This window comes from Heptranchias perlo, chromosome 27, assembly GCF_035084215.1.
Source record: "Heptranchias perlo isolate sHepPer1 chromosome 27, sHepPer1.hap1, whole genome shotgun sequence".
Classification (NCBI taxonomy): domain Eukaryota; kingdom Metazoa; phylum Chordata; class Chondrichthyes; order Hexanchiformes; family Hexanchidae; genus Heptranchias; species Heptranchias perlo.
Window position 1 is genome coordinate 32,052,292 of NC_090351.1, and position 133,143 is coordinate 32,185,434.

At 41.0% G+C, this 133,143-nt stretch overlaps 4 protein-coding genes across 5 annotated transcripts; 2 read left to right on the forward strand and 2 right to left on the reverse strand.

The window, feature by feature from the left end:
* The first annotated feature begins 5,415 nt into the window (after nucleotides 1-5,415).
* On the forward strand, nucleotides 5,416-67,613 carry LOC137344535 (fibroblast growth factor receptor substrate 2-like). Of its 2 annotated transcripts, XM_068007581.1 has the most exons (8): nucleotides 5,416-5,485; nucleotides 48,184-48,291; nucleotides 50,170-50,258; nucleotides 51,138-51,324; nucleotides 52,784-52,945; nucleotides 55,408-55,574; nucleotides 56,881-57,827; nucleotides 59,546-67,613. In XM_068007581.1, exons 3-8 carry the CDS (start codon nucleotides 50,193-50,195, stop codon nucleotides 59,571-59,573), a joined length of 1,557 nt encoding a protein of 518 aa, XP_067863682.1. In that variant the 5' UTR covers nucleotides 5,416-5,485; nucleotides 48,184-48,291; nucleotides 50,170-50,192; the 3' UTR covers nucleotides 59,574-67,613. The 2 variants fall into 2 exon arrangements, with proteins under 2 accessions (XP_067863682.1, XP_067863683.1); XM_068007582.1 differs by lacking the exon at nucleotides 59,546-67,613 and having other exon boundaries at nucleotides 56,881-57,831.
* An 11,782-nt stretch (nucleotides 67,614-79,395) lies between these two features.
* On the forward strand, nucleotides 79,396-92,839 carry LOC137344724 (gastricsin-like). Its single transcript, XM_068007856.1, has 9 exons — nucleotides 79,396-79,467; nucleotides 82,960-83,125; nucleotides 83,596-83,713; nucleotides 83,829-83,947; nucleotides 86,367-86,566; nucleotides 88,278-88,400; nucleotides 89,171-89,315; nucleotides 91,552-91,650; nucleotides 92,457-92,839. Exons 1-9 carry the CDS (start codon nucleotides 79,412-79,414, stop codon nucleotides 92,610-92,612), a joined length of 1,182 nt encoding a protein of 393 aa, XP_067863957.1. The 5' UTR covers nucleotides 79,396-79,411; the 3' UTR covers nucleotides 92,613-92,839.
* A 12,957-nt stretch (nucleotides 92,840-105,796) lies between these two features.
* LOC137344725 (gastricsin-like) lies at nucleotides 105,797-116,005 on the reverse strand. The gene is made up of 9 exons (XM_068007857.1): nucleotides 115,950-116,005; nucleotides 115,501-115,657; nucleotides 114,194-114,311; nucleotides 113,952-114,070; nucleotides 109,915-110,114; nucleotides 109,202-109,324; nucleotides 108,071-108,215; nucleotides 106,281-106,379; nucleotides 105,797-105,952 (listed from the first exon to the last, which is right to left on the reverse strand). The coding sequence occupies exons 1-9, from the start codon at nucleotides 116,003-116,005 to the stop codon at nucleotides 105,797-105,799; spliced, it is 1,173 nt and encodes a 390-aa protein (XP_067863958.1).
* Nucleotides 116,006-123,197: 7,192 nt separating this feature from the next.
* LOC137344539 (gastricsin-like) lies at nucleotides 123,198-130,821 on the reverse strand. The gene is made up of 9 exons (XM_068007587.1): nucleotides 130,751-130,821; nucleotides 130,284-130,449; nucleotides 129,931-130,048; nucleotides 129,689-129,807; nucleotides 127,272-127,471; nucleotides 126,572-126,694; nucleotides 125,440-125,584; nucleotides 123,679-123,777; nucleotides 123,198-123,353 (listed from the first exon to the last, which is right to left on the reverse strand). Exons 1-9 carry the CDS (start codon nucleotides 130,804-130,806, stop codon nucleotides 123,198-123,200), a joined length of 1,182 nt encoding a protein of 393 aa, XP_067863688.1. The 5' UTR covers nucleotides 130,807-130,821.
* Nucleotides 130,822-133,143: the final 2,322 nt, after the last annotated feature.

Here is a 133,143-nt window from a genome sequence, read left to right on the forward strand (position 1 = left end):
TGTAAGAAGAGTGGAAGTTCAATTGGAGGGATTTGAGGCAACAAGACTTTCAAGGACCTGAGAGGAAAGGGAGGGTCGGGGGTGGGGATGGTGTTAGAGATGGGATGGTAGTTGGAACGGACGGATTGGTTGCGGGTGAGTTTTTTGAGGAGGTGGGAGATGAAGACGGCTTGAAGCCCAACTCTAGGTGCACCTAAAATTGGGTGCAATTCCAGCGTTGAGGAGGAAAATTAGAAGGAAGGGCTGGTTATGCCCCTCTTATCTCAGTACCACATCTACCCCTTGCTTGCAATTGCTGCAGGCAAAGTTCTCCACATCCCCTTGGAAGAAGAGCCAGAAATCCCGGTGCAACGTGAAGGAGAACAGAGACATGGGGCCTGATTTTACCAGGCCTGTGGGTTTCCAGTGGGTTGGGTTTCGGGAGCGTGGCCTCCGCGCTCGGTGAAATTAGTGGGTTGCCCGCGCAATCGTAGCAGGCAACACACTAATTGGAATCACTTACCTGCTTCTCCGGGGTCCGCGCTGCTGGTCTGCGTGTCGGGAGGGCTGCGCATGCGCAGTACGATCTGTCAGCTGGAGGCTCTCTAGTTAAAGGGGCAGTCCTCCACTGACAGATGCTGCAACCAATGGATCAAATTACAGCATGGAGCAGCCCAGGGGGAAGGCTGCTCCCAGTTTAATGATGCCTCTCACCCCAGGTATCATCAGATGGGGTGAGAAGGAGGGGGAGGACAGAGATCTTCCACCCGGCGGGCGGGAGGAAGCGGCCTGCCTCTGCCACCAAGAAGGCCTGGCTCGAGGTGGCAGAGGGAGTCACCTGCGCCACCAACATATCGCCCACCTGCATACAGTGCAGGAGGCGCTCCAATGACCGCAGTAGGTCAGCCACAGTGAGAACACGTAGTCTTTCCCCTACACTCTGTCTGCCACAACACTGCCCCCACCCCACATCTCCTTCGGCACCACCAACACTACTCTGTCACATCACCCCTCATACCCACTCAAACCCCATCCTCATCTTACCTCCACCTACTCACCTCGCCAGTACTCACCCTGCCACTAACACGCAACCCAATCCTCATACAATCTCATGGCTCTATCCCATACTCACCCTCTCGTGCATCTCCCTCACGGCCAGCCTCACTCAACCTGCCACCACCTGTGCTGCAGCCACAGGGCATGCATCACATACGTGCAGTAGGCAGCGTAAGGCAAACGTGTTGTGAGCATGAAGGGGATGCACAAGGGTGTCTGAGGGTTTGCCATGGGTGTTACCTATATTGAATTTCAGAGCAACAAACATCACACATTATATTGGCACCACCACTGCCATGTCTCCGCGAATCCTGTCTGTTGTGTCCAATAATGCCCGTTCCTGGGTATCACTATGAGGACCCACCACTGATGCCACCCATTGTGTTACTGCAGAGTAGGTGCAGGTGTATTTGCAGGGCTCTTCCGCGCAGACGACTGAGAGACATCGGCGGTGTACCCGGCTGCACCCTGGAAGGATGCGGAGGAGAAGTTGTGGAGGGCAGTGGTGAGTTTGGCAGCGACAGGTAAGCAGATGGTGCTGGGGCCAGCCAGGAGCAGCTCGGCATGAAAGAGCCTGCAGATCTCCACGACTACATGTCGAGTGAATCTGCGCCTCCGTGTGCACTGCTGCTTGGAGAGGTCCGGGGAGCTGCGCCTCGGTCTGTGGACCCTGTGGCGAGGGTAGTGCCCTCTGCAACGCATCTCTCTCTGCGGTAGCCCTCCCTCCTGCTGTGCAGGTGGGCGTGCAACAGCACCATGTTGGGGGGCTCCACGTCTCTGCGGCGGACGGCGTGGACTGCGAGGCTGCTGGGGCTGGTCATGCTGTTCGTCCTCCGAGGGTGTCCACGCACCACTCATCTGGCAGGTGTTGGTCTGAGGGGTTGTGCAGGATAGGTGGGTGGTTCCTCGGACTGGGGCTGCGGTTTCGCGTCGGTCTGTCCTCTGGCTTGGCGGGGGGTGGTGGGGGGCAGGGGTTGCCCTATGTGACGCGGTGGCCTCCTGCGTGGGTGAGGGCTCTCCCCCCCCCACCCCCACCCCCACCCCCGCCCCCGTGGAGTGCACCTTGCCAGCTGCCACGGGCTGCTGGCTGCAACACGCCTGGTTGGAGGGAGACTGTTTCCCCCAGTGTGTGAAACACTCTACGTTGAAGGTAAAATCCCACACTTCCTGTTTTGACAGCTGATTCAGCTCATTTAATGACCTCAACAAGCAAGGTAAGTACACTCAAGTGGAACCCCGCTGGCTTTAATTGCCTGCGGGATTCCCACCAGCGGGGGCCGAGCACGCAGCCCCGCACGTCATCGGGGAACCCGGAAGTGGTCGGGATCGTGGCGCGATCCGGTCACGTGACTGGATATCGGGATTTTCGGGGCCCCCCCGCTGGAAACCCACAGGAAACCCGACAGTAAAATCGAGCCCCTGGCATCATGGACCTCTTCCCCCTTTCCCCTCCTTTGTACCTGGGAATTGAGCACTCCCCAGGTGCATTGGATAGAGAGATGGTGCAATGGTGAGATTGTGCTCCAAATGATATAATAGGGCCAATTTCCCTCATTTTTTATGATAATTTAAATGAAAACTAAAGCAAAAATCCTGTTACCCGCATTTGCAGAAGGTTACGATGCTCTATGTATGGCAACTGGTGAAGGACAAATCTTCCCGAGGAGTCTCCATGGCAGTGTCTGAGGAGGGTGTTTAGAGCAGGATATTTCTGTTTATTCAAGGAGCTGTTGAAGCCTGAAAGCTACACAGTGAAGTAACAACACCCTGCTTATCCTTTGAGAATAGAAAGATCTTTCTGACTTTTAAAACAATCTCACACATTTTGATAGCTTTTTCAGAACTGGCTGTTTTGATCCAGATTGGGTGTTTGAAAGAATTCCAAAATTATATCACAATTATCAAAATTATGACATTGGACATTCCTGTACTGACCGTGTGTTTAATCTCTTCATCGCTTTGGAAAAAGAAAGGGAAGATAATGTTTTTGCATTGTGTAAACTACTAATTCATCATAAACTATTTTTAGATCACGAGTAATTGTTATTACTTTGGTACCTTTGACTTCCACAGTACTTCTTGTCCAAAAACAATAAATATATTTATGAGTCTGCTGCTGAAACCCTCATCTATGCTTTTGTTACCTCCAGACTCTACTATTCCAATGCTGTCCTGGCCGGCTTCCCATCTTTCACACTCCATGAACTTGAGCTCATCCAAAACTCTGTTGCCCGTATCCTAACTCGCACCAAGTCCTGTTCACCCATCACGCCTGTGCTCGCTGACCTACATTGGCTCCCAGTGCACCAATGCCTCGAATTTAAAATTCTCATCCTCATGTTCAAATCCCTCTATGGTCTCGCCCCTCCCTATCTCTGTAACCTCCTCCAGCCCTACAACCCTCCGAGAACTCTGCGCTCCTCCGATTCTGGCCTCTTGTGCATCCCCCACTCCCTTCGCCCTGCCATCGGCGGCCGTGCCTTCAGCCGTCTAGGCCCTAAGCTCTGGAATTCCCTCCCTAAACCTTTCAACCTCGCTCTTCTCCATTAAAACGCTACTTAAAACCCACCTCTTTGACTAAACTTTTGTTCTAATGTCTCCTTCTTTGGCTCGGTGTCAATTTTTGTCTGAATACGCTTCTGTGAAGCGCCTTGGGACATTTTACTACATTAAAGGTGCTTTTTAAATGCAAATTGTTGATGTTGTTGAGTATGTTTGTTAATCTAAGAGTATCTGGTTTGTGAATACCTTTAGGTTCATGGCATTCAAACAAGTTTGCTCCTTGAACTTTCCTCTCGCTGTTTCTAAGCTTCAAGTATGCTGTTTTAAAACTCTTCTTCCCTGTGTTGAAATGGAGACAATTTTACAACACCAAGTTATAGTCCAGCAATTTTATTTTAAATTCACAAGCTTTCGGAGATTTTCTCCTTCCTCAGGCAAATGTTTCAAGAGCTCTTGAAACATTTGCCTGAGGAAGGAGAAAATCTCCGAAAGCTTGTGAATTTAAAATAAAATTGCTGGACTATAACTTGGTGTTGTAAAATTGTTTACAATTGTCAACCCCAGTCCATCACCGGCATCTCCACATCTTGAAATGGAGACTCATTGCACTTTCTCCTCTTCTTCCCTAGGACCTCAAAACTGTGAATCTCCTTGCCTTCCTCTGTTTTCCCTTCCTCTTACAATCTGCACGCTTTAAAAAAACATTGTGTTATCTTCTCTCCATCTCTTTTCAACCGTGGCGGTATCCTGCACTAACGTCCTTGGCCTTTGCTTGGGTTTCTCAAAAATAAAAAAACGTGAGGTCATCAAAGAAAAAGCAATGTAGAAAAAATTGTGGGGGAACTGCATGTGATTTTCCGATATGAACTATTGGCAGGTGAGGTCTTTGCTGAGAGCACGGGGTTGGAAAATTGGCCTTCCACTGCAAACTCATTTAAACGTATGGAGTGTTGTTTCCTTTTTAGAACAGAACACATTTTAATAGATGACATCTTTAAGCCAAAATGAGCGAGTCCGACATGTTTTCTGTAGAGCCGTCAATATTGGCAAAAAGTTGGGAGTGAAGTTCATTATCAAAAAGGATGAAACAGTTTGGAAAAGCATTTAACCATGAGCGGGCTGATTAAGATCCACTCACTAAGAGTAAGACTCACTCTTATTACATTCAAAAATGTAATTTTTTATGTTCATTCTGAAAAAATGCTCCAAATTGTAAAAGTGGATTTGCAATCTTAGTTTTTTTTAATTTAACTCTCACTTACACTACTTTCCTAATGTTAATCAATTCAAATGAATTAAAAAAATTCTATTAAAAAAAACTGTCCTCCCTCCTCTTCTGAAGAGTATGGCTCCAGGGGGGAGGGAAGCCCTTTAGTATCTCTCCCAGTTTGAATGCCCATTTTTTCATGATGTGGAGATGCCGGTGATGGACTGGGGTGGACAAATGTCAGGAGTCGCACAACACCAGGTTATAGTCCAACAGTTTCATTTGAAAATCACAAGCTTTCGGAGGCTTTCTCCTTCGTCAGGTGAGTGTGGGATTCCATGAAGGTTACCGCATATATAGTCAGAGAACAAATATATTTTTTCATGTGCGAGCCATTTTTATTTTTTGGGCTGCATGCAAAGGATAATTTTTGTTTTCTTCAGCAAAAAGGGTGGAAGACCTGCACTCCCTGGTGGCAGAATGAGACTGATGCAGCCTGGCAAAAAGCGGGTCTCCCATCTTGCCGCACGTTGTGGCTCTTTTGTGCGAGGGTGCCCTTTGACCTCCTTCGGGAGATGTCAGTTGAGGCCTGTGTGGGAGCGGGAGGAGGGCTGAGCCTGAGGCGGCTGTTCGCTGTCAGACCGGGGGGGGTGGGTAGGGTAGGGTAGGGGGGGGGACTATGAGAGAAAGCTCGGCGCCCGTTGAATCAGCAGCCGCAGGAGAGGCCCTCGTGGTGTGAGTGTAAGTACAGGCAGCGGCCTATAATCTTGTATAAATATCGACCGCCGAGGGCGGCTGTTCCCGGCCGTGGGATTTATGTCGGAGGCGGAAAACCCCCCCCTCTCAACCGAACAATGGGGGCTCGGGCTCGGGCCCGGGCTCTCCCCCTCCTCCGACTGACACAGAGCCCGGGCGGCAGCGGCAGCGGCTGCAGCAACACCGCCGGGCCCGGCAACCGCCTCACGGCCTCTCCGAGAATAACAAGCCCCGACCTCGTGTGTCAGTGAATAACATTCTCTCACGGGGAGAACTCAAATCTCCGTCCCGGGGCCGGTGGTGTCAGCCAGCCTGCTCTCATCGTGCATCCTCCGGCACAGAGTGCAGTTGTCCGAAGAGCAGACTCGTTCAAGTAAATGTGCTCTTTTGATTTTAAAAATGGGTTACATTTTAAAACCAAAATGAATATTATTTCAGTAGCGGGTTTGATAGGTCTGGTTGCATTTGTATTTACAATTTAAAATGTATACACTGTGTTTGCACTGTAAATATAGTGTTTTCATTGACTATATGTGTATATATAATAGTTTTCATTGACTATATGTGTATGTACAATATAGTTTGCACTGACCCTATGAGTGTGTATAATAGAGTTTGCACTGACTGTACATGCATGCGCATAATAGAGTTTGCACTGACTGTACATGCATGCGCATAATAGAGTTTGCACTGACTGTACATGCATGCGCATAATAGAGTTTGCACTGACTGTACATGCATGCGCATAATAGAGTTTGCACTGACTGTACATGCACGCGCATAATAGAGTTGCACTGACTGTACATGCACGCGCATAATAGAGTTTGCACTGACTACATGCACGCGCATAATAGAGTTTGCACTGACTGTACATGCATGCGCATAATAGAGTTTGCACTGACTGTACATGCATGCGCATAATAGAGTTTGCACTGACTGTACATGCATGCGCATAATAGAGTTTGCACTGACTGTACATGCATGCGCATAATAGAGTTTGCACTGACTGTACATGCATGCGCATAATAGAGTTTGCACTGACTGTACATGCATGCGCATAATAGAGTTTGCACTGACTGTACATGCATGCGCATAATAGAGTTTGCACTGACTGTACATGCATGCGCATAATAGAGTTTGCACTGACTGTACATGCATGCGCATAATAGAGTTTGCACTGACTGTACATGCATGCGCATAATAGAGTTTGCACTGACTGTACATGCATGCGCATAATAGAGTTTGCACTGACTGTACATGCATGCGCATAATAGAGTTTGCACTGACTGTACATGCATGCGCATAATAGAGTTTGCACTGACTGTACATGCATGCGCATAATAGAGTTTGCACTGACTGTACATGCATGCGCATAATAGAGTTTGCACTGACTGTACATGCATGCGCATAATAGAGTTTGCACTGACTGTACATGCATGCGCATAATAGAGTTTGCACTGACTGTACATGCATGCGCATAATAGAGTTTGCACTGACTGTACATGCATGCGCATAATAGAGTTTGCACTGACTGTACATGCATGCGCATAATAGAGTTTGCACTGACTGTACATGCATGCGCATAATAGAGTTTGCACTGACTGTACATGCATGCGCATAATAGAGTTTGCACTGACTGTACATGCATGCGCATAATAGAGTTTGCACTGACTGTACATGCATGCGCATAATAGAGTTTGCACTGACTGTACATGCATGCGCATAATAGAGTTTGCACTGACTGTCTATGTTGTTTTCACTGTGACTATATATAGTGTATATACATATGATTATGTGACTGGTGTTTACAGAACATATGTATACATGGTGTTTAGTGTGACTGTTTACCATGTGTGTGTATGTTTTTGGATATGTTTAAATGTGCACTGATGGTGTGGGCAAAGGATAGCACTGAAGGTGAGAAAATGCTGACAATTTGAGTTCTTGTATGTATGCTATTGCCTGATTATTGGATCTTGGATTTTGCAACCAACGAGTTGCAGTGTAAAATAGGCATGCCACTATTAGAAGTACCAATATATTTTACTATTGAAATCTCATGTTATTGCATTGTTATAGTTTTCGTATCCTATAGTGACATAAAAATAAATGTGATTTGGTAAAGTCAGTAGGAAATTAAAGGTAAAGTGCTATTTCTACTAAATCACCCAGTAATTTTTACATTTGTAAAGGGATGTGTCTGATAAATGGTGTCTTAGCCATCCTTTGCTACTCTGTTTTAGTCTTTAGAACTTCGGGGCAGGTAGCGGAGAAGTAGGTATTTTGTGAGGCATTTGCTCTCAATTCAACAAACATTAATTCATCGTCATAAAGCCTTCTTCAGCCAAGAGCAGTAGATTATCAGGCCGCAGGCTTTTCCACAACTGCTGTATGATTTGTGTTTATAATGGCGTGCACTGACTGTTGGCCTTTCCGTGTCTCATTTCAACACTGGGCAAGAATGATGAACTGCTGTAGAGGTCAGAAGGCCTCAGGATTGATTTCCTCTGTGTGCTGAGTTAGTGGATCTCAGCTGGGGTAGCAGTTGGGACACTACAATTGGCCTCAGTACTCCATAGTTAATGATGCCAAAATCTGCCAGGGTTACTGCTCCTGATTGCGAACTAGTGACTGATGGCAGAAAGTACATGTGTGCACTCATTGGGTGAGGACCAGATCAGGTCCAACTGTTATGCCCCACAGTCGATTACCTGCTGATGCTAACTGTCTAGGCTTGAATGGGGAATGGTCACTTTTCCTATGAAACTATGCCTCACAAAAACTGTGGCAAAACAAAATGTAGTACTGCTTAGATGTTTCTTGCCCTCGATAAGAACTGAAGAATATATTTTGTCCTTGACTGTAATTAGCAAATTTCATTATCGAGTTTCAATCCTGAGTGGAGATCTGCGCTTTTTGATTATCTAGTTGGGAATGTTGTGCTCTGCTGTTGCACCCACACACCAGGAGCTACTGTGATTACTATGCAGACACTAAGAAAGTGTTCAAAACAAAAAGTGACGCTATAAATACTGTCAGATTTGAAAAGTGCATGTGGTCTTTCCTGCTTTAATTTTGGATAGGTAAGTGAATAAAGTGCATTTATTATATGAGCCCTGAATCAATGAGGAACAGTATAAAGTTGTAATGCATCCTGGCTAATCCCTGCATTTCAGATGTTGTAATGTTGCAGTCAGGTGAGTTCACTACGCAAGTGTGCAAAGTGATGGAAGTATGATGATAAAGATACAGAAATGTAGTGGTGAATGTACAAAATGACAGCATAATTCTAGTGCATGCTCTGACATTTAAGCGCAATACTGAGGGAGTGCTGCATTGTTGGTGATGCACTCTTTTGGATGAGACACCTGTTCAAGTAGACGTAAAATATCCCATGGCACTTTTTCGAAGAGGAGCAGAAAGTTCTGGTGCCTTGGCTAATGTTCATCTTTCAACCAACACCACCGAAACAGATTAACTGGTCAATTATCTCACTGCTAATTGAGAACTTACTGTGCACAATTTGGCTGCCACTTTCGTCTACAAAATAAGTCAGTACACTTCAAAAATAATTTGTTTGTTGTGCAAACCAGTTTAGTTGAATTTTTTTGAAGAGGTCACTAGTGTGGTCGATCTTGTCTATATGGACTTCCATAAGCTTCCGCACAAGAGTTTATTAGCAAAAATGAAAGTGTCCGAAATTGGAGGTAACCTTGTGACATGGGTTAGTAATTGGTTGGGAGGTAGGAGACATAGAATAGGGATAAAGGGAACTTTCTCTGACTGGATGCAACAAGTGGTTTTCCCTAGGGATCTGGACTGGGGCCTCAGTTTTCACCATCTATATTAACTTGGATGAAGGAATAGAGAATTATATAATCAAGTTTGCAGATGACACTAAGTTAAGAGCACAGTAACTTTTGTAGATGGGAGCAGGAAGTTACAAAGGGACATAGACTGAGTGTGCAAAACTATGACAGATGAGAGTTCAATGTGGGGAAGTGTGGGATCATCCACCATGGATCTGAGAAAGACAAATTGGAATTTTTTTTAATGGTGAGTGACTAGGAGCTGTGGAGATGCAAAGGGATTTAGGTGTCCATGTATGCAAATCACTAAAAGCTAGTCCACAGGTATGAAAAGTAATCAAAAAGGTTAATGGAATGTTGGCCTTTAGCTCAAGGGAGTTGGAATATAAATGTGAGGAATTGATGTTTTAGTTGTACAGAGTTTGGACCCATCCAGAGTACTGCATTTAATTTTGGGCACCAAACCTCAGGAAAGATATATTGGCCTTGGAGGGGAGTACAGTGCAAATTCACCAGAATGGCACCAGGGCTTAAAGGGCTAGATTATGAGAACAGGTTGCATAAACTCGGTTTGTATTCGCTTGAGTTTAGGAGGTTGAGGAGCATTTTAATTGAGATGTTTCAAATGGTAAAGGGATTCGATAGGTTAGATACAGAGAAATTAATTTCCTCTGGTGGGGGAGTGCAGAACAAGGGAGCATAACCTTAAAATTAAAGCTAGGCTATTTAGGGCTGAAATCAGGAAGCACTTTTTTGCACACAGGGCAGGTGAAATGTGGAATCCTCTCCCAAAAGGCTGTGGATGCTGGATCAATTGAAATGTTCAAGACAGTGATAAGATTTTGATTAGGTAAGGGTATCAAAGGATAGGGAGCAAATTTAGGTAATTGGAGTTCAGGTACATGATCTAGTTAAATGGTAGAACAGGCTCGAGGGGCTGCATGACCGACTCCTGTTCCTATGTTCCTAAAAGTCATGAAAGGTGCTACATAAATGCTAGTTTTTTTTCTTAATGAATTTGCCAACCTGCACATACTATAAATTGAATGTCTGAATCATTTTAACTCTCCTGAATATGTGGTACTGTACAGGATTAATAATTAAATATCCTACTGTGACTGCTGTAGGTTCTGGCAGAAAATATAATAATTACAAAAAAACAAACAAAAATCAATAGTGACCTATCTTTGACTGTTGTTAGGTCAGAGATGGGTTACTACAGTCCCATGCGGTCCCATGCTGAGTTTTTGGCTGGTATATATTATGTACAAATCCTTGTGTCATTCTATATTGTATTGCAGTAGACTAGTACACAAGCAGAAAAATCAGATGTTATCTTGCATATAATGTCCTGGCCAGTAACTTGTGTTATTTCAACTGAAAACTCTTGCTGCATTTTGACCTGTTTAACAAAACACGTTTAAAATGTGGAGATGTGACTGTACACTTTTGAGGTCTCTTGAGTTTTAAGTTCCTGTGGCTCTCATGAAGGTTTGGAGGGGGGCAGTGAGGGTTGAAATGAGTCCAAATTGGTGGCAGGGGGAAGGTCAAAGAAAAGGAAAGAATTAAACCAGATTCAAAGAGATCTGGATGGGTTGCTGCTAAGTGGGTAAATGGTATTATTGTGAACAAATGTAAGTTATGAGACCAGGGAAGAAAAATAAACAGTGAAAATATAAACAAAATGACTCTAGGCGAGAGGACGCAGCACAGGAGAGGGATCTGGGGTAATTATAAGTGGATTGCTAATTGAAACGAAAAGCGCCAGTAAAGAAAGCTAACCTGATCTTGGGATATATAGCTGAAGAAGACGTAGACCACAAATCCCAGGATGGTTAATGAGTCTGCACAAGGCATTTGTAAGGTTACACCTGGTGTATGGTGTACAATTCTGGTAACTACTATGGCTAAGATATCCAGGCGTTGGAGACAGTGTACCAAAGGGCAGCCACAATGAGACCTAGCTTAAAGCATCTGAGCTGTGCGGAATGATATTAAACAAGTGTTCAAGATCTTTAAGGGAATAGAACCTCAATATCCAATCTGGCCAATTACCGCCCCATCAGTCTACTCTCGATCATCAGCAAAGTGATGGAAGGTGTCGTCGACAGTGCTATCCAGCGGCACTTACTCGCCAATAACCTGCTCACCGATGCTCAGTTTGGGTTCCGCCAGGACTACTCGGCTCCAGACCTCATTACAGCCTTGGTCCAAACATGGACAAAAGAGCTGAACTCCAGAGGTGAGGTGAGAGTGACTGCCCTTGACATCAAGGCAGCATTTGACCGAGTGTGGCACTAAGGAGCCCTAGTAAAATTGAAGTCAATGGGAATCGGGGAAAACTCTCCAGTGGCTGGAGTCATACCTAGCACAAAGGAAGATGGTAGTGGTTGTTGGTGGCCAATCATCTCAGCCCCAGGACATTGCTGCAGGAGTTCCTCAAGGCAGTGTCCTAGGCCCAACCATCTTCAGCTGATTCATCAATGACCTTCCCTCCATCATAAGGTCAGAAATGGGGATGTCCGCTGATGATTGCACAGTGTTCAGTTGCATTCGCAACCCCTCAGATAATGAAGCAATCCGAGCCCGCATACAGCAAGACCTGGACAACATCCAGGTTTGGGCTCATAAGTGGCAAGTAACATTCGCGCCAGAAAAGTGCCAGGCAATGACCACCTCCCCTTGACATTCAAAGGCATTACCATCGCCGCATCCCCCACCATCAACATCCTGGGGGTCACCATTGATCAGAAACCTAACTGGACCAGCCATATAAATACTGTGGCTACACGAGCAGGCCAGAGGCTGGGTATTCTGTGGCGAGTGACTCACCTCCTGACTCCCCAAAGCCTTTCCACCATCTACAAGGCACAAGTCAGGAGTGTGATGGAATACTGTCCATTTGCCTGGATGAGTGCAGCTCCAACAACACTCAAGAAGCTCGACACCATCCAGGACAAAGCAGCCCCTTTGATTGGCACCCCATCCACCACCCTAAACATTCTCTCCCTTCACCACCGGCGCACAGTGGCTGCAGTGTGTACCATCCACAGGATGCCTGCAGCAACTCGCCAAGGCTTCTTTGATAGCACCTCCCAAACCCGTGACCTCTACCACCTAGAAGGACAAGAGCAGCAGGTACATGGGAACAACACCACCTGCACGTTCCCCTCCAAGTCACACACCATCCCGACTTGGAAATATATTGCGTTCCTTCATTGTCGCTGGGTCAAAATCTTGGAACTCCCTAACAACAGCACTGTGGGAGAACCTTCACACGGACTGCAGCGGTTCAAGAAAGCGGCTCACTACCACCTTCTCAAGGGCAATTAGGGATGGGCAATAAATGCCGGCATCACCAGCAACGCCCACATCCCATGAACGAATTTAAAAAAAATGTTTTCAAGATAACTACAAACTCTACAACCAGGAGACAGGACCTCAAATGTAAAAGAATGGTGATAAATATGTAGAACAGACTACCCAAAGAGGCAGTGGAGGCAGATCGTACGGAAAATTTGAGAGAATTGGATCAATATTTGAAGGACCGGACAATTGAGAGGTATTAGTTTTTGGGACCAACTGCGGAGATTTTTTTCTAATCCTATGTTCCACAATTTAACCAAGATTATCAAGTTAGCTTCAAATATTTGATATATTCAAATAACTTTATTATCTCTCCACGTTGCACCTCTCTAACCCCCCCCTCTCCTGTCCACCGCAGTACTGGGTAAATATATTTGTGCCTTTGGTCATGTACAGGATTTGAGAGGGTGCATTTACACTAGAACATAAAAATACAGTCAAGTCCAACCTGATTCTAGAGAGAAGCAGGGTGAGACTCTCCAGAGGAGGTAGTTCCACTCCACTTGGGTTTGGCACCGTGTAGAGTGTATCTTTAGTGTGGTGTTAAACCCAGTTTGAAAAATGCTCAGGGGATCCCTTTGATCTCCTGGACACTTAAAACCACCTGGAGTTAATTTGAATGTTTATAAATTGTGGATGTCCTGCCCCTGTTCTCTAAATGTTTACATTTTTACCACCCCTACCTCAGCTTATCTGCTGTTGAAACCCTCATCTATGCCTTTGTTACTTCTAGACTTGACTATTCCAATGCTCTCCTGGCCGGCCTCCCATCTTCCACCCTCCGTAAACTTGAGCTCATCCAAAACTCTGCTGTCCGTATCCTAACCTGCACCAAGTCCTGTTCATCCATCACCCCTGTGCTCACTAACCTACATTGGCTCCTAGTCCAGCAAAGCCTCGATTTTATATTCTCATCCTTGTTTTCAAATCCCTCTATGGCCTTGGCCCATCCCACCTCTGTGCTCCTCCAATTCTTGCCTCTTGCGCATCCCCGATTTTAATCGCTCCACCATTGGCGGCTGTGCCTTCAGCTGGCTAGCCCTAAGCTCTGGAATTCCCTCCCCACACCTCTCTGTCTCTCTGCCACTCGCTCCTCCTTTTAAGACGCTCCTTAAAACCTACTTCTTTGACCAAACTTTTGGTCACCTGTCCTAATATCTCATTGTGTGGCTCGATGTCAAAGGCGCTCTATAATAATGCAAGTTGTCGTTGCTAGGAAAGGAACCCTATGCACGCATGCACAGAGCTCTCTTGGGCAGGAGAATTGAAGCTCCAGCTAGGCAAGAGCCAAGGAGTGTAAATGAGGAGCTGCCTTTGGAAATCCCATTTCAACAACTGGACTTTAGACCAGTAGCTGCAATATAAATTCAGCATTTTTTGTAATACTGCATTATTCTTCAATAAACTCTCTTTCTGCCAGCTGGTCTCTTTTTTTTTCTGTGTTTTTGCCTTGTACCTTTCCTGATGTATCGTCTCATAGACACTGACAGATCTCCAGTGCCTCAACCAACTAGCTATTCTTCAAGTACGAGAATAGATCGGGTGTATTGACAAGTTATTCAACTGTTGGGGAGGGTGGGGATGGAGGTGGCGTGCATCGCAGCTCGGCTCAGCTGAATACTCTCCTTTCTGTCCGCACAAGCACGCTTCCAACTGGGGGCTTCCTGGATAGTGATCAGGATCGTGAACCCTGGCAATTTCCTCCACCTGGGATACTGGTGTAAATATTGGATAAAGCTGTACAGACCAGAGACCAAAATCTACAAGCTTCCTGGTCTTTTTGCCACGCCACATGTTACATTTAAAAGAAATAAAGACTTGCATTTATATAGCGCCTTTCACGACCTCAGGACATCCCAAAGGGCTTTACAGCCAATGAAGTACTGTTGAAGTGTAGTCACTGTTGTAATGTATACTTGGCCATCAGAGGAAGCCCCAATTACCTGGTTCTGACATCTTGTAAAGAAGGAAGGAACTTGCATTTATATAGCACCGTAACACATCAGATTGTTACGGTGCTATATAAATGCAAGTTCAAAAGTGCTTCACAATCCATGAATTTCTTTTGGAGTGTTGTTTTACAGGAAAATACAGTGGTCAATTGCTCACAGCGAGAATTCAGATGTAATATATTAGATAAATGACCGATAATCTGTATTCTTTTGGTAGTGTTGGTTGAGACGAATGTTGGCCAGGACACCAGAAGAGCTCCCTCCTGCTCCTTGAATAGTGCCCACCAGAACAGGCCACTCTGTTTAAAGTCTCATCTAAAAGACAGCATCTTTGGCAATTCAATACTGCTTCAGTATTGTACTGAGGTGTTCGATTTGATTATGTGGTTAGATCCTGGAGTGGGGTTGAACTCACAAACTTAGGACCCTGAGATGAGAATGCCAAATTGACACACACAAAAAAAACTTTGACATGAGACAAAATTGCATGAGAAAAATAGAATTAGGATGAAGGTTGGTGGTAGGAAGGAAACCTCAGCTGCAAAAATGGAAAGGGAAAGCTTACTAATTAGAGGGAAAAAATGAAAAGGTTATATAAATTCTAAGGATGGATAATGTGAAAGCATTCAACACCTTGACACTCTTGATTTGTAAATCACTCAAGTTTTGCCATTACATGTTCAAAAATACATCTGCGCACCATCAGCATGTTGGTCTTTTTATATACTCCCAGCTATTTCTTATCCTCATTGTAATGCATCCTTGATTGTCCCATTATTCTGTTTGCTATATATTTTATTTTGGAATATCATTCTGCTCAAGAATGTTATCAGTATAATGTGTTTTGTAGATTACAGTGAGAGAATTCATTTTTTCCCCACTTGATTTTAAACAATAGCAACGCTCCTATAAAGGCAATCTGCATCTTAAATTGGGATTGTCGTAATTGGTGGATATTATGATTCTTCTGCCAGCAGTTTGCCAATTAAATATGCCTATAGCTAGAGTCAGCCTGCAGCTAATGCATTGGTGTCTCTCATCTGTCGTCCTGTTTTGTTAGACAAAATTTGGAACCTGTGTCAGTCACGGTAGACTCGGTGTTGTCTGTCACTCCCGTGGATCTCGGGAGGTTAGACCTGCAGGGTAAGGGTAGAGAGTGTGTGAGTGTGTGTTTTTTCTTTCCTTCAGTGCGATAGACATATGTTTTGTTTTAAAAGTTGAAATTTTTTTGTTATCACTTCAAATACCATGCTTATTTTTAAAGAACTTTATACACTACATATTTTAAGTAATCTAATCACTATACAAGTACTTAAAAGTATTGTATGGCTCCAAATAAATATTTTATTAGCCTTATTTTTGCCGCTGGAAATTTTTAAAGAAAAAAAATTGGGTAGGAAAATCAACAGAGCAATGAGCTATTTCCCGAAGTGTTTGTGGCCAAATGTTTTCAATTTTTCAAAGAAAGTCAGCCTTCCATCAAACCTAGTACTACGCTGCACAATAATTCTAACAGTGTAAGAAACAGTGAAAGTGTTGGTCGAGCGTTTTGATGTATGTGGAGGAGATAAACTTCCCGTGAAATTTAACTCCCAAACTTGTACAAATCCACGTAGAAAAACTGCGGGAAAGGGAAAGACTGGCAGTGATTCAAGGGAGGAGATTGAAAACAGATTCTATTTAAAATGTTATGACAGCAAATTATCCTACTGACTGGTCCATGGCCCTTTGCACTGACATTTTCAGCATGAAGAGAGAATAGACTAGGGGTTGTACAGATCTTGTTTTCATCTACGCCAGTATTGCCTCTGCTGCATACATTGGTTATTATTGAGCCACAGCATCACAATAGTAATCTCTCACTGTTAGTTTCTTGACCTAAGGCATATGCGTACTGTGGGACATCAAGGATTAAACTGCTGAAACTCATAGAATCATTGGTTATAGCACAGAAAGAGGCCATTTGGCTCATCGAGCCCGTGCCGGCTCTTTGTAGGAGCAATACAGTTAGTCCCATTCCCCTGCTCTTTCCCTGTAGCCCTGTAAATTTTTTCCCTTCAAGTATTTATCGAATTCGTTTTTTGAAAGCCACAATTGAATCTGCTTCTACCACCCTTTCAGGCAGCACATTCCAGATCATAACTACTCGCTACGTAAAAACGTTTTTCCTCACGTCGTCTTTGGTTCTTCTGCCAGTCACCTTAAATCTGTGTCCTCTGGTTCTCGACCCTTCCGCCAATGAGAACAGTTTCTCTTTATTTACTTTATCTAAACCCTTCATGATTTTGAATACTTCTATCAAATCCCCTCGAAACCTTGTCTGCTCTCAAGAAGAACAACGCCAGCTTCTTCAGTAACTGAAGCCCCTCATCCCTGGAACCAGTCTAGTAAATCTTTTCTGCACCCTCTCTAAGACCTTCACATCCTACCTAAAGTGCGGTGCCCAGAATTGAACACAATACTCCTGCTGTGGCCGAACCAGTGTTTTACAAAGATTCAACTAACTTCCTGGCTTTTGTACTCTGTCTCAATTTATAAAGCCCAGCATTCCTTCTGCTTTTTTAACTGCTTTCTCAATCTGTCCTGCCACCTTCAAAGATTTGTGCACATATACCCGCAGGTCTCTCTGTACCTGCACCCCCTTTAGAATTGTCCCATTTAGTTTGTATTGCCTCGCCTCATTCTTCCTACCAAAATGTATCACATCGCACTTCTCTGCATTAAATTTCATCTGCCATGTGTCCACCCATTCCACCAGGCTATCTCTGTCCTCTTGAAGTCTATTACAATCCTCCTCACTGTTTACTACCCTTCCAAGTTTTGTGTCATCTGCAAATTTTGAAATTGTGCCTTGTACACACAAGTCCAAGTCGTTAATATATATAAAAAAAACAGTTGGCCTAGTACCGACCCCTGGGGAACACCACTGTATACCTTCCTCCAATCGCCACTACTCTCTGTTTCCTACCACTTAGCCTCATGTTATACTGGTGATTAAACATTTAAGATTTTCCCTTTTTTTGGAAAAAGATATATGCTATGAATTAAAAATTTAGTTCCTTTCATCGATTTAGTTCTCTATAAATTGGTATATTAGTAACTAGACCAATATTAAAGTGGTTAAATGTTGCTTGAAAGTACAGTCAGCAGCAATGATCCTCTGGTAGCTTGCCCAAATGGCTGTCTTCATAGATGAGCTTTGGCTTTGTGTCTCAAAGGGGTCTTTGATTGTGGGGGCCATCGTAGCTGAACGTGGTCTTGTCCTTTGGACAGTGAAGGGGCGCTTTCTTCCTCCTCCTCCCCCACCTCATTTTGATTATTAATGCTTTCAGTGAAGGGATAAAGATCCCCTCCAGGATTTCTTGAGAATCGTTTTCATAAATTTTGACAGATTAATATTTATTTATAGAAATGCCCAAAATTATAAACTTACAAGTAGATTATCTCTTAAAATTGTTGGTGAATTAGTATTTTAGTATTTCTTAGAGCAGTCTGCTGCAAAGATCGTCGACTAATGCTTAATTCTGTTTTTTTTTAAAAAAAGCAAAGTAGAGTAAAACCTCATGATAACAAACGGATCATTACCGACCTTCCATTAGAACAAGCTGTCTTCCTTTGCTTGGGTTAGAGTTCCATTAAAGTTGAGAGAGGAGCTTCAGCCTTGATAAAATATATCCTATCCTGTACTAAATCCCCCTTCTGTATCACCTTTTGTCCTTGCCAATCACTACTGATACCTGTCCTTAACTTATTGAATTTGAAATCCTTGTCTCTGTTTACAAATCCCTCCAGAGTCCACCCCTGCAACCTCCCCCCTGCCCCGTGTGCCAGCTCACTCCTTTCCTTCCCCCCAGTTCTTCAAACTCAGGCCTCCTTTACATCAGCCCCCTCTCTGCTTTGCCTTTGGTAGCAGATCTTCAGACGTCTTGGCCCTACATTCTGGAATTCTCTCTAAACCCCTCCACCTTGCTATATCTCTCCCCAGATTCAAAAGGCTGTGTAAAATTACTCCTGCAACCAAGCTTTTGTTCACTTTCCCTAAATGCTGTGCAAATGTTTGGTATATTCTTTCTTACCTTGGAATGTTTTTTTGCTATGTTAAAGGTTCCATATAAATGCACATTGTTGTAAATCTCTTTAAAGAGACTACTATATCTATATATACAAGTTCCTACAAGTTTGTAATAATGAGGCTTTTGTACACTTTGGAACTTTTTCAGTTCAGGAAAAACTTTGGGTATTTTGTAGATTTTTAGTTGGGTACATTTGATCTAATTAATTGTTTTTCCTTTTAAAATTTTAATTCATTTTTTTGTCCTGTCTTCATTGTTTATTACTTCAGTTTGAAGGGAAGTGAGGGATTCACAGACTTCAGTAGGGCCCCAGTTATTTTACCTGCAGAAGATACAGTATGCAGTACCTTAATTCTAATTGACACAGGAATAGAGAACAAAATGAGACACGAATAGAGATAAGACAAAGCTAAACTTGTCTTTAATCTCCCCATGATATAGGTGTTGTGATTTAAGGTTTACGACCCCTGATAATGGGGATCAGTGCTGACCAGAATTGTCAGTATTTGAACAGAAAAAAAACTATCTTGATCAACTGCTTTCATTCACATTGACATTTGCCCAATCCCAGTCAGCTGTCATAGAACTGACCTGTTGCCACCCAACCCTAGCTAGCCATCGCAGGCTAATCAATTTAACTGGGGTTCTTTTGAGCCTCAAAGGATGACCCCATGAGATTTACAATCCTCATTGTGCTGTAACCTTGTGTTTGTGCTCCTGTGATCCTTCCCATTTCATTCGCTGTTGCTTTCTACCTTTTTTTTGCTGGAAACTGAGTGATTTTGTTTGGCCTGAGATGAATTGCTTCATATGGAGCGATCAACAGATGTTTGAAGGTCAACTTCAGAGGAGCCCCTTGACCTTCAGGAATTTGTAGCTTTAGCTCTTTCTCCCAGCTTTTGTTTGAGATACTCCCAACAAGTGAAGGAGATGCATGTCCTGCTTAACTCTAATATTCCAACAAAACATGCTAAAACATTCATTATTACCTTATTTGTGTATTGAAGTGTTACAACATGAGAGCTGGGAAAGGAATTTAGATTCCATTAACATTAGTGTATCACTGAGGTATGAAGGTGGATAATGCCCACTGGTCGGTCTTAATTACTCATCACAATGAAACAACTCTTGTCTAGTCACAATCAGCCACATTGCTTAGATAAGTGTAGAGGGCAAATATCAGTCGGTGACATTAGACTTTGCCATGTGAGTATCTGTATTCTTAGGCAAATGCAAAGTGCTGTATGATATTCATTGCAGAGTGATTCTGGAAGCCTGATTTCATCAGTTACTGGAAAACCCATGGAGGCAGAGGTAAATTTTATATTGTTTTAGAGGTTGTGTTCCACAATATCATGCGTTGTTTCATGGAAAATGCAAGTCAGTGGCCTTGATTATAATCTTCAAGGAATGTACATTGTGGCAAATGTTAAACAATTGTAACTGGTAGAAAATATTGGCATGAGGGCAGGTTGAGGCTGCTGTCACAAGAAATGTTTGTGTGTCACATTAAGTGTTGTGATTTTTTTTTCACCAAAAGCTCTTTCAGAAATAGTGCACTGCAGATGAGCTATCAATATCCAGCGATGTGAAATGGCTTATTTGGAGAGCTAAGCAGTCGAAAAATTGCACAGCCAGACTGAAAGTTAATGGTCTACATTGAAAGCCATTAGCCCACCAGAAATTTTAAAAAATAGAAATTAAAAAAATTGTATATGTGTAGTATATATATTTTACGCACACGCACAAGCACTCACTCTCTTGGAAGCAATTTGTTATAAAGCTTGCATAAAGAGTTTCCTGTATGTGTCAGACTGCTTGTTTAGACCGGTTGCTCTCCCATTGCCACTGGCCCATCACTGAGTGTACTGGTCTCAGTCTGGCAGATTGAAGTTTTGGGATTATTCACACAGCCGTATTTGCTTCAGAGTTAAATCTACACAGGGTTCGCTCGAATCAAACTCTTAAGTACAGTACTGAAGTAGTTATATTACTGGATTTGTAATCCAGAGACCTGGACTAATAATCCAAAGAATGTGAGTTCAAATCCCACCATGGCAGTTTGAGAATTTGAATTGTGTTTTTTTGAAAAAAATCTGGAAATAGAAAGTTGGTATCATTAAAAGTGACCACAAAGCTTTTGATTGTCATAAAAACCCACCTGGTTCACTAATGTTGTTTAGGGAAGGAAACCTGCCATTTTTGACTGGCCTGGCCTACATGTGACTCCGGTCCCCCTCCAATGTGATTGACTCTTAACTGCCATCTGAAGTGACCTAGCAAGCCACTCCATTGTATCAAATCGCTAAAAAGAATAACACATGGAATGTAGCAATTCAAGAAGACGACCCAGATAATAAATGCCGGCCTTGCCAGCGATGCCTACATCTAGAGAATGAATTTTTAAAAAAGTGTTGGGACAACTTAACTGAACTAGATTAATACAGAAGCAGTGCAGATATCAGGATGTCAGGTAATGTTTGAAAATAGGAAGTTGCTGTTAAAGATGATATTGTGGATGTTCTATTAAAACTGTACAAATAAACTAGAGCTTATGGAAATCCTGGATGAATTTGCCGAGGTGTAGTATTTACACAGTTCCGTTATTTTTGAATTCTTGTGTTTAGGTGAGAAGTTAATACTTTTTACTCAAAGTAGGTGAACTTTTCCAATGACAGTTACTGTAGATCAGGAACTGGCCTGACATGAATGCTTTTGCAGATGCCTATGGTATGTGGTATATTTTATATTGTGCATTATACTCATTTTTGTTAAAGCACTAACAGAATTATTCTGTTGAGTGGTCTCACTGGTTCTTTGGTAACCATTGTTCTTAGTTTTATTTTTAAAGAAAGTTAAATACTAGCTATTGATAAGGGAGAAAACTGTGTGTTAGTAGAGTATGCCAGATGTATTAAAGTCACTGTTAGTAAATTGTATTGGGGCAAGTATTAGGTTGATGTAGGATAATTGCCAATGCAACCGAGTGGTTCTGATATAAATTATGAAAAAGAAGTTCAGGATGCTTAAAAACATTATTTCAATCTTGAGGCATCACCTCATGCCAAAAATGTAAATATGGTTTTAAAAGCAGCAAGCTGTGTTCATCAGATGGGCTATCTCTGATCCCTGTTTGCTGATGTGATTGTTCTGAGTCACTGTTGTTCTTCATTACCATTACCACAAACAAGATGTGCCTCCTGTTAACTCCAAGAAGTGCTTTCAGTTGCCTATCAGAAATCACCTAGCAGAGGTGGGGGTTGCACACTGGGGAGAGTGGGCATTGACTGTAGTATAAAAGCAACTGGTGCAAAGCCTGCCAAAAGAGTTGTTTAAAGTTAAAACAAATTCTGGTAGTCTGCTATTACCGACATTCACAAATCACACTGGTGTTGGGAGGGTGGTGAGCAGCACCTCTTGCATGCATTTGAGTGTGCGCATGAAGTCCTGCCTTTCTCAGTTTCATAACTATCTGAGAAGACAGTGAAAACATGACTCGTGCTTGCATCACTGTGAAATAGAGCAAAGACTGAATCTTTATGTGCAGTATAAAAGCGACTGTATATTTCACCTTTTTCTCTTTTTTTTCCTCTTCCTCTCTCTTCCTCTCTCACTTTCTTTATCTTTTTCTGGTCCTTTTTTTTCTGTCATTTTTATCATTGTTTGATTTTTTTTTCCTCTCTCCCTGCCGTTTCTCATTATTTGTGATTTCACTCATCTCACTGTGGGTGCAAATGCTGCTGTCGCTGAAGACTGAAAGAAAATAAACACTATGGTGACCCAGAATTCCGAACACTAGCAATTGTCACCTATTAATAGGGGGTGCTTTGGCTTTTGGGGAAGCCCCATCTTCATAGATATCTCGCTCTTCAGAAAGAAGAAGCAAAAGAATATCATAAAACTACGATTTGCTTGCAGGAGATATTGATCTCCACATGGGAATCTTACCAAATGCGGGAAAGCTGGTAAATAAAACATTTGGGTCAGGGACTTGGGTCATTTAAGGACCGAAATGCCGGGTGGGAACTCTAGCACTTTGTGTTGGGTGAAAATCATAGACTTGGATGAAATCCAGTCAGAGGGCTGCAAAGGGGCTTGCAATGGCTGCGGTTGGGCTCAGTGCTGTATAATAAGGAAGCTGTTAAAGCTTTGATCGCGGCCTATTTGGCAAGACTAAGGAGTCTTGGGCACTGAAGATAGGTAACGGGATCACCTTAAAGTCATTCTAAATGTTCTACTGTTTAGTTCCAGGAGCAAAGCATACATTCTTAAAGTTTGGCAGAAACAAATATAACATTAGTTTTGAGGTTTCCTTGTGGGTCAGAAGAGCATCAGAACTAAATTATGATGGAGGAGGAGAGGACCTGAGATTATGAAATTCAAGCCAGGAATCTAAGTAGTGGTCCAGGGAAAAGTGACCCAAGTTGAATAGTGGTTAAAACTGAATATTCAAGTCTGAAGTACAGTGGAATGAAAAAAGTTGTTGAGAAGTTTGGGAACAATGGGAGGGAGGATGTAATAGTAAAAGGAGTTCTATCTGGGATCCTGTCTTACCAATTTGCAACAAACTAATTGGGAAGTTGTCTCTTTGTTTTTGTTAGCCCACTCTTGGAACTATTTTACCATTTGCACGTTCTTCCTGCCTCCAAATCACTATATATTCTGTCCTATACAACATTCTCTGCAACTCAGTATTGAGCTTCAGATCTGAAACGGCTCAAGGACTTTGTAATTCACATTACTATCCATTGTTTTTATCTTTTATTAATCCCATGAATTTTCCTAGCATTTAAGAGAATCCAAGCCTGATTTGCATTCTCTATTTTGATATTTGTACACAAGCTTACTAATCATTTGGGAATACACATACTGAACAGTACTTCAGCTGTTTCCTTATGATCAGCATTCATTGACTGAACTGTAAATCTGGACCTTGCCATGGTTTATGAAAGGGATATGTTGCAGTAGTTAAAAGGTTATTGGGCAGTATTAAATGAGGGGTAATGGATTTAAAACCTGCGTTTTGACCAGTTTAATTGCACATCATATCACATATTACTATGCTGCAGTGTAGAGTGGAAGGATATAAGTTTATGTTTGTTTTCCTCATGGTAGCTGAATGTTGTGGGGAAAGGGAGGAGTGAAAATCAAAAGTATACATCAGACTCATTTCTTAGTGGTCCAGTAAAGAGCAACAGTGTGGGAGACTTGGGACCAATTGTGTGTCTGCCAATCAGCTGAGGTATGGCAGAACCTAAGAGAAGAACATAAGAAATAGGTGCAGGAGTAGGCCGTAAGGCCCCTCAAACCTGCTCTGCCATTCAACAAGATCATGGCTGATCTTCTCCTTCAACTCCACTTTCCCATCCTATCCCTATATCCCTTGATTCCCTTAGTGTCCAAAAATCTCTCGATCTCAGTTTTGAATATACTTAACGACTGAGCATCCACAGCCCTCGGGTAGAGAATGCCAAAGATTCACGACCCTCTGAGTGAAGAAATTTTTCTTCATCTCAGTCCTAGTTGGCCGACCCCTTATCCTGAGACCATGACTCCCTAGTTCTCGACTCTCCAGCCAGGGGAAACAGCCTCTCAGCATCTACTCTGTCAAGCCCTTTAAGAATTTTATACATTTCAATGAGATCACCTCTCATTCTTCTGAACTCCAGAGAATATAATCCCATTCTACTCAATCTGTCCTCATAGGACAATCCTTTCATCCTAGGAATCAAAGTAGTGAACCTTCGTTGCACCGCCTCTAAGGCAAGTATATCTATTTAATTATTTTTAGAAAGTGGGATGTTTGGGTAGCAGCTCATATTGTTAGGATGAATTTTTGTGCAGGTTCTTAAATTATCACTGTTGGCCTGGTCTTGTACTTACAAATGGTTGTAATGATAGTTCCAATGTTTCATGCTGGACAAAGTGAAATCAAGTTGAGTAAAGCACTTGTTTGTATATCAAGTTTAATTATTTGTTTATTCCCTACTCCAACCTAAAACTGTGCACTTCAAACCCTGTGCTTTGTTTGGTGTACATTAACTGTAGTAGGTTATTCAAATATATTCACTAGATGCTCAGACTGTATATGCTTGGAATGTATTTTTTGATGAGTCTTTAGAAATACACACAGGAGCATAGAAGATAGTAATGCTTTGGTCTCGAATTAGTATATACTGCACACCACTATTGTAATACTAACTTCTTTTCAAGAATGGTCGCAAGTGTTCAAGAGCAGCAAATGCCCAAAGGTGCCTGTTTCTTTGGCACTTCAAATGCCCCTCTGCTCATACTGAGAAAAGCATTAGTATCCTCTTTCGTCGGCCATCCACAGTGCTAGGACCTTGACACATGTCTCTCAATTTGATGGTATTGTTGGGACACGTCTCTGATAACATGGGCTGCTGACTGGTAAACTTTGCATGTATACTTAATCAAAAGCAACATGACAAAGCCTCATCCATATCCATGGGCAATTGTACGCACTTTTTTGATTGCCATTTTCCTTGCAGCATTTGTGCTCTATTATGCTGTTCATTCTTCAGCACTCAGGAGAGAGGAAGTGATAATGCCTAATATTTCTGCAACTTTTCTTTTCCTTTCCCCTCAGCATGGTCTGGAGAATCTCCATCTTCTTCATAGATAAAGTCCTATGCCTTTCCTTTTGAAGCATTCTCATATACATCTCCGATGCACACATCAATTTGTACCTCCAGATCATGAGATAACATACGTAAGGAAAGGGATGATCCAGACGTAGTAGTTAAAGAGGATAGGTGTGAAATATTGGATAAGGTAAACATAACGAGAGAGGAAGTACTAGAGGGACTGGAATCCTTGAAAGTTGATAAGTCACTAGGGCCGGATGGATTGTTTCCTAGGCTATTGAAGGAAGCCTGGGAGGAAATAACTGATACTCTGAGGATCATTTTCCAATCCTCACTAGAAACAGGGGAGGTACCGGAGGACTGGAAGACTGTAAAACGTTGTACCATTGTTTAAAAAGGGTACGGGGGAAAGGCTGAACAATTATAGGCCGGTCAGTCTTACCTCGGTGGTGGGCAAACTATTAGAATCAATACTGAGAGATAGGATAAACTGTCACTTGGAAAGACATGGTTTACTCAGGGATAGTCAGCATGGATTTGTTCAAGGAAGGTCATGCCTTACAAATCTGATTGAATTCTTTGAGGAAGTGACGAGGAGGATTGATGAGGGTAGTGCAGTGGATGTTGTCTACATGGATTTTAGTAAGGCACTTGACAAGGTCCCACATGGCAGACTGGTCAGAAAGGTAAAAGCTGGATCCAAAATTGGCTCAGTAACAGGAAACAAAGGGTAAAAGTCAATGAATGTCTTTGCGAATGGAAATCTGTTTCCAGTGGTGTGCCACAGGGCTCATTGTTGGGTCCCTTGCAGTCTGTGGTATATATTAATGATTTGGACTTGAACGTAGGGGGCATGATTGGCAAATTTGAAGACGACACAAAAATTGGCCATGTAGTTGATAGTGAAGAGGCTAGCTGTTGACTCCAAGAAGATATGAATGGGTTGGTGGAATGGGCAGAAAAGTGGCAAATGGAGTTCAACCTGGAGAAGTGTGAGGCAATGCACCTAGGGAGGGCAAGCAGTAAACGAGACTATATTGAGAGGCCACGATGTGGAGATGCCGGTGATGGACTGGGGTTGACAAATGTAAGGAATCTTACAACACCAGGTTATAGTCCAACTGTTTTATTTGAAAATCACAAGCTTTCGGAGGCTTTCTTCTTCGTCAGGTGAGCGAAGGAGAAAGCCTCCGAAAGCTTGTGATTTTCAAATAAAACAGTTGGATTATAACCTGGTGTTGTAAGATTCCTTACATATATTGAGAGGGGTAGAGGAAGTGAGAGACCTTGGAGTGCATGTGCACAGGTCCCTGAAGGTGGCAGTACAGGTAGGTAAGGTTGTGAAGAAGGCATACAGAATGCTCTCCGTTAAAAGCAAGGATGTAATGATGCAACTGTATAAAATGCTGGTAAGGCCACAGCTGGAGTATTGTGTGCAGTTCTGGTCACCACATTACAAGAAGGTCGTAATTGCCTTGGAGAGAGTGCAGAGAAGATGTACAAGAATGTTGCCAGGGTTTGAAAATTGCAGCTACGAGGAGAGATTGGATAGGTTGGGGTTGTTTTCGTTGGAGCAGGGGAGGCTGAGGGGGGACTTGATTGAGGTGTACAAAATTATGAGGGCCCCAGATAGAGTAGACAGGAAGTACCTGTTTCCCCTAGCAGAGAGTTCAAGAACGAGAGGACGTAGATTTAAGCTGATTGGCGGAAAGATTAGAGGGGACATGAGGAAAAACTTTTTTACCCAGAGGGTGGTGGGTGTATGGAATTTGCTGCCCGAATTGGTGGTAGAGGCAGGGACCCTCAACTCTTTTTAAAAAGTACCTGGACCTGCACCTAAAGTGCTGTAAGCTGCAGGGCTACGGACCAGGTACTGGAAAGTGGGATTGGAATGGGCACCTGGTTGTCCTTCGAGCCGGCGCGGACACGATGGGGCGAATGGCCCCCCTTCTGTGCTGTATCTTTTCTATGGTACATAGGTACTTGGGGAAAAATCAGAAGTGCTGCAGTCAGTCTACATGAGTGATCTCTCACCATAAACAATCTTCTTAGCAGGTTTTAGTGGATACAAAACACAGAGAACTCTAATTAATAAATAGAATATTTTACTAAAACTTTATAATATGTCATGCAAAACAATTGGAAACTCTTCTGTATTTCCTTAAATATAATCATGGCCATGTGGTAAATTGAGATTTCCCAAGTACCCCATGAAGGATTCCATAGCGCTGTATTATTGGTGCCCACCCTTTTCCATGAGATTCCTGAAGAACCCCGTGTCCTTTTGGGGGAGCCAATCCGCCCTTGAATAAAGTGATCTAGCTGAGCCAGAGTATTGTAGCAGTGGGTTATCTAAACCAAGGTGTGAAAGTTCAACTGATTTGGGGGGTGGGGGGGTGGGGGGTGGGGGGGTGGGGGGTGGGAGAAAATAAACTTGTTAATGGAATTATGGTAGAAACACTCATGCTGAACAGACTGATCGGCAAGCTGTTCTTCATAGGTGTTAAGAACACTGAACCATGTGATACAGAATTTTAACAGAAGCATCATGCAATGTTAAACTTGGATTTATAATTACAGTTTGAATGCAAAGTGTCTAAACGAGTATTCATACTGTGGCGATCAATGACGTAAACTTGATTAAGCTTTGCAATTACTTCTCAATACAGTATATTTTCCAAGATGTGTATATACATTGCAAAACCTGAGCATTTTGATTATAATGGAAGTACGACCCAATGCAGAGGGAATTACCTAATTGAAGTTTTCAAGATTACGAAGGGAAGTGATAAAGTTGATCCAGTCAAATTGTTTGCCAGGATGATGGCTTCTAATACCATGAGACACGAGTTTAAAAATTAGGAAGTTAGGAGTAAAAAGGAAATTCAGGAGGAACCTTTTCAACCAAATAATCATAGACTTGTGGAATAAATTAAGAGGGAAGGCCATTGAAGCAAATTGTATAAATGGATCAAAGACAAATGGATGTGTTTCTAAAGAGAAATGGGTTTGGGAGATAGAGGGTAGGTGGAGATCAAAAAAGGGGATTTTGTTGACCCTGGTCTTTTCCTGTTAATAGTCTTCTGTCCTTCTGAGGATATCGCTTTTCGTGACAAGCCGATCTCCTGTGCCATTGCACACGATGAGTCGAGACCAAGTGTAGTCTTCAGGTGAAGCCAGGTTGAAGGGCAGGGATAACTGGACCAGGGCGGCAGACTTAATTCAGTCCCCATTTTAAAATCATACATTCTGTCCTTATTTTTATATTTCCATTATAAGTGCCTGTGCCTCCAAAGCCTCCACTGAGGGGGGAGGGTGTACTTGTCGCATTTCAAGTGTGCGTAGGGATTTTTTGTTATAAAGAGGGATATAGGAATTTATAATAGAAAAAGTTTAACAGGAAGTTGGTGAAGACACAAGATTTTTAATATAATAGATATTAATGAAGCAGAAGTTCTTGAGTATAATATACAAAATGTTGGTTTCCAGGCTGCTTCAAATGAGGTCTCTGAAAGATACCAGTAAGTGTACAGATATGTCACTTTATAAGATTGAGGGATTATGTGTATACCAGCTCTGGCTATCCATTTGGTTTAGGGGTAAAGTCTCCATTTCTGACACATAAAGACCAGGAAAGTCTCAGGTTCAATCCCTGGCGTGTGCTCAGTTAGTTTATCTCAGCAGAGGCAGCAATAGGGGTGCTACAATTGGTTAAAATACCCTAGATGAGGAAGGAGAAAAGCAACCATGTTTCCTGCTCCTGATATAGTAACACCCTACCAAAAGTGTGTGTGTGGATGCCTGGTGAGGACAGCATCGGGCTTGGCTGTGATGGCCTCCACAGTTGGATAACCTGCCAGCACTCACTATCATGACCCACACCTTAATAATGCCCACTTGAAATACTCAAAGTTGATCACTGCCCATGGAACTGTATCCCAGTGAGGGAGGAATTGAGGGGAAGGAATACATTTGGAGAGAGTATAAAGAATTCTTCCCATTGTACTTGACTCCAGGGCGCACATGCATAGCAAGTGCACTTGAATCCATATTTTGTGAACTTTTAACAATATTGAATAATTGTGGAGTCTTAATATACCTCTAGCATTTAAAGCGCTTTTAGTTTATTGGGTTTTATAGTTCTTGGGAGATTGATCTGTGCGCTGTGCTCCCCCTTTTAATTTGTGTTGGATGCTGTTGACTGCAGGTGTGCTGGCCTTTGGCTCCACGTTTGATTTGCTGAAACAAAAGGCATTATTAATCTGATGGCAGGTTGGTAGACCCAAATTTTCGCTGAGTCCTTGCAGGTCTGGCCATTAGACTAACATTTTTTTTTATATTCGTTCATGGGGTGTGGGCATCGCTGGCAAGGCCAGCATTTATTGCCCATCCCTAATTGGCCTTGAGGAGGTGGTGGTGAGCTGCCTTCTTGAACCACTGCAGCCCATGTGGGAAATGTACAGCTGATGGCAGGAGAACTACGTGTCTTCAGCTGCCTGCACTTCTCTAAAGTAAAAACACCTTTAGACTATAATAGTTAGAGTTCTATAAGCCTGATTCCCAGATTGGACGCTCTTCTCTGGAAGCATACTCACAAGCATGCAGGGGCCTGATTTTCCATCCATTTAAATTAATGGACTGAAAATCGGGACTATGGGTCCTTGATTCCCTGTGAGTACCGCTTTCTGCTGGGAGTGCCCTGGGAGAATCAATCCAAATATCTTCTGTGTTTTGTAAATCTGCTGTCTCCAGTCTCTATGTAGAATGCAGTAATTTTGAAGTGGACAGACTCTGAGCTGACCCAGTGCAGTGTACTGTAAGGTCAGGAGGACAGTATGGATATGCAGCAGAAGAGGCCAGAGTCATTATGTTTTGTTGGGTTTACTGTCTTTAAATATAGGCAAGAGTTCATGTCAGCTTTTGAAATGAGAAATGAATGCTGAAAGTTTGAGAGCTTAGTGAAATTATAACCATGACAATCTGTTTTTGGAAACCAGAGGTAGAATTTCAAATCGCATTTGTCTCAAACTTCCATTAGCTTCAGTCCAAACTTAATAGTCTGATGAAAAATCAAGATGAGCATTCCTTTTAAAGCGTGATAATGAGGTGATTTTTCACCGCGATTTACCCCATCTATTTTCTCTCTTATTTTGGTTGCAACTGCCATTAATGTCAGTCAGAATGCAATTTTATGGGTCACCTGATGAATTCTAGACTCCGAGAAATGGAAACTTAATCTACGAAATGTGTTAATCTATTTACTGCACATTTGGTAAAAGAATAGTCGTTGGGAAGGTAGTCTGCTTTTTTTACTTAATATGATCTTTTTGTGAACTGCTGTTGTAGCAGGAGTAAACAAAAATCTACCTATTTTGGATAAGCAAAAGAAGTGAAAGTGTAGTACAAATGTTAACTCAAACCTACAGAAATGTAATCAAGATTACTGCTGTAGAGAACAGTTTGTTTCTGACTTGAGAGAAAGATGATTCAGCCTACTGTGAAATTGTTCCGAGAATCACTCCATTTAGGGTTATTTAATATGTGCATATGGCATGCAGTGTAATCTTATGAATTGGGATATGTTCTTTTTAACTTTATTGGTGTGATTGCTAACTTCACTGCCCGAAGAATTATTTAACACTTTTTGAAAATCCGAGATGCTGATGCACACATTTTGCAAAATAACACCTAATGTCTGGCAACAGCTCGTGCTGTTCCAGAATTAAATTAAGTACTCCATCAGGAGTCATGCACATTTGCAGTAAGTAGGATATCTCAACAGTACTGGTGAGTTTCAGGTATACTGAAAAAGTGAGTCTCCAGGAAGAGATCCTTGTCTGCATATTTGTGTACCATTGGGATGGGCTAGAAAATCCTTCGTGTTATCCGTGTATCACTGGAACTAGGAAATCGGGTTATGGAGAACTTCTTGGTGGTGTTCTTGTTACTGCGGAGTTTGAAATGAGAGGGGCAGGTCCTCGGTGTAGTACTGTTATCACTGGAATAGAGATGGGAGGGGGTTCGTACAGTGTTGTACATGTGTGTTTTAAAAAAAAAATGTTCTAGCAAACTAATAAAGATTCAAATAAAGAGGGGATCAGGGAGGAAACCTATTTCTAAAACCTAGTAAGCAACCTTTTGGGGAAAAAACAGCAATAAATCATTGAAATATATCTACTAAAATATGTTTAAGGAAGAACCTCTACGTTCAGTACATTAATTGGACAGTACAGCTAAAGACTAATATCATGGGCCTGCATTAATTAATATGTTACTGTTTCCAGGGAATGATTGTGGTATTAGTAAGGTGTGGTATGTATATTCCATATACTTAAAAGGCTGGAATCGTTGAAAGTACTTTTGTGTCAATATTTCATTATTGATTAGCAGTTAACCTATCTTGCTTCATTTAACATCTGTGGGAATTGAGATGTATGACAAATCAGCATCTGCCTATGATGTGAATGGGCATTGTGTATTGAAATACATTTGTTACATAGGATTTAACTTGTGCAGGCATTTTGATGCTTATATTCTGATGTCACTGATGTCATATTTGTTTTTCCTGTCTGCCATTCTGTTATGCTTTTTCAGTCACTTCTAGTTCTTGTGGGGTATTTCTTTCAAAGATTAGTTGTGTTTATTATCTTGTTCTGTCTGCCATTTTCATACACTCTCTTTCTATGTGTGTGTATATATGTCTAGTTGGCTAATAGCGTAAGAATTATACTAAGGATCATTTTCAGATCAGCATTTGCATCTCATACGGTGGAAATTTTAGTATCAATCTGCAGTGTGCAGTCACGACCTTTTGGTATGCACTTTTGGTAAAGAGCACAAAATGTTCATTGCAAAGTCAAACTGTATAGTTGTGCAGTGCTAAAAAATAAAATGGAAAAAGCAGCAATGTGGCAGAATTCTTCCTCAGCGGTGAATATTGAGATTTGGAAAGGGGACATGGGAAGAACAGTCGTATCTTGTTTAATTTAACCTTCCCAACAGAACTTAAAAAGGGGCAAGGTACACATTTGAATTGACTTCAATAAACAGAACAGCCATGATAATCCAGTAACCTAATTAATATGACACTTCAAAATCTGAACTAATAGGGTGTAACTATATTGGGCAAACTGTTTGAAAATGTCAATGTACCACCTGTCCTACACTGATACAGTGATAGTACTAGCTGCTGACTGCTACAGACTACAGCACCACACAGAAGAACTCTCTGTGGACTAATGAGTCTATTTTGTCAGAACCTTTGTGATTTAAAGAGTTAAAGATTACAACTCTGCTCTTGCAAATAAAGAAGCATTTTTCTATGAGTATAATTAGTGTATTTCAGGCTATAAACTTGCTTTAGTAGGAGGGTAGACTCTGTTTGTAAGCTAATAAATCTGTGTGGGAATCGCATTTAACTCTTGACCCCAGTAAGAGTATCACACAGAGTTCATGGTCATCAGTGCAGGCTGCATCAAAGAGAAGCCATGCGTAATGGGAGTGCTGGGTTACCAAGGTAATCCTGGCACTGTCAATGAAGCTTTAACAGAGACTGCAGTTTGTTATGTGTGATAGTGGGTGACTGGAGCTTGATGTGGTCGTACGTCATTCCGAAACTTGTGCTGAGAATGGCAAAGAGTGGGTGTACTTGTCATTTATCTGGATTGATTTACTGTGTTTACTGGAATAGAACTGTATTTCTCTATACAACCCATTAACCCAGGTTGTGAAATGTTAGTTTAGTGGAGACATTGGTAAATTCTTGGTAAGGAGTCACTACTACAGTGACTGTCCATTTCTGTGTGAAGTGTGCATGTTAGTAATGAAGACTATTGATAAATTGTCTCAGTTATGAAATGTGGAGCTGGTCTTGTGTTGGGATCATAATCCTGTACCCTTCAAAAAGAAAGGGTTTATTGAACTGTCGGATCTTTATAGATGGGACTCTGGGCCTGGCTACTGTAGCTAATCAGACTCGAAGAGTTGCAGTAACAGTGACTGGGTTGCTGAACAAACACAACAGGTACAGGCAACTGTTCTTCTCTGGTTTTAGTAAACAACAACTTGCATTTATATAGTGCCTTTAACAAATGTTCCAAGTCATTTCACATACAGGCAAGTAAGGGAAAAGGATGGTGAGGCAGGAAGGGAGAGATTAGGAAAGGCAACCAAGGTTTTGAAGTGGACAAAGGTGGAGAGGCAGAAGGGTTTAAGGATGGTGTTCTGGACAGAAGGACTGACATGGCTGAAAGCTCTGCCACCAGTGGCAAAGTGAAGGGAAGGAAAGATGAACACAAGGCCAGAGTCAGAGGAATGGAGTATGCCAGAGGTGATATAGGGCTGGAAGAGATTATGAACATATGAAAATAATGGACAAGAGAAGACCAGTGGGTCCATCAAGACACAGGATGGCGGAGGCAATATAGACAAGGATGGGAATTTAAAATTTAATGTGTTGGGTGACAGGGAGCCAATGTAGGTCAATCAGAATGGGGGTGATGGGCGAATGGGACAGGATACAGGCAGCAAAGATTTGGACAAGTTGGAGTTTATGGAGTGTAGAGGTTAGCCAGGAAAGCATTGGAGTGGTTGAGTCTGGAGCTGACGTAGGCTTGAATAAGGGTTTCGGCAGCAGAGGCAATGAGGAAGGGGCAGAGGTGGAAATACATGATCTTGTTGATGGATAGAAGATGGGATATAAAGCTCAGCCTGGGTTCAAGTAATATGCCATGGTTGTACATAGTCTGTTTTAGTCTGAGTGGCTGGAAAGGGAGATGGAATTACTCACAAGGGAGCACAGTGACTCCAGTTCAACCAGGAATCACCGCAGCTGTTCATGTTTGAAAAGATCTGCTTTAAATGTACATTTTTATCTCTAATTCTGTTGAGTAATATGTTAATTTTGCTCTGGATGTGTTTTTCCCAAGAGATGGGAGCAATGAGCCACCAGCCAGCAATTTTAAAGCATAGAGATTTAGCTATATAAGATCATATTTTAATTTTTTTAAATTTTGAAAATGTAAACTTGATATTGTGGCAGGGATGAGTATTAATTGATGCTAATTTAAAATGATAATTGGAAGAGTTTTTATTGGCAGAAGTAATTTTTAAGCTGCTTCATGTTTTTTTTTTACAATGAAACTGCTGGAAGGTAACTGCAGGGTATGCTGTTTTGGTAAATCATTGAATACTATTTGAGAAATCATCTTGTGGCCTTATGCTGCATTCCTCGCCCATGCCCAAGGTGATTTTGCATTTTTTGGAAGGTTTCCTATGATGGTAGATTTCAGAACTTCGACAGGACTTGGGAGAGTTGTATGGCACTCGAGCAGATCTTGTAAATTCCGCGAATCGTAAGCTGCTTGGTTTTACATCTTTATTTTACAATAAATCTCTTGCGAAATTGCTTTTTAGAAACTGGTTAATTGTACAGGCATCTTGTATTAACCCTTTATTTAGTCACTGTTGTGTGGGTGGAGGCAAAGTATCCAGCCTGTACTCCACCCATGTGGGGAGAGACCACAGAAGCACAATAAATGCTGACTGTTCTGGCACTGACTACTTATTCTCTATGCTGTGTAAGATGGCTTTGAACAATGCCACGTACTGTTGCCACAACAACAAAAATCTTGCACGTACCTGCATTTCTGATGCCAAAGGTATTACTCAGCTGGGCACAAATGAAAAAGAAACTCACTACGAGTCCAGGAAATTAATCAGCTGTATCAGCTTTCAGACATAGATGTTGCTTGCATGCTTTTTCGGTCTAGCACTTCTGTATGAGAATTTAAATGACATGTCAGAGACATCTAGTGGTAGGCAAAGGCTGCAAACTATAGCTATTTAATAACGAGGGCTCTGCCATCAATAGTTTACATTATACTTGTGAACATAGCAGCTACTAAGCTGGTGCAAAACACAGCCAGACCTTTGTTTCCAGTATTCAAATTATGGCGGCATCGGAATTTGATTTTTTTTTTCCCCAATAAAAGCCATGGAAAACCATGGAAAAATGTAATGTGATAATTTTGATCATTATTAAAGTAATCTTGGGGGCAAACACTAATTATTACAACAAAAATGCTACTCCAGTGCAATAAAAATATTTATAATACAATTTTAATTGACTAATTAGAACACTTGAATTCTGCATGCCCTGCCTTCCTTTGTTTTCCACATTGTCTCAGTTCAGTGCTGGATTTAGACCAGAAAGTCCTGGGTTTGAATTCTGGCAGGGTTAACTGTCTTTCATCTTCCTAAGGTGGATAAAACAAGAAAGCAAGAGAGTGTGTACAGCATTTGGCATTGTTATTGTATTTGTACGTGGACATTCCTGGCAGTTTGGTAATAGAAATAGGGAGCAGCACTGCACCAAATAGACATTTTTATCTAAAAGAGACCCAAGTGTGGGCGAATACATTTTCTTTCTTTCTCTTTCCGTGTTTATCATTTTTGTTTAAAATTTTCTTCTACCTAATCTCTCCTCTACATTTTTCTTGTAAAAATGAACACTTACTTTGCTTGCTGTTCCTCCTGGCTTCCATGTTTCATTTTGAAGGTCGGAACAAATTTAAAAAAGTAAATAGGATGGGTTTCCCCCAGCTTTAAAGCCCTGGTTTAAAACCCCAGATTTAAAGCCGTATTTTAAAACCAATTAAAAGTCCAAATACTGAAAATTGAAATGATGTTGCCTTAGATGCAAGATGGTCACATGCCAAAACAGTAAGGCCTGTCATTGAATGGGTACAGTTATTGGTGAGGAGTGTGGCCAGACCAGTAAACTTGTCCTTGGCATGCTAAGAGTTAAAATGGGTTTAGATGGTTGCTTAGTGCATTGAGGGTTGACTAACTGTGTTTCACTTTATTCTCGTGTTCAGTTTTGTGTGGAAATCATTCAAGAATGTCTTGAGACTTCCTCAGCAGTTTGTTGGATTTCCACATTAAAACCGCAATTTTACTGTGATCATGTTGTACAGTGAAACAATTTCTGTGACATTCAACAAGCACGCATGTCACTGCCTTTTTAACATTTTGAACTTTGAATTTTGAAGGAAGGTGGAAAAATCCCAGTTCAGAACCTATTCAGCATTATGATACATAGGTAAGGTAAAGGAACCCAAATATGTGACTGGTGATTTTTTTTCACTTAACTGTGAAAGTTTACTTTTGAATAAAAAGTGTTGTGTTTTAATATAGAGAATTTTGCAAACATTTTTTCTTAAGCATTTCTAAATCACCGTGGTTTTGCCTCCTTTTCCCCTTTTGACTTATTGCTAACTGGTTGAAAACAATACTTAAAAATCATATTTTTGGACTAAATGCAAATAATTTTGCCAAGCTTCAGAATTTTGTCAGTTCTATTATATAAATCTTAGAACATTGCCATTCTTCATTGGTCTCACTTTCTTGTTTTCTGGTAATGTCTGATGTGTTGACATTTACAGTAACTGTTTACGTTGGATGATCTCTGTCTATGTTGTAAGCCATGGTCAGCATCTGGCAAAGTTTTATTTTGAAGAATTCTTTAAAATGTTCAGTCTCCTGTATCTTACACACGTCTGTTTCACTATGTTTCCATTCGTATTCCCAATTAAACTGGCTCTAGGCTGGATTTTAACTTTCCTTGGGATTAAACAATTCATATTGATGTTATTTGAGCCTTATTACTTACCTAATAGCCAGATGTTGGTGCCTCCTTTCAAGAAGTTTCTTATCATGTGACACAAGATCATCTGCTGATCACTGATTTTTTTTTGGGTTTTCTTCACTTGCAATTGCCTTACCGTACCTACCTACAGTTCTCCAGGCGCGGCACCCTCACTGAAGTGGCTATAGTTCATGTTTGAGCCTTAACATTTGGCTATTAGACTGCAGAGGCATCACAACTGAGCCTGATCATGTTCATCCACACACTTTCAGCAGGGATTACTTCATAGCAATCACAACATAGTTGACTTTCCTCTCCTTTGCCCAGGGGTGCTGAGGTTAATTATACAGTTCCTACTGTTGTCCCAGTTGAATCAGCACAGATCGAGACCTTAAGATCTGTACGGTTCAGTTACTCACTAAGCTATTGGGGGAATGGTTTTTCTTTTGCTTTTTTATGGTGAATTATTTTACTCAACAGGGTGACCGATACAAGTACTGGGGAATGGAACTCCACCCCCCCGCCCCCCCCCACAGGCCCCATACTGTCAGCACCATGCAGTCACCTCAGCAGTAAAATGGCACCTGAACAATGTGCCTTTATCTCAGCATAACATACACTCTCACCAGTATGAACTTTTCTGCTGTCTTTTGTGGCCTTTAAATGAAGTTGCCAGCTTAATGCAGAATAGTGTCCAATTTTGTGCTGTGAGGCTGCATCAATTAAGTTGAGACCTTTATATCCAACAGCGACAGGAGAAACTCATCCAGATGGTATCAATCTGGGTTGAATTAGACCTGGATCGCAGAAGTAAAATGGCAGTGTGCTAATTCACAGCTTTATTTGTTTTATTCCTATGTTAGAAGTATCAATGATCTGTTGCTGAACCATTCTACTTGTATTGCAGATCCTTGTCCAGCTCATTGTCTCTAAAAGGTTTACCTTGAATCTTCTGATCGCCTTCATTTTCATTTTGTCAACTACATATTTGGGAGATGGTCTTTGACAACTTTCAGTTTTTCATGATCTTGAATTTTAAATGACCTGGTCACCACTCATATTATCCCTTCTCTAAATGCAGTGATATTGAGAAAGATGACTCTCTGTGAGAGTTAGCATGTCGTCTATGGTGGTTACCGCAACTTGGGAGGTCCAAGTTCTTTATATACATACACATACACATTCTTGTATAGAAACAAACATAACTTAGCATTAAAGAGTTTAGCATACAGAACTCTGTATGCCTTTCTCCACTGCACTATAGTTTCTTGTTTCGATTCCAATGCAAATTTGCAGCTGATTTGCATTTGAATTCTTGGTATAAATGATGGACTAACCAAACCACGATTGATGTTGAGCAAAGTATCCTTTCACATGTTTGATTTATGTTGCCTCAGTAGCCCCCTGACTTCACTGAGATATCTGTAGTAAAGTATATTAGGGCTAGATTGAGTCTAACTTGCAATAAAGCTCCAAATAATTGCATTTCTGGGTACCATTTTTCTTTAGTGTCTATTCCTTCTAAAGGAATGCAAATGTACAATATTTCATTTGCACAGCTACAAGCTGTCACGAAGATCACTTCAGTCAAAGTATAGACCCTTTCCCATTGTGCGGAAAAGTCATCGTCACATCTGAATTTTTGTAAGTTACAAAACATAATTATAGCTTCTTGGATAAAATTTGCATAGCTACATTTGCTACCTCATTGTAAAGTTAGAGATGAGAACAGATTTCCACAATATGATCCAAATGTTAATTCTTCATGGGGGTGGGGGGCAGGGTAGGGTGGAGCGATAACCTTTTGACGCATAAAATTTCACTGGTGTAGCCACCAAATATCTCAAAAGCAGAGTCGCAAGTGAGTTCAAATCGTCAATATCAATAAAATGTAAATCTGATTTTGCACCCCGCCACACCATGTTCTTTGATGAGCATTTAGACTCTGCTTTTGTTGCTTAAATTCCTGCTGCAGTTTGAAAATTGTGATTGTATTGGAGGGTGCCCTGTGCCCATGGAGGCATGAGTTAGTGCCTATGAATGAGGAGGGCAGAAAACTGTGGGGGGTGAAATATTATCAGCAGGAAATTTTCTGATGCTCAAATAGAACTGTCCTTTATATTTCACTATTACTGCCCATGATATAATGCTATCTCTTTAACTTGCATTAATCTTTCATACTAGACTGCTGAAGAAGCTGTATGGTTTGCATTGGTGATATTCGTGCAGTGATGTGCTGCATGGTGGTACCTAACGCTGACCTTGTGAACAAGTATGTGTGTTCTGAAAGAAACTTACCCATTCTCAGTTTCTTGAGTTTGACTGTGCAGTCCATGCACTCAGTAAGCTGTGAATCATTAAGGACCCCTGCATTCAATCTCGTTTATTGGGAACATGCCCGTTCCTCCCAGGGCTCAATGATAAGTTTTAAAGCAAAGCACTGGACAAGCAATTCTTGACGTAAATATAATTTTTTTTCCCCTGCAGCAAGCTTAAATATCAGAAAATGCTGATTTTCTAACATTTTGTATGATAAATATTCTGTGCACCATCTTAGAAATTGGTATTGTGCATTATTTCAATTATTTGCATTATAATGAAAATCAAAGATTCAATAAGAGCAAACATATCAGGTTTCAAGCATTTTTAAGAACATCAGTTATTTTAGAGATGAAAGGCTGTTATATTTGAAGGATCTCACACGTGTACAACAGCCACTTAGAAAAATTATTGACCTCAATTATTTTTTTGCATATTACTTTCAAAGTTAGTACAGAATAGCTGATCAGTTATTAGATTAAATACCGAATGCATACAGAAACCCTCAGTAAAATTTGTAATCTGCTTTGTCTGTTTGATCGATTGTACCTATTCTGTCCAAATTTTATATGGAAAAGTGATTGAGAATGCAATAGAATTAAGCAATCTTTTGATCCTGTTGTACCGTTTTCTATTGGGACTTCAGATTATACATTTATATTGAACAATAATATGCCTCATTATCGAACATACTTCTTACATTATCCTATTAAATCCCAAGAATACACTAATTTCTAGGGTTCTGTACTGATATTTTGCTGTTTTACTGGCAAACTTATGAAGTATATTTTTGAGATTTACACTTCATCTTCTCTTGGATTTATAACATCCGTTGCTTTCATCCATTTGTTTTTTTAAAAATTAGTTGACTTTCTGTGGCGATATTTGTTGTCGCAGTGGATTTCCGCATGCTGCTGTTTTTCTCTGGTCACAGGAAAATATCAGCCGATGACCTGAAGTTCTGAAAACACAACCCAGCAATGAAACTGATCAGCTTGCTTCCCGCAATATTTCTTATGCTGCAGAGTTGATGCTGAAATAACACACACAATGCGCATGACACAAATCGAAGTACACAATATTTTAAGATGGCTGTTTCATTTTCTATTTGCAGTTGCAGTATATATGGTAAGTAATTGCTTTTTTTAAAAATGATACCCCTCCCCATTTTTTTCTTCTGCACTTCTAAAGGTGCTTTGTTATATTAGAGTATCATTCTATAGGTGCTGGCAGCCCTCCAGAACCACACTCAAGTGGCCATTTTTCACGTGCGAGCCTAGACACGGTGTCAGCAGACGGTTATGTTGTGTTGGGAATGGGGAAGATCAAAGCTGAACCTGACCCTGTTTTCATACAGCGTTTGCGTGTGCGTACTTTCTAGCAGGACTCACTGGTTAGCAATTAGGAATGCGAACTCTGGCTGATTTGCTTCATCCACTCCCTAACATGGGGACAGAAGCCAATTGTATTGTCCCAAGTATTGCTTTAAGACCAGCTAACTTAGTACAGTTTGGCTCAGTACCGCACTGTGCAGTGCCGTTACCCAACTGATCCAATTTGGGGGTCGGGGGTGGGGGGGGGGTGGAAGAGATTGCTAAATACTGAGTTGAATTTATTGCTGTATTGTAAAGTATTTGGCTGGAATATAATTATGTAATAATGAAATTAGAATGGTGGTATAGGAGGGTTTCAGAATAAGTTGGCATTTTTAAGGGGAGAGGGCTTAAACTGCAACAAAAATGTGATGGGGTATATCATTTATTTCTGAATGCATTTTAAGCAATGTGAAATATATGTCGTGAGTAAAGTATATAGGGAAATTAATAAAAACAGGATACCATGCAATTATCATAAATTTACAATCTGAATAGCGCAGAAGGTGGGCATTCAGCTCATTTCCCCTGCACTGACTTTTTGAAAGAGGGTACCACTCAGTCCCATTCCTCTGCCTTGTCCCTATACCCTTTTACATTTTCTTTTTCAAATATTTAACATCTCCCTTTTGAAAAGCAATTTTTGGATTCTATTTCCACCACTTTCTGGTAGGGCATTCCAATGTTCTGTATTTTTAAAATAAAATCCTCTAGCTTCCCACTTTGTTCTTTAATGTTATGCCCACTAGTAACAGACACACTGACCAGTGGAAATAGTTTTTCCCTAATTACCTTGTAAAACTGCTCGTGATTTTGAACACCACGTCAGAACTCTTGACGGGCACTATTCTACTGAAAAGAGCCCTAGTCTTTTTGTTCTCTGCACACAACTAAAGTCTGTCATCTCTGGTATAATTTTAGTGAATCTATTCTATAATTAATCAAAGAACAATGTAGCTTTACTGCACATTCCCAGTTGTGGAACAAATATGATTTCTTTTCCTCTTTCTTCCAAAAAGGCAATTGCCTACACATTAAAATTAAACTTATTTTGTTCTCAAAAATGCACATTGACTAAGAGTAAGGCTCAGTAAATGTTTACAAGGTAGGTAGAGACATTTAAAATAGTTTTTTGCTAATTTCCACCAATTAAATTCCTGCATTTTTCCAGTTTAATGGATCAGCAAAACACTATTTCTGACCAATCCTGACCTGCAGAAAGAGGAATTTTCTGTTTTCTTAGTGGCTCCCACAATGTATGCATATCATGCTACTGCTGTCATTAAACACATTGCATGAAGTATGTACAACATGCATGATAACACAATGTGTGCATATTCTGGGATCCAACTTTCAGTGTCAAATTCTGGAAGTAACTTGAGGTAAGTTGACTTGATTATATTGCTTATAAATTGTTTAATAAGCTCCTGTTTTATAATATTTATGCTGGGGCAAATAAAAGGACCCAGAACCAAAGTGTGCCAATATTAACTTGAGGCCACCATCAGTTTAAATGTCACCCATTGAATAAAAAGTTAACCTGTGACCTTGTCACTTTCAGCAAACACAAAAAGAGAAGACACTATTTTTGGAGAGGGAAAATTAATCCATAAAATAGATTGATTGGCCTTGTTGCAGTGGTCATGTAAGTCAGTGCTCTGGTATTCTGGCGTCATCTGCAGACTGAGAGGACATGGGTTCTTTGATATTCCTTACATGGTGAGTTCCTAATAACAGGTACGCAGTCTAGGGGATGCAAAGTTATTACTCAAAGGAAAGGAGGAAAACTCAAGACAGTGAATAAACTTGCACTGTTCCTGGATGCCTTCCACTGGCTCTCTGAAGAGTGGCGTTTTCGGAAGCATGAATGCGCAAAGCCAATTTTTGTGTTGGCCCTCCATTCAGTCATGTTAGGTGACATAACCTTAGCACAGATCTGACAATTAATGTATTGAACCCACCTATATTACCCAATTCAGCATAATTAGCATATTACGGGCAAGCACCAGGCATGAATAATGCTTCTCACTAGGAACACAACCCACTAGTAAAATCATATGATGCTGATAGTTGAAATGCAACTGCTGCGAACATACACTTGCTGGAACTTTTGAAATTGTTGTTGAGACTCATACAAAAGTGCTGTCCGTGAACTGTGCAAATAATTATGGATTGTCATTTAGTTTAACTGTGCCTGATTGGTGTGTCGCTTGTTTTCTTGAGGTTTAGTGATGTTCAAACTCAAAACTGATTTCCTACGAACTTATTGGGTTTATTTGGACTAATTGTGTCCCGATTTTCTCCTGGTATTTAATGCTAAAAATAAAAACTGAAAAGCACGCCCAAAAATCTGGGTTCTTACATCAGCGATTAAAAACGGACTTTAAAGGTCCTTAAAAATAGATGTGGATGAAAAAGGACATTTACGCTATCTTAGCTTATCTATCCAGAACGAACTACATTGTCAACCCCACCCCACCCCCCCCACCCAAAATCACACCATCCAACAGTTTTGTAAATAATTCCACCACCATACCTTACCTGCAAGTCCAATTCATATATGGCCAATTCTTTTTGTAAAGAAGCATTTCCAGAATCTAAATTTGCCTTTCACTATTTTGAATGCTCAGTTTAGTGTTCCGGGTTTACTTTTTCTGTACGATTTACTATCTTGTCTGTTTCTACAGTATAAAGTCACCTCCTAAGTCTTTTGACCTTAGGAGTTAGTTTTGTAGTTCTTTTCTGTACAGCCTCCAGGGATTGAATGTCTCCCTTGTGTTTCAGTGACCAGAAGTGGACACAGTACTCTGTGGTCTGGCTAGAGCACTCTACACTTTGCGAACGACTTTTTCTGACTTTTACTCCATTGTTTTCACTGTATAGTTCAGCATTCTGTTTACTTCTACAGAAATACATGCTGATACAAAAATGGTATTAAATTTTCAGCAGATGTTGCAGTCTTTTAGGTATAAGTGAACAGGTACAAACACCCCTGAACAAGGAGGAGGGGGTGTGCAAACTGCTTGGAACATTGAGTGCTTCTACTACCTATGCTATTAGAGGATGAGTCACAGTCAGGAATGGTCTATATTTCCACACTCGTCTCCACTCACTAGATGAGTGTAATTCTTATCCATCATATGTCATGGCTAGCTGTGACCTATTTAGTTTATCGTAGTTGCTGTACAGTGTTGTCACCAAATCTGTTAATTTATTAATTTTTTTACACACTGGAGGAAAACTATACAAGCCATTATTCTTTAATGGTCTCTGACGCTTTACGATTGCGGTTGTAATGTAATTTTTGCAATGCTGAGATGTTTTCTTCTTTGCAGTGATGCAAAAGCGACAGTGTAACAGAGTCAGGTCCTGATGATCTCAACCATGTTGTCTCCCATCACTTGGGCATCGGGCAGCATAAAATAAAACTCATGTGGTACCAAACCAGATTAAAAAAGTGCTGAGTGGGTCCATTAGAGAATTTGGGCCCTCCCGCACATGCTCTCAAAACATTTAAAATTTACCGTCTGGGAGTTAGACTCTATGCACATGTACTTGCATGCACAGGGCTCTCTTTGCCAACAGGAGTGCCAGCTGCAAACCACTGAATGCAGCTATTGGTCTCTGGGCAATAGTGCAGTGTAAGCACTGCTTTAATTCATCACCTCAAATTACTGGCATCAGTGACAGTACTGTAACCATCAGTACTTCACCCTGGTTTTATATAACTGAAAATCATCTATCCAGGCACAGCCCATTTGGAAGGGCAACAATCTATAATTGTGCTGGGTATTTTCACAGTTCAAGAGTACACAGTACCAGAATTATACACATCCACCATTGCACTTAACTGAAATCCTAGTCACAGCATGCTGTAAACGTTTTTCTTTTGTGGCCCCAGAAAATCTGTTGAAGATCTTTTATGATGGTTTGTCACGAGTTATGAAAGAGGGTATGGAAATTCAAACATGGTATTCAAAAGGGGCATGTTTGGGAACAGACAGTGTGTCTGTCTCGTGTAGATTAGTTTACTGATGCATGTAAAAATATTCCATTCGATTTTAACCCAACTTGATCAGTCATCCAGTAAGCAAAAAAAACTGCAGATGGTGGAAATCTGAAACAAAAACAGAAAATGCTAGAAACGCTCAGCAGGTCAGGCAGCACCTCTGGAGAGAACAGACTGGTTGATGTTTCAGATGTGGACCCATATCAGAACTGTTTTGATGAATGACCCTTTGCTTTTACCAGTTTTGGATTCCATTGTAAAAATGAAGTTACTAGAAACCAACGTTGCCTGGCCATGCATCTAAACCATTGGTCTATAAATATTAACTTGTCACCTTTTTAAAACCACTTCTGATTGAATTTTCACATGTATCAGAATCAACCAACTTTTGCTGCTCAGATTCTCCTTTCCATTCCGAAAGGGATCTATTAGAAACCATTCATGAATATGCATGTAAACCTATTAACACTGACTTAAATCACTTGATCAGGTTTTAACAAGCTTCCTCTCATTAAGGGTTTACATTAAGGAAAAGGGATAATGGCAATTGTCTTGTTCATTTGTGAACACAAATTCCCAAGAGTCCAGCACGGAGTTTAAAAACATTGGACTGTGTGCTCTGGGTGACAAGCCCACACTATCAAACTACTTCAAAACTGGTTTAGCATCTCTGTTGAAAATATTGTAGAAATTGGAAAAACAGCATCTGTTATAGTCAGCGCTCATCGTTTGTATTAGTGGTTCCACTCTATATGACACTAGAAATATTTTGCATCCTGTTGAACTCAGCCCTGTACTTTATGTACATCCCAGCAGCATGCTGAGGAATACTAGCATCTTCAGGGGGCTTAAGTGCTGTTTTTTTCCCCTCTACAGATTAAATTTAAAGTGATCAGATTTCTGCTTTTGACATGCTGTTTTGCTTATTTTCAACTGGTGTTAGTGAGGCTTCAGCTACACTTATTGTGCTGGTTGCAAGGCAACATTTATGGTCGAGAATTGATTTTGCTGAACACTGGTTAAATATTTCAGACATGTATCATCTCAATCTGCTGATACTTCTTCCCCATAATGTTTCTCTCCATTTGCTTTGTTTCCTGGGCCACATACTGACTGTGGTTGAGCGGGTGGGTAGTTGATCTGCTGGGGCCCTGCCAGTGCCACTATGAACCAGTCTCGAGGACATTCTCTAGAGTGGTTTGATGATCTCATGATCTCTGATTTTTCTTCCGGTCTCTTCCTCCGAAGTGATGTAAGCCCCACATCCCACGACTCACTGCACCACAATACTGATTGTTATTATTTTCCACTTTTTTCATGTATTTTATTTGTATTAGCCCTGAGCCACACCCATGCTTGACCAAGAAGCCAAAGCAGCAAGCTGTTTCTTGGGTCCACAGTGTCATTCTTTAGCAGTTCCATATGATGAGCTTGAGCTGTGCTGTTTGACTCTGTTGATTTCCCTCTGTAAAAGTGCACTTCTGCTTGGTACCTCTGCACATTACTCGGGCGAAGATTGACACCAGACCTCTAAGAGCACCGTGGTTCGGACAGGGGTCTTATTACTATGTGGTACTAACCTGCTTTTACATCTTACTGTATGTGACTGATTTACTAGCTTAACATTTACTTGTCTGGTATTATGCTAAACAAAACTTCCCACTGGGAATACGATACTTTAATATATTAAAAAGCAAAGGTGGGCATAAAGAAACTAAAATGACTTAAATCTGCTCTGTAAAATTTCCATGGAAGATACAAGAGAACCTTATTACAATTTTTTAATATTGATTTTTGGTCGTCAGCTCATTTCATTTTTCCGACTTGCCTTTTTTTGTTTTTTAAAAAAAGATTAATTTGCATCCTAAATTCAGACATCTCTACCTCCAGTAAAAACTGTAAAAATCTCCTGCTTGCTGCAACCAGTGGTTTACTGGAAAATAGTGAGTGCAGTGCTACCAAAGTGTTCTACAAAAGATGTTAAAATGTCATTGGTACGTTTAACACTACAGACTGTTAGCTGATCAATACTTGAGGTTGGATTTGCAAGCTGCATTTAGTATCATACTCTGAGAAAGAAATGCTTGATTGGTTTTTAAACCTCAGAGCACTGAGATTATGTTACAGCGTTTAACCTACTCCAGGATACTGTTATATACTGCTTTGTTGAGTTTTTTTAAAAAGTGCTGTCACAGCAGTACCTGAAAGTGTTCAGCAGTGTCTGTAATCTGCAGAGGACTGTGACAACCCTTTGTGGGTATTCACAAGACTGCAGATTTTAACAGAATTGGACAGTGTATTTTTTAAGTGGACTGCAGTGATCTTTGTGCTCCAGAGCCTGCAGGGGACCTCATACAGTCCACTTCATCTCCTGAGCACCCCTTTTTTATAATACTGTGTGTATAAGTTGTATGGTTTTCTTTCCAAAAAAACCAGCAGCATTGTAACAAATTAGTGAATAACATGGCTGAGGGCACAGTAGCCACATGTATCCACTTGCAAGACCATTAGGGCTGACTGATTTCACTCTTCAGAATTTCAAGAAATGTATGTTTTCAGGTCTACAGGCATATAATCTTCATTTAATGCAGGGGGGAAGATAGGGCATAAATGATCATAGAAAATCCTATATGGTATCCTGACGGCTCAGCAAGTTCATCCAAACATGTAAGTAAATTATACAAACCAGAAGGTCCCAGGTTCAGTCTCCAATCTGTGTTGGGGCTACAGTAAGGGTACTGGGTCTGATCTTAGTGGCCCTGGTTAGGAAGGGGAACATTAAATAGGGTTGCTGTTTTGTAATCCCTGCTGGAAGTGAGTCTGGGTGTTGTAGGAGATCGGATTGGGCTTGGCTGTGATGCACCCCCCAGCTGCCAACATTTACTATCGAGGCTGAGCCACCTAGGCAGGTTACCAAGGAATATCTGGTGCATGTGGAACCATATGCCAGCAAGGTCAATGGCTTAGTAGAGAAGGGGAGAGAATTTTGTGACAGGCAAAAATAATTGCATTTTTCTCTTGCTGTAATAGTTTAATATTCATTACTATTCTTCTCAGCAAAAATTACAATTTTGTATACCTCTTCTTAAAATGGGTTTCTGAAGGGGCTGCTTGAAAAGATAATGAACCTTTTGCTTTTGCAACTTATAAAATTCATAAAACTAATGTATTGTTGCAAATGTATTGTCTGGACATCGGGCTTGGTTGTGATGTCCCCCATGGTTCAGTAGTTTGCTGACATTCACTGGTATTTACTGTAAATGCTCATGAAGAATGGGCAGTTGGAAGAGTTACTGCCAGCACCTATGGAATTGAAGGACATGAGAAATTGGTGGGATTGGGATGGCGGGCGGGAGGGAATGTGTGAATGTCTGTACCTACTATACTTGCAGATTTTGTAAATGGAGGAAAATTGTTTGTTTTGAGATTAATGTCTGCACATTAAATATCCTTGGTTAGGATAACATCTGGCCGCACATACCCTCGGTGAAAATAAGTACATTTATCACTGTGTTACTTTGCTTTAGGTTAAAGCCACAAGTGCTCGATGATGGCTTGAGTTTGTTTACCATGACTCCAAGCAGAGGCATCTGGAACTGAGACTGGGAAGCTTTCCCACTAATGGCCAAGACTAGGTAAGAACAAACAGTACAATCCAGAAATCCAAGCTATTTTCTCATCCATTACCAGCTCCCACTGAGATATACAGAGATAAGTGGGTGAGTGACAACCAGGATTCTTTGCTGTCACTTTTCTTTGAAAAGCAGCTGGAATATCTCAACGTACTTTACACAAATTACTTTTGAAATACTGTTATTATGTAGGTAAATGCAGCAGTCGATTTGCGCACAAAGATTTCACAAGCCATATTATGAATGACCAATTAAATTTTTTTTGGTGGTGGTGCTTGATTGTGTGTTAGCCAGGACACTGGGAGAACTCTATGCTCTTCTTCAAATAGTGCTTTAGGATCTTTAATGTCCATCTGAACATCTGTGACAATGCAGTGCTCCCTGAATACTGCACTGAAGTGAGCCTAGATTATATGCTCGTTGTGGAGTGGGACTCTTCATGTCTTTTAATATAAAATCCTAAGAAGGAAATGTTTTTGCCATTTGAAATGGGCTGTGCATATTGAAAATGGAGTAATATGTGATCACTGATGAATTATAGAAGTGTGTGTGGACTTTGAATTTTGCACACTAGCATAATGATGTAGGTTCCAACTAAAAAGGAATTCCATGCAACTATAATTGTTTGCTTTGCTTCTGTAACAAATCTGGTACTTTTATTAAAATAATGGGAATAAATGATTAAATATGCAAATTCAATTAGAAAATTAATATTCCTTTTAAAGCTCCCAAACCATAAGACCTATCTTTTGAACTGTCTTTGACACATGGTGGGTATGTTCATTACGCAAATTAGTTTTAGAAAAAGACATTCATTTATAAATGCAATAGTCAAGAAAAAAAGAACTTGCATTATATGGCACCTTTCATGACTACAGGAAGTCCCAAAGCTTAGCTGAAATCCACGTTGCACAAAGTGCTGCTATAGTTTCTTTAGGACTGCTCTTTAAAATGGCCACTGAAAGACGGTGAGGTAAATTAAGAATTGGCAAGTTAGTTGCTGCCCAGCTTGGGTTTTACAAGGTTGTAGATTGTAGGCAGAAGGGCGGGCTGAGTGTTCCACAGTTTTGAGGACCTGGGAATGGATGAGTTAGTGTAAACAGGAGGAGATAGTAACAAAGGCCAAACGGAATGTGACATCCGAGGTGAAACACCAAATGAATGTCTACGGTTGGAGGGTTGAAAATGGCAGGAAAACTTCTAATATTTTAATTAACTATGTTCTGATTTATAAGTGTGTAAACAAGGACAACTTAAATGTTAAAGGAACTTGTGTATGTCTAATAGATAATGATTTTAAAAAGTGAATTGAAGCAATTCAATACAAAACATCATGGAGTATTAAAACATCTGTTCTCTGTGCTCCTGTAACCGATCTCAGTTGGGGGAGGTGTTCAGCAGAGTAGAGGGAGTGAGTGGAAGAGAGGTTAGTTCTACAGTGACTTCAAGGGCTGAACCTTGCGGGAGACTTTTGAGGCATACTGGAGGGAAACTGTTTGGGTTGGGGATTTTAAAAGAACCACTGTACCTCTTGGTAGCTTGTTACAGAGCAGTGTTGGGAGAAGGCAGGGTGTGAATCATGTGTCTCCCCTCAGCCAGAGGAACTGGGGAAAAATCTTTGTTCAAAAAAGAGAATGTTTAGTGTTAAATGCTAACGCTAGCATCTTTGCTCTGCAGAGTGGATTTTTCACACAGTTATAAATATTAATTGCATTGTAATGGAAAAAAAAACTTGTCTTAATGACTTCTAAACTTTTACCAGGTTGAGCACTTTAAGTGGAGCTCGCACATAAAATCCAGTGATTAGTACTTTAAAGGTTAACTTTTTTTGTATTGACACATGATTTCTACAATGGATCAGCATTAATTTGTTTTATTTAGAGATCAGCTGGTCTGCTGAAGCCATGGGGAGCTGCTGGAGCTGTCTGGATAAAGACACAATCTCAGACAACCACCCAACCAAATTCAAGGTAACGTCTCGCCTTCAATAACCTAAAGCAATTAGAACCCTTGGCTGTAATTAGCTGACACCTTCCTCAACTGAAGTAAATAACTTTTTTGTGAAAGCCAGAGCAGGCATTAATATTTTCCCTATTTGCAATAAGCAGTAGCGACTTGCATTTATACAATGCAGGAGAGCCCAAGCTTTTTGTTTTCATGGGCCACTTAGGTGCAAAACATGAAATCTTTTTGCATAGAGCTCAAGGTGTGGCTACTAACCTAACTTGCTGTTCTGATTTGGTATTTACCCATCAAGTGAGGTCTTTGCAAAACTTCAGGTGCACGAAATTCAAACAGGGCAAATTAACAAGTAATAAGTAGATCTGAGTTGCCTAGGCGTGCAGGCTGTATATGGACAAGGTGCTATGGTATGAAACACCTCTGATTTAGTGTTTGTAACATAAAAAAAATGTCCCAAACTGCCTTGCAGTTAGGAATCAGTCCACAGAAGGAGTAGCAGGGGAAATTAGGAGCTGCCCCTGAAAGCATGGTGAAAAGGTGCAGAGTTTCTGACGGGGACCTTTATAGAAAGTCTTCAGTTTTGCTTGTGTTTAGCTACAGAAGATTTTGGCTCAAACACAACTTGATGTTGGACAAGCACTTGGATGGCTTAGCACAACACAGGACATGGGACCAAGGGTGGAAGTGGAGAGGTAAAGGTGGTTACTATGGGCATACGTATGAAAGCTGACTGCATTTATAGAAAGAATGAATAATAAAGCATACCATAATGTACAATAATATATATAATAGAACTTGCATATACCTGTAGAGTGTGAATGTGAGTGTGGTTCTGATAGATGAACCATTGTACTTTGTTATCTTCAGAATGGTATTCTCTCTCACAGGTGACAAACGTAGATGATGATGGTAATGAGCTGGGCTCTGGGATCATGGAACTGACCAACTCTGAACTGATTTTGCACACCAGAAAACGAGATGCTGTGAGATGGCCGTACCTCTGTCTGCGGCGCTATGGTTACGACTCCAACCTCTTCTCATTTGAAAGTGGAAGACGGTGTCAGACTGGGCAAGGTTAGTTTTTGAATGGTCAGCAAAACTGTGCATTAACATTACAGAAACTGAAAATCTTTGTTCTTCTACTTCTGCCTGCACCCACCTATACTTAAACCATACTAAACTAATCCCATATAATTCAGTCCAGTGGTTTTTGTTTAAAAGAAACAGTTGGAAGAGCAGAATATGAGCCCAAAACCATCAGTTAAAATCCCAAAGTCTTGATACAATTAAAACAGAATTTGACTGACTTCAGTCCCTTTGTAAATTATGGACAAGGCTACTGGTTTTCTATTTTAATGGAAAAATGAATGGAATTGTGGATTGCAATTTCCAAAACATAGATAAAAATCCTGGACCCCCATATAATTAAAAACTGAATTGACCTATTCAGCCACCTGTAAACCAGTGACCCTACCCATACTTTTTGTACGTTCTATTTGTTGTCCCATAATGTTGCTGTCCTGGTCAATTTGAATTTTTAGTTGGTTACTCAGGTAGTTAAGAGTACTTTCATCCAGATAGAAGGTTGTAAGCTGAAGTTCTGTAGTTGTCTGTTGCCCGAGTTTATTTGGCATTGATTGAATTGTTGCTTTTTACTCGTGTTAAACTGGGCCACTAGATAGAGCGCCACTAGATAGAGCACCACTACACTTTGGGGATCACCAGATGATAATGGATGAAAAGGCCATTTGGCCCAAATGAGTTCTTCTATCCAGAAAGACCCTATAGTTTCTTCCACTGTGTTATCCACTCTTTAAGATTATAGTTTTGACCAGAACTTTAGCCCAGTTATTTAAAATTAATTCCCTGCCCTTCTCATTGCAAAGCAGTTTGTTAATGGCTGTGCATTAAGTCTCCTAACACTCCCTCCTCCTCCAGGTGACTGGAGATAAGATTTGTAAAATGCTGTTTCATTTATTATGTTGTACATTCTGTACAATGTAATACAGTATTTACAAAATCATATCCTGTTTAATTGTGTAAAAATCACTATTTACTTGAGCTATTTCTTTAGTTTAAAATCAATCTCTTTCTGGCAAACTGAAATTGATGTTGGGAAGCTCTATTGTATTTTTAAATCTGTAATAGATTCTGAGCACCATCTACTGTTTGGTAAAAGAACTGCTGGAAAATTTGTAGTGTAGCACTGATTTGAGCTGCAGCAGGAAAATGCAGGGCCATCACACTGTACATAGAATTAATAGCCTATTTTATTAAGGTAGTACTTCAAGGCAGTGTTTGATGCATCTATTCTTGATGCTGTATGGGGTGGGCTGAGTTTTATGCTGATGGTGTATGAAATTAGAATAATTTGAAAAAAGCCACTCATAGCCAGATGTCAAATGGTGATCCCATCAAAACATTTGTAGATTTCAATGAGTAAAATCTCAAAGTAATGCACTCCTTGATGCCTTTTTTCTCATCAGGACTCTTGATTTTCACACTTTTTATGCAATAACAAATTATTTTGCAGGCATTTTTGCTTTCAAGTGTGCACGTGCAGAGGAGATTTTTAACCTTCTTCAGGAGATCATGCAGTGTAACAGTATTAACGTAGTTGAGGAGCCCATGATGATATCGAGAAACACTCATCCAACCGAGATTGATTTACCAAGGACGCCTCAGACACCAACCAGTGAGTGACAACAACAACTACTTGCATTTATGTAGCGCAGTTAACGTATAAAGAATGCCCCCAGGTGCTTCAGAGGCGTAATGACTAAATGAACATCAAAGCAAAAAGGGAGATACTAGGAGGGGTGACCAAAAGCTTGGCCGAAGACGTTGGTTTTAAGGAGGGTTTTAAAGGAGGAGGGAGAGAGGTGGTTGTGAGCATGATTGTCAGTGATGGGGTGAAGGGTGGGAGAAATGGACAAAAGACCAGAGTCAGAGGAAAAGAGCGATCAAGGGTTGAAGAGCTTGAGGTTACAGAGCTAGAGATGGGCAAGGCCATGAAGAGATGAGATGTTTAAATTGGAGGTGCTGGGGGACTAATCCCCCAATGTAGGTCAGCAAGGGCAGGGTGATCTGTGTGGGCCTTGGTGTGAAATAAGATGTGGGCAGCAGAGCTTTGGATGAGCTGAAGTTTATGAAGGGTGGAGGATGGGAGGCTAGCCTGAATGGGAGGGTGTAGTATGGAGTCCAGGATGTCAGAGAAGCAGTCTGACAACACAGGCAGTGGATGGGTTGAGAGTGGTGTGGAGAGGTAGAGTTGGGCATCATCAGCATACATGTGGAAGCTGATCCCATGTTTGCAGATGTTGCCATCGGGCAGCATGTAAATGAGGAAGAGGAGAGGGCCAAGAATGGATACTTGGGGACTCTGGAGGTAATGGTTGGGGCACAGGAAGAGAAGCCATTGCTGCTGATTCTCTGGCTATGATTGAGTGGGTAAGAATGGAACCTGGCATGAGCCTCGCAGCTGAACAACAAAAGAGAGATGTTGGAGGAGGATGATGTGGTCGACTGTGTTAAAGGCTACAGGGAGGACAAGGAGGGATAATGTATTGCAGTCATAGAGGATGTAATTTGTGATATTTGTTAGGGCCGTTTTGGTGCTGTGGCAGGGGGGCTCCTGATGGGAGAGATTCAAATGGGGACTTGTGGGAAAGAAGGTCACCGATTTAGGGGGCTATATAATGTTTAAGGATTTTGGAGAGGAAACGGAAATTGGAGGTGGGGCAATAGTTTGTAAGGGCAAAGAGGTTGAGGGTAACGGCGGTGGTTTTGAAAGGTTGAGCTACAGTACCTTGAGAAGATGGAAATGTTTACAATCTCAGCTAGCATGGGGCTAGGAAGGGAAGTTCGGTAGTCAGCAGTTTAGTGGGAATGGATCAAGGGAGTAGAAGTGGATCTCATGGATGAGATGAGCTCGAAGAAGGCATGAGGGGACGTGAGTAATCTATTTTACAGGTTTAGTCTTTAAGCAAAAAGGCTGCAAGGTGTTTTGTTCCAAAGTATGATAGCTTTATTAAGAAGTTATAATAAGTAACAAAGATGCTAAAATACAAGCATACAATTAAACATACTAATAAGATGAATACAACATGACAAAGTTTTACACAAGACTTCCAGACTGATCAAACCCATAAGGTCCCTGTACTATCGAGCTGTCCAGCTGCTCCGAGAATGTTCTAACCAATACGAAGCTGCACCCAACTTATAAACGTTTTAAACCTATTAGCTCTATATGGATCATGTGCAAAAATCAATAGCTTTCTCTGTCAGCAAGCTATGACTCAGTCTTTAAACATTTATTATTCACATTACTCAAACCCCCCCCTTATGAAAACTGCTCAGGATCCGTGCGTGCAAAGACTCCCCGGACAACTCAGATAACAGAATACCTGACATCATTAGCCTCCCTTATGATTAGTTGCCTCCGAGTTATCAACTCTTATCTCTGTCTAAAACATCTCGCACTACTACCAAAGTATGGATAACTCTCTTTACCCATGTTATGAACAAGAGATATGTATGACACCAGATGCTCATTACTCAAAGAGGCCCTCTCTGCACAAGGTCATAAAAAAACTTGTTTTGGATAGACAGAAAGCCTTTGTTCACAGGGAAAACTAACATAATGCTTTTCCCTAACAAGGTTAACAATATTATATAGACAGCTTGTATAATCCTTTTCTTACAGGGGAGATGAGTGAAAAACATAAGTTCAGGGTTAGGGCAGGGGGGAGCCTAGGGGAGGTTTAGCTGATGAATGGATGGTCTCGATTTTAGTGACAAACAAGTCCATGAGCTTGTTGCAGTTATTGGAGGTGAGGGTGGAGGGGGCATGGGCAAGGGCAAGGGGTTTAAGGAGAATGTTAGCAGTGGAGAAAAGGAGCTGGGGTTATCTTTGCTCTCCAGAATGATCCTGGAGTAGTGTGATTTTGGCAGAGGAAAGCAAGGCCCAATAGCGCTCTTATGTGGTCAGCCAGATCTAGTGACTGATGGCTAAACCAGATGTGCACCAGATACGCTGAAGTCTGAACTCCTGGGACTTGAGGGAATAGAGATGGGAAAGACTTAGTAATAGTCTCAGTGTGAACATGCAGTCCAATTTGCTGATCTAAAACCGAGTGCTAATGACTTTGTTTTCAGCCCCTGGTTTCGCTGTGCCAGGATTTCCAAATGGATTCCCTTGTTACCCTCCAATAGGCGATGGCTCCTCTCACCCGTCAACTCGACATCCTTCCATAGGAAGCACACGTCTCTCCTCAGTGGGCGAAGAGTCCACACACCCTCTGATCGTAGGAGGTGATGATCAGGTGCGTGCACATCCATTTATGACCAGCTTAATTCACAGCTTGAAAGTTCCTCTGTATGAATCACCAAAGTCTCTTTTTAAAATAAAAATTATTATTGTAATCCAGTGAAAATTATATTTTTGGGCTGATGCAAGTAAGCCCTTTTCATTAAAAAAAACTCTGCATTATTGCAAAGCTTTTTGGAGTCAGGAGACATACATCTTTATAATATACTATAGGAATAAACAGCAAATGTCAGCATCTGAAAAGAGAAAAGATAGATGAATGCTTTGTGGAAACTGCAAGATAAGCAAGCCAGTTTAGATTGTGATATTTTGTTGGGCAAGAAACTATACTCTGTTCAGCCACTAGATGGAGTAAATGCATTACACAATTAGTCATTTAGAGACCAGAATCTAGTACTGAACTCTACTGCAGCAGCAACCTCCGGAGAAATGTAGTGTTAAATCTATTATGGTATTTTCTTGACTCATCTGATCGATCAGAAAGCCAGTACATTTCGTAGTAGTATATTCTGGAAACTATTTCAACCCATGTGTGTGCTAGAAACGTCACACTGGACATGTAGGTAGGATGTACAGTACACAGCACATCCTCCATTGCATGTGAGTCACAGAAACATCTAACAAAGTGGTTAATGTTCCAGGTAATCATTTATTTGGACGATTGTATCTGTCATCAAAATAGTTTCAGATATGTATTATTAACTAAATTATCTGGCAGTAAAACTCTGTCCCATTATCTGATAAAGGAACATTATTTGACTACTATGTTAAATAGTGTATTTTGTTAGTGCATATGTATAATTTTTTAAAAGGAAGATAAAATATAATGGATAGCTTTTTTTAATTGGAAAAATTAAAGTCTAAATTCAAATTGTCCACTGTGATGTCAACTTAGCCAAATTACATAGGGAGGGAACTCAGTAGGATTCCTAGGTTCCTGCTTATTTATACTGTTCAAGCTGGTTTCACAACAGAGCAGCACACAGATCAGGACACTGAGCAGATGATTATGATTCTAGGTAAATTATTGATTTTTTTTTCCCCTATTGCTTAAAATTAAGAAAATAAGGTTACATTCTCCTTTCAGTAAACAAAGGGATAGGTCTGTGGACTGAAAATCTCTTTAATTGAACTAAAGCAGATTGTATTACAATAATATGGGCAAGTCAAATAACTTTATTTCCTCCAATAATCATATATCTTTCTGATCCATGCGCAATCCTGATTAAATTTGGTAATGTTAACAAATCCTAAGCATACAGTTAGTGACTGTAATTTTTTCGTGGTCCCTTTTCCTACAGGTTCACACATATGTGAATACTTCCAATGTTGATGAGGAGCGGAAGAGAAAACCCTGTGTTCATGGTCTGCCAGAGGCACGGCCGTCAGTCTCTGAAATGATGCGGAGCCATTCGAATCACTGCTCTGCAACTGAGGACAGAACTCCTCAAGTCCTGCTGCAGCAGGGGGAGGTCAAGTTTGTCCTAGGACCAACGCCAGTTCAGAGACGAATAATGGAGCGAGAAAGGATAGATAGACCGAAAGATCACACTGAATACAGTGGTGGTGGCTTGAGTTTTGTGGACCGAGATAGTATCCATGATGGCGATGAGCACAGTGTGGCATGTGCCCCTAACAAGCTGACTTATGAGAATGTTAATGGTTTACTCGTGTCCGCTGGTACAGGGTTACGACGAGGTCGTCTCAAGATGGGTGGGGATGGCCAGAACCTAAATAACTGTGCTCATAGGAAGACAGCCATGCTGAACTATGAAAATCTGCCCTCTTTACCTCCTGTGTGGGAAAGCCAGACACAAAGGCGGGAGGAAGAGGATTGGAGTGACCCTGGAACCCCTCCACAAAATGGATACCACAATAACTTTGACCCACTGCGGAACTATGTCAATACTGAGAATGTAACTATTCAACCTGGTTTACATAAAGTAGACTTCACCCGGCGGCGGGATTGCACTCCAAACGTCTTCAGCTTTGACTTTAGGCGGCCGTGCCCTGAACAAAGGCAATTAAACTACATCCAAGTGGAGCTGGAGGGTGGGAGTGACTCGGATAACCCCCAGACCCCCAAAATGCCTAGCACTCCAGTCCCGCCAACTCCGACACGTAGGACTGAGTTTTACGCTGTGATAGACATTAAAAAGACAGCTGCTATGTCCAGTTTGCAAAAAGCACTACCAAGGGATGATGGGACGTCAAGGAAGACCAGGCACAACAGTACAGATCTGCCGTTGTAAGCACCAGCACTTTCCATGCTTTAGATATTAGTACTTACAAATTCCTGTTCATGTTGGGGTACAGTTCCATTAATAGAATTAAAATTCTCCTGTTGCTTCACCCATGTGGCCAGGCTTCTCATGAGAGCCTAGACAGCTATTTGACTGAGGTGCATTACAGCCGAACTCTGGTATCCACATATAGCTATTCTTACTAGAAAGTGGGCATAACAGGTGGGAGCCCTGGCTGCGTTCCATCTTTCTCCCCCAAACCCAGGGTGTTCAAGCTTGCAATCTGTCCCGCACAGGCTAACTGATCCACAAGGATCACGGATTAAACCAGGAACCTGCTGCTTTGTATGTTACAAATAAAAAGGGATAAACTGCAAATGTTGGAAATCTGAAACAAAAAATGAAAATGCTAGAAATGCACAACAGATCAGCCAGCATCTGTAAAGAGAAGACAGGTTGTGATGTTTCAGCAGAGCCAGATTCAGTATGTACTTGGGACCATGGGCTCCTCTGCATTCCCCCTGCATAACCCCCGGCCCCACCGATCCATTAAAACACAAATATGTAGTAAAATGCATGAAGAAACATAGAATGTTTACATACTGTTAATAAAGCGAAGCATATTAAATATACTATGCTTAAATGAAACTGCATCATTTTACTGAGGATCCCAAATTTACTTAGGGCCCTTGGGGGTTGCAATATTTGGCAGGGGTCCCAGGGCACAGCCCCATAAACCCGTGCGTTAATCTGCCCCAATATTTCAGGTGTGGTAAGTTCATTATCCTGACCTGCTTTTACAGTTACTGGCTGACTTGCTGTGTATTGCTAGCATTTCCTGCATTTATATCTGCTTTGCATGACTTAGTGATACACTGTGGGATGAATTCACCCACTGAGCCATCAGGGGAACCCAAAGTAGGTCATTTAATTTGAGTTATAATGGGGCAGATTTGCAGAAGAAGTTTGGCTTTGAAGCTGCACAGTTCTTCCTTGGGTCTTTTCAGAGATTTAAACAAAATGTGAACTTTTTTTTTGTATTTACATTCTCTAGCTGTCAAGCTATTGCATTACAATTGGGGGAAAAATAGTCATCACTAATTTTAAGATACTTTTAGCTTAAAAATGGCAGTACAATGTTGTTCCCTCTTTATTTCCTCCCCCCACCTTGAAGGCAGTGATTTGTGCTGGGGTGCAGGTTCTACAGATATCAATAACCCTTTGATACCTCACTCAACTTGCCATTCTTTCGTGGCCCTTGATGGGAAGTGTTTACAGCTATTACCTGTGGAGGTGGGGTGGGGAAGGTAGGCGGGCAGGTGGCAGTCAAAGCTGAACCTGTACAGTCCTTTCCAGCAAGATTCATCACACAGCAATCAGGAGTCAGAACCCTGGCGGTGTTACTCTTTTCAAAACTCTTCATCTGAAGAATGGGCTTGAATCAACCGTACATATTTTAAAACCCATTCTGTGTATATTTTTTTTATTTCTATTCATTTTTTTAGGAGGTGTTTAAAACGTCAGGTAAGCATTTTTTATTTTGTGAATTTTTTTTTCTTTGTTTGGGGAGTGATGTGTTCTTGCACACTCTGGAATGTTGCAGAGAAAGTAAAGATGAGAAACAGTTTTACTCCTAGTCAGGTATTGTAACCTATTTTAATGGAATAGGTCAGATATCAGAGTTCATGCATGTTTTTAATTCTTCTTCTATGTTTTGTTACAGCTCTTCATTTGTTGGGACCCACTGCTAGCCATAATTGCCATTTTAAAAAAAAATGAATGAATAGAAAATGTTCTACTTCTGAAGTGTCAAATATGGTACATTATCGTCTACGTTTTCTTCAAGTAGAACTTTGCCTTTTTTTAAAGGGATAGTCTCTGTATAAAAGGTCCTTCATACACACATTTCAGAATGGCTTTAAATTATTACTACATTCCTGCAGTGATCCTTTGAGTTAAAGATAATGAGCTTGGTACAGAAATAGTCATTTTGATGGGCTGCTACTTTTTTTTAAAAGATAGGATCATGTGCTTTTAGTGAATTTCCACGCTTTATGAAATAAATTTTTATGACTTTTTAATGCTTTTTGAAATAGACTGTGTGCAGGCCCATGAAAACAGATACTGTCTCTTTAATCTAAGTGTCAGGAGGCTGTTTAAAGTGTTTGGTGACAGTCATTACTATGCATCAGTCAGCATTGTTTTACTGTTTGTCGTGTAGCGAAAGATGTAAAAACTACACTGATTAACTCTGACTAACAACTGTCAAAGACGTTACGGATGTTTGCTACAAATTCCAATGGGTGGTCTGCTCAATGAAATGCTTTTGCTTTAGTTATCAACAAGAATCACATTAAAGTTTGATTAGACAGGAATTTTGATATGGTATGGCCGTATTGATAAAATCAACATAGCACAATTTTAATGATTTGTGCTCCCTCAATACCTCTAACTTTATCTAATGAGTAGCTAACCTGTGCCTAGTAGAAAAGTCAACAGTTCAATTCAATGGTTCAGTTAGCTGATCTCAGTAGTGACAGCAGTTGGGCCAGTACAGTTATCCTCAGCACTACTTTGGTATGGAAGGGAAGAAAAGCCAGGAGTGCCTCTCCTAACCGCTGTTTCATGACTCCTGCAAGAAAGGTGTGTATATGGATTTCAGGCAAGGGGTGACCTCTGGCTTGGATGCCCTCCCCATGCAAAGTGGAACAACTTGCTGAAATTTACTGAGTTCTCGCACATGAACAATGGTCATTTGGGCACAATACTAAAGGGGGCTAGCGTCCACAGACTCGCCCCCCTCACCCCCAACAAGGACTCGGCACCTTTGGGGTGGGTTTGGGGGGGTAGTGGTATGGAAGAGAAGGCGAGAAATGAAAAACTGGCAGAAAAGAATTGGCAAGAGAAATTGGACTTGTATAAAAATGGTTAGTGTTTAAAATAATTGCTTAATCCTGTTGCTTCAGATGAGTGACAGTGATGTAAGCTGAGAATTCGGTATTAAACTGATAGTTGAAATTTGAGGTGGGCAAATAATTATGTTGCAGTAATTTTTACTGTAGAAGCAGTACTGACACATATAGCAAGGTTTCAGCTCTTCAAGTTTCCAATATATCTACTCTGAATCAGAAAGGAAAGGACCCAAAATTTTCAGTCTTTTTGTGCTACTCTATAATGGTTGTGGATGTGAGCAGCATATATTTTGAAAGTACACAAGCTTCCCATATACAGAATGTAGGAATTCATTTGCTATCCCATCAAAAGAGCGATCTTTCATTGAACTGACTTTCTGCAATTTATATTGAACATCCTTAACTCTGTTATTTCTCGTTCTGTAATTGGTTCTTGACATTTTCAGGGTTATAAAACATTATAAAATGTGCCAAAAAAAGTGCCAACCCTCCACGCATGAAATAAGATGATATAGTGTTTAACAAAATCCAGTCTGTCTGGTGCCTTTGTTTACACTGAGATTTGCTCGCTCCTTCCGATTGTTGGAACTTTAAAGTTGATTACTTATTTGTATGTTGTACGTTGGCTGTAGTTAAACAAAAACACCATAATTCCCTTTTCAGCTTGTACTTCACCATTTAATGCGACAATGTGAATACAACAGTGTTTAGCCATAAGCATTTCTGCTGAGATCTGTGGGAATGCAAATACTGTAATAACTTTCTGCAAACGATCACATTGCCTGAGATTTGTGCGTTTGTCTGACTTTCCCAATATGACTTTCAAAGCTGCAGTATATTATCCATGTTTTAAATTTGTGGGGAGCGAGTTGGGTGTGGAGTGTCTATGAAAAAGAAAGAAAACTATCCTGATATGAAGAGCATCACTGTCCTAAAGTCTCTAAAGATGTTAATTTTTTTTTTAAAAAAAGGATAATTCAGACACTTGAAATCATTTAAAGATTACAGTTAGATGCTTTAATGGCTCCATCAACTATCAAAGTCTTATATTACAAGTCTTTTTAATATATTTGAAGTTTAAACAACTTAAATCCCTGTTATGCTGGCTATTATGATACTGCAAAACGTCATTAATTCATTCGACATTCCTGGAACTAATTACATTTATTATTCAGATACAAAAGGCTTTGCTTAATTCCTTTAACCCTGCCCTCTAATTTACAGTTACCATGGTGATGAGGGGACACAGATGGTGCTGCACTTTAGTTTATTCTTGGTCCGCTTAATATACTTTTATAGTAAAAAGGCTCCACTTATCGGCAGGAATTTATAATTAAATATTACTGAACTGTTTTCTGTTGTGCAATTGTCATATTTTTACTTGTAAGTGGTGCCTTTATATTGTACAGGAAATAGTGTGGCACATTGTAGAAACAGTAGAAGGAGATGGAAATTTGGGCTGAAAGTGGAATTTCCATGCAGCACGCTTTGATCCCTAAACCTGGTTGGCTGTGAGAGTAGATTTAGTGAAGCACCAAAGGGTTTTCCTAAGCAGGAGGAGGAAAGTCAGAGCAGGAATCACTTTTGTGCTTTGCTCACACATTGCCAGTTTACAGGTTTAACAATTCAATTTTCAATTGTGCGAAATCTTTATTAGTGAGAAAATGGATGGAAATAATAACTAAATAACTTCAAAATAGGGGTGGAGAAAACAGAGTATATGTTGGGCTCCTCCAGTAGCTCAGTGAGTCACTGGTACGTACAGACCAGAGATCTCCTTGGTTCAATCTGAGTTCTGTTAGCTGATTTCAGCCAGGGGCAGCAGTAGGGTTGCTACAATTGACCTCCATGCCGTTGGGTTGGGAGGGGGGTAAAAGTGGTCAAGGTTGCTGCACTTCATTGCATTTAGTGACCCTTGCTGGAGATGTGCATGTGTGGATGTCTGAGGACTGGTTAGGACTTGGCTGTGATTATCCTCTGCCTCCTCCCCCACCGTGGTGAATTAGCCTGTCGACTGTGAGTGTTAAATCTCACACATGAATAATGACCATTTGGGCCAGCTGCTGGAGGGGGAAGTGTTGCTATAGAATTGTAACCCAAAAAGGAGTCAATACCTTCAGGATAGAGAATTGGCAGGAGCAAAACAAGTTGTAAAGAGCTAGTAAACTGTGGACCTGAAATTAATGTCTACTGTGCCATCCCACTAGATGGAGCTAAACTAACATATTTTAGGAATTTACAATTTATCCTGTTCTTTGCAATTTGAGATTAAAAAGTTGTGAATAATTGGGGCCTGCTAGCAATTGACATATTTCACTGCCTACAAGTATCTGTATTGTACATACATTGTATATTTAACGGTATTATTCTCATTATGTTTGAACAGATAAAGGCAGAAATTGTCATGAATTGTTGAGAGTGGCCCGTAAATTGCTCTGAGCGGCCGCTCATTAGATTTAAATTCACACACTAAGTTACCACGTCTTTTTTTGGCGGCAACTTCCTTGAAATGCGATTTCAAAAAAACAGCAACTTCCTTTCCCGGGCTGTGTGAGCAGGGAAAAGGCCTCTGTCCCCTCAACCAATCAGCTTGAAGCAAGCCACGCTTTGAGAACCAGGAAGTGAAACTATTGACAAACCGCACAGACTGAAAATCAGGAAGTGCCCAATAAGGTTCATAAATGTACTGTAATATGAGATAGAGAAAGCGAAATAAAGAGAGGGTAAGATTAAAAGACTGAGATAAAAGACAAAGAAAAAGTAAAAAAAAAAGTATATTTTTTAATTAAGTTTTTTTTTTGAAAATGTCCAAAAGCTATTAAAATCAGCAGTAATGAGACTCCACATTGTTAAAAGTTAATTTTCAGTGCCAGAGAGGTTGTTTGGCAGCCATTAATACTTACCATGCCTTTAAAAGTTAGTTTAGACCTCAAATTCAGCCTACCTTTTTTGTGGCGAGATTAATTAGTTTCCAGCTGGGCAGGAGAGCAAGTTGGCGCTGGTCCATTGATTGCAGCTGGCGAAGTCCCTTTAAGGCGAAGCTTTCAGATCGCCGGTAAATCAGGAAGAGCAAGTTCCGGATTTCTGCGTTTGATTGCGTATGTACGGTCGCTGGAATTTGCTCTTCAATTTACCCATTAATAACGTTTAGCACGGTTAGACTCACTGTTATTTTACAAGCAATTTCCGGCCCAATATATTGCAGCTTTGAAAATACGTTCTGAATGCATTTTGAAAGCTAAGAGTTGCCAAAAATGCATTTACTTTTTCTGATGGTGGGTGCAGTTGGCAATTTTTAGTTTCTCAACTGGATTAGGGCGACTTCCACTCGACAAGTATGTGTGGCCGTTGTTATCTGTATGTTCGTTTCCAGGATCATCTGTACTGTTCACTGCTGTGAGGGATTTTGTCCTTTTGAACTGAATTTGAACTACACCAGTTCTGTGCACAACTTTTAAACTTCAGTCTGCCAAATAAATGGCTTCACAGTATTACCTTCTATATGTATGTGTACTCATCAGGGTGAGGTTCAACAGAGCTAAAGAATGCAACTTCTTTTCCACTTTGTGCCCTCTTTTGCACTCCTGGATCAGGCATGGCTCACATCAAACCTGAAAATGAACATTACATTTTAAGTCCTGGATGTACCTGGACTGCAACAATTCTGGTTCTGTAATAGTCTTAATTGGTTTCTCTTAGATGAAAATTTCTAATCAGTGCCAAATTAGCATTGATTTTGAGCTACAGACTCAACTCTGGAAACTGGATTAAGACTGGTCAGAATTTCTTTAATTTGTGACCTTAAACTGCTGGCAAGTGAAGGAGACCTTGTTCTCCAAGTGGGATTTGAATCCAGGTGCTTAGGGGTGAGAAAGCAATGCTTTGGACTGCACTGCGGTCATGACTTGCTCTAACCTGCTGATGGGAATAAAGTTCAAATGATTGTCCAGACTGGGACTTGCACTTTGTTCACTGTTGTAAAGGATCTGTAGCTGTAGCAGTATAACACTCTCAAGCTAAGAGCAGATGTTGTTATTGAAGAGATTATTGTGCTGTCTGGATTTCTATTCACAGTTTCCCACCAGCTCTCTGTAATCTGAAAACATTCTGGTCAGCATCAAGTGATGGACATTTAAAAACTAAAGATAAAAGCCAAACATCTTTATATCTCTTGTTGACCTCGCTTGGCCAGATCTGCATTAATTATAGCTTCAGATGTGCAACTTCAGCCTTAAAACACTGGCCAGGATGTTTCCTGTGCAAACCATGCAAGTTCTCTGGGTGAGGTACTAAGCGCTAAGCATTTTTAATTTAAATTTAAAGATCTCTCTCTTTATTAAAGTCTTTCAAAGCCCACTTCTTCCCCCATTCGGGCTTTTTTTTAAAAAAAGAAAACTGACCTCTGATCAGTCACTGGGACAGCTGATTAAAGTTATGTTTACAGATTAGCACTGATTCTTTTACAGCTCAAGTGCCTAAGTTGCCATATGGATTGGCTGGTAGCAGGTGTCTGTTTTCTAAATAGTGTAATGAGTTTTTTTTTGAGTGGGGGGTATATTAGAAGGTGGGATGCTACCAAGTCTAAGATTCAAATGTTACAAAATGTTTGGAATGTAAGGCTTTGCCTGACTTAATCTGTAAAATGTAGAGGTGAGAAGCAAGTGCCTTATCACTATGCTAGTAAGATGTTTAGATGGAACCAAGAATTTTAAATGCTGTCATGTTTGGCTACAATTTTCTTTTTCCTTCTAACTACGTATCTGCTGTAGGGGCCAAAACGTTCATGAAACTAGGTACTTGGTCTTGAATAGTTAATATTGACATGGATGCAAAAGTGGAAAGTGGTTTCATTCTTCAGCACTGATGACCAGTACGCACTCAACATGTATGTTTTACAAAAATACTGGGACTTCAATGAAAGTATTTAAGTCGGGTAATTTCAGTGTACTTTGTAGGGACTATGTATGATTTGATTTGAAATACCACTGTCGACCTGATGGTGACATTTTAGATGCCTGTAGTCATAAACGCAGTTGCGCAGATTTCATTGTACAGTTACTTTAAAATTTCAGTGGGAGCTTTCCCATCAAGTATTGTGTAAAGTTTCATGAATAAATACACCGAGCAGGTTTCAGGCCATAATCACCATCATCTTAAGGTACTTCATTTCTCTGCATGTGCTGATCTGCTGGCAGTTTTGTAGAATTTTCTTGTGTACTGCACGTAGGTACTTAGATGTCCTTGGATGCTGCTGTATATGTCTGCTTCTGTGAGCTTTTCCAAGGTACAGAAGAAGGTAATCACAGAATTTTCTGAATGTACACAGGACTCATTGCACCCAAAGAAATATAGAAACAAACTTTAATTGAGCTGAACGCTTGCCATTTGTAAAGATTTACATGCAAGAAAAAAAAAGACAGACTCCGAGCCTGGATTGTTTCCTATGCAGGGAGCGCACTTGTTGCATTAAGTATGATTTTGGGGGAGGGGAAGGGAAGGGAAGGAAGGCTTGCACCTTAGCAGTGTCAGAATTTACATTTTTGCTCATGATTGTGCAGGTAGAACTTCATAAATGCACCTGATTGGAGGAAAATGACATTAAAATGTACAACTAGATTTATTTTTTCTCGTCTGCAACTAGTAGGGTAATGCTTTAATTGTATTAGCATCCTGAGATAGCCTCGCTACCTGATCACTTTGAACTTTTTTCGCATTGTGACCAGGTTTTGTAGACCTTCTTTGTTGAAATTAAGACAAAAATTTTAACAAACAATAGGATGTTTGTGACATTTACATTTCCAGGTCTCTGCTTTGCACATTTGGTATATTTTCATGCAAAGGTGTGATTATAATTTAATATCCCATTTGCCCCTGTGGTTCCATTGGGTTATCTCTGTGACCAGTTCTGCAATCCTGCCATCAGTTTAACCAAACTACAATAAATCAGCAGTCGTCATTTCACATCCATCCACAAATTGCATTTTACATGTGTTGGGAACTGTGGTGGCATCTGTAAATTCTGTGATTAGTTAATTTCCTTAGCTGTGATGTCGATGAGTTTATAAACTCTGCTGTTTTTAACCCTTTCCAATCCATGACGTGTTCAAACCCACTTCATTAATTCATAAAGGATTGTGGTACCGATTGTCCAGAGCTACTTGATTGATAAAGTAGGGCCCACAGGTAAAGTTAACCAGTTAATAATCTGGTTGGATTGTAACAATTTATAATTCAGTCAAGTTGTATTTTTTTTCCTCAGTAGATTTTGCACATCTTTTATCTAAAATACTGGTAACCTCTGCACTATAGCAGCATTGTGAAAATTGCTCATGCTAAAGTGATTGATGCTTTATATTAAAGGTATTATTCACTCTATTTAATAAAGGTAAAGTCCAGTAATCAGTTATCTGTTTAAATTGAGCCTCTCAATCTTATTAATCAGCAACATCTTCATTACTCACAAAATAAATGCTGTTTGTACCCTTGTGGATACGGAAGGGTTAAATGCAATTAATGGCCTAGTTTTCCTTAGGTAAACTGTAGGTACGCTTAAGCAGAATAATTGTATTGTAATTTCAGTCAAAGTAATTGTAGTCTGATCCTGAATATTTATGACTTTATTAAAGCGACTACACTAAAAAAAAAATCCCCATGAGGGATGAACAATTAAGTTGGATGTTTCTGTTTTATGGAAATCAGGTTATGTTTATAAATGCATTGTATTATACTGTACTGCAAATGTTCTGTTCAAACTAGCACCATTTCATACTTTGTTTATATGCTGTATGGAAATGTATGAAATATAACGATTAAATGTTGTAAGAGCAATGCTGTATCATACTTTATTGGCCTTTGAAAATGGCATATAGAATAAAGAAATGGACTAAAATAAACCATTTTAATGTTTTCTTTAAACACAGTTAAAGAATGTGGTTTAAGAAGTGAACATTTAACTCAGTGGTACTTCCAGGGAATCTCCCTCGCTATCGGTAGACCCACTGCTCCGTATGTATTCAAGGCCCAATCAGTTGTTTGTGATGCCAGGTTTTAGCTGTGTTCCTTCTGTCTCATACCAGTGACAGGAAGAAAGAACTTGCATTTATATAACTTGTTTCACGACCTCAGGACGTCCCATGGTACTTCACAGCCAATGAAGTCATTTTGAAGTGTACTAATAGGAGGCAGGGCTAATCCAATATTGGTAATGGAAGTTAATCCCCCCCCCCCCCCCCCACCAGTCCTGACTTCTTGCAGGGGTACAGATCATTGAGTGCCAGACACCCTTCAATACCTTGCCCAAGTGGGCACTGTTAACTTGATGGTGAGTGTCAGCAGGATAATCAACAGTCTGGGGAGTTGGAGGGGTTGGGGGGGTGGGGGGCGGGAGGGTGGTGAAGGAAGGGAAGAGAAGTATCTCAGCTGAATCCGATCTCTTCCTCAATTGGCATTCGCACATGCAGCAGGAGTTGCCAGGTAGCAATGAAGATTGGGCAACCTGAGGTAGATTGTCACACCACTACGAGAGCCCTGGGTAAGAGCAGCTAACTCTCAACAAAACAAGGGTCGAACTTTTGGGTTCGTATGGATCAACTAGTCACTGCATCAACTTGCTACGCCATCTGACGATTCTATTAAACTTACAGGACCTGCAACATCCAACAGGAAAGACTCCATGAGGGAAAAAATGCATAAGACTCTGAGAGGCAGAGAAACATATTCCATTTAAAATCTTACATGGCTTTAACTATATATGTTGGATAGATGGGAAAAACAGAGATTCTTTTGCTCATGTGTGAAGGTACTTTTCCCAGGCTTGTGGGTGGCAATTGTGAATGTATTGGTACCAGATGAATCAGGCCTAGACTTCTTGAATATCACATCAAATATCCATATATGGTCTAAAAGTCAATGTCAAGCTGATTCTGTTTCTTGCTTCTAGCTAACGAAGTGATATTGTGATTCTGCCATAATCCATCTATGTCCCCTCAACCCCATCCCCCCCCATAGCAAAAAAACTATTCCTGCTTCAAAATAAGTCACTTTTGACACAGGTTTACTGGTTGGTTCATGTTGAGTAAGTTAAGGACCTACTTTTTAATCTTCCTCCCTACCCCAACCTGCAATGGAATACTTCATCTGCATGGATGCTTCATTTAGCAGCATGAGAGAGGTCAGGGATGAGAAAAGGCCATTTAACCCATTAAAGACAATCCCTCTGGTACATTAACTCTACCATCATAACATGCAACATTTTGAATAAACCCCCCCCCCCCATTTTTTTTGCCTTTGCTTGGTCGATCATTCCAAATATTTCATTGAATCATAGAAATTACAGCACAGAAGGAGGCTATTTGGCTCATTGTCTCTGTTAGTGCTAGCTCTTTAATTGAATATATCTACGAATCCAATTTCTCTGAACGTTTCCTGTATCTTTTTTATATTCCTTTTCAACTCTATCTAATTTGCTTTTAAATGATGATATAACCCCTGCTTTAGTAGTCACTTATGCTAACACATGCTGTGTCTGTGTGAAAAAAAAATTCTAACTGCCCCCTTATTCCTCCAGTGTTAATCCTAAATCTATACCCCTTTATTATTGATTTGCCAATCAGTGGAAAGTCTTTCACTGCCCTCTTAAACCTTTCATAATTTTTATAACGTCTGTTAGAACCCCTTAGCTTCTGTTTTAAGTGGTAAAAAGTCCAAATGTCAATTGTTCAAAGCCTTTCTTCATGACTATAACCTCTCATTAGTAGTATTGTTCTAATGAATCTTGTACCGTTTACATGGCTCAAATTTTCTTCCTATAATGAGGTGCCCAGAACTGCACCCAATATTCAGACTTGGCGTAACCAATGCCTTGTACAAGTTCAACATAACTTCCTTGCTTTTATATTCAATCTCCTAAGTGTAAAACTCAGAATCCCATTGCCTTTTCTACCTGTACTTCACCTTTTTAACGATCTATGTATCTACACCCCCCCCCCCCCCCCCCAAATCCCTCTGTTCCCTTATTCTGAATCTTACCATTTATTTCCATATAATTCTCTTCCTCAAAATGTACTATTCACATTTCTCTGCATCTGCCAGTTATCTACCCATGGCACCGTGGCTGGCTCTGCTGCACTTGAGGGCAGGAAAAAGAGTGGCAGAGCTATAGTGATAGGGGACTCGATTGTAAGGGGAATAGACAGGCGTTTCTGCGGACGCAACCGAGACTCCAGGATGGTATGTTGCCTCCCTGGTGCAAGGGTCAGGGATGTCTCGGAGCAGCTGCAGAACATTCTGGAGGGGGAGGGTGAACAGCCAGTTGTCGTGGTGCATATAGGTACCAACGATATAGGTAAAAAACAGGATGAGGTCCGACAAGCTGAATTTAGGGAGTTAGGAGTTAAACTAAAAAGTAGGACCTCAAAGGTAGTAATCTCAGGATTGCTACCAGTGCCACGGGCTAGTCAGAGTAGGAATGACAGGATAGCTAGGATGAATACGTGGCTTGAGAGATGGTGCAAGAAGGAGGGATTCAAATTCCTGGGACATTGGAACCGGTTCTGGGGGAGGTGGGACCAGTACAAATTGGACGGTCTGCATCTGGGCAGGACTGGAACCAATGTCCCAGGTGGAGTGTTTGCTAGTGCTGTTGGGGAGGGTTTAAACTAAAGTGGCAGGGGGATGGGAACCAATGCAGGAAGTCAGTGGGAAGTAAAGTGATGACAGAAACAAAAGGCAGTAAGGGAGAGTGTACAAAACATGACCGGACAGATGGTCTGAGAAAGCAGGGCAAAGACCAAGGGAAGTCTAGATTAAACTGCATTTATTTCAATGCAAGAAGTCTGATGGGCAAGGCAGATGAACTCAGGGCATGGATGGGCACATGGGACTGGGATGTTATAGCTATTACTGAAACATGGCTAAGGGAGGGGCAGGACTGGCAGCTCAATGTTCCAGGGTACAGATGCTATAGGAAAGATGGAGCAGGAGGTAAGAGAGGAGGAGGAGTTGCGTTCTTGATTAGGGAGAACATCACGGCAGTAGTGAGAGAGGATATATCCGAGGGTTCGCCCACGGAGTCCATATGGGTAGAACTGAAAAATAAGAAGGGAGAGATCACGTTGATAGGATTGTACTACAGACCCCCAAATAGTCAACGGGAAATTGAGGAGCAAATATGTAGGGAGATTACAGACAGTTGCAAGAAAAATAGGGTGGTAATAGTAGGGGACTTTAACTTTCCCAACATTGACTGGGACAGCAATAGCATTAGGGGCTTGGATGGAGAGAAATTTGTTGAGTGTATTCAGGAGGAATTTCTCATTCAGTATGTGGATGGCCCAACTAGAGAGGGGGCAAAACTTTACCTCCTCTTGGGAAATAAGGAAGGGCAGGTGACAGAAGTGTTAGTGAGGGATCACTTTGGGACCAGTGATCATAATTCCATTAGTTTTAGGATAGCTATGGAGAATGATGGGTCTGGCCCAAAAGTTAAAATTCTAAATTGGGGAAAGGCCAATTTTGATGGTATTAGACAGGAACTTTCAGAAGTTGATTGGGAGAGTCTGTTGGCAGGCAAAGGGATGTCTGGAAAGTGGGAGGCTTTCAAAAGTGCGTTAACCTGGGTTCAGGGTAAGCACATTCCTTATAAAGTGAAGGGCAAGGCTGGTAGAAGGAGGGAACCTTGGATGACTCGGGAGATTGAGGCCCTAGTCAGAAAGAAGAAGGAGGCATATGACATGCATAGGCACTTGGGATCAAGTGGATCCCTTGAAGAGTATAGAGATTGCCGGAGTAGAGTTAAGAGAGAAATCAGGAGGGCAAAAAGGGGATATGAGATTGCTTTGGCAGATAAGGCAAAGGTGAATCCAAAGAGCTTCTACAAATACATAAAGGGCAAAAGAGTAACTAGGGCGAGAGTAGGGCCACTTAAGGATCAACAAGGTCATCTATGTGCGGAACCACTAGAGATGGGTGAGATCCTAAATGACTATTTCGCATCGGTATTTACGGTTGAGAAAGGCATGGATGTTAGGGAACTTGGGGAAATAGATAGTGATGTCTTGAGGAGTGTACATATTACAGAGAGGGAGGTGCTGGAAGTCTTAACGCGCATCAAGGTAGATAAATCTCCGGGGCCTGATGAAATGTATCCCAGGACGTTATGGGAGGTTAGGAAATTGCGGGTCCCCTAGCAGAGATATTTGAATCATCGACAGCTACAGGTGAGGTGCCTGAAGATTGGAGGGTAGCAAATGTTGTGCCTTTGTTTAAGAAGGGCGGCAGGGAAAAGCCTGGGAACTACAGACCGGTGAGCCTGACATCTGTAGTGGGTAAGTTGTTAGAGGGTATTCTGAGAGACAGGATCTACGGTCATTTGGAGAGGCAGGGACTGATTAGGAACAGTCAGCATAGTTTTGTGAGAGGAAAATCATGTCTCACAAATTTGATTGAGTTTTTTGAAGGGGTAACCAAGAAGATAGATGAGGGCTGTGCAGTAGACGTGGTCTACATGGACTTTAGCAAAGCCTTTGATAAGGTACCACATGGTAGGTTGTTACATAAGGTTAGATCTCATGGGATCCAAGGTGAGGTAGCCAATTGGATACAAAATTGGATTGACGGCAGAAGACAGAGGGTGGTTGTAGAGGGTTGTTTTTCAAACTGGAGGCCTGTGACCAGCGGTGTGCCTCAGGGATCGGTGCTGGGTCCGCTGTTATTTGTTATTTATATTAATGATTTGGATGAGAATTTAGGAGGCATGGTTAGTAAGTTTGCAGATGACACCAAGATTGGTGGCATTGTGGACAGTGAAGAAGGTTATCTAGGATTGCAACGGGATCTTGATAAATTGGGCCAGTGGGCCGATGAATGGCAGATGGAGTTTAATTTAGATAAATGTGAGGTGATGCATTTTGGTAGATCAAATCGGGCCAGGACCTACTCTGTTAATGGTAGGGCGTTGGGGAGAGTTATAGAACAAAGAGATCTGGGAGTACAGGTTCATAGCTCCTTGAAAGTGGAGTCACAGGTGGATAGGGTGGTGAAGAATGCATTCAGCATGCTTGGTTTCATTGGTCAGAACATTGAATACAGGAGTTGGGATGTCTTGTTGAAGTTGTACAAGACATTAGTAAGGCCACACTTGGAATACTGTGTACAGTTCTGGTCACCCTATTATAGAAAGGATATTATTAAACTAGAAAGAGTGCAGAAAAGATTTACTAGGATGCTACCGGGACTTGATGGTTTGACTTATAGGGAGAGGTTGGATAGACTGAGACTTTTTTCCCTGGAGAGTAGGAGGTTTCAGGGGGATCTTATAGAAGTCTATAAAATAATGAGGGACATAGATAAGGTAGATAGTCAAAATCTTTTCCCAAAGGTAGGGGAGTCTATAACGAGGGGGCATAGATTTAAGGTGAGAGGGGAGAGATACAAAAGGGTCCAGAGGGGCAATTTTTTCACTCAAAGGGTGGTGAGTGTCTGGAACGAGCTGCCAGAGGCAGTAGTAGAGGCGGGTACAATTTTGTCTTTTAAAAAGTATTTGGACAGTTACATGGGTAAGATGGGTATAGAGGGATATGGGCCAAGTGCAGGCAATTGGGACTAGCTTAGTGGTATAAACTGGGCGACATGGACATGTTGGGCCGAAGGGCCTGTTTCCATGTTGTAAACTTCTATGATTCTGATGACCAGTTTTCCTTCAGTTGTCTATTTTCTCCCTCCAACGTGTCCCTTAATTTGGCATCATCGGTACACGTTTATATACTCTCGTCTCCAGATTATTATTTTATATAAATGGAATACAAGAGAGCCCAGCACAGATCCCAAGGGCACACAACTACCAACATCTTGCTATCTCAAAAAGCATGCTATTCTTTGCTTTCTGGCCCTTAGCCTGCACTCAATCCATGCAGCTGCATTCCCTTCAGTACCTAATAATTTTTGGAATTTCAGTCTGAGTAAAGAAGCTTTTCTTGAGGGTCATTTTAAATTTACTTTTCATTAACTTTGGTTCAGGTTGTCTACTTTCTTAGCGTACTTGGAAACAATTATAATATTTTATGTGCAGTGAGGTCCCCTTAACCACCACCTTTTTAGAGTAAAGCTGATGTTTCTCAAACTTTTCTCCTTAGTTCCTTCCCTTTATACTTTATAGTTATTTTTGTAACAGCTTTCTGTGCTATTATGAAGGAGGTGGCTTTTAACGGGGGTACAGCTCCATGAGTGCTGGAATCCTTCCATTACCTCACTCAAGTGGCCATTCTTGTGTGAAGCTAGCTAGTGAGTGTTGGCAAGCTAGTTGACTGTGGAGAGCATTGCAACCAAACACAGTTGTGCTTTCACCTGAGATCTATGCACAAGCACTTCACTGTCTAGGCTCACTAATTGCTGAAGTAACCAGTGGCCTGTAGAATCCCAGCAAAAATTAGGGGTGGGTAGATTTTTTTTTAAAAAGTAAAAAAAACCAGGGGCTCTTTTTACAACCTTTTAGTTTTAACCAGGGGTTAATACGTAGCAAAAAGTGCTTCTGCTTTATTTTCTTAACCCTTTTTTTGGATGCTTTCCCTGTAGTTCTATGAAGAAGATTGAAGCATCCCTTTCTTTAATGATTAGGGCAGAAGACTTCCTCCATGTGCTAGGTGTAGCCAAGTCATAAATCTGTTCTTTATAAAAACTTATTGGAAATATTCTCCCTCTTCTCTTCTCTCCCCCCCCCCCCCCACCACCCCTTTCATCATTACTAATAAATATTTTATCAATTAACTCCTATCTGTCCAACTACCAGAAAGACAATATCACTGTTTTAACATTTCTGTCTAATTGATTTCCTCTCCTGATCTCATTTACCTTCAAGGGACTCTATATTGTCTTTAATATTTTGCCTGCTGTGAACACCTAAATGTTTTCTCCATATTTCCACTGATGTTCCTTGTGATTTCCAGGATTTTCTTCCTAGATGATCTTTTTGTAGCACTTTTTAAATGTAGGTTTACTTTAAGCAGCATTAATCTCTACATTATTACTACTGGTTGCCTCATCAAACCATTGAGTCCTGTAAACCTACCAGAGGTTTTCACTACAATATTGCTTCTGTTATACTCACTAAAGTGCCAGGTTGAGTTAAGGTGGTTCAAGGAACTTCTAATATTCATGCAGGCCCTCTGATCTAGGTCAATCTGCTTTTAACTTAGCAGCAATTTGTCGGAGGTGCTCCTCATGATTATATTTGCCACATTCGCCTGCCTCCTACTTCACCACTTGCTCCCTTGTTTGCATTATCTCGAATAACGTTGTGGTTTCTATATTTCAACCTTACTCTCTAAGATATTGATTTTTCCCTTTACCCCTTCCCTCACTTTTATACTTCTCTTTAAATATTACCGTTATGACAGTAGCTTTTTATCACACCTTTTCTGTTAAAATTTTTAACTTTTTGATCTTCCAGCAACTTGGATTTTGTGTTATTGTTTTCTTGGTTTATTGAACTTCTAAATTTCAGTGTTAACTTCTGTTTTCTGATGAATCAACTTTTGCACGTCCTCCTGTATTTTAGTTTGTAATGCTACATAACATTGCCAAATCTTGTTTTGTTGATGACTCTTATTGACCAGTTCTTTGGAAGTTTCAAAGTTGAGGTTGGGGAAATAAACAGCACTGGCAAACTCTTAAAGTTGGGGCGGTGGGGCGGGGGATTCACTCTGTTAAATCTGTCTCCACTCTTACAGCACTCTTTGCTGGTCCATACAGACCATAAAGAATTCCCTGAAAAGCTAATGAGAATCTCTTGAGTATTTTCTGTTCTAAAGCTGAAAGCCTTTATTCAATACATCGTCAACATATTGTAAATGGAAACGTCGTACATTGCATTCCACAATTAATGATGTATAATTTAAACCACTTTACTCATTTTTTTCATCATCTAAACCTTGGTTTCCTCCTTTGGTTGTTGGAATGCTGATTGGCTTGACTAGTGTCCTGGGGCTTTAACCCTTTTAGTTTGTAAACCCAGTTTACAGCCCTCCAAGGATTTATACCCCGTTACAATGTGCAAAATGTCATTTTGAAAAATATAAAGGCTGAACTTCTGTAAAGCCAATCTGCTTCTGTTATCTGAGTACAGCAAATATTAGAGTTTATCAAAAGATATCACCTTCACTTATCAGTTTTCCACCGATTATCAGCCTCTTTGTGTGAATTGATTATCACACAGTGACTAACAGTCTGGTGTAGTTCGAAAACATCAATACCAAAGCCTGAACTAGTTAATTATTGTTTTTTGACATTGTGTCTGTGGCAGTTCAATTTACATTGGCTATTTTTGTATCTCCTCACGCAGTCTGTAAAAAGCACTGAACTCGACTTGAAGACCAATAGAAACCTCAGCAATGGAGGCTCCAAATTTTGAAGCACAAAAAATACCATTCCAAATATAATTTTCGGAATTTTTGGGGAGTATAGATAAAAAATATTTTACATAAAATGTGATTGTAAATTTATATAATTTTACTGATTAATCTAATAGGCACTCATGACATTTTATTATCTCTTGATTGAACTTAGAAAACCAATGAACCAGGGTTTTTTCTCCCCTGTTTCTCCTCTTCTCAAGGTGTTGATTCTTGCTAGGGTGCTGGCAGCTCCCCCCTCACCAAAGTGGCATTGTGTGTGGGCCTAGACAGTGCGCGTCAACAAGATACTTAACCATGGAAGAATGATTTTCAGAAAACCTATAGTATATTCTGGGACTTATGACCCTATGTGTTTGCACTAAAGATCAACAACAGTGCTATCTACTTGAAATGTGACAAACTTTTCATCATCTAATGTAAAATAAGTGTAAGCTGCCCACTGCACGCGGCTGAATGTATAGTTAGTTTCCCGAGAGCTGTTCCACTTGGATCAGGATTGTGCTTAGATCGAGTTCTCTTTTCCTTCCACTGTTCTGCCCTCCATTCGTCTACTAAAGGCACTAACTGTATTGTTGGGGTACAGTTTCATAAATGGTAGTCACCCTCTGATATCTCATCCAAGTATCAATTATTCATGTGCGAAACTTGAATGCGAGTGGCACAAGGTTAACACTGAAAAGGGCAGTAAGGCCGAAACCAATCGTGTCCCTGACCAGCGTCCACTCTTATAGCAGGGATTGCTTTACAGCAATCAGGAGCAGGAACCAATTCCGATTTTTCCCTTCCCATACCCAGGAGTGCTTTGACTAATTGTAGCACCCCTAACAGTGCCCAGCTGAGATCAGCTAACTCAGGTCAGATTCAATCTCCAGACTATACTATCGGGTGAGCCTGGTTGAAGATTTCTGCTAAGTATTCTATTTACCAAGTTACTGGCTCATTGTGTTGTCTTTAGTGTAGAAATATGAGCTTAATTTCCCTGGTTCTAGGATCTCATGACTGATTTAAAAACCCGTATTTACATCCATGCATCATGTAAAGTCATTGGCGGCCGTTCCTTCAGCTGCTTAGGCCCTAAGCTCTGGAATTCCCTCCTTAAACCTCTTTGTCTCTCCACTGCTCTCTCCTCCTTTAAGACGCTCCTTAAAACCTACCTCTTTGACTAAGCTTTTAGTCACCTGTCCTTATATCCCTTTTTGTGAAGCGCCTTGGGACGTTTTACTATGTTAAAGGTGCTATGTAAATGCAAGTTGTTGTTACAATATAAATTGTGACAGCAAAGTTCTGACAATACAGACCAACAACACAAACACAAAAACTGTCGAACTCTGTGACTCTTGAGCTGCACAAAGCCAGGGGAGTGTGGAGTTTAGCTTCCGTGGGAGTAAATGGTGCGTAAGTACTGACATTTTCACATTTATTTAACTGTATACTTCAGGGATTCAACCACCAAATGACTGTGATTTCATTTTTAAGAGGCATCAGTTTTGTGACAATATGAAAAGCTGAATTGGTTCTGAAAAAATGACCAGACTCGCGATGGATAAGTTTACCGGGCCCTGATGGCATACGCCCAAGGCTGTTGAACAGAGTTATAGAAGAAAGCAGAGGCTCTGGGCACAATTTTCCAATCCTTAAATATGTAAATTCTGCCTTGAGACTGGAGAGTAGCTAATGCTCAAGAAGGGAGAGAAGTATAAACCGGGTAACTACAGACCAGTTAATCTTAATGTCAGTTCTGGCCTAACTTTTCTAAGTCCATAACTCAAAACAAAATTCATGAGCATTTAGAAATGCATGGGTTAATCAAGGACAGCTGACACATTTCTTAAAGGTAAGTTATGGTTGATATTTATTAGTTTTTTGATTGGATAGATAAAGGGATTGCCGTAGATGTAGTGTATATGGATTTTCAGAAAGTGTAAGCTGCCTTATCGAACAAGAGACTTGTTAGAAAAATTCGGGGCATGTGTTTGGGCAGGAAATGAAGAGTTAGGGTAAATGGGTGTTGCTTGGATTGGAGAAGGGTTGGAAGTGGTGTACTTCAGGTGTCAGTGCTGAGTCCACTTGTGTTCTCGCTATTTATAGATAATCTAGATTTGGGCATAGGGAGCACAGTCTTGAAATGTGTTGATGACACAAAAGGAAGGGGTTTGGCAAACAGCACAGATTTCAAGAAGACATAGATTAGTGGAATGGGCAAACAGCTGGCAGATGTGGATAAGTGTGAGGTGATGCACTTTGGGAGAAAAATCAATTGGAGAAAAAAGGTTTGAGAACATGCACTCAATGGAAAGACACTAAAAGATGTGGTTGAACAAAGAGACTGAGGGACTCAAATACATAATTCCTGAAAGTACAAATTTAGGTAGATAAATCTGTTAAGGCCAACAGAATTTTGGGTTTAATAAATAGGGGCATAGAGTAGGAGTAAAGAATTATGGATTTATACAAATTATTTGTTAGGCTCCAGTTAGAGTACTATATGGAGTTTTGAGCACCCCACTACAGAAACAACATCAAAGCCACAGAAAACATAAGGATAGATTCACCAAGATGGTGCCAGGGATGAGAAACTATAGTTATGAGGAGAGATTTGAGATACTGGGTCTATTTAGACTAGATGTGGAGATGCCGGTGATGGACTGGGGTGGACAAATGTAAGGAATCTTACAACACCAGGTTATAGTCCAACAAATTTATTTTAAAATCACAAGCTTTTGGAGATTATCCCCTTTGTCAGGTGAATCTCCGAAAGCTTGTGATTTTAAAATAAATTTGTTGGACTATAACCTGGTGTTGTAAGATTCCTTACATTTATTTAGACTAAAGCAGAGAAGGTTGAGAAGAGATTTAACACGGGAGTGAGTGATAAGGGGTCACCAATTTAAAATTGTCACTAAGAAAATGAGTAGAGGGGTTAGGAGTGGAATAGCTCCATTTCCCCTCATAATTATAGTATTAAAATGCATTTTACTGTAACAATCCAATTATCAGAAGTTGTTGGCTTGTTTTCAGATGCAAGCCTCCTGACCATGAGATTTTTGTTCAAGGTTAAAAGAGGTGTAAGTATTATTAGTACTTTGTTTGTATTAAAAAGGAACAATGGACGAATTTAGTGTGCAGTTTGAGATAAAATGTCCTTCATTAGTGAAGTTGAAAAGCAAATTGCCTGTTTACTCGCAAGTATAAAAGCACCCAGACTGTTCCGAACTTTGTGTAGATCTCTGTTGACTTCAGCATTCCGAGACACTACATCAAGGAACAAGAATGAAGTGGTTAATCTTTGCCCTGGTCTGTATTCAGCTCTCTGAGTGTCTCCACAAGTAAGTCATTACACAGTTTAATAACTTTGTACCACCTGAACGTTTCATCAGATTATATGCTCGTTGGTGACCATTCTGTTCATAGGGATGCTTGTTTAAAGGGAAATTTGTTCGAGGCACCAGTTAATTCTGCCCGATAGCTAAGCTTCATTTGCAGTCACATATGTTAGAAGTGGATGAACAAACAGGTAGGTTATTGCCATACTTGCCAAAATGAATGACTATAAAGAACTAGAGGATGTGAGTATAAAATTTTAAAGCTTAAGGCAAGAAGGAAATTATTTCCCACAGTTTCTTAGATCAGTTCGGATGAAGAAGGCTCTTTGGACAGATGAGATCAAATGGGACAGAATACCAACCCTACCATCTGCTCATTACAGCCTTAACATCCACCTAAACAAGCAGGCAGGACTTTAATTTAATAACTCACCCAAAGAAAGCACCTCTGAGAAATGCAGCACTCCCTCAGCACTGTATTAAAGTGTTGACTCAAGTTCGCACACCTTCTGATCAACACATCAGAGTGCTACCAACTGAGCCAGTCTGTGCCACTTAAATATTTCAAACAAAAGAGTTGGATGCGCATCTAATTAGGAGGGAGACTGAAGGCTATGGAGATAATTTTGAGGAGAGATAATCCATAATCCGTGGAACACCATGGTTCCTGTGCTACTAAGACTAAGGAAATGTCTTCTGTGCAAAGAAACCTTTCAAGGCTGAGTCGTGGAACACTATGGGGATGGACAGAAATTCTGAGATAAATTTTGCGAACTTCCTTTCGAGAGATTAAATAGGTAGAGTCCATAATAAGCTAGATTATATATGGTCTGTGGAAGGAGTAGTTTTAATAAACTAAGATTATCATACTGCATAAATATGTTCTTTTGACAAAAGATCATTATTCACAGACTTTTTACTGAATTGCTAAAATCCTGTGAATTTTCTAGAATGAGTTTTGAAAATAATTTGTGGAAAAAATCAGAAAAGCACAAGACTTGTATCAGGTGTGCAGGAATGCGATTTAATTCTAAACAAGTCACTATGCATAAAGTCCACAAATAAATCAAGATTAATAGTTTGAGAAAGATCCCCATTTCCCCACTCAGTTCTCATGGGGACCTGAACTGTTTTGATTTGAACTCTCATAAATTTTGGAATGATAATCGTAGAATCATTGAAAGGTTACAGCATGGAAGGAGGCTGTCCAACTAGTCCCACTCCCCTGCCCTTTCCCCGTGGCCCTGCACGTTTTTTCCTTTCAAGTACATATCCAGTTCCCTTTTGAAGACCGTGATTGAATCTGCCTCCACCACCCCCTCGGGCAGTGAATTCCAGATCCTAACCACTCGCTGTGTTTAAAAAAAAAAGTTTTTCCTCACGTCACCTTTGGTTCTTTTGCCAATCACCTTAAATCTATGCCCTCTGGTTCTTGACCCTTCTGCCTTCTGCCAATGGGAACAGTTTCTCTCTATCTACTCTGTCCAGACCCTTCATGATTTTGAATACCTCTATTAAATCTCCTCTCAACCTACTCTGTTCCAAGGAGAACAATCCCAGCTTCTCCAGTCTATCCACATAATTAAAGTCCTCATCCCTGGAATCATTCTAGTAAATCTCTTCTGCACCCTCTCTAAGACCTTACCATCCTTTCTAAAGTGTGGTGCCCAGAACTGGACACAATACTCCAGTTGTGGCCGAACCAGTGTTTTATATAAGGTTTATCATGACTTCCTTGCTTTCGTACTCTATGCCTCTATTTATAAAGCCCAGGATCCTGTATGCTTTTTTAACCACTTTCTCAACCTGCCCTGCCACCTTCAACAATTTGTGCACATATACCCCCGGTCCCTCTGTTCCTCTACTCTTTTAGAATTGTGCCCTCTAGTTTATATTGCCTCTGCTCATTTTTTCTACCGAAATGCATCACCTCTCATTTTTCTGCGTTAAACTTCATCTGCCACGTTGTCAGCCCATGCCACCAGCGTGCCTATATCCTCTTGAAGTCCTCCTCACTGTTCACTACCTTTACAAGTTTTGTGTCATCTGCAAATTTAGAAATTGTGCCCTGTATTCCCAAGTCCAAGTCATTAATATATATAAAAAAAAATAGTGGTCCCAGCACTGACCCCTAGGGAACACCACTGTACACCTCCCTCCAGTCCGGAAAACAACCATTTACCACTACTCTCTGTTTCCTGTCATTTAGCCAATTCTGTACCAATGTTGCTATTGCCCCCTTTATTCCATGGGCTGCAATCTTAATAGCAAACCATGTGGCACTTTATCAAACATTTTTTGAAAATCCATATGCACCAAATCAACTGCATTGGCCTCATCTACCCTCTTTGTTACCTCATCAAAAAACTCTATCAAGTTGGTTAAACACAATTTGCCTTTAACAAATCCGTGCTGGCTTTCCCTAATCAATCCACACTCGTCCAAGTGTCTGTTAATTCTGTCCCGGATTATCGTTTCCAAAAGTATACCCACCACCAAGGTTAAACTGACTGACCTATAGTTGCTGGGTTTATCTTTACACCCTTTTTTGAACAAGGGTGTAACATTTGCAATTCTCCAGTCCTCTGGCACCACCCCCCATATCTAAAGATGTTTGGAAGATTTTGGCCAGTACCTCCTCAATTTCCCCCCTTACTTCCCTCAGCATCCTAGGGTGCATCCCATCAGGAGCAGGTGATTTATCTATTTTAAGTACAGCCGGCCTTTCTTGTACCTCTTCTTTCTAAATTTTTAGCCCATACAGTAACTTAACCATATCTTCCTTTACCGAGACTCTGACAGCATCTTCTTCCTTGGTAAAGACCGATGCAAAGTATTCATTTAGTACCTCTGCCATGCCCACTGCCTCCATGAGTAGATCTCCGTTATGGTCCCTAATCGGCCCCACCCCTCCTCCATATTACCCATTTACTGTTAACACATCTGTAGAATTCTTTTGGATTCCCTTTTATGTTGTCCACTAGTATATTCTCATACTCTTTCTTTGCCCCTCTTATTTCCTTTTTCACTTCCCCTCTGAATTTTCTATATTCTGCCTGGTTCTCACTTGTGTTACCAACCTGACATCTGTCATATGCCTTTTTTTCTGCTTCATCTTACTCTCGATCTCCTTTGTCGTGCAGGGCGCTCTGGCTTTAGTTGTCCTGCCTTTCTCCCTCGTTGGAATGTACCTTGTCTGTACCTGAATCATCTCCCCTTTAAAGGCCACCCACTGTTCAATTATAGTTTTGCCTGCCAATCTTTGATTCCAATTTACCCGGGCCAGATCTGTTCTCATCCCACTGAAATTGGCCCTCCTCCAATTGAGTATTTTTACTTTAAAGTGGTCAGAGTCCTTTTCCATAGCTATTCTAAACCTTATGATACTATGATCGCTGCTTGTGCTCATAATGCAGCTCATGATTTCCATTTTTAAAGAAAGCTTGCTCAACTCACAATTATTTGATTGCTAATCTTTTTTTTTAATCATTTCAGAGTGCCTTTGCACAGATGCAAATCTGTCCGCCAGATCCTGAAGGAACGTGGGGAGCTGAAACAGTTCTTAGAAACTCACAAGTATGATCCGGCCTTGAAGTACCGGCATCTCTTCCCTGGATACCAATCGGAGGTTGCAGATGAGCCGCTCCTGAATTCCTTTGATGTAAGTTAAAAAGGAAACCAACTTAAAAGTGGAGAGAGGAATGTATTCAAGTGAGATCGGGTTAACGTGTGGCTGCTATGGGTTTGAGTTCCAGCAGAGGCTGACGTTCCAGCTCACTCACCAGCAGGTACAATGAGCAATCAGGCTGGTGATAGTAAACTCTGCCAGCACTTTCATCTGCGTTGGGTTCTCAGACTAATTCCTATTGTAGCTGCCCCTTTACTAAGGGGAAGGGTGCGGGAATGCCCCAGCGTAACAAGCTAATAAAGGGACCTCTCCTCAAGCTTTCATTTCCAGAGCAATTCTCCTTTTAAACACTAACAGAGCTTTACTGTTTTTAAAGACTCAAAACTAAAATAAATTGAGATTGTGATATTTTGGGGTATGCTACTGATTAATGGCAAAAAAAAATAACAGTTACCCAGAGTAAAAATGATCAGTTCTAATTTCCATTCTCGTACTTGCACCAGATGTCCTACTATGGATCCATTACTATTGGCACTCCACCCCAGAATTTTGGAGTTCTGTTCGACACTGGCTCGTCCAATCTTTGGATTGCATCCATCTACTGTGACAGCCCAACATGCAGTAAGTATAACTGATGCAAGTGATTATTTCCCCAGTTTTGTTTTGTCATTGGATGATCAACTAACTTGCCACAGCCTTTGAAGGATCAGATCATGATTCATTCCTCTCCTTTCAGGGAATCACAAAAGATTCAATCCAACTCAATCCTCAACATACAGCACACGCAGACAAACCTTCAGCATTGCTTATGGCTCTGGTAGTTTGAGTGGATTTTTCGGATATGATACAGTGGATGTAAGTATTATATGGTACCGAACAAAAAGGTATGAGTCATTTAAAGAAAGACCTTGCATTTATTTCGCGCCTTTCACAGACTCAGGATATCCCAAAGTGCTTTACAGCCACTTTTGAAGTGTAGTCACTGTTGTAACGTAGGAAAGGCGGCAGCTAATTTGCGCACAGCAAGATCCCACATGTGGACAGGCACCCTTTCCCTCGACAGGGCCTGCCACCGGAAAACGGCAGGGGGACGGGGATGCAGTGGAGCGCTTCCCCGAGTTGCTTTCTGCTTCCATCCAGCCTGCCAAACAATTGGTGGGTGCAAGGCAGAAAGCCTAGGCAATGTATATTGGGCATCAAAGTTCCTAGGTATTGACTGCACACTCTTTCTTGCAGTAATGATATCACAGTTATTTTCTCTTGTTTGTGTTAGTCAACACACTCCAGTGATGCACAGTATTACTGACCTGCACTGATGACCATTGCCTGATAGAACAGTATAGAGTCCACATAAAACTGAAACAGTCTACGGTCTACTCCTGGTAATTCAGTCAGTTTGTGCGCTAAAAAAAACAAATGGTCCGAGATCTCTGCGCTCCTCCAATTTTGGCCTCTTGCGCATCCCCGATTTCCTTTGCCCCACCATTGACAGTTGTGCTTTCAGCTGCCTAGACCCTAAGTTCTTGAATTCCCTCCCTAAACCTCTCCGCCTCTACCTCTCTCTTCTCCTTTAAGACACTCCTTAAAACCTACCTACCTGTCTAACGTCTCTTTATGTGGTTCGGTGTCAAATTTTTGTTTGAGTATACTCCTGTGAAGTGCCTTGGGACGTTTTACTACATTAAAGGCGCTATATAAATGCAAATAGTTGTTAATTTTAATTAAGCAATGGAAATGACACAGCAAATTGGGAATTTATTACTAAATATCAGATAATTCAAATTTAACAATTTTGACTTTGAAGAGTAGACACTATTAACAACTATAGCAAGTACCAGGGAGTGACTTTAAGGCTAGAAACTCATCCCAAGCTGCTTGCATTTTGCTCCAATGGCTTATGATGTCATTAATTGAACTGATTGCTACCTTATAATAACTCATTTGTGATATTCATTAATCTCTTATATTATTTGCTTGGTGGTTAGAATGTGGAACTCGCTACCACAAGGAGTAATTGAGGTGATTAGCATAGATGTATTTAAGGGGAAGCTGGATAAACACATTAGGGAGAAAGGAATAGAAGCAAATGTTGATGGGGTTAGATGAAGTAGGGAGGGAGGAGGCTCGTGTAGAACATAAACACCGGCATGGACCTATTGGGCCGAGTGGCCTGTTTCTGTGCTGTACATTCTATATAATTCTATGTAATTATTGCAGTAAAATCTAATGTGTAATGTTAGTATCTTTTGGAAATCAAGTACATTATCTCAAGTTAAACCTGTACTAAGAAAACTTTGTTTCCATTGCCAGTCTTGTGATCAATTAGAATGTTATTTGTGGGACTCAGATTGAAGCCTGAGATTCCCCCACCTGCTCCATCTTCCCAAACAGAACCAGAGAGGAGCTGAAAGGAGGTGAGACACTGCCCTAAAAAAAAGGGCAAATATAGAATTGCCACATGATGGAGTGTGATGGAATACTCTCCACTTGCTTGGATGAGTGCAGCTCCAACAACACTCAAGAAGCTCGACACCATCCAAGATAAAGCAGTCCGCTTGATTGGCACCCCATCCACCACCCTAAACATTCACTCCCTTCACCACCGGCGCACTGTGGCTGCAGTGTGCACCATCCACAGGATGCACTGCCGCAACTCGCCAAGGCTTCTTCGACAGCACCTCCCAAACCCGCAACCTCTACCACCTAGAAGGACAAGAGCAGCAAGCACATGGGAACAACACCACCTGCACATTCCCCTCCAAGTCACACACCATCCCGACTTGGAAATATATCGCCGTTCCTTCATCGTCGCTGGGTCAAAATCCTGGAACTCCCTTCCTAACAGCACTGTGGGAGAACCGTCACCACACGGACTGCAGCGGTTCAAGAAGATGGCTCACCACCACCTTCTCGAGGGCAATTAGGGATGGGCAATAAATGCTGGCCTCGCCAGCGGTGCCCACATCCCGTGAACGAATAAAAAAAAACACCTGTCTTGCTCCACTTGGTGCTTTGCATAGTAGCGTTATTATGGTACAGGAGGAGTTTGGTGGCAGTTCCCTCAGTCTGAGGTGAGATCATGCAGTGCAGAGTCTGGTATTAGAACAAAATTACGTATCGGAATTGATGTACTCTGCTGATTTTGAAATAATCTGTATTTGGAGCACTGTTGCTGGAGTAGGATTAATCATTGGAATCATCTGTCAGCTCAATGTTATCTTGTTTCAAAGCTTAGTGTAATATTTTCTGTTTCTCTTCCTCCCCCCATTCCAAGGTTGCAGGCATATCTATACCAAAACAGGAGTTTGGCCTCAGTCAGAATGAACCTGGGACTTCCTTTTACTATTCAAAATTTGATGGAATTCTTGGTCTCGGATACCCAGGACTTTCAGCAGGGGGCGCCACAACAGTGTTTGATGGCATGATGCAGGACCGCCTGGTATCACAGCCTCTGTTCTCTATATATCTGGGCAGGTAAGAGTATGGGATTATACTGAAATATTGAAATCAGCCAAAGAGCTGATGGGTTTTGTTCAAAACAGAGAGAGAAGTTCATAAGAAACCAAGGGAATCCCATAGTCGAGTGCTCAAATAGGTAATTAAAGACTTGCACCTTTCACGTCCTCGGGACGTCCCAATGTGCTTTACAGCCAATAAAGTTCTTTTGAAGAGTAGTCAACGTTGTAATGTAGGAAACGTGGCAACCAATTTGCACACAGCAAGGTCCCATAAATAGCAATGTGATAATGACCAGTTAATCTATTTTTTTTAATTGATGTTGGTTGAGAGCTAGATATTGGCTAGGACACCGGGGGAGAATTCCCCTGCTTTTCTTCGAATTCGTGCCTTGGGATCTTTTACGTCCACCTGAAAGATGGCACTTCCGACAGTGCAATGCTCCCTCAATACTACACTGGAGTCTCAGCTTGACTTTTGTGCACAAGTTTCTGGAGTGGGACTTGAACACACAACCTTCTGACTCAGTAGTGAGAGTGCTATCCACTGAACCAGATTTTGAGAGCTGAACATCACTACAGAACATTTTTGTACCAGTATCATAGAAAGGTTACAGCACGGAAGGCCCTACCCCTGTAGCCCTGCACATTTTTTCCTTTCATGTACTTATCCAGTTCCCTTTTGAAAGCCAAGATTGAATTTGCCTCCACCACTCCCTGGCACTACATTCCAGATCCTAACCACTTGCTGTGTGTAAAAAAAAAAAAGTTTTTCCTCATATCACCTTTGATTCTTTTGCCAATCACCTTAAATCTATGCCCTCTGATTCTTGACCCTTCCGCCGATGGGAACATCTATCTACTCTGTCTAGACCCTTCATGATTTTGAATACCTCTATCAAATCTCCTCTCAACCTTCTCTGCTCCAAGGAGAACAACCCCAGCTTCTCCAGCTTATCCACGTAACTAAAGTCCCTCATCCCTGGAATCATTCTAGTAAATCTCTTCTGCACTCTCTCTAAGGCCTTCACATCTTTCCTAAAGTGCGGTGCCCAGAACTGGATACAGTACTCCAGTTGTGGCCGAACCAGTGTTTTATAAAGGTTTATCATGACTTCCTTGCTCTTGTACTCTATGCCTCTATTTATAAAGCCCAGGATCCCATATGCTTTTTTTAACCTCTTTCTCACCCTGCCCTGCCAACTTCAACGATTTGTGTACACATACCCCCAGATCCCTCTGTTCCTGTACCTCTTTTAAAATTGTGCCCTTTAGTTTATATTGCAAAATTCTCAAACTGCCACGGTGAGATTTGAGCTCATGTTATCTAAATTAGTAGTTCAGGCCTCTGGGTTACTAGTTCAGTAACACAACCACTACACCACTGTACTCACATATCATGTATATAATTGGAGTTGCTAAGACATAGCTCATGTTTGTATGGAGCAGTGTCATGTGTGAGTAATATGAACCTAAACTGTAATTCAAAATAATGATGAACCTTTTATAGTAAAAACTGTTGGTCATAGATACCTTGATGCTAGCTGTGATGCAGAATCTAAGGCAATATATTTTGCCCAAATCAGATATGGGACTGTACCAGTGGGTGGAGGAGACAGTGGGACTCGTGCTTCAGTCAGGAACTTGAAGCTAGATGAGAGCAAGTTATGTCTAATTACTGGGTCACTAATTAAAAAATGAGTAAAGCTGAATATGTTTTTTCATTCCAGCGATCCAAATAGTCAGGATGGCGGTGAAGTGACATTTGGAGGAATTGACAGTCGTCTGTATACTGGTGAAATTACCTGGGTCCCTGTTCTCCAGGAATTGTACTGGCTTATCCCCATGCAAGGGTAAGTGAGAAAGGAGCAGAACAGTAAAATCGCTAATGAGTGACTGTTTACCGATTCCAGGTATTAATCACTTTTAGTGTGAAGAAATGCCTTATGTTATTTCTACCTGTGTAGTTATCAGTTTCTACCTCTGTCCCCTTACCCTGCAGTCATGCTTTAACTTGAAGTGCTGATAAGGATAAACTATTTCTATTTCACTCAGTATATTATTATAAGGTAAATTCCAGAATGGTTGGTAAAGATTGGATATGGCACTGGCATTGATGTTCTTTGATGTCTTGGTGTTGAATGTGGTCTCAGACATCTCCTGCTGTGCAGATGGCAGTGCCTCAGATCTGGTCTGATTGCTGTCTGTACCTATCCAATAGAGTAAAGAAAACTGCCAGCCAGCAGTGAGATTTCAGTGAGTTAGAAGAGATGACTCTGCAAAAGGAGAAAGACATAGACAAACGTAGACAGAACGAAACTTAAAGAATAATTTAAAAGAGAGGAGGGCTTAAAAAAACATCTGAGTCATGAGAACAGAAGACTCAAAGCGGAAGATGAAGGCAAGATGCCAATCTCAGAATTCCAAAATGGCTGAAAAGAACCAGAGTAATAAAGAGGTGAAAAAGTAGGGAAATTAAAAATAGATATAACTAAAACAAATTAAAAAAAAAATACAAAAGCGGTGCCTCTTTTGGTCTTGTTGGGAAATTGCTACTATGGTTCTAAATTACTATTTTAAAAAAAATTCAATAAACCATCATCAATGTAATTCTGTCTTTCAGTGTGCTTCTTAATGGCAAGCCTACCTTCTGTACCCAAGGATGCCAAGCTATGGTTGACACTGGGACTTCCCTCCTCACTGCACCAAGTGAGGAGTTAGCAGAACTGCTGCAGTACATTGGCGCATATCAGAATCAGTATGGTGAGGTAAGCTTTTGTAACAAGTGCTAACTGATACAGGTTCTTGGCCTGTACCAGCACTAGGATGTAGTGACAGCTATTGATCACTACAGTGTTACTATGTAGACAAGACCGTCCCTTCTACTCTGGGACCTAGGTTTGATACAGTTGATAATGGTGGATGACCATCTCCTCTATCTGATTGTTGTAAGAACCCTAAGTCAAATTAATTTTGGTGGTCGCCATCGAATCATTAATGGATTTAAGTCTTAGCTAATTCACACAATATTTGCACTCTTATTTGGAGGAGTCACAAGGATAGCTGATGTGGAAAATGAAACTGTCCTACCAGTACAGTAATGCCTGCTCTTTTGAGTTGAGCTTGATAGGCGCTGTTGGGGCAGTGTAGAGGCATTTAACTTGCACTGCATCTGACAAAGGAGTGCTTGCCATAAAAAATGAAATGTCCCATTCCCAACACTTGACAGCTTTGCTTCACGCATTATTTACTTGTTCAAAGTAAAGACTTAAAATTTATGTTAAAAATGAATATTATCCTCTACAATGAGCAGGAAAAGCCTGGAATGAGGAAAATATTTGTGAAGATACATTTTGGTTTCCCTTCGGCCTTGTTACCAAGAGGTTTTTCTCCCTACTTCCTGTTGAATCACAGATGTGTCCATTTCTTTCTTGATGGCTTCATTTGAGTGCTCATTCCCTGTGCTAATTGTTTTGCCCAATTAAAATTAATGGTTCTTAGCTTCAAATTTCCTCGTTTTTCTCTCTTGGTTGAGCACAAATTGATTCACTTCACCGCTTCATGATTTTAAAAGATTGGCTCTTATTTCTCTTAATCCTTTTTTCAGTGAAAACAGAATTAGCTCACGAGCACCTTCTCCTCATAGGATTTTGATTTAAGGGCTGGTATCGCTCTCTTTGCCCTTCTTCAAACCCTTTGCAATACCACTTGTGTCTTTCTGTACAGTGACCAAAACTAGATAATACATTTAAGTGTAGGTTCTCCAATGGTTTATGGCATCAGTAGAAACTCTTTAGATTTCTACTCTACAGATCTGCTTATACTTCTTAGAATTCTATCTCCCTAACCAATTACTCCCGCACAGTGAAATGAAATGCTCAATGTTTGGTAAACTGCCATGATCAATCATAGAATCAGACAGCACAGAAGGAGGTCATTCAGCCCATTGTGTCTTTGATCGCTCATTGAAAGAACTATCCAATTAGTCCCAGTCCCCTGCTCTTTCCCTATAGCCCTGCAATTTTTTTTCCCTTTTCAAATATTTATCCTTTTGAAAGTTATGATTGAATCTGCTTCCACCACCCTTTCAGGCCGTGCATTCTAGATCATCATAACTCTCCTCATCTTCCCATTGGTTCTTTTGCCAATTATCTTAAAAGATGGCAACATTTCAAATCACACCCTTTTTATCATGATTTACACCTGATTCTCATTTTGCAGATAGCCACTGACTACAAATGCTGGTTGGACCCAATATCAATTTTAAATATGTCTTTATCCTGTACTATAATACATGTTTAAGAGTCCCTCGATGCCAAACACCGTCCCACAGCCAAAAGGGCTGGAAAGGGACTGTTTCTCAGGCCTGAGAAACAATGTGCTCCTGAGGCAGAAACTGAAGTCTGAAGTCATGTTGTGCGATATTAGTAACAAGCGTGTCAACACATTTAAAATAAATGGATTAACATCCGCATTAAAACAAAAGGAATTTCATAAGAACATGTTACTAGTATTGTGCCGTGTGATTTCAAGTGGGAAAAATACAATGAACAACATTTGGCTTTGAAAAGCCGTTTTAGTCTTCAAAGGGCCCAGTGATACTGGGGATTTTAGAGGAGAGTGGTTATTTAATGCACTATAACAAAATACAGAGTACAGCCCTCTCCTCTGTGGCAAAGCATCCCATGATGCAACAACTCTCTGCATAAAGAAATTTCTCCTGATCCCTCTCCTCACTCTCAGTAAGAATTTTAAATTGACGACCCATCGTCATTAATTCCCCAAACAGAGGAAATAGCCTTTTCCAATTCACTCTTATCAAAGGCCTTCATTATAAAAACTAATATTAAATCTCCTCATAGCATTACCTCCTTCAGTGAAAATAAAGCTGAGTGAAATAGGTTATTTGCAAAATAAGTACTGTATCAAATGATTCTTTGCTATACATATTTAATTCGAGCTACACATGCAGATCTACTGAGTATTTTCTTCTTTATTTACTAGTACTCTGTCAACTGTAACGATGTTCCAAACATGCCTTCATTGACTTTTGTAATCAACGGAGCCGATTTAACTATTCATCCCTCTGCCTACGTCCAAGAGGTATGTACAACAGATGCTGTCTTTTTTTTAAAACCAATGTGTGACGTGACTCAGTTTAGTCAGATTAGCTGCAACATTAACTGGAGAATCTGTCTGTTTTGTCAATAGTGAAACGTCTAAAATATTGGGCAAAGATTTCCTTTGTGTGCTAGTTGTAGCAAAATCACAAACTCTTTATAAAGAACATGTTTATGATTTTGCTGCCAATAGTGCAGAAGGAACATAATTTTTTTCCCCTCCCCCCAAATAATATGTCAGTTTTATAATCAGACTTTCATTCGAACTCTCTTCATAATGTCATCTTTCAGTGAGGGCAAGGAGGGGTTGTGCTATAAATTTCTCTATGACCACATTTAATGAAGCTAATACCACCTAACAGGAAGCCAATTTTGTGGGGCAAAATTGACCTCCTGGTAGATATTTTTTCTTTCCTTTTGTCTCCTTTCTGCAATGGATTCCACTGCCATCACACGTAAGACAATTCTACTTACTAGTGGAAAAGTTATGAAATTCCAACGGAGAGGGTATCATCTTCAAATGGCTGAAGAAACAGAGACTCAACTTGAGCCATTTAAATGGGAGTCAAAAAACTTACTGTCAGAGATACCTGACTGCCATATAACATAGTAAACAAAATATATAAATGAGGACATTAATCCCAGCCCTATTATAAGGCTAGAAAAGTGTAATCTGAAAGTATTCCTGTAGGTTTTTAGTCGAATAGATACAGTTAATAAACCTGCACTAAATCTTTGAGGGTTAGTCTGCTCCTGAGTCTAATGGAGTGCCATTATCTCATTTTACAGAACGATGGCTATTGCTTTCCTGCCTTGCAAGCAACCTACCTGCCTGCTCCCACTGAAGATGGACCATTCTGGATCTTGGGTGATGTCTTCTTGAGAGAGTTCTACTCCATTTATGACAGAGGGAACAATAGAATGGGATTTGCAAAAGTTGCCTGAGCTAACTTACTTCAGTATCTCTGGAAGTAAAGTGATTGATTCCCTGTCTTGACATAAAATAAATCCCTTAATAGACTGATTACAGCCTATTCACTCAAACACTTTGAGTGTCTGTTATGGCAAATGATATTACCCAGACATAATATTACTCGCTAGGCTTATTATTACCTAGTTTCCTCTGTACCTGTTTGCTGAAATATTTGATTCTTTATTTGATAAAACCATTTTTCCCTGTAATTTACCATTTGTTCTTGTGATTAAAAAATAAATACTAACAAAGCATTGAAAAGTAGTAATCCTGGTTTGTCTGGATCTTGTCCCGTTGATTTTTGTTCAAGGATTTGTCAGATATGGTGAAGTACCTGTATTTACTGTAAACTGACAGATTCCATATTCTAATCGTTCTCCGATGTTAAAGTATGTTTTTTCACGTTATACCCAAGTGGTTTCCTTTTATGCCCTGTGATTCTGAGACATTACACGTCCCAAATGACATCCTATGTGACTGTGACCGTGGTGAATTATCCCTCCTCATCCTTCTCAACCTGTCCGCAGCCTTTGACACGGTTGACCGCACCATCCTCCTCCAATGCCTCTCCTCTGTTGTCCAGCTGGGTGGGACTGCCCTCACCTGGTTCCAGTCATAACCAGTGAATCTCCCGCACCGTTACCTCTGGAAGCCCGCAAGGATCTCTCCTGGGTCCCATCCTATTTCTCATCTAGGTGCTGCCCCTTGGTGACATCGTCTGAAAACATGACATCAGGTTTCACATGTATGCTGGCAACACCCAGCTCTACCTCACCACCACCTCTCTCAAATCCACCGCCTCTGATTTGTCAGACTTCTTGTCCGACATCCAGTATTGGATAAGCAGAAATTTCCTCCAATTAAATATTGGGTAGATCGAAGCCATTGTCTTCGGTCCCCACCATAAACTCTGTTCCCTAGCCACTGACTCCGTCCCTCTCCCTGGCCACTGTCTGAGGCTGAACCAAACTGTTTGCAACCTTGGCGTCCCATTTGAGTCTGTGCTGAGCTTCTGACCCCCTATCATCTCCATCACCAAGACCTTCTACATTCAACTCCATAACATTGCCCGTCTCCGCCCCTGCCTCAGCCCGTGTGTTGCTGAAACCATCATCCATGCCTTTGTTACCTCCAGACTCGACTATTCCAATGCTCCGCTGGCCGGCCTCCCACCTTGCACCCTTTGTAAACTTGAGCTCGTCCAAATCTCTGCTGCCTGTTTCCTAACTCGTACCAAGTCCTGTTCTCCCATCACCACTGTGCTCGCTGACCGACATTGGCTCCTGTTCCAGCAATGCCTCGAATTTTTAAATTCTCATCCTTGATTCCAAATCCCTTCATGGCCTCGCCCCTCCCTATCTCTGTAACCTCCTCCAGCCCTACAACCCTCCGAGATCTCTGTGCTCCTCCAATTCTTGCTCCACCGTGCCTTCAGCTGCCTAGGCCCTAAGCTCTGGAATTCGTTCCCTAAACCTTTCCTCCTCTCTACCCCTCTCCTCCTTTATGACGCTCCTTAAGATCTACCTCTTTGACCAAGCTTTTGGTCACCTGTCCTAATATCTCCTTATGTGGCTCGGTGTCAGATTTTGTTTGATAACACTCCTGTGAAGCGCCTTGGGACGTTCTACCACGTTAAAGGTGCTATATAAATGCAAGTTGCTGTTGATGCAGAATTTTGTGCTCCTCGAGTGCTGGAGGTTAGATCATTTTACATGTCAGACACCTAGGGGAAAATTTTAAACTTACCACCTGGGGGTAAAACTGACATTCCCGCTCCGCCGCCCATTAAAGAAAACGCCCAATTTTTATTCCCACCGATTTCAATGAAAATGAAAATCGGGCAGCTTCTATATGGGTCGGACAATCCGCAGCACCAGTTTTACACCCAGGGCGGTGTGTAGAAAATCTACCACCGAGTGTCAACAAGTAGCACTTCCAAAACAAAAACGGAGAATGCTGGAGGCACACGTCAGCTCGGTCAGCATCTGCGGAGAGAACAGACTGGCTGACGTTTCAGATGCCGGCACTACTTCAGGACTGATTTCTGAAGTAGGGTCTGCACCCAAAACATCAGCCAGTCTGTTCTCCCCACAGATGCTGCCTGACCTGCCGAGTGCTTCCAGCATTTTACGTTTTTGTTCGGATTTCCAGTATCTTGCTTTTCTCAAGTTAGGATTAGCATGATTAGATGTAGAGTAATATAAATTCACAGATTAATTGCTCCTGAACCTACATTGAACCTGTGGACTATTACTGACCCGAATAAATGATACATGTGGGAAAAAGTAAATCATGTAGTTTTGCGTTGATTGGTGGGGGGGCTGTGGCAAGTCAAATTGAAGAGAGGTAGGGCTACATTGAAGGCACTGGGAAAGGATCTGCACCAGGTGTCCATGTTAGAATGAATGATGGGATGACTGCTAAGGAAATCACAGCGACATAACCGTGAACAGAGAATCCACAGAAATGGGACTAAAAGGATACAGAATGTTTTGTAAAGATGGACCCAATAATGGTGGAGGAGACAACCGCCATTGAAGGAGGGATATAACAGTAGAAGCGGAGATGATAAAATGAATTGGGTAGAAATTATTAATAATAAAAACAAGAAAATAATAAATGATCACTGCTATTGACCCCCAGTTCAAGGTGAAAGGTTGGATAACAATGTTTGAGCATTAAAAAAAGGCCGAAGGAAATCCCTGTGTAATAATCATGGAGGATTTCAATGTCCCAGTGATAAAGTGGATGGATAGAGAACAACCACAAGAGAGAGGGGAGGAAAAAAAACACACAATTTCATAGAGGTAATAAGTCATTGGCCCAGAATTTGCTGGAGCGGGGCATCTCATGCTGAGTGCTGTGAGTTGGATATTTTCCTCACCCTTCAGCTTCAGTTAATTTTGCACCAAAAATGCGATCTGATAAGGAGGGCAACAGGGCACCTGGGATCTTGGTGAACGATGGAGCCAGTAGTCTATCTCCTTAACCAATGAAATTTAAGGACAGAGAAAGAAACAGAGCGTACGACAGAGAAGGAAATAGGGTGAATTAATGTCAAATTAGACACAGAAAGAGAAATAGTGTGGGAAAGATTGGATTAAGAAAAAGACAAAGGAAACGCAAGAAAAAAATTAAAGCATTGAAAATTTAAAAAACCTCTAGGAATAATTTACTACCTGCAGGACTGAGACTCCACAGTTTCAGTTGTTCCTTTTCTGGGCTGGAGAGGTTGAGTGGCATTGCAGGAACATAAATCTTGTCATTAAAAGGGTCCTTACGCCATGAAATACCAGCCCTAACTTTCTGTGGCGAGTTCCGTTTGTTTTAACAACACAAATGCAGCAATTTCTTGAAACTCATCGGGAGGTTGACAGTGAGATTTGGTTTTTGCGAGGCTGATGGCGGAGCGGCGCAAATCGTCCAGCAATTTGTGGCGATTCGCAACTTAGAGCATATCTTTTCCTCACCACAAATTGTTGGACGATTTACACGCTAACTCACGGTTATTTTGCCAGCAAATTCTGCCCCATTGATTTTCAACACCGTGATTTTTAAAAAATTCGTTCATGGGATGTGGGCGTCGCTGGCGATGCCGGCATTTATTGCCCATTCCTAATTGTCCTTGAGAAGGTGGTGGTGAGCCGCCTTCTTGAACCGCTGCAGTCCGTGTGGTGACGGTTCTCCCACAGTGCTGTTAGGAAGGGAGTTCCAGGATTTTGACCCAGCGACGATGAAGGAACGGTGATATATTTCCAAGTCGGGATGGTGTGTGACTTGGAGGGGAACGTGCAGGTGGTGTTGTTCCCATGTGCCTGCTGCTCTTGTCCTTCTAGGTGGTAGAGGTTGCGGGTTTGAGAGGTGCTGTCGAAGAAGCCTTGGCGAGTTGCGGCAGTGCATCCTGTGGATGGTGCACACTGCAGCCACAGTGCGCCGGTGGTGAAGGGAGTGAATGTTTAGGGTGGTGGATGGGGTGCCAATCAAGCGGGCTGCTTTGTCCTGGATGGTGTCCAGCTTCTTGAGTGTTGTTGGAGCTGCACTCATCCAAGCAAGTGAAGAGTATTCCTTCACACTCCTGACTTGTGCCTTGTAGATGGTGGAAAGGCTTTGGGGAGTCAGGAGGTGAGTCACTCGCCGCAGAATACCCAGCCTCTGACCTGCTCTTGTAGCCACAGTATTTATATGGCTGGTCCAGTTAAATTTCTGGTCAATGCTGACCCCCAGGATGTTGATGGGGGGGGATTCGGTGATGGTAATGCCGTTGAATGTCATGGGGAGGTGGTTAGACTCTCTCTTGTTGGAGATGGTCATTGCCTGGCACTTGTCTGGTGCGAATGTTACTTGCCATTTATGAGCCCAAGCCTGGATGTTGTCCAGGTCTTGCTGCGTGCGGGCTCGGACTGCTTCATTATCTGAGGGGTTACGAATGGAACTGAACACTGTGCAATCATCAGCGAACATCCCAATTTCTGACCTTATGATGGAGGGAAGGTCATTGATGAAGCAGCCGAAGATGGTTGGGCCTAGGACACTGCCCTGATACAGGGCAATAGGGAAGGTATTATATTAGATCTAGGATTTATAAGTCGTTTCAAAGTGATTAGTCATCTAGAAGCAGGGAAGCATTTGGGACCTAACCACCATTGTTTGGTTAGACGTCATGCAGTTAAGGCTAAAGCCAAAAACAGCACAGATGTGGAAGATTTTAGATAGAGAAACTTTACAGCTATGTATAGGGTGATAGGTAGGAACGACTGGGAGGTTGAGCTTGAAAGTAAAACAAAGAAAAATAAGTGTTTTCAGGGTTGTAAAAATGAGTTCCTATGAGACAAATGAGAAAAATTACAAGAACTAGATCACAGTTGCTCAATCAGGAAGTCCGGAATAACACAACAAACAAACAAATACATTTATAAAGATACAAGCAATCAAACAGAAAGGGAACCAAGAGTGATTACAAGAACCAGTTGAAGATAACTGAATCGAGAGAAAGGTGCATTGCTGATAGCAGCAGAACAGATAAGATTGATAATGGAACGTGCTACATACAAATATGAATAGTATCTAATGTGGAATGGAGCCATGTTTCAAGCATTATGCAAACTTGTCCACAGAGATGCAAACCTGATTAAGAAGCGGCCATCAATCAAAGAATATACAAGATGAAACAATCTAGAATTTAAAATGATAAACAAATCTGATCTAGGATCAAATACCCCTTCTAATTTTGTGAATAGAAGCCACCATATGAAATCAAATTAAAATAAAATGAACAAATCTGCAGATTTATGACACCAAGTTGGATCTATCTAGTTGATATCTCAATTATAACAGCACATTTATATTGGCCAGCAAGTATAGATTCAAGTCTGTTTTTTCTGAACCAGCCAGAGTTGAGTCAAAAATCATCATATTCAACAATTCCAGCCAACCAGCCATTTCAGCAAACTACATCATGACACATTGACCACAGGTTTCCAACACGCCTATTCTGTCACATCGATGGCTTCCCAACTTGTTATCTTTTTTAAAAAAGGATCTGCGGCAATAGGATATTCCAGAGTATCCCACATCACATTCTATAACCTCCTCCAGCCCTATAAACCTTTGAGAACGCTGCGTTCCTCCAACTCTGGCCTCTTGTGTGCATCTCCCATTTCCCTGTTCTCACCATTGGTAGCTGTCCCTTCGGCCGTCTAAGCCCTAAGCTCTGGAATTCCGTTCCAAACATCTTCGCCCCTCCAAGTTTCTCTCCTCCTTTAAGACACTGCTTAAAACTTATGTCTTTTGACCAAACATTCGATCACCTGTCCTAAATCTCCTCCTTGGCTCAGTGTCAATTTTTGTCTGATTACGCTCCTGTGAAGCGCTTTGGGACGTTTTACTACGTTGAAGATGCTATATAAATGCAAGTTGTTATTTCAGTTTAGTGTGGCCACATCAACAGCCAATCTACATATTTTAGAGCCTTACAAGGAAGGAGAGAGGAAATAGAAGTCAGATCAAACATATATTTCCAAATTTAAAAGATATTGGTCACAGACTGCTAGTTCCCTTTTATGTATTTTTGGTGATTTTAATACATGGTGGACAGTAGGACAAATACTCATTCAATAGTACCTGACAGAGAAGCCAACTGACCATATGCAACTCACCACAGTGTCATAGAGGCACATGCTAACTGTTTATAGTCTATTATTCAAATCACAAGAACCCATAACTCAATTTACAAATCTTTCAAAAATTATTTGGGTTCTTGCTATTGTTCTTTGCAATAAATATGATTTAAAAGTTTGATGTTAACTTGGAAGCATAATTTCATAGAATCATAGAATGGTTACAGCACAGAAGGAAGCCGTTCGGCCCATTGAGCCTGAGCCGGCTCTTTGTAAGAGCAATCCAGTTGGTCCCATTCCCCCGCTCTTTCCCTGTAGCCCTGCAAATTTTTTCCCTTCAAGTATTTATCCAATTCCTTTTTGAAAGCCACGATTGAATCTGCCTCCACCACCCTTTCAGGCAGCGCATTCCAGATCATAAATACTTGCTGCATAAAAAAGTTTTTCCTCATGTCGCCTTTGGTTCTTTTGCCAATCTGTGATCCTCTGATTCTCGACCCTTCTGCCAATGGGAACAGTTTCTCTTTATTTGCTTTAACTAAATCCTTCATGATTTTGAACACTTCTATCAAATCTCCTCTTAACCTTCTCTGCTCTAAGGAGAATAACCCCTGTTTCTCCAGTCTATCCACGTAACTGAAGTCCCTCATCCCTGGAACCATTCTAGTAAATCTTTTCTGCACCCTCTCTAAGACCTTCACATCCTTCCTAAAGTGCGGTGCCCAGAATTGGACACACTGCTCCAGTTGTGGCCAAACCGGTGTTTTATAAAGGTTCAACATAACTTCCTTGCTTTTGTACTCTATGTCTCTATTTATAAATGTAAAGAATCTTACAACACCAGGTTATAGTCCAACAATTTTATTTGAAAATCACAAGCTTTCGGATGCTTTCTCCCTCGTCAGGTGAATGTGGAAATCCTTGAACGTTTCTGCCATGTATCTGCCCATTCCACCAGCCTGTCTATGTCTCCTAGATTGATTCCTGGGATGAAAGGTTTTTCCTGTAAGGAGAGATCGAGAAGAATGGGCCTATAGTTTCTGGAGTTTAGAAGAATGAGAGTTGATCTCATTGAAACGTATAAAATTCTTCGAGGACTTGACAGGGTAGATGCTGAGAGACTGTTTCCCCTGACTGGAGAGTCTAGAACCAGGGGACATAGTCTCAGGATTTAGGACTGAGATGAGGAGGAATTTCTTCGCTCAGAGGGTGGTGAATCTTTGGAATTCTCTACTCTAGAAGGCTGTGGATGCTCAGTTGTTGAGTATATTTGAGACTGAGATTGATAGATTTTTGGACTCTAAGGGAATCAAGGGATATTGGGATCAGGTGGGAAAGTGGAGTTGGTAGAAGATCAGACATGATCTTATTAAATGGTGGAGCAGGCTCAAGGGGCTGTATGGCCTACTGCTGCTCCTATTTCTTATGTTCTTATGTCCTCTTGAAGTCTATGACTACCCTCCTCTGTTTACTACATTCCCAAGTTTTGTGTCATCTGCAAATTTTGAAATTGTGCCATGTACACCCAAGTTCAAGTCATTAATATATATAAAAAAAAGCAGTGGTCCTAGTACTGACCTCTGGGGGTCATACAAGAACATTTGACATTCACAGATTATGGCAAAACTCATATTTATTTTTGAACTATAAGATTCTCACTACACATAAAGAAAGTAAATCCCACCCTGCTAACACTCGACTGCTGGATCCTTTCATTCTTTCCAAAGATCTGTGAACGTGGTCACACTGACTTCTCCATCCCCCCACCATTGATTTTACTTCCCTTCCATTCAGATCTTCCCGTTAGTTAAACAGCTGAGGCTGCAAACTCATTACAACTCACTTTCCATTGTATTTGTTCAGTGAGGAAAGTAATTAAGAACAATTAACAGGGTTTCCTTTATTTCCCTTCGTCGTCGATACACCATTCTCAGTTCGCCTCTGAAAAATCATGACTATGGATCCAGCCCAGTCTGACCAGATGTGGGTCCACAGGACTAATTAATTGGCACTTTCCTGAGAGAGACCACGAGGATAGCTGGTGTAGGAACTGGGCACGCGACAGTGACGTAACAGGGGCATAAGGCGCATTATTCGGCCGAAGAGTGCTTTCAATCTATGCTATAGCTGAGCTGCTAGTGATGTTGGCACTGGATTCAATAAAGAGAGAGAAGGTATTCTTCTGGTTTAAGTGATTGTATATTTCCTGATGTGAAATATCGTGCCTTCAAACCCATTCTTACAATAGCACTTGGGTCAAAGGCAACATTGGGCCTGATATTGCCGGAGTGGGGTATTTCACGGAGAGGGCAATGGGGCATCTGGGACCTTAGTGAATGGTGGGACCAATCGTGTATCCCCTTAGCAAATGAGATTTAAGGATTGAGAAAGAAACAGACGGAGAAGGAGGGTGAATTAAGAGTGAGTGGATTAGAGTCAAATCAGGTACAGAAAGAGAAAGAAAGATTGGATTAAGAGAGAGAGGAAAAAAAGGAACAGATAGGAAAAGTAAGAAAAAAAAAATTAAAATTTAAATTTGACATTTTTAAAATCTCTGAGAATAATTTACCACCTGATGAAATGAGACTTCACAATTTAAATTGTTCAATCTCTGGACCAGAGAGGTTCATTGGTACTGCATTAACAATGATCACATTGTTAAAAAGGTAGATTCCTTAATACTCAGTCATTACATACGAAACATGTAACTACCTCAGTTAAGGTAACTACCTTAGTTACCAAACTTAACTTGCTGTGGCGAGTTTAATGGCCAATTAATGTGCCAATCAAGCAAGTTCTTAAAAATAACGGGGAGGCTAAAGGCAAGATGCCGTTTGTGTGAAGGAAACGGCGGAGCTGTGTAAATTGACCGGCTAGTTCTGGAGATTTGCAACTCACGGCGTATCTCTTAATCCCCTGAATTTGTTGGCCGACTTGCACATTAATAACGGTGTGCGTTGTTAACATGCTGTTATTTTTACAGCAAGATCCAGCCCATTGTGAACACAAATCACATTCCCGGGAGGGTGTGTGTGCCATTGAATGTTTCCATGCTAGTTATGATGTGGAGATGCCGGTGATGGACTGGGGTTGACAATTGTAAACAATTTTACAACACCAAGTTATAGTCCAGCAATTTTATTTTAAATTCACAAGCTTTCGGAGGCTACCTCCTTCCTCAGGTGAACGATGTGGAAATGAAATCCTCGAAATTTCATTTCCATTTCATTTCATTTCATTTCATTTCCACATCGTTCACCTGAGGAAGGAGGTAGCCTCCGAAAGCTTGTGAATTTAAAATAAAATTGCTGGACTATAACTCCATGCTAGTTGTCATTCCTTCTTCAAACAGCCACTCACCTCTGAAATGTTAGCATTTGTTTAGCATTTACAAAAGGAAAGGAAAACTCAAATGTAGTTTATTTAAGTGATTTGAATCTGCACAAATAGTGCAGCTTATTGTATAGCGATTTAAAAAGTCAATGGCACAGAATGATAAGAGAATTACTTTTAGTCTTCAACAATAGATAAAATGTTCCACGATAAAAACAAATGTTCAAGTACAGCAAGTTTCAAGACCTTTCTTTCCTTGACATTCTAAGGTGTCTTTATAATGCGGAATGCGTAAAAAGTATTAAGGGTGGCAAAATATTTAAAGGATTTATGGAGAAAATAAATAAAACAAAGGCACCAGTATCTTCAACGTGTATAAAATGTGTCAACACAAGGCCACAATCAATACAGCCTGACAAGCAAGTGCAGAGCTACCAAATCAAAATGGGACCAACAGAACCCACAGCCACGGTTACAATATAAACTATTTGGATAAACGGCAGTTAGAAAAAAGGGAACATTTTTCCTCTTGATTGAATTATACTTGGGGGAAAAAATAATAACTTTAAACCTTAATTTATAATTTGGTATTAAAGCTGTGTTAGATTAGAGCATATATTCACCAAGATTGTTACTCCGTTTAAGCATTTCAGGACACATGTATAGGACTAATAGGGAGACTTTGGTCCTGACACTATTCGAGCGCATGCATTTTTGAGCGTGTGGAGTGGTGGGGGAGGGAGGGTCGCAAGGAGCGATCCCTGAATGGTGAGGCCTGTGGCGCACCTGATATTGGGCCTCAGGCCTCATTGCCATCGAGCCGGTGAGCTGCATATAGTAACAGGCAGCTCGCCAGCGAAGCGGAATGGAAGATCAGGTGACTAGATGGTGGGTGATCGGGTTGGGAGGTAACGATAGCTGGTGAGAGGTTGGTAGTGGCAGCGATTTGGAGTGGGGGGAGAGAGATGGCCGGCAGCCACCTGCGTTCTTTGAATGTGGGGAAGTTGGGAGAAGCATTCCTGCTCCTCCTGGCTCCACATTCAGGTAAGTATATTTTAAAATCTTACCTTGTTGGTCGTGGCCTTTGAGGACCACCTGTTAGACTGCATGTAGGCCTGGTTTTATTAAGTGCCGGCTTCCTCAGGACAAACCAGTCTTGCAGTGGAGGCCTCAAACAGGAGTTAGGCCCCTTATTTGCATAAGCAAAGGGTCTAATGCCTGTATCAGGCGTGGGCACTGGACGCCAATTTTGTGGCCTTTACCAACATGGCGGGCAGTGCATTTCTGGCTTATAATGAACATGCGCTTCCTCTCTGCCATATTGGATGCTTAGGAGGCCATTTAGCGCCCGAAAAGCGTGGCGAAATTTCTAGGCCTATCACTGCTAAAAGTCCCAAATCCAAGAGATGAATTTATGGCCTACTTTGACCTGAAGTGGTTCTCACTATGGTACATATTAGTGGACCAGTACTTGTACTTAGTATTTATGCAATTGCAGATGTCACAGTATTGTTTTTGATAATTCTTTGCCATCATATCACTATACGTTACTAACTGCAATATCGTATCCTGTTACTTATAGTGGTGGTGGTGTTGCCCTTGTCACCAAGTCGCACATTGGGGCTCCTCTCCCTACTCCTCTAGCACCTACCCCTCCTTCGAGGACCGTACCTTGTTCCATCCTCTCACTTCTTCTTCAAAATCTACGTTGTCTACTACAACCCCCACCCCCTACTTGCCCTAAGCTCCACCCCAAGTTTCTCACCGATATAATCTCTCAGCCTCTGCACTGAGTGATTCCTCATCCTCGATGATTCCAATCTCCATCTCAGCTCCCCTTGCCCTCTCTCCTCTGAATTCACTGACTTTCTGACCTCCTTTCTTGTCTAGGTGATACATTTATAGTAGCGCGGAGATAACAGCAAGCTTTATGCAGGCTTGTTTTTTTATCACTATTCAGAAATATATACATGCTGTAATGGAAACGATTCCAAAATAAGGCCAATATTCCAATGCCAATATCAATTTTTCAGTCAACTAGTGATATTTAATTTGTAAATATGGCCATCCAACAAATTATCTTACTGCTTTTTGCTTTGTATGCATGTAACATTTTGGACTTTCACCTGTTTGGACTGTATGGGATTTTGTTTTAATTAATGTTTTGATATTGCTATAATATTAGATTCAGTTTACAAGGAGATAACTCCGAGGGGAATGCATTTTTGACTTAACAAGCAGACATAAAAGTGTGAGTGGTAGCCTTAGTGATTTGAAATATTACTTCCTACCCAAAGAGAGATAGCCAGCCATAAGACAATTTATTATGCAAGCTTCTGTAGCTTTGAGACAACGTGAGTTGGCTAAAATAGTCATATAATTGAGAAGCATCTATGACCATCAACATAGATGGTCTCCTTTGTTTTCAATCATTGTTTGTGGATTACTCATTGTGAATTAATTAAATCAGAATAGGCATTAATCCACACACAGACTTAATGCAGGAGAAAGAATGTTTTTCTCTCTCTCTCACACCAGAATGGCTGCTTCTAAGGAAGAAAGACAGAAACAGTTAGCTAGAGTTAGCTAACACCTGGTGTAAAACCTGAAAAATTGTAACAGGATGCAGAAATGAGGGTGGCATATGCTAAGGTTTATGAATATAAAAATTATTTTGACATATTTTATGGAACAACAGTTGATCTCCTGTGGCAATACTCATGGACAAAATATGCAGGTTTATAATAACACAGATGAAGTTTCTATATTAATAAATTCAGACAGAAATTGAATCATTAATTGTATCGAGGAACTCACTGATTTACAAAATGCATACAATGCATCAATTTATTTAAACATAGCGAAAAATGTAATTGTTCAAGTGTAAGCAGTGAAGGTGAAACTTACCCCCATGATTTTTAAGTTGTCTGGTGGGTAAAATCTCACATCAACACTGACATATTATTTTTACTATAACAAAGAGCTGGCACAGACATGATGGACTGAATGGCCTCCTTCTGTGTTGTAAACCTTTAAGGTTCTGTATTGTAACAAAGAACAATAAGACTTTGATTTCTGAGTTACAGTTTTATTTTTCTTTGCATTTCTAATTATTGTTTAACAACAATAAATAGTAAATCCATTGGATATACTGGATCACTAGACAAAGATCAATATTTCAACAAACTGGCAGGATAGACGCCAGACAGAGATGAGTAAAACATGGCCCAACATAAACCCCATTCACAGTAAACTTAAATAAAAGCCGACAGTCCATCTACTAGAAAGACTTTGGGGCAGATTTTCAACTTGCCATCTGGGTATAAAACTGATGTTGCAGATCTGCTGCCCGTTATAGAAACTGCTCGATTTTCATCTCCATTGAAATCAATGTGTCAATTGTAAACAATTTTACAACACCAAGTTATAGTCCAGCAATTTTATTTTAAATTCACAAGCTTTCGGAGGCTTCCCCCTTCGTCAGGTGAACGAAGGGGGAAGCCTCCGAAAGCTTGTGAATTTAAAATAAAATTGCTGGACTATAACTTGGTGTTGTAAAATTGTTTACAATTGTCAACCCCAGTCCATCACCGGCATCTCCACATCAATGTGTCAAGGTAGAGATTGTTTTGTAGGAGAGAAATACAAGGGTTAAAAGGCACTGCTTTATTTGCTGAAATATTGAACTAAATTAGAGGGAACGTCCCTTAGGCAGCCTGAGCGAATCCCACTCTGTTGTTCCCTCTGTCAAAAACAGAATAGTATGATCTTAGGAAGACATCCCCCAGAATCCACAGTGGTCCGTCGTTGGTAGGGGCAGAAAGAAAGGACGATAGAAACCCAGCAATACAGTATCCGTTGTTCTGTAAGATAATAACACTCGATTAGACTCATTTGCAAATTAGATCCTTGTATAGTTAAATCTATTTTTAACATAGCAATTAGCTCCAGGCCATAGAAATCTATATTATTTTCAGCATCAAGCTTTTTAGTCCTGTGATAAGAACTAAAGAGATTATAAAAGAGAGAAAAGAATTACAAGTAAAAAAAAGAACCATTCCCCTCCCCGCTAATGCTATACCATAAAAAGCAGTCAAACTCCTCCTGCCATGGGGCCATTGTGATCCAACTGAAACACCTCACAAAGAAAGATAATAACCCCTAGTGATTTTGTTGTTAGAATATACATACCTGAAGGATGTATTGAGATGAAGTAATTGTGAAACCAACTCCGTTTATCATAAAGGTCAAAGGAGGCATGTTTGCGATATTGTTACAGTCGACAACATACTGTTAAATAGAGAAGGCAACACTCAAGATTTATGCATAATTAATACAAATGGAAAATAAACTGCAAGGGATCATGTGATGTACAATTTATTTCACAAATAATCTGTTCAGATGGGTTATCAAACTGGAGTCAGAAAGTTGCCAATGCTACACTTCAGAGGCCCCCACGAGGTGTTCTGTTTATACCACATTAAACAGGTATTCACATTGAGGTATTAAAGTAAAAATCCTGCTGTAAAGAGTCGGATTTCAATATTCTGCTATCATGTGAACTGGTTCTCTTACAGTTACATTGGGTAGTGCACACCGGATGAAAGAATGGGTGTGATACGTACATTACGGACAGAATGAGCTGAAGGCAAAGTTGAAAGGGACTTGAGGGTGTTCATAGATTGGGCACTTGACAAATCGTTGAGGAGCGGCGATAAATAAAGAAAATGGAATGGTGAACTATACTGCTAAATCCGTAGAGTATCAATCAGTGAATGTTGTGCAGAAACTGAACAATGCACTGGTCAGTCTGCCCCTTAAAGGCCATGTCCAATTTTGGTCACCAAGATATCGACAATGAGATTATGTAGAGCAGAGTCAACAAGGCTGATTCCTAGCATCAGGGGATTCTGTAATGAGGAATGACAGCAGAAACTAAAGGTCTTTAGCTTTGGAAGGAGGTGTGATATAAAATATGACATTGTATAGATTAGGTAAATTTGGAGCACACCGTCAAGGTAAGTCACAGTTGTAGGACAATGGGGCATAGGCTAAAAGTGATGAAAGGACAACTTAGAACTGATATCAGGAAGCACATCATCATGCAATGAGTGACCACACATTTTGAATGTCTTCTTGGTGAATTAGTTGAGTCAAAAACCTTAGATTCATTCAGGCTCCATTGGGATGAAGTAATGGCCTAAGTTTTTCCCTGGTGAATGAGCTAAGATGGGCTAAATGCACTCCTCATCTGTCTTTAACTTGTCATTTTGCTGAGCGGCATTTTAAGAAATACATTAAAATTCTTTCTTTTTGATGAAAACGTTTATTCCTCAAGGTCGATGATCCGAGCTCTTTGGAATGGAACATTTTCCTACTTTTGGCATCCATTATCAACATCAAAAACCCCAAGATCAAGTATAGCGTCAAGTTAAATGCATAATAAAGCTTCTATTATACTACCTCAAATTGTACCTTAACTACAACCAAAGAAGAGCACTCCCTATTACATCAATATATCAGCCCCATTTCTCACAAAGCATGACCTGTGACCTCCCTGCGTGCAGCAGCCGATTGTTACTCAAATATGCTCTCCAGGAATTGAGGCTCAAATTCATTTTACTTAAGATCCTTCCAGCTGTCAGAGAGAAGAGACTTTAATTCCATCATTTTGAATTGGATTCAAATCAAAGTCCCAGAACTGAATGGATAGTGACCTAACCCACTGTGTCTTCCCATCCTCCCTTAAGCACCATTAGGCAACATCTTTTATTAGTAAAATGGGATGTGCACTGTTTGGATACAGATATTATTTTTCCACCAGTTAACGTGATATCATTTAATAGTGATAAATATGACGATATGAGCATTAATTATAGATTACAATAATTGATTTGCAATCCTGCCATTGTCAGCATGGTGCAACATTCCCAGTCATGCCGCAGGCCCAGAATCCATCGGCAATTGTTACAACTACTTACCTCACCGTACTGATCCTCATATGCACCGATGGTCTTTAACAATGTACGTAAGTACTCATTTGGAATCATGAGTTCGGCAGTTCCAGTGTCGACTATAGCTTGGCATCCTTGGGAACAGAAGGTAGGCTGGCCATTGACAAGCACACTGAAAGATAGAATTGATTTGATGATAGCTCCTGTAGCAAAAACAAAGTAGTCACTTGGGACTGCATACTTCGAAAAGATTTCCCATTTCCTCATTCTCTTGAGCATATCTCAGAAGATTGTGCTGCTTAATATTTTTTCCACTTCCCACTCAAACCATCATTATAGCCTCTCTGAGTAAGTGCCAAATTAAGGGGTAGTTTTGTGCCATCAATTCATGCCCACAAGGCACTGGCCATAAACTGCAATAATCTATTTCACACAGGATCTGACAACCAGCATAGGACTTTCATGTGATTTTTCTTTTTTACTTAAACTTCATGTGAAGCACAATTCCCAATTAATTATAACCCGCACAAATTGTAAACCTTTTTGTAATATATTAAATGCATAATATGAGCTCTATTATTCTCTACGTTCCTACTGATGAATATTGAAAAACTCATTCTCTTTAGATCATGAAAGGCAGTAACAAAGTTGAACTGAGAAAATTGTTCATTATGGTGAAGAGTTGAAATATTAAGAGATGCAAGTTACAAATTGGGATGTTAGAAGTGAGAAGGGAAATTAGAGGGATTTTTTTACACAATTAGGAGTTACCTTGTGAATAAACTATTAGAGAAGGTAATAGAGGGACGATTGGCTTCAAGAGGCAGCTAGATCTGTTTTGGGAGAGTGAAGAGATCGAAGGATAGGATGAGAAAATGAGTTGATAGTTTTGAGTTCAATTTAAAAGGGGTGGGCTTGTGGGGCTTAATGGCAATTTTATTTTTCCACAAATTCCTTGTGTTGTAAAACAAAATCTCAGGGAGCCAAAATTTTATTTGCAGTATTAGAAAAAAATTGTTCTTTTTTCTGAAATAGCAGTGCTGTTTGCTTTGGTTCACTTTACAGAAATGTCCTGTGATCCTCCGAGGGATCTGCAGCCAGTACCAGCCCATTGAGAGGGTGATTGCAATGTGACTGTTTCTCTCTTTTCTCACTTACCTTTGTATGCCAATGTTCCAGTACATTTCTTGAATTACTGGAGCCCAGAATATCTGACTTGAGTAAAGACTATTGTCGATTCCCCCAAATATCACTTCACCGCCACTTTGACTGTTTGGATTCCTGGAATAAATCAAACAGTTCATTATTCAATACTTATAAAAAACTCTTCCCCTCACCCATTTTCTAACTCCTGACTGAAGCTCATATCCCTCTCCCCCATCCCGCTGAAGCATTAAATAAATGTTTCTCTCTTAAACGTCTTTGGAGCAAATGAATGTTTTAGAGTGAATAGTGTAGTTAAGATAAAGATTTCTAAAACTGATCGACTTTGATTGAAATTATGCTCGTAAAGGTTCTTTCGCATTCATTTTGATCTCCTTTGCAGGTTTTATATGTACACTATACTGCTTCCTATAACATTTCACTGCTTCCTATAACATGGTGTAACATTATAACTTAGGCTTGGATCAAATAATGCTGTAGAGGTTTACAAGTAACACACAGGGACATGTATTGGGGTTGGCATTAGGACAGCTACTTACATTTTTGATTAGCCATTTGAGGACTAAGGAACTGCTACAATCTCTGACAATCTTCTATCTCTGCTTTCCTCCCAACTGGTATTGCTCTAAATAGCTATCAATTAGTAAAATCCATGAAGTCCTATTGCAAGTACCAAAATCTGCAGGTCCCTAACACTTATATATTACCTCTCCAAATACACAGAAAACAGAGGCTGTTCCACCAGACTGTCATATAGCATGTTGTCAAACACAGGCGTGGCCCGTCCTGCTGAGAGTGCTGGGTATGCCAGACCAAGGATTCCATCAAATGGAGCATAATAAAAGCTACTGCTAGGTTCATTGTCACTGAGGCCCACCTCCTGGTTTGAAATCGAGATGCCGGCAACCTTGGGAAGGAAAAGAGTAAAAGAAAAATATTGCACTAAGTTGAGAAACACTGTAGCATTGAGCTGGTAATTGACTCCATTAATTTGGCTGCTGACTGATCCTCTCCCAGCAATACAGATTTGAATTCAAATTATTTTATAATCAACAGGCTTCTCCCTCCTCAAATTATTTATTATAATTTCTTCCTTAAATAAAACTCCTCACAACACAAGATCTCTTCCAATTGAAAGGTGATGCTCTAACCTGCTACTGTAGCACAATAAGGCTACTCTATAGCTCGAAAGAAAGAAAAAGTTGCATTTATATAGCGTCTTTCACAACCTCAGGACGTCCCAAAGTGACTAACAACCAATGAAGTATTTTTGAAGTGTAGTCACTGTTGTAATGTAGGAAACGCGGCAGCCAATTTGCGCACAGCAAGGTCCCACAAACAGTAATCTGATAATGCTCAGATAATCTGTTCTTTTTTTTAGTGATGTTGGTTGAGGGATAAATATTGGCCAGGATATTGGGGAGAACTCCCTGCTCTTCTTCGTAATAGTGCCATTGTTATATTACATCCACCTGAGAGGTCAGACGGGGCCTTGGTTTATCATCTCATCCAAAAGATGGAGCCTCTGACAGGGCAGCACTCCCTCAGTACTGCACTGGAGCATCAGGCTTTGTGACCAAGTCTCTGGAGTGGGATTTGAACCCACAACCTTCTGAGTGAGAGGTGAGAATGCTACCATTGAGCAAGGGCTGACACCTGAACATAGGGCACATGTAAACAGTGTGACTGGATTTTCTGCTCGCATTTTCCTCATGGGTGGGGATATGCAGTTTGGCTAAATTCTAACACTGGAGTTTGAAGGAAATATGGGAGACTGCAGGGAGACGGGGTTCTACCCTGGAGTGAAGGACAGATTGCAGAAGAGCTATTCTAATTAAGCCAAGTGAGATGACTCATTAATATGGGGAAGTGTAGTATGTTCATTATTTTTATTATTACGTGAAGACAATGGTACTGATTAGAACAAGTGAATTTTATCATAACTGTTGGCCTGCACGTTCATGTGTTGTGAAATAAATCAAGCCTCGTCTCACCAAGTGCTCGCTTGGCCTACCTTCAGAGAGATTGAAGAAGTGCATGGTATGTAACTGTACGGGGTATTGTTCGTTTAAGCTTGAGTTTACCAGTTCCACTGTATGGTTGTCCCACACGCTACTCAGTTACATATCTGTCTCCTCACTCTGAGTATGCTGCTATTTATATTTCTACATGAACAGGGGTATGGTTCTTAATGAATACCTTGCGTCTGTCTTCACAAAAGAGGGGGACGAGACGGAGATTATAGTTGAGGAGGAGTGTGAAATATTGGATGGGATAAACATTGCGAGAGAGGAACTATTAAGGGGATTAGCATCTTTGAAAGTAGATAAATCGCCAGGCCCGGATGAAATGTATCCCAGGCTGTTAAGAGAAGCAAGGGATGAAATAGCGGAGGCTGTGACCATCATTTTCCAATCCTCCCTGGCTACAGGTGTGGTGCCGGAGGATAGGAGGACTGCTAACGTTGTACCGTTGTTTAAAACAGGCAAAAGAGATAGACCGAGTAATTATAGGCCGGTCAGTCTAACCTCCGTGGTGGGCAAATTATTGGAATCGATTCTGAGGGATGGAATAAATCGTCACTTAGAAAGGCACGGGTTAATCAAGGACAGTCAGCATGGATTTGTTAAGGGAAGGTCGTGTCTGACTAACTTGATTGAAATTTTTGAGCAGGTAACAAGAATGGTCGATGAGGGTAACACGTTTGAAGTGGCGTACATGGATTTTAGCAAGGCATTTGAGAAGGTCCCACACGGCAGACTGGTCAAAAAATGTAAAAGCCCGTGGGATCCAAGCGAAAGTGGCTAGTTGGATCCAAAATTGGCTTATTGGTAGGGAGCAAAGGGTAACGGCTGACGGGTGTTTTTGCAACTGGAAGGCTGTTTCCAGTGGGGTCCCGCAAGGCTCAGTACTAGGTCCCTTGCTTTTTGTGGTCTATATTAATATTTTGGACTTGAATGTGGGGGGCTTGATTAAGAAGTTTGCAGATGATACAAAAATTGGCTGTCTGGTTGATAGTGAGGAGGAAAGCCGTAGACTGCAGGAAGATATCAATGGACTGGTCAGGTGGAAAGAAAAGTGGCAAATGGAATTCAATCCAGAGAAGTGTGAGGTAATGCATTTGGGGAGGGCAAACAAGGTAAGGGAGTACACAAAAAATGAGAGGATACTGAGAGGTGTGGAGGAACAAAGGGACCTTGGAGTGCATGTCCACAGATCCCTGAAGGTAGCAGGACAGGTAGATTAGGTGGTTAAGAAGGCATATGGGATATATTCCTTTATTAGATGAGGCATAGAATATAAGAGCAGGGAGGTTATGCTAGAACTCGATAAAACATTGGTTCAGCGACAGCTTGAGTACTGCATACAGTTCTGGTCACCACATTACAGGAAAGATGCACTAGAGAGGGTACAGAGGAGATTTATGAGGATGTTGCCAGGGCTGGAGAATTTTAGCTATAAGAAAAGATTGGGGTTGTTATCTTTGGAACAAAGGAGGCTGAGGGGAAATTATGACGGGACTAGATAAAATGGTTACTGACCCCTCTTAGCAGAGGGGTCAGTAACCAGGGGGCATAGATTTAAAGTAATTGGTAGAAGGATTAGAGGGGAGCTGAGGAGAATTTTTTTCACACGGAGGGTGGTGGAGGTCTGGAACTAACTGCGTGAAAGGGTGGTAGAGGCAGAAACCCTCAACTCATTTAAAAAGTTCTTGGTTGAGCACTTGAAGTGCTGTAACCCACAGGGCTATGCACCAAGTGCTGGAAAGTGGGATTAAGCTGGATAGCTCTTTTTCGGCTGGCACGGACACAATGAGTCGAATGGCCTCCTTCTGTGCCGTAAATTTCTATGATTCAAATCGTGCCATAAAGAATATCAATATAATCAAAATACAAAAACTGAAATATAATACTGTATTCTCATCATAGCCCCAATTTAAGTTATTAGCTTATGTATTGAAAGCACATCTGATAAGCATTGAAACTCTATTGGAGGATAGAGAGCCATGCCATCAAGTTTAGAACTGCTATCTGAATCCCCGATGAGTCCACAGCCTTAAAATAATTTCCTGGTTTAGGTTAATATTCATAATAAATACTGTTTCAATTTTTGTGTCATTGTTTTTTAGATACATTTTACAACTAGAGACAGCTGTCAGTAGAAACAATGTTGCTCCATTCAGAAAAACAAAAGAATATAAGAAATAGGAGCAGGAATAGGCCATACTGGCTCTCGAGCTTGCTCCGCCATTCAATAAGATCATGGCCGATCTTCGATCTCAACTCCACGTTCCTGCCCGATCCCCATATCCCTTGATTCCCCAAAAATCCAAAAATTTATCTATCTCAGCCTTGAACATATCCAACGACTAAGCTTCTACAGCCCTCTGTGAAAGAGGGAATTCCAAAGATTCACACTGTGTGAAGAAATTCCTCCTCATCTCAGTCTTAAATGGCCGACTCCTTATCCTGAGACTATGCCCCCTAGTTCTAGACTCTCCAGCCATGGGAAACAACCTCTCAGCATCTACCATGTCAAGCTCCCTCAGAATCTTGTATGTTTCAATAAGATCACCTCTCATTCTGCTAAACTCCAGAGAGTATAGACCCATTCTACTCAATCTCTCATCCCAGGAACGTGGGATTGCATTGACATACACCGCGAAGGCTAAATATTGAGACAACATTACTGTATAAGGAATTGGATGTCCAATGCATATTGGTGCCCTCTTTTCAGTACTTACGTTCACTGTATCATATCCAAAATATCCAGACAGACTCCCAGCGCCATAATACAAGTTAAAAGGTTGGCGATTTGTGGTGAATGTTGAGGACTTGGTTGGGTTGAATTTTGCATGGTTCCCTGAAAAAAGAAGAATGAATTATCATTTATTTCTTCAGAATTCAAGTTCTATAGAAAGTTGTTTCAGTCAGAATGAAAAAAATTCCGAAGAAATAATCACTTGAATCAATTACTTTTACTTACTACATGGTGCACTGTTGCAGTAGATGGATGGGACCCAAAGGTTGGATGAACCAGTGTCAAACAGGACAGTGAAGCTCTGGGGTGGGGTACCCACACTAACGGATCCATAGTAGTAACTCTAAACAACCAATTGAAAATCAGAACTGATGATATTTACTCCAATGTTGAGGCTATATAACCACAATTGAAACCAAAAGAATTCTCCAAAATAAGTTTTTGCCAGAAGAAAAACCACAATGTTTCCTTTTCTGATGAGTTATTGAGCTGATCAAAATGATTGTCACATTTCGGGATTTCTTACCTCTGATGCCATGGGGGGACCTTGCTGTAAATATGTTAAAAATACTACTATTCAGCTTGGCACACACGGGACTAAATTCACAGGATAGCAGAGCTGGGAGATTTAGATTGAGATTCAGATGGGCACCTGAACCAGTGTGCTCGGCACAACAAAAGATATTTTAGTATTCTAGTGATTGTTCACACTCATTGTTGCTGTGATAACTTTATTCGTTCGACACAATAGTCATCGCCATGTTAAGCTGGTGGATTCCGCTCTTGGGTGGGGATAGGTAGTTTGACTAAAAGCTAACACTGGAGTTTGATGGAAAGATGGGAGACTGCAGGGAGAGGGGGTTCTACCCTGGGGTGAAGGACAGAATGCAGAGGAGATATTCTAATTAAGCCAAGTAAGATGACTCACTAGTGTGGGGAAGTGTAGTATGTTCATTATTTTATTATTACGTGAAGACAATGGTACTGATTAAAACAAGTGAATCTGATGAAAACTGTTGGCCTGCACATTCATGTTTTGTGAAATAAACCAAGCCTCGTCTCACCAAGAGATTGCTTGGTCTGCCTTGCAAGAGATTGAAGAAGTGCATGTATAAAAGGTATGAATATCTGGTTCAGGTCACAAGGGGTACTTTTGAACCAGCCCCAGGTCACACTATCATACAAGCAGATATAGGGTAGCGTCAGTCAACCCCCACAAACAGGGGCTGATGTGGGAAATTGGGAGATTTCCTGAGTGCCCCAGTGAATGGTTCCGTAGCGCTGCATTATTGGCGCCTCTTCTTTTTTTCCTTAAGAATCCCAAATAATCCTGTGCCCTTTCGGGGGAACAAGTCTTCCCCTGACAACAGAAGTCAGGTGGAGGCGAATGATGTCACAGTGCTCGAGAAGGTATCTGCGACCAGACCCGAATTCGTAACAGTGATCAATTCTCCTGCTGAGGATTGGGATAGTTCTCCTTTTAAATAATAATTCCTTTTAAAGCTGATTTTCTTTGTACTTACACTTATGGCACTGAGAAATGGTTCAACCCCTGTCCCAGCTTGGTAGTCAGGGTACAAAGCTCGGTACTTCAAGGCAGGATCATATTTGTGAGTTTCTAAGAAATGTTTCAGCTCCCCACGTTCCTTCAGGATCTCTCGAACAGACTTGCCCCTGTGCAAAGGCACTCTGAAATGATAAAGGATGAGTCGTGTGATGATCTCTGGAATAGTCTTATTGTTCACTTTCCCTGCTGGTCTGAGGATCTCGGCTAACCAAAACACCTTAAAAGTAGCACTGTTAAGTTTAAGTTGAACTGAACTGAACAAATTCAAATATATCACATATAGAACATTTTTTTAATGGAAACACACTGATTCCAAAATAAGCAAACTCTATGAAAGGTATTGAAAATTAACAGATGTACACAATGGTGCACAAATTGGCTGATATAAATTAATTCAATGGTTTAATGACCAACCTGTAGAGACACTCAGAGAGCTGGACACAGACCAGTGAAATGATTAACCACTTCATGCTGTTCTTTGATGCGGTGTTATGGAAAGCTATAGTCAACAGAAGAGCTTCACACAATTTCTTCCGTTGTGCTGGACATTGGAGCAGTCTGGGTGCTTTTATACATGTGATGAATGAATGATTTGCTTCTCACCTTCACGAATGAAGGTCACAGTATCTCAAACTCCAAAATAAATTGTTCCGTTGTTCCTTTTTTATGCAAACAAAATAGCATTCATATATTTAAATTGTCTACAACCTCAAACAAAAGGCTACGGTCAAGCAATACAAGAAAGAAGATAAACCGGGTAATAATAGACCAGTTAGTCTAACGTCAGTTTTGGGTAAACTCTTAGAATCCATAATGCGAGGCAAATTTAGCGAGAATTTAGAAATGGATGGGTTAATCATGGACAGCCATCGTGGATCTGTTAAACTCACTTGAACAAGTGATCAATTCAGGAAAAACTCTGGGAAATTCTCTCTCACTCTCTAAAACAAACTAAGAAGCTCCAGGAAACCATGATAATCAATGACTCAGAATCGCAACTGAAGGCGACTTACAGTTTATTACTGGAAAAATCTTTTTTCTATTCGGAATGGTTCAGGTTTCCTTTTAAAGGAAAGTAGTGAATATTTACCTACTGCATAATCTGTCAATTTGTTGCAGAGGATGATGTCTCACTGCAAAAAGAAATACTTCCTGTCATCTAACTTAACTTGTTGCCTATGAATTTTATAAGCATGCCCTCCAGTCCAACCATCCCTCTCCATTCCAAATAACCTTTCTAACCAGAATGAGTCCAATACCTTCATAATTTTTAAAGTCTCATATCCCTTCCATGCCTGAATCATATCCCGCCCAGTCCTACATTTCTCTAAAGACTACATCCTGGCCCCAAATTTCCATGGGCCCAGCACCGCACTCTTGGTGTAAGACAGCTGGGAGCGTAGTAGAGGGAGTGCAAAATCGGCCAGAACCCAGATACGTCAGGTCAAGACATTGGCTTCTAGTTTGCACAGGTTCCTGATTGGGGCTGAACCTTCACCTGATCCAAAATTGTCCCGTGACATCAGAGGGTAAATGGAGTTGAGGTACAGATCTTTTATGAAAGCGGAACATGCCCAAGGGGCTGAATGGCCTACACCTGTCCCTATGTCAATATGTTTAGAGCGACTGGAGCTGGAACTGGTAATTTCCTTGGCCAAGACCGCCCTATGATCACGCTCCATGGAAGCTGGGATGAACCTGGCGTACAGGCATGCTCATCACTGTAATTTGTGGCCAGTGGGGGTTCCTGGCCTGGACCCTCGGTAAAATTTGTTGCACTCTCAGTGAAATTGGGCTCCTAATGAAGGGAACCAATTGATCCTAATATACTAAGTAACGACATGGGTAGCACCTACTGCTGCATTAGCAGCTGGCCAGTGGTGCTTTTCCCATCCCACCTGCTCTGCAGTATGGCCAATATGCGCCTCTAGTGGTGCAGTCCACTGCTGTTACCATGACCCTATCTACTCTGGTGAGGTCAAGAGTAGAGATCACAGGTGCCCACACTGTCCCATTTCCACCGTCCGAGGAGGCCCTTGCCTTTTGACGACCCTAACTCTTGGAGTCCGTTCTCGCAACCAAGAGAAATCGACCTGGCTTTATTTGACATGATTTTTACTGGATATTTTAGACAATAAAGCAACACTATTCATTTCAAACAAAGACGAAAAGTGCTGGAAACACTCAGCAGGTCAGTCAGCATCTATGGAAAGAACAGACAAATTAACACTTCAGGTGTAGACCCTACATCAGAAATGGAAAAAAGTACAGAAGAACAACATTTAAAAAGGAACATAACAAAGGGACATACACACACTGAATTCAATGTCCACTCCCTCCACCACCTGATTTGGACATGTATCGCTGTTCCTTCATCGTCGCCTGGTCAATCTACCAGCATTCCCTGCCTAACTCCATTGTGGGAGCACCATCACCACACGGACTGCAGTGGTTCAAGTAGAAGGCCCACCATTCTAAGGATGGGCAATAATTGAGACCAAACTTTTAAAAATGAGTTGGATATTCATCTAATTTCTGTTTTTTGGGATCTTGCTGTGCATGAATTGGCTGCTTACATTCCAACAGTATCCACATTTCAAAAGTAATTCATTGGCTGTGAAGTGCTTTGGGGGAACCTGGGGATGTGAAAGTTGCTAGATAAATGCAAGTTCTTTTATTTTCTTTGTTGATGTTATTAGTTGACCTTTAAAGAATCAAGAATAGTTCGCCACCTGAATGGAATCTTACTTTATTGCTTTCTTAATTGAACTCAGGACCATATTTGATCATTTGATATCTTACATTGATAGGACAATCTACAGAGATAGTGCCTTTGAGAACAAGAGAAATTGAAGACTGAAGTAGAGGAAAATATTTTGGGATTTGTGTTACGTGTTATTTAATCAATGGTCTAATTGTAATTTTGGCTTCGAGTCACCGCTACATTAAAACAGCTCAACTAAGAGTAAAGATCACAGGTGCAGTTCTTAACAGCAAACTAAAGTCTGATAGACATTGCTAGTTAACCCTCACTGTAGATACATCAAGATGTGGAGATGCCGGTGATGGACTGGGGTGGACAAATGTAAGGAATCTGACAACACCAGGTTATAGTCCAACAATTTTATTTTAAAATCACAAGCTTTCGGAGATTATCTCCTTCGTCAGGTGAGTAGTGAATGAGAGGTTCTCAAATCGCATATCTTATATTAGGCTGGGACACCATCACACCAATCAAAGGTGTTTTTGGTGTTCAGACAGGTTAGCCACGGAAAACAGTAGGTCCCAGTATGCTGAATACACATTGGGCCCGATTTTAGCACCCGCTACCGGGTGCGTTCTCGGCGGGGGGGGCCCCGAAAACCCCAAAATCCAGGTGCGGGACCGGATCGAGCCTCGATCCCGCCCACTTCCGGGTTCCCCGATGAAGCGCCGGCGTGCGCGCGCAGCCCCCGCTGGTGGGAATCCCGCAGGCAATTAAAGCCAGCGGGATGCCACTTGAGTGTATTTACTTTGCTTGTTCAGGTCATTAACTGACCTGATTAAGGGACTGTGTGTGATTTTGGATAAACATGGGACTGTTTCACACACTGGGGGAAACAGTCCCAGTTGAAATGGACGTGTTGCAGCTGTCAGCCTGTGGCAGCTGCAAAGGTCCATTTGACAGGTGGGCGGGGGGGAGACCCTCAGCCATTGCAGGAGGCCGCTCTGTCACTTGGGACAAAGTTTGGCCTCCATCACCCTCCTCCTGATGGTCGAAGTCACCAACCTGCACACTTACCCCGGGGTCCGGAGACATGTACCTACCTTGCGGACCCCCTCAGATGTACATCTTGCGGATGGGGGCCGCCATAGCTGCAGTCATGACCTCCTCGGAGGGCGAACAGCATCACCAGCCTCACCAGCCTCGCCATCCACGCCGTCCACCTCTGACACGTGGAGCTCCACAACAGAGTGCTGTGACACATCCACCTGTACAGCAGGAGGGAGGGCTACCGCAGAGAGAGATGCGTCGCAGAGGGCACTACCCTCTCCACATGTTCCACAGACCGAGGCTCAGCCTCCTGGACCTCTCTGAGCAGCAGTGCACACAGGGGCTCAGAGTCAGTCGACATGTAGCCGTGGACATCTGCAGCCTCTTTCATGCCGAGCTGCTCCTGGCTGGCCCGTGCACCATCTTCCTACCTGTCGCTGTCAAAGTCACCACTGCCTTCCCGAACTTCTGCTCCACAGCCTTCCAGGCTGCAACCAGGGACATCCCCGATGTCTCTCAGTCGTCTGCGCAGAAGAGCCCTGCAATTGATAGCCAAGTTCCGCACCCATGAGGACGACCTCAACCGGGATCTTGGGTTCATGTCACGCTACACGTAACCCCACCAGCAAGGGAAAAAAAAGTTATCTGTTTTTAATACAACTGGAAATTCTCTCTCTCTCTCTCTGCCTTTCGGGTCTCTTTCTCTCTGTCTGTGTAATTTGACACAATGTGTATTCAGCATACTGGGACCTACTGTTTTCCGTGGCTAACCTGTCTGAACACCAACGACACCTTTGATTGGTGTGATGGTGTCCCAGCCTAATATAAGATATGCGATTTGAGAACCTCTCATTCACTACTCACCTGACGAAGGAGATAATCTCCGAAAGCTTGTGATTTTAAAATAAAATTGTTGGACTATAACCTGGTGTTGTAAGATTCCTTACATAGATACATCAAGGCCTTGACACAAAAAATTCAACCAACCTAGCAATTACTGTTAATGATATTAGCAGATGGAGGCTTACCTCAATTATTTAACATTTATTTACTAATTTAGTAGAGGTGTTAACCTATTTAAAATAATTATGCAAGCACTCATTCTCTAATAGCAGTAACAGTAATTTCTAGGCTACACTAGTTTATTTAGCATCATGTACAGCATCATACATTTCTAGCCATAATTATTAGGTGCATAACCATCCAACTTTCCGAATTAAATTAGTACAGCTCCATCAGTAGTTGAAGTTAGCGTGAGAGAATCAAACTCCTGTAGTGAAAACAGTAAACTAACAACTACCAACATTAACCCTGGATGTTGAATGGAATTATAACATCACGTTGAATAATATATAGAAATATATAGGTTTGGATCTCAGGTTAAACAATTGTTCAATACCTTTCTAAACAATCAAAGGATATCTTCTCTGATTACCAGAAAGATCTTCATAGTGATAAGAATATAAGAAATATTAAGGACGAGAAGAAGTTATTTGGACACCAAAGCACGTTCCTTTAATAGTCTACGTTTCCCGGCCTAGCTTCCTACTATTCTTTGAATGCCCCTAAAGGTGGCGAGACAGATGTTCCTTGCCAGCATCGCCCACTTCACCAGAACAAATAAAAAAATAAAGATTAACAGGCTATCTCGTTAGTGTTTTGAGGAACTTTCCTGTGCATGAATTGGCTGACTATAAAACCACAGTGCCCACACTTCAAAAGTCATTCATTGGCTGTGAAGCATTTTAGGGCATCCTAAGCACATGAAAGGCACTATTTAAATGCAACTTCTTTCTTAATGATGAGGGCATTGTTAGTTAAGCGGTAAAGAATGAAAAATAGTTCATTTGCTTTTTTAATTTCACTCAGGCACTTATTTGATTATCTGATATCCTACAATCCAATAAATAGGCATAAAGTGGGCATAACCAAACGGGAAAATGAGTGGCAATCTATTCTGCTGGATTTCTGCCTTTTTAGAATCCCATCTAATGTTGCGGTCAGATATTGATACTAGAGGCACTCGCCACTTTGTACTTTTGTTATATTAAAATTAGGCCCTGATGACATCATTTAGACATCAATTTAATTTCTTGGTTTTTATGTGGGCATAATGCTCAGTCATCACCCACCCATATAAAATGGAAGCCAGGGTTGCTGGGGTGTGCTGTTTACAGAAGTACATTTAAACAGTCGTATTGTAATATCTGCAACTGCATTTGAGGCTATTTCTGAATCTTTTTTATTATTTCTTTTCTTTTTCTTTCCTGTTTCCACCCTTTTAGTCAGGAAACTTTGTGCCAAGTGTTCTGGCTATGCTTCTCCTGCTTTCCTTCCAAGCCCATCAAACTTCTCTTCTACATCTGCCACTTTAGCTCCTGGTAAACAATGCTGCTTTGTTTTCTTTATGTTTATCACCAAAGTAGCTATCAACAAATTGCAACATTGAATCTCCTGACACTATAATCTTTTTCTTTCTTACCAGAACCTTTTCCTTGTCTCTCCGATCTGTTCCAATCTCCCCTGTATTTCTCCCCTTAGCCCCCTTTCTTTCTTCCAATCTGTGAATCCCGTCTGGAATCTCTATTTGCTTCTTCTGCTTTTCCTGTTTCTATTACCACCCACATCCTCCCTCTTTCCTACAGCTGTCTCCACTAACAGCTTCTTTTTCCATCAACTCTTCCCTCATTTGTTCATTTTTTTCTTCTCATCTCACTGGTTCCTCTGTTCAATTTCGTCTCCAACTTTATTCAAAATTAACCAACAATCTTTGATCCTTCTACATTCACAATCTCCATGAGCTCATGAATTCTGTTTTCAAACTATATCACCCTTCAAGACCAAGAAATTGATAAAGAGGGTGAATATTTAATATGACAGTGAAGTGGCAAGAAATGGCACATGTAACAGTACAGTAGCCTGAGGAAGGAGGAAGCCTCCGAAAGCTTGTGAATTTTAAAATAAAATTGTTGGACTATAACTTGGTGTTGTAAAATCATTTAACTAGACATGATATGGGACTTTCAACCACAGTGAACGCCTGGTGCAAAACCTGAAAAATTGTAACAGGATGCATAAATGAGGCTGGCACATGCTCAATTTTATGAATATAAAAGTAATTTTGACTTTTTTAATGGAATAACAGTTGATCTCCTATGGCGATGCTCATGGACAAAATATGCAGGTTTATAATAATGCAGGTGAAGTTTCCATATTAATAAATTCAGACAGAAATTAAATCATTAATTGCATTGAGGAACTCACTGATTTACAAAATGTATTCAATGCATCAATTTATTTAAATCTAGTGACTAATGTAATTGTTCAAGTGCAAGCAGTGAAGATGAAATTTACCCCCATGATTTTTAAGTTCTCTGTTGGGTAAAATCTTACACCAACACTGAAATATTACTTTTACTTTAACAAAGAGCTGGCAAAGACAAATTGGGCTCCTTCTGTGCTGTAAACCTCTACAGTTCTATATAGTAATAAAAAACAATAAGACTTTGATTACTGTGTTACAATTTTATTTTTCTTTGCATTTCAAATAGTAAAACCATTGTATATACTGGCTTCACGAGATAAAGATCAATATTTCAACAAACAGGCAGGATAGAAGCTAGACAGAGATGAGTAAAACATGGCCCAACATAAACCCCATTCACAGTAAACTTAAATAAAAGCCTACAGTCCATCTACTAGAAAGACTTTGGGGCAGATTTTCAACTTGCCATCTGGGCATAAAACTGATGTTGCAGATCTGCTGCCCGTTATAGAAACTTCCCAATTTTCATCTCCATTGAAATCAATGTGTCAAGGTAGAGATTGTTTTGTAGGAGAGAAATACAAGGGTTAAGAGGCCCTGCTTTATTTGCTGAAATATTGAACTAAATTAGAGGGAACGTCCCTTAGGCAGCCTGAGCGAATCCCACTCTGTTGTTCCCTCTGTCAAAAACAGTGTAGTATGATCTTAGGAAGACATCCCCCAGAATCCACAGTGGTCCATCTCGGGTAGGGGGAGGGACGTAGGTCGTCTCAAACCCAGCAACACAGTATCCGTCGGTCTGTAAGATAATGATACTCGATTAGACTCATTTGCAGATGAGATCCTGATATAGTTAAATCTTTTTTTAACATAGCGATTAGCTTCAGATCATAGAAATCTATATTATTTTCAGCACCAAACTTTCTAGTCCTGTGATAAGAACTAATGAGAGTGGGATTATAAAAGAGAGAAAAGAATTACACTTTAAATGGACCATGCTCCTCCCCGCTAATGCATAAAAAACAGTCAAACTTTTGCTGCCATGGGGCCATTCTGACCCAACTGAAACACCTCACAAGGAAAGATAATAACCCCTAGTGATTTTGGTGTTAGAATATACATACCTGAATGATGTATACAGAAGGAGGAATTGTGAAATCAGCTCCATTGATCATAAAGGTCAAAGAAGGCAGGTTTGCGACATTGTTACAGTTGACAACAAACTGTTAAATAGAGAAGACAACACTCAAGATTTATGCATAATTAATAAATAAACAGCAAAGGATCATGTGATGTACAATTTATTTCACAAATAATCTGTTCAGATGGGTTATCAAACTGGAGTCAGAAAGTTGCCAATGCTACACTTCAGAGGCCCCCACGAGGTGTTCTGTTTATACCACATTAAACAGGTATTCACATTGAGGTATTAAAGTAAAAATCCTGCTGTAAAGAGTCAGATTTCAATATTCTGCTATCATGTGAACTGGTTCTCTTACAGTCACATTGGGTAGTGCACACTGGATGAAAGAATGGGTGTGATACGTACATTACGGACAGAATGAGCTGAAGGCAAAGTTGAAAGGGACTTGAGGGTGTTCATAGATTGGGCACTTGACAAATCGTTGAGGAGCAGCAATAAATAAAGTAAATGGAATGGTGAACTATACTGCTAAATCCGTAGAGTATCAATCAGTGAATGTTGTGCAGAAACTGAACAATGCACTGGTCAGTCTGCCCCTTAAAGGCCATGTTCAGATTTGATTACCAAGATATCGACAATGAGATTATGTAGAGCAGAGTCAACAAGGCTGATTCCTAGCATCAGGGGATTCTGTAATGAGGAATGACAGCAGAAACTAAAGGTCTTTAGCTTTGGAAGGAGATGTGATATAAAATATGACATTGTATAGATTAGGTAAATTTGGAGCACACCGTCAAGGTAAGTCACAGTTGTAGGACAATGGGGCATAGGCTAAAAGTGATGAAAGGACAACTTAGAACTGATATCAGGAAGCACATCATCATGCAATGAGTGACTACACATTTTGAATGTCTTCTTGGTGAATTAGTTGAGTCAAAAACCTTAGATTCATTCAGGCTCCATTTGGATGAAGTAATGGCCTAAGTTTTTCCCTGGTGAATGAGCTAAGATGGGCTAAATGCACTCCTCATCTGTCTTTAACTTGTCATTTTGCTGAGCGCCATTTTAAGAAATACATTAAAATTCTTTCTTTTTGATGAAAACGTTTATTCCTCAAGGTCGATGATCCGAGCTCTTTGGAATGGAACATTTTCCTACTTTTGGCATCCATTATCAACATCAAAAACCCCAGGGTCAAGTATAGCGTCAAGTTAAATGCATAATAAAGCTTCTATTACACTACCTCAAATTGTACCTTAACTACAACCAAAGATATATATCAGCCCCATTTCCCACAAAGCATGACCTGTGACCTCCCTGCGTGCAGCAGCCGATTGTTACTCAAATATGCTCTCCAGGAATTGAGGCTCAAATTCATTTTACTTAAGATCCTTCCAGCTGTCAGAGAGAAGAGACTTTAATTCCATCATTTTGAATTGGATTCAAATCAAAGTCCCAGAACTGAATGGATAGTGACCTAACCCACTGTGTCTTCCCATCCTCCCTTAAGCACCATTAGGCAACATCTTTTATTAGTAAAATGGGATGTGCACTGTTTGGATACAGATATTATTTTTCCACCAGTTAATATGATATCATTTAATAGTGATAAATATGAACATATGAGCAATAATTATAGATTACAATAATTGATTTGCAATCCTGCCATTGTCAGCATGGTGCAACATTCCCAGTCATGCCGCTGGCCCAGAATCAATTGGCAATTGTTACAACTACTTACCTCACCGTTCTGATTCTGATATGCACCGATGGTCTTTAACAATGTACGTAAGTACTCATTTGGAATAGTGATTTGGGCGGTTCCAGAGTCAACTATAGCTTGGCATCCTTGGGAACAGAAGGTAGGCTGGCCATTGATAAGCACACTGAAAGATATAATTGATTTGATGATAGCTCCTGTAGCAAAAACAAAGTAGTCACTTGGGACTGCATACTTCGAAAAGATTTCCCATTTCCTCATTCTCTTGAGCATATCTCAGAAGAACGTGCTGCTTAATATTTTTTCCACTTCCCACGCAAACCATCATTATAGCCTCTCTGAGTGAGTGCCAAACTAAGGGGTAGTTTTGTGCCATCAATTCATGCCCACAAGGCACTGGCCATAAACTGCAATAATCTATTTCACACAGGTTTCTGACAACCAGCATAGGACTTTCATGTGATTTTTTTTTTACTTAAACTTCATGTGAAGCACAATTCCCAATTAATTATAACCTGCACAAATTCTAAACCTTTTTGTAATATATTAAATGCATAATATGAGCTCTATTATTCTCTACGTTCCTACTGATGAATATTGAAAAACTCATTCTCTTTAGATCATGAAAGGCAGTAACAAAGTTGAACTGAGAAAATTGTTCATTATGGTGAAGAGTTGAAATATTAAGAGATGCAAGTTACAAATTGGGATGTTAGAAGTGAGAAGGGAAATTAGAGGGATTTCTTTTACACAATTAGGAGTTACCTTGTGGAATAAACTATTAGAGAAGGTAATAGAGGGACGATTGGCTTCAAGAGGCAGCTAGATCTGTTTTGGGAGAGTGAAGAGATAGAAGGATAGGATGAGAAAATGAGTTGATAGGTTTGAGTTCAATTTAAAAGGGGTGGGCTTGTGGGGCTTAATGGCAATTTTATTTTTCCACAAATTCCTTGTGTTCTAAAACAAAATCTCAGGGAGCCAACATTTTATTTGCAGTATTAGAAAAAAATTGTTCTTTTTTCTGAAATAGCAATGCTGTTTGCTTTGGTTCACATTACAGAAATGTCCTGTGATCCTCTGAGGGATCTGCAGCCAGTACCAGCCCATTGAGAGGGTGATTGCAATGTGACTGTTTCTCTCTTTTCTCACTTACCTTTGTAAGCCGACGTTCCAGTACATTTCTTGAATTACTGGAGCCCAGAAAATCTGACCTGAGTAAAGACTATTGTCGATTCCCCCAAATATCACTTCACCGCCACTTTGACTATTTGGATTCCTGGAATAAATCAAACAGTTCATTATTCAGCACTTATATATAGCTCTTCCGCTCACCCACCTTCTAACTTCTGACTGAAGCTCATATCCCTCTCCCCCATCCCGCTGAAGCATTAAATAAATGTTTCTCTCTTAAACTTCTTTGGAGCAAATGAATGTTTCACGGTGGATAGCGTAGCGAAGATAAAGATTTCTAAAACTGACAGACTTTGATTGAAATCATGCTCTGAAAGGTTCTTTCACGTTCATTTTGACCTCCTTTGCAGATTCTATATGTACACTATACTGCTTCCTATAACATGTTGTAACTCAGTCACATTATAAATTAGACTAGGATCAAGTAATGCTGTAGAGGTTTACAATAACACACAGGGATATGTATACAGGTTGGCATTAGGACAGCCACTTACATTTTTAATTAGCCATTTGACGTCTAAGGGATTGCTACAATCTCTGAGAATCTTCTATCTCTGCTTTCCTCCGAACTGGTATTGCTCTAAATAGTCATCAATTAGTAAAATCCATGAAGTCCTATTGCAAGTACCAAGATCTTCAGGTCCCTAACACTTATATATTACCTCTCCAAATACATAGAAAACAGAGGCTGTGCCACCAGCTTGTCATTTAGCATGCTGTCAAACACAGGCGTGGCCCGTCCTCTTGAAATTGCTGGGAATGACAGACCAAGCATTCCATCAAATGGAAAATAATAAAAGTTACTGCTAGGTTCATTGTCACTGAGGCCCACCTCCTGGTTTGAAATCGAGATGCCGGCAACCTTGGGAAGGAAAAGAGTAAAAGAAAAATATTGAACTAAGTTGAGAAACACTGTACCATTGAGCTGATAATTGATTCCATTAATTTGGCTTCTGATTGATCCTCTCCCAGCAATACAGATTTGAATACAAATCATTTTATAATCAACAGGCTTCTCCCTCCTCAAATTATTTATTATCATTTCTTACTTAAATCAAACTCCTCACAACACAAGATCACTTCCAATTGAGAGGGGATATTCTAATCTGCTGCTCTAGCACAGTAAAGCTACTCTACAGCTCGAAGAAAGAAAAAGTTGCATTTATATAGCGCCTTTCACAACCGCAGGATGTCCCAAAGTGCTTTACAGCCAATGAAGTACTTTTGAAGTATAGTCACTGTTGTAATGTAGGAAATGCCGCAGCCAATTTGAGTACAGCAAGTTCCCACAAACAGTAATGTGATAATGCTCAGATAATCTGTTCTTTTTTTTAGTGATGTTGGTTGAGGGATAAATATTGGCGAGGACATTGTGGATTACTGCCTTGCTCTTCGATATAGTGCCATGGGTTCTGTTACATCCACCTGAGAGGTCAGACGGACCCTTGGTTTAACATCTCATCCAAAAGATGGAACCTCTGACCGAGCAGCACTCCCGCAGTACTGCACTGGAGCATCAGACTAGATTTTGTGCTCAAGCCTCTGGAGTGGGACTTGAACCCACAACCTTCTGAATGAGAGGTGAGAGTGCTAATATTGAGCAAGGGCTGACCCCTGAACATAGGGCGCATGTAAACAGTGTGACAGGTTTATCTGCTCGCACTTTCTCCATGGGTGGGGATATGCAGTTTGACTAAAAGCTTACACCGGAGTTTGATGAAAAGATGGGAGACTGCAGGGAGAGGGGGGTTCTACTCTGCGGTGAAGGACAGATTGCAGGGGAGATATTCTAATTAAGCCAAGTAAGATGTCTCACTAATGTGGGGCAGTGTGGTATGTTCATTATTTTTATTATTACGTGAAGACAATGGTACTGATTAAAACAAGTGAATTTGATCATAACTGTTGGCCTGCACGTTCATGTGTTGTGAAATAAATCAAGCCTCGTCTCACCAAGTGCTCGCTTGCTCTGCCTTCAGAGAGATTGAAGAAGTGCATGTATGAAACTGTACGGGATATTGTTCATTTAAACTCGATTTACCAGTTCCAGGGTATGGTTGTCCCACAAGCTGCTCAGTTACACATCTGTGTCCTCACCTCCGGGTAGGCTGCTATTTATATTTTTACATGGTCAGATCATGCCATAAAGATTATCAATGTAAACAAAATACAAAAGCTGAAAAATAAAACTGTGCTCTCATTGTAGCCCCAATTTAAGTTATTAGCTTATGTATTGAAAGCACATCGACATCTGATAAGCATTGAAACTCTATTGGAGGATAGAGAGCCATGCCAGCAAGTTTAGAACTGCTATCTGAATCCCCAGTGAGTCCACTGCCTTAAAATAATTTCCTGGTTGAGTTGAACGTACATAATAAATACTGTTTCAATTTTTGTGTCATTGTTTTTTAGAAATGTTTCACAACTAGCGACAGCTGTCAGTACAAACAATGTTGCTCCATTCAGAAGAACAAAAGAACATAAGAAAAATGAGCTGGAGTAGGCCATACGGCCCCTCGAGCCAGTTCCGCCATTCAATAAGGTCATGTCTGATCTTCGACTTCAGCTCCACTTTCCTGCCCGATCCCCATATCCCTTGATTCCCCTAGAGTCCAAAAATCTTTCTATCCCTTGATCAGAATCAACGACTCAGCTTCCACAGCCCTCTGGGATAGAGAATTCCAAAGATTTACACCCTCTGTGTGAAGAAATTCCTCCTCATCTCAGTCTTAAATGGCCAACCCTTTATCCTGAGACTATGCCCCCCAGTTCGAGACTCTCCAGCCATGGGAAAAAAACCCTCAGCATCTACCCTGTCCAGCTCCCTCGGAATCTTGTATGTTTGAAAGAGATCACCTCTCACTCTTCTAAACACCAGAGAGTATAGGCCCATTCTACCCAATCTTTCCTTCTGGGACAACCCTCTCATCCCAGGAACGAGGGATTGCATTGACGTGGGATGATGCTCATACACAATGAAGGGTAAATATTGAAACAACATCACTGTATAAGTAATGTCCAGTAGATACCAAGAAATTGGATGTCCAATGCATATTTGTGCCCTCTTTTCAGTACTTACATTCACTGTATCATATCCAAAAAATCCAGACAGACTCCCAAAGCCATAATACAAGTTGAAAGGTTGGTGATTTGTGGTGAATGTTGAGGACTCAGTTGGATTGAATTTTGCATGGTTCCCTGAAAAGAGAAGAATGAATCATCATTTATTTCTTCAGAATTCAAGTTCTATAGAAAGTTGTTTCAGTCAGAATGAAAAAAATTCTGAAGAAATAATCACTTGAATCAATTACTTTTACTTACTACATGGTGCACTGTTGCAGTAGATGGATGGGACCCAAAAGTTGGATGAACCAGTGTCAAACAGGACAGTGAAGCTCTGGGGTGGGGTACCCACACTAATGGATCCATAGTAGAAACTCTAAATAACCAATTGAATATAAGAAAATATGATATTTACTCCAATGTTGAGGCTATATAACCACAATTGAAACCAAAAGAATTCTACAAAATATGTTTTTGCCGGAAAAAACCCCATAACATTTCCTTTTCTGATGAGTTATTGAGCTGATCAAAATGATTGTCACATATCGGGGTTTCTTACCTCAGCTGCCATGGGGGAACCTTGCTGTAAATACGATTTTCTTTGTACTTACATTCATGCCATTGAGAAGTGGTTCATCCCCTGTCCCAGCTTGGTAGTCAGGGTACAAAGCTCGGTACTTCAAGGCGGGATCATATTTGTGAGTTTCTAAGAAATGTTTCAGCTCCCCACGTTCCTTCAGGATCTCTCGAACAGACTTGCCCCTGTGCAAAGGCACTCTGAAATGATAAAGGATGAGTCGTGTGATGATCTCTGGAATCGTCTTATTGTTTACTTTCCCTGCTGGTCTGAGGATCTCGGCTAACAAACACACCTTAAAAGTAGCAACGTTGAGTTGCTCTGGTAGGGGTTTAACTAAACTGAACAAATTCAAATATATCACATATAGAACATTTTTTTAATGGAAACACACCGATTCCAAAATAAGCAAACTCTATGAAAGGTATTGAAAATTAACAGATGTACACAATGGTGCACAAATTGGCTGATATAAATGAATTCAATGGTTTAATGACCAACCTGTAGAGACACTCAGAGAGCTGGATACAGACCAGTGAAATGATTAACCACTTCATGCTGTTCTTTGATGCGGTGTTATGGAAAGCTATAGTCGACAGAAGAGCTTCACACAATTTCTTCAGTTGTGCTGGACATTGGAGCAGTCTGGGTGCTTTTATACATGTGATGAATGAATGATTTGCTTCTCACCTTCACTAATGAAGGTCACATTACCTCAAACACCAAATTAAATTTTTCCGTTGTTCCTTTTTTATTCAAACAAAGTAGCATTCAAATATTTAAATTGTCTACAACCTCGAACAAAAGGCTATGGTCAAGCAATACAAGAAAGAATATAAACCGGGTAATAATAGACCAGTTAGTCTTACATCAGTTATGGGTAAACTCTTAGAATCCATAATGCGAGGCAAATTTAGCGAGAATTTAGAAATGGATGGGTTAATCATGGACAGCCATCGTGGATCTGTTAAACTCACTTGAACAAGTGATCAATTCAGGAAAAACTCTGGGAAATTCTCTCTCACTCTCTAAAACAAACTTAAAAGCTCCAGGAAACCATGGTAATCAACGACTCAAATCGCAACTCTTTATTACTGGAGAAACCTTTTTTCTATTCGGAATGGTTCAGGTTTCCTTTTAAAGGAAAGTAGTAACTCTTCACCTACTGCATATTCCATCAATTTGTTGCAGAGGACAATGACTCTCTGCAAAAAGAAATACTTCCTGGCATCAAACTTAACTTGTTGCCTATGGATTTTATAAGCATGCCCTCCAGTCCAACCATCCCTCTCCATTCCAAATAACCTTTCTAACCAGACTGAATCCAATACCTTCATCATTTTCAAAGTCTCATATCCCTTCCATGCCTGAATCATATCCCACCCAGTCCTACATTTCTCTGAAGACTATACCCTGGCCCCAAAGTTATATGGGCCCAGCACTGCACTCTTGGTGTAAGTCAGCTGGGAGCATAGTAGAGGGAATGTAAAATCGGCCAGAACCCAGATATGCCAGGTCAAGACATTGGCTTCTAGTTTGCGCAGGTTCCTGATTGGGGCTGAACCCTCACCTGATCCAAAATCAGGCAACATCAGAGGGTAAATGGAGTTGAGGTACAGACCTTCTATGAAAGCCGAACAGGCCCAAGGGGCTGAATGGCCTACACCTCTTCCTATGTCATTATGTTTAGAGCGACTGGAGCTGGAACTGGTAATTTCCTTGGCCAAGACCTCCCTCTCATCACGCTCCATGGAAGCTGGGATGAACCTGACGTACAGGCATGCTCATCACTGTAAGTTGGGGCCAGTGGGGGTTTCTGACCTGGACCCTCGGTAAAATTTGTTGCACTCTCAGTGAAATTGGGCTCCTCATGAAGGGAACCAATTGATCCTAATAAGCTAAGTAATGATATTGGTAGCACCTACTGCTGCATTAGTGTCTGGCCAGTGGTGCTTTTCCCACCCCACCTCCTCTGCAGTATGTCCAAGATGCGCCTCTGATGGTGCCGTCCACTGCTGCTACCATGTAAATGTTCTTGACCCTGGCCACTTCAGTGAGGTCAAGAGTAGAGATCACAGGTGCTCGGCCTGTCCCATTTCCACTGACGGAGCAGGTCCATGCATTTTTGATGACCCTAATTCTTGGAGTCCATTCTCGCAACCAAGAGAAATCGACCTGGCTGGATTTGGCATTTTTTTTACTGGATATTTTAGATAATAAATAAACTCTAATCATTTTAAACAAAGACAAAAAGTGCTGGAAACACTCAGCAGGTCAGTCAGCATCCATGGAGAGAACAGACAAGTTAACACTTCAGTTGTAGACCCTACGTCAGAACTGGAAAAAAGTACAGAAGAACAGCATCTGAAAAGGAACATAACAAAGGGACATACACACACTGAATTCAATATCCACCCCCTCCGCCACCTGATTTGGACATGTATCGCTGTTCCTTCATCGTCGCTGGGTCAATATACCAGCATTCCCTACCTAACTCCATTGTGGGAGCACCATCACCACACGGACTGCAGTGGTTCAAGTAGAAGGCCCACCATTGCCTTCTTAGGGCAACTAAGGATGGGCATTAAATGCATCCATGCCCACATGCCCACATTCTGAGACCAAATTTTTAAAAATGATTTGCTTATTCATCTCATTACTGTTTTTCTGCAGCTTGCTGTGCATGAATTGGCTGCCTACATTACAATAGTATCCACATTTCAAAAGTAATTCATTGGTTGTGAGGTGCCTTGGTGCAACCTGGGGACATGAACGTTGCTAGATAAATGCAAGTTCTTTTATTTTCTTTGTTGATGTTGTTCGTTGACCTTTAAAGAATTAAGAATATTTAGCCTCCTGATTGGAATCTTACTTTGTTGTTTTTTTAATTGACC

Coding starts and splice junctions, on each gene's coding strand:
- LOC137344539 (XM_068007587.1), bottom strand. CDS start 130,806: ATGAAGTGGTTAATCATTTCACTGGTCTGTATCCAGCTCTCTGAGTGT. Junction 125,585..126,571: donor TGGAACGTCGGCTTACAAAG/GTAAGTGAGAAA, acceptor TATATCTTTCAG/TGTGCTTATCAATGGCCAGC. Junction 123,778..125,439: donor ATCAGAATCAGAACGGTGAG/GTAAGTAGTTGT, acceptor TCTATTTAACAG/TTTGTTGTCAACTGTAACAA.
- LOC137344725 (XM_068007857.1), bottom strand. CDS start 116,005: ATGAAGTGGTTAATCATTTCACTGGTCTGTGTCCAGCTCTCTGAGTGT. Junction 115,658..115,949: donor CTCTCTGAGTGTCTCTACAG/GTTGGTCATTAA, acceptor TTATCATTTCAG/AGTGCCTTTGCACAGGGGCA. Junction 114,312..115,500: donor GGGTTGAACCATTTCTCAGT/GCCATAAGTGTA, acceptor TTGGTTGTTTAG/AGTTACTACTATGGATCCGT.
- LOC137344535 (XM_068007581.1), top strand. CDS start 50,193: ATGGGGAGCTGCTGGAGCTGTCTGGATAAAGACACAATCTCAGACAAC. Junction 51,325..52,783: donor ACGGTGTCAGACTGGGCAAG/GTTAGTTTTTGA, acceptor ATTATTTTGCAG/GCATTTTTGCTTTCAAGTGT. Junction 55,575..56,880: donor TCGTAGGAGGTGATGATCAG/GTGCGTGCACAT, acceptor CTTTTCCTACAG/GTTCACACATATGTGAATAC.
- LOC137344724 (XM_068007856.1), top strand. CDS start 79,412: ATGAAGTGGTTAATCTTTGCCCTGGTCTGTATTCAGCTCTCTGAGTGT. Junction 83,714..83,828: donor CTGTGACAGCCCAACATGCA/GTAAGTATAACT, acceptor CTCTCCTTTCAG/GGAATCACAAAAGATTCAAT. Junction 86,567..88,277: donor TTCTCTATATATCTGGGCAG/GTAAGAGTATGG, acceptor TTTTCATTCCAG/CGATCCAAATAGTCAGGATG.